Source organism: Melanotaenia boesemani, chromosome 11 (assembly GCF_017639745.1).
Source record: "Melanotaenia boesemani isolate fMelBoe1 chromosome 11, fMelBoe1.pri, whole genome shotgun sequence".
Lineage (NCBI taxonomy): Eukaryota > Metazoa > Chordata > Actinopteri > Atheriniformes > Melanotaeniidae > Melanotaenia > Melanotaenia boesemani.
Genome location: NC_055692.1, coordinates 26,336,641 through 26,480,819, shown reverse-complemented (window position 1 = coordinate 26,480,819; position 144,179 = coordinate 26,336,641). Strand labels below are relative to the sequence as shown.

The 144,179-nt window shown below is 39.6% G+C and overlaps 2 protein-coding genes across 6 annotated transcripts; one reads left to right on the top strand and one right to left on the bottom strand.

The window, feature by feature from the left end:
• The first annotated feature begins 45,423 nt into the window (after positions 1-45,423).
• rflna (refilin A) lies at positions 45,424-55,058 on the top strand. Its single transcript, XM_042000298.1, has 4 exons — positions 45,424-45,676; positions 45,801-46,172; positions 52,209-52,318; positions 52,439-55,058. The coding sequence occupies exons 2-4, from the start codon at positions 45,954-45,956 to the stop codon at positions 52,770-52,772; spliced, it is 663 nt and encodes a 220-aa protein (XP_041856232.1). The 5' UTR covers positions 45,424-45,676; positions 45,801-45,953; the 3' UTR covers positions 52,773-55,058.
• Positions 55,059-56,570: 1,512 nt separating this feature from the next.
• Positions 56,571-143,483, bottom strand: ncor2 (nuclear receptor corepressor 2). 5 transcript variants are annotated; one of them, XM_042000220.1, is made up of 46 exons: positions 143,264-143,483; positions 118,883-119,078; positions 118,044-118,159; positions 113,400-113,577; positions 107,832-108,014; positions 105,565-105,678; positions 101,435-101,491; positions 101,106-101,158; positions 97,313-97,379; positions 96,229-96,401; positions 95,957-96,056; positions 94,478-94,656; positions 93,876-93,930; positions 93,676-93,774; positions 90,304-90,473; positions 88,476-88,636; positions 87,337-87,399; positions 82,143-82,285; positions 81,837-81,975; positions 79,721-80,150; positions 77,235-77,355; positions 76,516-76,780; positions 75,347-75,511; positions 75,050-75,186; positions 74,797-74,893; positions 74,520-74,630; positions 73,806-73,897; positions 71,420-71,570; positions 71,105-71,248; positions 70,863-70,955; positions 70,578-70,780; positions 70,126-70,495; positions 69,723-69,926; positions 69,313-69,564; positions 66,793-66,945; positions 66,487-66,705; positions 66,203-66,380; positions 65,730-66,109; positions 62,854-62,972; positions 62,549-62,724; positions 62,327-62,464; positions 60,996-61,129; positions 60,855-60,908; positions 60,428-60,610; positions 59,718-59,897; positions 56,571-59,610 (listed from the first exon to the last, which is right to left on the bottom strand). In XM_042000220.1, the coding sequence occupies exons 2-46, from the start codon at positions 118,985-118,987 to the stop codon at positions 59,414-59,416; spliced, it is 7,101 nt and encodes a 2,366-aa protein (XP_041856154.1). In that variant the 5' UTR covers positions 118,988-119,078; positions 143,264-143,483; the 3' UTR covers positions 56,571-59,413. The 5 variants fall into 5 exon arrangements, with proteins under 5 accessions (XP_041856154.1, XP_041856153.1, XP_041856152.1 ...); XM_042000219.1 differs by having other exon boundaries at positions 73,806-73,909; positions 74,520-74,627; XM_042000218.1 differs by having other exon boundaries at positions 73,806-73,909; positions 143,264-143,482.
• Between the last annotated feature and the right edge of the window lie 696 nt (positions 143,484-144,179).

Genomic DNA, 144,179 nt, shown 5'->3' with positions numbered 1-144,179 from the left:
TTTAGTTCTGCAGCAGATGGAGGTCTGGATTGCTCAAGACGTTGAGCTTTTATCTAGTCCAAAACCCTTTTGTCAAAAGCAAAAACTGACATGTTCACAGCACCTCTGAATAATATTACACATTATGTCACATTGCAACATCACTTACACAACACACAATAGTACTACTCACAATAAATCATAATAAACAATATACATAGCTTCAACAGATATCATTATTAGCTTCATATCCTTTAATTATCTCATCTTTTATCTTTTGTTTAAATTTTCCTATTGATTGACATGTTTTTATATCCTCACTACAGCTGTTCCAGAATTGAACTCCTCTTGTAGAAATTTTTAGCCTTTGTTCTCACAGCTGGTTTTCTGAACATGTATGTTCCTCTCAGGCTGAATTCACTCTTCTTTAACTGGAAATGTTTTTGGATACTGTTAGGCAATTGATCAATTTTAACTTTGTACATAATTTGAAGAATCTTGAATTTTAACAGGTCTTTGATGATTAGAGAATTAGTTTGTATTAGTGGAATTAGTAATTATTCTTATGTTTTTTTGTTTTGTTTGTTTTATTGTTGTATTTTTTGTTTGTTTGTTTTGAAGAAGAAGAAGAAGAAAGACAGAATTTAATGTTGTCTTGTATGTATGTCCCACACTTCAACACAATAGGTCATGTATGGTAGTATGAAGGAACAATACAAGGTGAACAAATGTCTGATTGAAAAAATATTTAACTTTATAAAGAACAGAAATTGTTAACATATTTTTTCAATTAATATAGTTTATACATTTCTTCCAACTTAGTCTTTCATCTATCAATACACCAAAAAATTTTCTGACACTCTTTCAAGTTCTATTTCATTTATCACAAGTTTCTTATTAGTGTTGATTGGTCTATTCCCAAATATTATATATTTTGTTTTATTTAAATTTAATGTTAACTTATTCACATCAAACTAACTCATCAGTTTATTAAGTTAATTTCCAACCGTCTCCAAAAGCTCCTCCAAATTGTACCCACAACAAAATAGATTGGTATTATCCGCAAACAAAATAGTTTTTAACAAACTGGACACTTCACATATATTATTATTAACCAATAAATAATAATGGTCCCAAAACCGAACCTTGAGGAACTCCGAACTTTATTCTCATTGCTTTTGATTTAACTTGATTTATTTCAATATACTGTTCTCTGTTATTCAGATAACTAATAAGTCAGCTGAGGGCCACTCCTCTAACCCCAAATATTTGAAGTTTCATTATCAATATTTCATGATCTACTGAATTAAAAGCCTTTTTTTTAAAATCCAAAAAAATCCCAATGGCATACTGTTTCTTTTCGATTGCAGTAGTTAACTCTTCCAGAACCTCTATAAGGGCTAATGAGGAGGTTTTGTTTTTTCTGAAGCCATATTGTTGATCATGTAAAATATTGTCTTTAGTTATGAAGTTGTCCAATTTGATATAGAATATTTTTTCTAATATTTTAGAGAACTGAGGAAAGAAATTGGCCTATAGTTGGAAATTTTGTGTTTATCACCAGCTTTAAATATTGGTACAACCTTTGCTGTTTTCATTTTACTTGGGAAATTTCATATTTTTAAAGACTGATTGCAAATGTAGGTAAAGGGTTTCACTACACAACCAATTATATTTTTTACAAATGCCATATCAATATTATTACAGTCTTTACTGAAGCCCATTTAAAGATGGCTCAAAAAACAATTGGTAGCAGCTGTGATCAGATTTTAGGATCATCACATAAAGTTTAAACTTTATATGATTGAAAATGTTTCTTTCTGCAGTGTGCCACAGTAACATGTTGTTGCTGGAAGTGTTTAGGGAGTGTGAAAGAGTTCTGGAGCACAGATTTCACGTCTGGGGCTACAAATAAGGCTCCTTCCTGTCTCTAACAGGATGTGGGGTATCCTGTCTGGCAGCAGCAGAGAAGAGCACCCAGCTTCAAAGGCAAGAGGAAGCGGTCAGGGGATGGAGAGAGGTGGGCAGGACAGGGGGGAGGAGGCACGTAAGGCCAGAGACTGAGCCCACAAATGGTTTCCTACCTTTTTTTAAAATTCAGTATATGTCTACATTAACTGAATAAACACACAGTATAAATGTCCTAGAAGTTGTTAAAAGTGAGAGATTATTTTCAGAAGAGATGTTTTACTTTTGATATATGACTTTTTAACAAGATGAATCAAACACACACACACACACACTGACATTTTAGATATTTTGGATATTTAGTGAAGTACATACAGACAATACGCATTACTGTGTTCTCCTGAATGTTGTTAATAGCTCCACAATGCTCATAAGTGGCTTCAGTTTCCTTCCTACAAACCCTTGTTCTATTTACAAGTGAGGGGACTGTCTGAAAGACCCGTGCAAATCTTGACTTCAGAAGTATGTGCAGTTGGCTGTGGGAGACGCACCCTGTTCCACTGGCATCTGAGTCATGCCATCGTCAACAGTGAATGTGTCGAGAGGCATGCATGCTGCACACACAAACATGCACACAGCAAAACTAAAGTGACAAATTAAGCAGGGAGGAAGGGGAGTACATGATTTTCCAGTTATGTATATAACCCTAATGTATGATACTTTTAAAGTCATTACATAGTCCTGTGATTTTATGCTCATTCTGCAGGCTGACTTGCTTGAGATCAAAGGCTAATTCCAAGAGAAATAAAGTAATTATCACTTACAAGATGTAACGTCTCTGCTTGTCTTTGTTGTAAACCTTTTTCTTGTCCACATATGTTTGACATTAGCTATCCTTTTGCCCACATTGGTTAAGACATTCTAAGATCACGAAGGGGGCCTTACTAAAAGAAGGCCTAAGGCACAAGTAAACCTATTTATAGACCTGGGTCACAACAAGCTGCTGCTAATTAGTCAGATTAATTTTCGAAGTGGAATATAGTGAAAGCATACAGTCCCCCCCCCCATTCTTCAAGATGTCCCAGTAATCTTTAGGATGAAAAAAATATAGACTAAACTCTTAAGAAGAATCTAGGCCATGATAGAGTGAAACAGCAGGTTGTACTTTACCTACAACAAACACCACATGTAACAACGCTATGAAAATCCCAACTGTGTTCACCCATCCACACACAAAGAAGTTACAGGATCTCATGCTTTTGTCTGCTTGGCTATGTTAACACTTGTCTGAATCACCAGATAGTTTAAGATTTCAAGGAACTGAACTGACAGGTATTTCGTCAACTCAAAGCTTAAATCTTTGTTAGATGATGCATAAGGATCTATGGCATCACTTGGACAAACTTTTGTCCATGTGATGGGGACAAAGGCTTGTACAGTGTGAACTCATGTCTAAACTATGACAATGTCTTGCATCTCCCTTGCACAACATTAGTCATATTAGATTATCACATTTGTTCAACATGACAAAAGTACTTTAGTAAATAATTGTTGTGTTACTGATGGAGTATAAGCTAGAGGTTAAAAAAATGTATCCTGGGCTCCAACTGAAGCCCAGTGGTTTCAGGTGCTGCATGTAATGGAGCTATCCGCTCCCCTTCTTGCATCTTTAGGAGGATTTTTGTGGCTTTTTAAAGGGAACAGGTGTGATTCATGTCAGTGAACAAACAACCTGTAATTCCCCTCTGTCACCTGTAGGGGTCTTTGACAGGATGCCCTTGTTGGTTGTATTTATGGCTATGAGCAAGAACTATAAGGTGGTATGTAATTGAGGATTTGTTGAGTAGAAGAAAAAAATGGTAAACTGGCAAATACTATTTGGACTTTAAATCTGTCATTTTTATATTTATTTGCTAATCCTAAACCATAAGCCCTCTGTTTGTATATATTCTACATACAGTGTAGGATGTAAATGAGACCTTCTTCATGTTATACAGCATATTGTCAGATATTTGGGTAGATAATGACTTTGTCTAATTTATAGCAACTTTGTATGGAATTTTTTTTTCAAGCTTGGATGCACTGGTTTGGAAAAGATTACATTTTCTAATATCATCATATAACTGTCAGCTGTTCACCTTTAGCTCAACTACCTTGGCAATATTAGTCATAACTTGATGATATGTGATTTTAATAACACTGAAAACAACATGCAGTGTGAGGGAAATTTGTCCAGTGTCTACCTTGCAGAAATTTGCTACACAGTCAAAACTTTATGCATATATATATATATATATATATGTATATATGCTGTGTATATAAAATACAGTGGGTCGTAAACTCAGCTAGGCCAGAAATTTAATAATACAAGTCTTTTCACTTCCCGTTCCAAAATCCACTAATGTCATGGGGTGCAACTGGAATTTTTGGCTGAATTCTTGTTTGGTCTGTGGCTCTGAGTTGGAGGAATATCCAGAAGAGCAAAAACCAAAGAATAACAAAATGCTTGCAGTGTCAGAACCTCCTACTGTAGATCCTGCCAGGGTGTCAACATGCCCCACAAGAATGTGCTGAGCTCCACTCCGGCCAGGGGTCGTTCAGGGTGTATGCATGTATGTGTGTCTGTGGGATTCACTGTCAGTATGTGAGTGGGATTTAGGGTGAGTCAGTTAGACCAGAATGTGAAGAGAGGTTTGAGAAGAGAGAGGAAGAGTTCAAGCTGGGAAGGCTGTTTGGAGGAGGATGGCACTTAATCAACAATACAGTCAGTTTAACTTTAACACAACATTTCAGCAGTTGTCACTTTCCTGCTGTGCTTGAAATGAGAACATTTTGATTATATCTAACATGATGTTATGGGACTTTTAGTATGTCTTTTGTATGTTTCAAGGCATTGACGTGTCATTGGCATCATTAAGATACCACGCCAAGGGGTCTGAGTTTGTGAATTTTCCAGTTTAAAAAAAATTATGAAAAAACTATGGTCATTTTTAGTGCTTGTATTTTGCAGTTTTTGGGTTAATTGTTGTACAATATATAAAGTGTTCTGCAGGTATGCCAATGTGCATCTGTAAAACAGCTGTCCTGCAGCAAGGTGGATAATTTCCTTCTTATCTTTCTTTATGTAAATCACATTTTAGTTCTGTTTATGGGAACTAGGAGTGGAATTTTTAAGCTCCATTTTACTCTGCAGCTGTTGGCCAGAGCAGCAGTCATCCCGGACTGTGGTGCCTCCACAAGCCAATTCAGCCCACACACTGTGGGGATGAGAAGTGGCATATTGGGCTCACTGGAGTACAGTACTCCATTGTCTCTTGGTGATACGGATCAGTCATAGTAAACCTGGAAAAAAATGTTGTTAGTACCCAAATAGGTTTTCTGCTGTGGGAAGAAATGCTCCACAATGAAATGTTTAAGCTCCCACTGGTGTATGCACCCACTTTGTCAAACATATTGAAGGTGAATGTTCTTTTACTCAGGTAGAGAGGCAGGCGAGGTCAGTTTTTGTCTCAAGGGGAAACACAGCAACTGCTGTCAAGGATGCTGCTCAAAGACACAAAGGCTGATTCACAGGGTGAACAAGAACATGTGCACAACACATGGTGAAGCTTGAACAGAATGAGAGCCACGGGCTGGAGGGGCCCACACAGACCTGGCTACAAACAACCGCCACACATCCCTCATACACAGGCTCGCACACATGTGCACAAATAACCATGTCCGTGTAGGTTCTCTACTTTCCTGGGGTACTCAGTTTAGTTTTGATTTACAGGTGTTTCTCAGTGTATGACTGAGTGTATTATGTGGGATGTGGTAATCCGGTGCCTGTCTGTGAAAGTGTCACAGAACACTCAGAGACCTCAGAGAGCTTACAGTAACTGTGTAGCTGTCTCAAAAACACTGTATACACACACATGATCCCTCCAATACACCAACCACCTCAGTTTTATTCTGACATAAGCAAGCTCCCTTTTTGCACCTCATCCTGTATTCTTCTGCCTGTCTCTTGGAAAGGCAAAGAGACTGAGAGGGGTTTGTTGGGGATTATTTGAGCTGGTCTGGATTCAGAATGCTGAGACAGCTTTTTTAGCTGTGGGGTTTTCCCCTTTGCTGTGGTATTAATGGAATCCTAAAGATGTGCGCAGCCAGATGTCTTAAGACACAGAGAAAGACAGGGGTGAAAGAGGTTTTCCTCAACCCCACACAGAGCCTTCAAAAGGCTAGACGTCTCTGCAGGCTTGCAAAGTTTGAGAGGCATGTGTCCTGACCTTCGGGTAACAACAGATAGTATGAAGTTCACCTAGTGATCTATAATTAAACAAGAATAAGAAATTGTAATGCCTTTTGTGTTCTGAGTGATATAAGGAAAATGTACAGTGCTCATTTGAATTATCATTGAGTGCATCTGTGCTGTGTCTATACTGTGTGAGGTATCATTTCTTTGTCAAAGATGGTCTCACATTCTGACCTTCAATGATGGATTCTTCTTAAATATGTATAGAAATAATGGTCTGCAGGATAATACTTGTTCCTTCTCTGTGTATATAACATATAGTTCTCCACAGATAGATGGAGCTTCCTTGCAATGAATAAAACATAAAATGCAACTATTATTTGATTATTCTCGCCACAGTGAACTTAAATGTAACAAAATAATTATTATCACATATGGTGAATGCTGGCAATTTCTTGAGCTTGTTTAGGGGTAAAATTATAAAAAGAATTCCCAATCTGTCATTTTGTGTTTGCCAAATGAGCATTACAAGCTTGTTGGTTTCTTTGGTGGTTTTTATAGCGAGGTAGCAAGGAAGCAAGTTCCGTCATACACTTCAGGGTAATCACACACAATCTGCTTTTCTCCATTTGGTTTTCTGTTCCTGGATTGATGCCTCCTGTGAACTGGGTGTGCAAGTATTTATCCATGTGTTACAGCATGCCAGGGTAAAAGATGAACCTATGTTTTCTCAGAAGAGATTAGTCTTCAAAACATTCTTGAGGGTAGAGTAGGGATGGCCCACTCTGATAGCATTTGGTAGCTTGTTCCACCATTGGGAAACCACAAATTAAAAAAATTTGGAGTGAGTCCAGCTTATGCTTAGGGGTGATGGTACAAGACACGTTCTTAAGAGGACTGAAGTGATCAAGAAGTAGCATAAGCCTGCACTGATTGAGTTAAATCAGAGTACTTCTGCAGGCAGCAGTCTTGACTTGGGTTTGATTGGAAGAGCCATGGCTAGCCAGCAGAGTACAATGAGCTGCAAGAGAGACAGGTCCTTTCTGACTGATCAAACACCAGAAGGGTCTGAAGGGGTTTCACTTTGCATGAAGAGCATGGTTGAGATGGGAGATAACCATAACCTGTAAAGTTTGGTGTCATCCTGAGTCAGATACGACCTGATTCTCTTTATGTTGTGAAGTCCAAACCAACATGACCAAGATATTGATATGATGTGGTCAGAGAAGATGAATCACTGAGGTTTCTTGCTATTTCTGTTTTCATGCTGAATGAAATAACTGGCCGAAATAAATAGGTGATCAATCTTAGAGAGGTTTGTTGAAGGTTGAAGCTTCATGAACAACTTCAAAGGGCACATGCATGGAATTCCACTTCTCTAACACCTTCTATTATCATAGTAGAAGGTGTCAAAATCATTACCAGTTCATGTTTAACCCTGACTTTAATCTAACTCATACCTTAGCCACAACCCAAACTAGCACCTATAAACAATTAATCCTCATTATGGTTTAGGTCTCCAAAAGGATTACTGGCTCCAATAAGGTAAGAGATTTTACCAGAGGAGGCTCTAATGACGTAACACTCTTTCCTGTCAATCTTCTGCTCTTTCTCCCAAAGAGCACCACTAGGCAGACAGGAAGTTTGGCCCCTTCTGGGTTGGGCCTATCACTGCTGTGTTTATTGTCCTAATCTCAGAGAATTAGCATTGTAGACATTGAATACAAAGTCAAGGATATCAGAGCTGAGGGAGTTTGCAGAGCAGGGAGGTTAAGGAAATAAAACAGAACCAGACTAGATTGTATATTTGTGTAGTGTAGCGTGTGGGACCACTGAACGAGATGATCAGGAGGGTGAGGAGAAGGTGGATACTTCAATCATGCCCCATGCACCTCATCATCCTTCTCCCATCACCGACTTCCTTTACTAATTTAGAAATTATCTGGTCTGGGAAGGATTTTGTGCAGGCATTCCTCTGTCTCCTCCACTTATGGTGAAAACAATTCTTAGCTCAATCCCAAATTCCCTTAATCACTTAACCATATGTGTAAAATGGTCAGTGGACACGCACCATGAAAAAGTCTGCATATGGCACCTTTTTTTGCCTTGCTACCTGGGCAATAAAAAGAGAAGTTAACGACAGAGAGTGTGTGTTCCTCCTCTGTAAAATGCCATGCAGAGCAGTTAAAGTTCTCCTCCTCCACGGGAGCAGGGAACAGGAGGCTGCAAGAATGTGCTCCATCCATATGCAGGCAAGTAAGAAATGCTTATTACTGCTACAAAGAACGTAAGTTCCTGCATCGAGGTTAAAGTAAAAATATCTCTCCCCACACTGCAAATACATATACATGTACATTTTGTGTATAAAGTTATATTATTCCTGACTGTAAGAGTTGCATACTTGGCTTCTTCCACATTCCCTTGTATTTAATGGAATTGATGTGTTACCTTGTTGTATAAAACTGATTAAAGTCAGCACTGTTTTTGTCTTTTTTTTTCTTATCTCCCCCTCACCTTTAAGACTCACACCTTCTCAGACACACGCACACACACACACACACACAGACCTCCATCCTTGCACTAGGATGCATTTTATACATACTGTGAATTTTACAGTCTGCTGTGAATGATTTTTTTTTCTATAAATATAGAGGTGATTTTACATATTTTATATCTTCATTTTTTACTTATTTATGTCTTTTATGTTTGCTTGCATAATGGCAACAAAGCTCTTTATTCTTGAATTGAATCTTGAATTTAAATGCTCATAGACCCACCTTCAGCAGATGTGGGGCCACATTAGCATTCAGATGGACTCATGTTTCTTGCCACCAGATCAAAGTCCAACATTCACTGTGCCTCAGGTCTCTGCTTATTCCTTAGGGAAAATTCTCAGCTACTTCATCCATCATTATGCTTACATGGTTAAAAAGCTATTTGCTAACTTTGTGACACCATACTTAGCATGTTGCTTACACTTGTGTCATTAGAATTGTATTAATTTAAAATAATTGCTTTTAAAACCCTGAAAAGGATGGTGAAAATTAGGGATGCAATACCACTACCAGTATTGGGTATCAGTTGGATATAATGTGCGTTTGCTCGTAGTCTGTATTTATAAAGGTGGTCCGATAATCAATGTGGAAAAAAAACCAAGGCTGTGACAATTATCGCACAAAGAGATTAACCTGTGGATTAAATGTGTTATTTCATTTTATTTTTTAACAAATTAACACATTAACAACAAAGTTATTACTCAGACCATATCAAACATCTAAATTTGGCATTATCTCTGTGAAAAAAGCTTATTTTGGGCATACAGATGCTGTGTTGCAGCTAGCTGGCAGCAGGATAACCCATGCGATACATTCTGGCCCACATGCCTTACCAGTGAACTGTAATGTGATTTAACAGTACTCATATCTGTACTCGGTATCTGCAAGTACTCAAATGTGAGTACTTGGTTTGAAAAAAAAGTGGTATTGGTGTGTTCTTCGTAAAAATGAAACTAATGCTGATGCTAAAATTGTCTGTAGCTCTCGGGGAGACCTGTAGCGTCAGGTAACAAATCTCTGCATGTGAGCAACACCTCTCATATTACACAGAGAGCTTTGAGAAATTGCATGAAAATTGCTTATTTGTCTTTCTCTGCTACTTTAATTGCTGTGTCTCAAAGAATTTTGGGGACACATCACACCACCTACAGTTGTTTGTGCCCAGAGTCTCAATAAAAGACACAGCAAGGTTTTTTATAACTTTACCCTCACTTGGTGTTTAAGACACCACTCTGTATCTGTCATTACAGCCATGTGGCAATAAGCAACATCCACAAAGTGCTTTAAAGCTTTCTAAAGTACTTCGTTAACCAAGTCAAATGTCAGCTGAATATGCAGTTAACACTAATACCCATGGTTTGTGGTATTATAAAATATCAGAAGCTTGGAGCCAAAGGTGCCCAGTAAGAGAGATTACCCATATTCAGCCTGAATCAAGAAATCATATGTGCCGTTAAGCAAAGTAAGGATTCTTTAGTTGTTTTTAGTGACCAAGTACAGTAACAGCTTGCAGAGAAAAGCTCAGAGGACTGAACTGCTCCAGTGCTCTCCTTCTCTCCTCTGAAATTAAAGCTGTTTTTCTTCTTGAAAAAATGCAAACGGAGAGGGAGCAATGGAGTGCAGAAGTAGAACACCAGTCATGTCCAGATTAGTTACACTGTGAGCAGCCAAAAAGAGAGCTGGACATTAATAGAGCAATTCTGCCTGCTACAATTAAGTGGATTACAAATAAAACTAAAAGGGTAATGACTTAATAACACATTTCTCATCCATGTCCAGAATAAAATAGAAAAGGAATTGAAATACAAGGATATTTGTGGGCAAATCTAAAGTCCATGACAGTGATGTGGTTTTAATGGTTGTTTGTTTGCCTTTTGCTTTGCAGTAAATGGGACATCTATGCATATAAATCCCTCAGTGGCCACTGTCCAAATCAAATGTTACACTTTCCAAATCAGATGTTACACAGAGTTTCATGCTTGTGCCTCTAAATTTGCAAGGAGGAGGGGATGGGAGGGGGGCACAACTCGAGTTCAATCAAATCAAAAAGAAAAAAAACCTCAATGGGTTCAGTGCAATTCTGAGAATGACGTATGGGGACATTAGAAATGCAGGCTATGCAAGACAAATTAGTATAAAAAAATTCACTTTTTTTAAAGTCTAAGGTTTTATGATTCAGGGCATAATTATGTGGTCATTTGCAGTTATTACAATTAGGTAAAAACAGCCTCAGATAAGCAACAGCATACTGCTATGTTTTGTTTTGTTTTGTTTGTTTTGTTTTGTTTTGTTTTGTTTGTTTTTTAAATTAAAGTGCAAGTAAGTAAGTAGCAGCTGCTGCTAAGAAAACACACTTGATTAATTGAATATCAGCAAGTGTGCAGAGGTTTTGTTTGTTTGCTGATCTGAAGTAAAGACATCAGCAGAGATCTCAGAAAAACAGTTGTTGCTGCCCATCAGTCTGGAAAGAGTTAGATGGTAATTTTCTAACTATTTGGACTCTACTGTGAGAGGAAATATTTACAAAAAAATTCAAGACCTTTATCAGTCTTCTCAGTACTAGATATCCCAGCAATTTCACCTAAAGGTCAGACTGTTCAGAAAATTTACAAAAAAAAAAAAAAAAGAAAAAAAGCAGGCCTCAATTAGAATGTTAAATGATGATTTATTGATGATTTGGGCTTGTTTTGCAGCCACAGAACGAGGACACCTTGCAGTCACTGGGTTGTATACTTAAATTGGGCTGTGCAAGAATACAATTACCCCAAACACACTTGAAAATCTATAACAGAATGACTGAAAAAGAAAATAATGAAGATGTTGCAATGACTGGGTTAAAATCCTGACCTCAGCCTGGATTAAAGCGAGAGTATATAAATGAACATCTGTAAACCTCGGTGAGCAGAAGCAGCAGAAGAGTGAGCCACAATCCTCCTGATGCAACACTAACGTCATACAACATACAATTATGTCAAGTTATCCCTACTAGAAGCTTCTGAATCAAAGGGTGTATTTAGTTTTCCCCACTGCTTCTGTTCAGTTCAGTTCAGTTTAATTTGTAATTAACAGCAAAAAGTCATCTCAAGGCACTTTCAAAACTATGGTCCAATTCAATCCAATTCACTGTAATCAAGTTCAAATACACTTATTATATTTCAGCATGTTACCTGGGGTTTTGGACTTGGGGTTATATCTCTTTTTAAAACCTAATAAATACCACATCACTGCTTTTTATAACCTGATGGTAAAACCCTAATATTAAAAGATGCTTATATATATATATATATATATATATATATATATATATATATATATATGTGTGTGTGTGTGTGTGTGTGTGTGTGTGTGTGTGAAGATGATGAGCAACCAGAAGGACTAAGCTGTATGGGAGAGCTAAAGGTCCAGCAGGAGGAGGAGGTGGGGAAATCTCTCTTATCCACTCAGTTCTGTGACATTAATCAGGGAAATCTCCCTGATGTGGAGAACTTGAGATGAAACCACAAAATGTCTGGAAGGAGTTGAGTCCAGGGGAAAGCTGGGGTAAGGTAAGATATGGCAGCTGGGCCTGAGCTTAATCTTGATGGCAGAATTCTCATGAGGTATTGCTGCAGATGAAGGACTGATTATTGTAAATGTAGACTCTAGTGTCTGATCAATCAGCCTGTCTGGCTATCAAATAAAAACATTCTGCACCTGGAAAAAAGTACAGACATAGTTAGCAGTGGTGACAAAAAGAGGACCTGCAAGTGTGTGTGAGTCTGGCATACTTATCCCAGTTGTTCCACCACTCTCAAATTTCTGTGAATTTTGGCCTTTGGGTTGAAGTATTGGAATGCTTTTATGTTTAACTGGAATGAGAGTATTAAAGCAATTTAAAACACGGCCCTAATTCATTATAAGTCATCTGTTTCTTATAAGTGAGCACTAATTAATGACTGTAGCTGCGGGGAAATGAGAGGCTGCACCGATAAGATGCAGAGAAAGAGGGAAATGGAGAAACCATAGTGGCTTGCAGTTAGAAAACCCAGAGATCTGAAGCATTGCCTACTGTCACATGTTTCAAATGGGATTACTGCTCAAGTAAGACATGAAGGCTACCTTCAAAAATCATTTGCACTTTCACAATGTTTTGATTAAGATCAATTTGCTGTATTTGTTTGGTGACTGGAAAAGTAGAATAAACAGAAAAGAGGGTTTCCTTTGTGTTTACTTTAACATGGGGGGAGCAGCATCTGTTTGTATACCACTTATGACAGTAATTTTCTCAATCTCTTTGAGATGCATGGAAATGATTAAAGCAAAAATGTGCTCGGTGGTGGTCACATTTGTTCTGGCAATCAGCAAGAAAAAAAAAAAAAGCCTAAACTGTTTTGTGTGTGTTTTATTTTTTGTTTGCTTGTTTTTGCTTGACATTTTTCTTGCACCTGGGCTTGTCATAATGAATTTAACATCATAGGAGATGCTTTTCATAAACTCATAAATAAAAGTGAAACCTGTTCTTGTCCTTTCCTCTTATCTTTTCTTTATACTTAAATAATGAAATGAGGCAGACCTTAACTAGAATTGCAGAAATCATCAGCTGCATGGAAAAGCATTCAAACCTTGGAGATATTCTGTTCAGATAATCATCGTCCAGCTCTCATGAAATGGCAGGGTGAAGACGTTGTCCTCATTCTGGACATTATGATTGAAATCAGCATCTAAACTCTGGAGGAACTCAAGTGCAGTAGACTACAGAGCATCAAGTCACAAAGAATAATCTTCTATCCCTCTCCACATTTGTCTCATCAAATCTTCAAATACTCACACCCCATGAGCTGCAGACTGCTAGAATCTGTGTTTTCACAGCTGCTCCTTTCCCAGCCTCTCTCCATAGTGCAAACCATTTCCTTCTTTTCTACTACAAGGGAATAACATTACAGATGCCCCCAGGTACTATACCACAGCCCATCCTCAACAGTGTAGGACAAGTAATCGAGCTCCTGGATGACCACAGCCTGACCGATTCACCGAACATCCGCTCTCACGGTTGTACCGGCAAGTGTGTGTTGACAGAGGAATATGAGGATGTTCTCACCGGACGCATATTTTCCCTTTTACCCCCAGTCTAACACAGCTCAGATTCCCACAAAAGCTCCAAGTCTTGGTTGGCCTCCTTGCTGCCTAAAAGATCTTGCATTCTTTCTAACACAAGACTGAACCTCTGCAAAGACTACTGACTAATGTAGTTGTTTTATGCAACACAGTGCAAACTGGTGGGTGTGATGTTCAACACATGAAAGGATATCCAGTGGAGCAATAAAACTTTTCTAAAGGAAAAAAAAAACTAACTCTAAACAGATATTTAGCTAATCTGTTTGCCAACCTGCTGTGCTATGCTTTGAGGATCAAGAAATTTATAATGGTGACTAATAAAGATGACATCTATTTATCTTTTATTCTGATCAACAGGCTTGCTTCAGTCTCTTCACTGCTAAATATAACTGAATTAATTATAAAAAAAAATATAAAATAAATAAATTCTGTAACAGCTTTAAGTGATTAATTAAATTACATTCTATGAGTAGATTTAATGACAAGCTCTTATCTCTTCTGTTTGTCCTGTGCTCATTTATCTACTGTTACTGGGATGTCTTGGATTGGTTTTTCATTAAGGAACAGAGGATGTCTCTGTTTCCCTACCTCCTTTTTATAGCAATACTACTGGACTTTTTCATAGTTTAGTGCACTAGTTCACTTTATGACAAAATAGCTGAAAAACTAATAGTATTAAGTAAAAATACATTAGCAGAACCTCAAACCTGCCAGTATGGCTGCTCTCAGCCATGTCACACTGTATTATTAAATTATAGACACTGTAATTGTATTGTTTACTATCTCCCTTCATTAAAAAATTAGGATATTCTCTGTAAGTCTGAGCAGAATGTAGGTTCCATCCTTGTCATTAACACACAGCTGCACCATTAAAAAAATAAATATTAAACTAGTTCATCATGAAGTAAAAACATGCTGGAGCTGGATGAGTCATCTGGAGCCATTACATGATGTGAACAAAGAGTTTCTCGGAGGACTGGATGTCTCTTTGCTCCCAAAGATAAGAAATGTTTACAGATATTATGGTGTGTGTGTGTGTGTGTGTGTGTGTGTGTGTGTGTGTGTGTGTGTGTGTGTGTGTGTTGGGTGGGCACTCTTTTTAACAGGGTTGTCACAAACAGGTTTAAGGTCAGAGTGACTATAGACTTCTCTCACAGTTTCACTCCCACTTTCATCTATCTTTCACACACACTCAGATTCACTCCATTTCTCATATTTTTCAGGAGGTGTTAAAATGTTATCAGGCACCAGTGGTGAATTTTCACATTTGCGCAGTGCAATCAGTTAGTTTGAAATAATTGAATTTTTTTTCATAGAATAGAGGAAATGGCTTTCTACATACAGTCCCACTCAGCCACACACAGCAGCTCTGTCCTCCTTTACAGTGTCACATATTTTTGGACGGTGTTTCTGGTCCCATATTAGATGCAGTTGGACGATATTTTTAGATGGATTCCCTTTCAGCATTTTGTATGTCTCATATGTGACCGGCATGTGCCAGTCCTATTTTCTGTACTTTTTTTATGCATGAGCTGCAGTCAGTCCCAGACTCTCTAGTGACTGTTGCTTTGGTTTGGCTGCAAGCACAGAGCAGCATATGGGTGTGGTAATAAAAGCCTAAATTCACAGTAGGCTGAGAGCTAATTTTAGCCCGCTTGAGTTGGCAGCTAAGAGACTCAGCAATAGTCATATAGAGGGAAAAGAATGCAATAGTGCTGGCCAGAAAATGTCCCATTTGTGAGAGACAGAGACATAGAGTTGACATTTAACTAGTCAAATGCATCACTGGGGTCACCAACAGTGTTGTATCACACTATCGAGTCTCTTTTTTGTTGTTTATAAATGACACGTGATGAACTGCTGCAATCACAAGAGACCTTAATGTGCAAGTGGACGATTTTGTTCATTGCAGACACAAACTGATCTCAGCATTAAGAGGGTAGGCAGATGAGCAGAATTTAGAGTTATAACTTTCTCACATTTTTATATTTCACACATTTTGTTCCTATCAGTTTATTAATGGCATTTCAATGCTGTTTTTGTCCTGTTGCATGTCCTGAAGAGTCCTTACTGACAGATTTCAGACCAGCTCACACACAAAAATTTAAAGATGCCATCATGTCATCCCTGTCATTACCCGGCTTTAACCAAAAAAAATAACCTGAATTTATTAATCAAATCTAGAAAATGCCCAACTAAATATAAAAATATGGGATATGGATATGTCAGTGTTATCAGAGCGTCAAATAGTGTCATGCAGAGTGATGGAAGTCAAACTACTACGGGCCTGAGGCCAACCAATCTAAACATGGTGTCAGCAGCTAAGGGAAGGGGACAAACAAATTCCATCAGCTGACTTTTAAGGACAGCTGGGAGAAATGGCCAAGCGCTCCCAATCATCTTGATTAACTCAGCCCACCAATCCCTGCAAAAGAAAGCAGAACCAGGAAAAGTAAAAGAAACCCAAGCCCTACCAATATGAGAGGGTCGTCACAGCGTCCAGCTGTGGAGTCGGTCATCAACACTGATCAGTTGAGCAACTTACTTGTATTCTTAACCTACACTGTCAGAAAAAGGGGTACAGTAGGAATACATTTCTCTCCCATAGGGTACATCTGGATTTATGTACCTCATGGTACCCATCTGAGCACCTAAAAGGTCCAAATATGTTCTCAAGTAGTAAATATTAAATGTGCTGTTTGTTTTAAAAGTTAGGGCACAATATTGGGAGATAGCATGTTTTGGAGGAAAAACAGATAAAAAGAAATGGTTAGATCGAGGCTTTACAAGTTCCTTATACGTTTAATGCAGATTTCAATACATGGCTACATATTTCTGCATTGTTGAGGAAAGAAAAAAAGGTTTTGATATTCATTTAGATTTGTGCATTTAATTTTTTATTTTATTTTTCTAAAACTATGATTTAACCCTTCTTAATTCATCTTTGAAACTTGTTTCATGTTATCCTCAGTTTAACCATCACCCTGAATGTAGCTCAGGAAGTAGAGCGGTCATGTGCCAGTCAAAAGTTTGGTGGTTTGAGCCCAGGTTTCCCAGCCCCTCACATCTTAAGGGTTCCTTGGTCAAGTACTGATCCCTACATTGCTTTTGTGTGCATATGAATCTGTGTGTGTAATGGAGAAAAAGCATAATTTTCCTTTTGGACATTTTCTACTTTTAAATTAGGGCACAAGACAGTCACCAGAGATACAGCGCTAGCCTTTTTAACTGCAAAGGTACAAATAAACACCTTTGAGTGTACCACATTAGTGACAAGCCTAACCCCTAAAGTTTCGATTAGGTACTTTATTTTTTGGAGTCATGCATCAGAGAGACGTGAGCACACCAGAAAGACAATGTGTTCTTTTATCCCAGCTATATTAAAGTTAGCAAAAGCAGCAGGAGAGTGAGGTGCATGTCTGGTGATACGCCTATAAAATGTGAAACTTTTGATCCTCTGACATCTTGTTCTGTATAACATTAGAAAATATTAAAAACTATTAAATAATATTTGAATTAACTTGTTTGGATTTTACTTACCTTTGATTATCAAATTTCCTTTGGACAGATTTACAATTTTTTAGTTTGGAGAAAAACTAATTCCATTAAAGTCTCCGTTATCTGTTGAGAATTATGTCATGAATGTGAAAAACCTTCATATACTGTATGTAGCTGGCAGAGTTAACTGCTGGTGGTTGAGGCGCCAGTTGTACGACCACAAGCAGAATGTGAGGACTTTATCCCTACATCAGCCTAACCAGAGCTTGTGTGGTGAAAAATGTTTGCTCAAAGCCAGTGTTTAATAACAAGTTATCCACCAAATTGAAATAGATAAAAATCTCAGAATTTAGTGCCAGAAACCACAGTGGTCCCGAAAATTAAGCTTTCCCTCTGTGTTTGGGTTTGTGGGTGTTCAGAGGTGGTTAGGATGTAAACCCTTTGGTGAAGCACATTCTTGCATAGAAGCGGTGAGGGTGTTTATGATGCTGGTGTTTTGTCTTTCTATACCTCTTCTCCTTTCAATCCCTCTCTGTCATTCTCTGTTTCTCTTTTTAACCCCATGTCTTGCTCACAGCAGCTCAAGGTCACTGTTTCTCACTTTGTAGGTCGAGTCTGAAACCCAACACTGGCACCAGGAGTCACCTTCTTACAGTCACAGGATTGAGGTGTGATAGGGGGTCAGGACTGAAGGCGGAGCTGTTACAATGGGCCAGGAGGTGGACCCCCCCCCACCCCCCACCACACACACACACACACACACACACACACACACACACACACACACACACACACACACACACACACACATACACACACACACACACACACACACACACACACACACACACACAACCACCAGTTGTGATGCTTACATAACTTCAGAAATTGTAGGAGGGCATTGGATGGTGGAGAACCTTAAGTCACATGATCAAAGGCTCCTTGTTTTATCTGTGAAGGGGTTGGACTGTCAGGTGGACTCTACCATGACCTTTCATAAACCTACATGACCTCCCCCTACGCTCACTCCCCCACTCCTATTCCAAGGATTCAGTTTCAGAGGAGCCATGCTGATGATTCCTGTTATACATACGGGGACAGATCAGAGAAAAAGTGAGTGAGGGAAGAGGAATAGCTGCAATGAAGGAGTGAGTGAGTCTGGAAAAGTGGAGGTAAAAAGGCGTAAATAGAGGGATGAGGTGGAAGTGAAGACAGCACACAAGCTGACTGGTTGGTCCTCCTCCTGGATGTTGATACCTTAGATAAAGCGATTGATGGTCTTACAGGGAAACATGTTTTTGTGTGTGTGACTATAGGCTGTATTTGTGAGAGGCCATCAGCAGTACAAAACCTGATCCTGGTCAGACCACCCACACTGCCTTCGCCTTGTCAAAACGTTGACCTATGAGCTGCTATAAGTGGTCACATGAGCATGTCCAATGTGCCCCCTTATTAATGCTGCTGACAAACTAAAAGTTTGCATCAAGATGCATCATAGTACATACACACACACACACACACACACACACACACACACACACACGTATATATACATATATATATATATATATATATACACTATCGTTCAAAACTTTGGGGTCACTTTGCCATGGGATTCAATAGGGAAGTGACCCCAAACTTTTGAACGGTAGTGTGTATATATATATATATATATATATATATAGAGGAATATAGAAATTTAAACGGGGGGGTCAGTTAAACTGATTGATGGGATTGGGACATTTTTTTGGTTTGGAAAGGGGTAGATGTGTTCATTTATTATTTGGCAAATTCTCTCAGTGACACGCCCCCTACCAACGGCTAAGTTAGCATCCATCTTGCAAGATGTACTGTGTAACTGTGCTGTGAAATCTCTCCAGCCAGTAAAACATAATCTTATCTTGACTTTTGTCTTATCTCCTGGTCTGTCTCTTTATCTCTTTCTTTTCCTCTCTTCCACCGATAATGTCTGCTCGCATTTCTTTGCTGAATCAACCATGGTACACGTTCAAAACAGCCAGTATGTTTGTATCTGTTTGCTAGAAGTTCAAACGGTGTGTAGAGCGAAACTCGGCTGCAACATCACGTGGCGTCCCAGATGAAAAAGTTGTGTAGTGTAATTTCTAAGCCACTGAGCTGCTGCTATGCAGTAATGGTTCCAGAAATGTACATAATTGATGCCAATATGCCATCAAAAGAGTCCGGAAAGTGGAGTGGTCGGAACATTATGTTATGCGTCTTTAAGGTGTAATGTGTCTTTAAGTGTTTACAGGTCGCTGTGACACGCATGCAAGTACAGTACACTGTGAACCTGCAACTTTACACTGAACTACAACACTCATCAACCCTGCAACTTTACACTGAGTGGCAACATTCTCATCATATACAAAATGCATCTATTACCAGTGGACCACATAACTGCTTTTATGCATGCACATTTAAGAGTGTGTCCAGTAAAGGTGACACATGCTATCACAACATTACATTGCACTCGGTTATATTCTTGCAGCCAGCATCCACTGATGTAAGCTTGCTCACATAAAATTCCTGTTGGTAACCAGATGCCACGGGCAGCCATGCAGGAGGCAGCTTTCGTGAACCCACAAGGGGTTATAAAAAGAGCAGAGTGCAACCAACAGAAAACTCTCCCCCTGGTTCTTTGCTCTGTCGATTCCCTTTATTTCCAGAGCTCATCACTTGGGGAATATCTTCCCATCATGTTATATAGTTACAGTGGAGTTCTAAATATAATCACACAGTTAAAATGATCCTTGACCCTTGATGTGATAAAAGCAATGTCATTTATTCCATTATCTCCAGGGTGCCATCTTTGTTATCTTGATTTAATTACATTTTTTCCTCAAACTCTCTTTTATGTTTCTCTGCTTTTGATGCAAATTTTAATATAGAAAAAGTTGGCTGGAATTTAAGCTGTTTGAGGTTCTTGTTTTTGATGGATAGAAACACTTTAAACACCTTTAGCTGCTTTCATGAATCATCTTGAAGTCAGAGTGTAATAAAGAAAACATTAAGCAACTTTTTTCTTGCATCCATCTGTATATCTTGAAAGCTGTGCTGGTTTCTAGCTGCCTTCTTAGTCATGAAAAATTAAAATGCAATTAAAAAAATACAATATTATATAATATATTACAATAAAAAAAAATTACTCTTACTGCCTCAGTGTTCTACACAAGAAATTAATATTGAATAGTTTGTTTTTAGTTTGACAAACTCCTGCTGAGCCAAGAATAATTTCCTGGTGTTTAACTAAACAGGATAAAAGATAACTGCACTTCATAACACTGTATAAAATAATACAAAGAAGGAAAAGCATATTTATATGTCTAGACAGAAGGGGAAAAAAATAGAAATGAGATGAAAGAACAGCAGCTCTGCCTGCAGTCCTAGAGTGCTGGGGTGTTGAAATGGCCCACTGAGCCAGAATGTCAGTAATACAGAGCAGATAGTACAGAGCATCAGTCTGTCCACATCTTGGAGCTGCTGCACTGCTCTCTCCTTCTTCCCACCCACCGACAACTCAGGGCCAGTGGAAAACATCCCACTGTACACACAAAATGCACACACATGCAACACTTCTGCACAGAGAAGAGAAGCAGGCAAGCGTCTACATGCTAAAAAAAAAAGGGAAATTATTTCAGGTTATAGTTGCATTTTAAGCAAAACTTCAACTAATTCACCTATTTTATGAACACATGAAAATTTATTGCCATTGTGACAAATTCAAAGGAACCTGTTTCTCTGTAAGGCCACTTCCGTTAACATAAAAATGCTTGGATAGCTCTCACAAGGCCAACATTGTTCCTGGGGCCTGTTAAAATGCACATTGTTCAGGCAGGGAAAAGCACTGCAGACAAGATTTCAAGCCATCAACAGAACTTTAGAAGTAGATAAACAAAAACCTCTATTTTCATGAGGTTTGCTTTCTTTTGTTTTACACAGTTTTGAGCAGTCTTGAGAAACTGTAAAATATAGAAAAAATTGTAATTAGTAAATGAATACATTGAAATCTGTAAAGATGCAGGAAAAGTAGTCCAAATAATTGTTCCTTTAAGATTTGATTACTGCACATCGTGATGATTCTAATAAAATTAGCATCACATACCTCCAAAATCCAAAAGTGGAATTTAAGATTTATCTTTTCAGAAATGAAACGCGCAGCCAGACTGGTTGTACCAAAGCTCCATTGTATCTTAAAGATCTCATATTTTCCCAACATAGCACTTTGCCTTCAGACTTCAGCTTTACTTGTGGTTCCTGGTTTCTAAAAGAAGAGTGGGAGGCAGTTTTCAGGCCTCTGTCTTTGGAATCAGCTTCTAGTTCTGGTTTGAAAGGCACACATCTCTACCTTTTAAGAACAAAATACTTTTTTGATAAATGTAACTGTGTATGTGCTGTGTTTTTGGATTAAAAAAAAAAAGTATTTGACATTGTTAACCACAATGTCTCACTCACTTTAACTACTCTGAAAAAACCATAAAATCGATTAAATCCAGACAGACAGTAATGTGTAATGGTCAACAGTTTCAAATCACTACCTAAAATGTCCAGTAGGAGTCCCACAAGGTTCTATAGTTTGGACCAATTTGTTTTTCCATGTAGATCAACAACTTACCAAATGCATGCAGTAACGTTAATCTCCAAATGTATGCTGATGATGCCATCATTTTTTTTACCTGCAAAAAACCCTGAGTAACATATTTACTCATTAGTGATGTATGAAGTCCACAATTGGCTCAGAAAATCTTGTCTATCATAAAACACATAAAAAATAAATAAATAAACACATAAAAATCTGTATGCACGATGTTCAGCAAACAACCCATCAAAAATATCTCATTCACATGTGTTTTTTAAAGGTGAAGAGCTGGAAATGGTCCTAGAATTTAAATATCTTTGTGTGATTTGTGACTCTTCTCTTACCTTCAAAAATCATAAAAATATCAAACAAATTCAACCTGCAGAAATTCTGACTGTCAGAATGTTTTGCATGCTGTGATTTTTACTTTTATTGATCATTGCTTAACAAATGGGTCATTTGTGGGTGTAACATCACTCAAACCTGGAGAATCACTGTATAAAAAGTCCCTAAAACTCTTTGACAGGAAAAGTTATTCATATCACTTTTGTCTTGTCCTCAGTACATACAAGTTTGTATTTATGAAGAAATATAAGACATGTAAATATGCCTGTTCTATATACAAAATATTAAATGGACTTGCACCACCACCATTGAAGGAATGTCAGACTAAAATCTTTCACTGGAGGGACCATGAGATCCACCACAAGAGGAGACTGTGAGGTCCCCCACAGACGAACCACTTTTGGATGATCTATGCTGTCAATGAGGGGTAACATCTGGGACACTATACCACCACATAGACCACTTTTAAATCCCATCTCAAAAACTGGATCTGTTCTTACAGCCATCTGTTCTCTGCAGTGCACAGATACATACATGTATGTAGCTGTGTTGTACTTACACTATATTGCCAAAAGTACTGGCTTACCTGCCTTGACTCTCGTATGAACTTAATAGACATCCCATTCTTAATCAAATGAGTTCAATATGACGTTGGCCCACCCTTTGCAGCTATAACAGCTTCAACTCTTCTGGGAATGCTTTCCACAAGTTTATAGTGTGTTTATAGAATTTTTTTAACATTTCTTCAAAAATGCATTTGTGAAGTCAGACACTGATTTTGGTCGAGAAGGCCTGGCTCTCATCTTCCACTCTAATTCACTCCAAAGGTCTCCTACTGGTTTGAGGTCAGGACTCTGTGCAGGCCAATCAAGTTCATCCACACTCACTGATGTCTTTTTGGACCTTGCTTTGTGCACAGTCATTTTGGAACAGGAAACAGCCATTCCCAAACTTTTCCCACAAAGTTGGAAGCATGGGATTGTCCAAAATGTCTTTGTATGCTGAAGCATTCAATGTTCCTTTCACTGGAACTAAGGGGCCAAGGCCAACTCATGAAAAACAACCCCAAACCGTAATTCCCCCTCCACCAAACTTTACACTTGGGACAATGCAGTCAGACAAGTACCGTTCCCCTGGCAAATGCTATACCCAGACTCTTCCATCATATCGTCAGATGGTGAAGTGTGATTCGTCACTCCAGAGAACGCGTCTCCACTGATCCAGAGTCCAGTGGCAGCATTCTCTACACCATTGCATCTGACGCTTTGCATTGCTTTTGGTGATGTATGGCTTGGCCGCAGCTGTTTGGCCGTGGAAACCTAATCCATTAAGCTCTCTTTGCTCTGTTCTTGAGCTGATCTGAAGGCCACATGAAGTTTGGAGATCTGTAGCAATTGACTTTGCAGAAAGTTGCTGACCTTTGCGCACTATGCACCTCAGCATCCACCAACCCCGCTTAGTCATTTACCACTTCGTGGCTGAGTTGCTGTCGTTCCCAATTGCTTCCACTTTGTTATGATACCACTGACAGTTGACTGTGGAATATTAAGGAGTGAGGAAATTTCACAACTGGACTTGTTCCACAGGTAGCATTCTATCACAGAACCACATTGGAAATCATTGAGCTCCTGAGAGCGACCCATTCCTTCACGAATGTTTGTCGAAACAGTCTGCATGCTTCAGTGCTTGATTTTTACACACCTGTGGCCATGGAGGTGATTGGAACACCTGATTTCAATTATTTGAATGGGTGAGTGAATACTTTTGGTATCTGCCTTACTTCTGTATTTGAATATTTTGTTCCTGTTATATCTTGGTATGTGCAGGACATGTATACATATACATATATGTGTAGCACTCTTTTTTTTCTATACTTGTGATATACGTGTGATTGAATGATGTGGACTGTGTTTCAATTATAATTGTGAATTGAATTGTAGTGTTTGTGTTTTATCTTGTGCTCTTTAAACAACACTACAGGTTTGTCTCAGGGGACAGCAGATGTAAATTATTAGTAATGCAAAGTCTGCCCACATTTATATTTTGTCATAAATAAATTAGACAAGAAAAAAAAGTTAGAAAACTGAAAACTTTTCTATCTGAAAAAGCCCATAGGACTGGCTTAGTGACCCTTAGCCAACTCTTTATTCTGTCATAGGATTAGACTGCTGGGGGATATACAATGATGCAGTGAGCCCTTCCCTGCATTTTTCTCTCTTTGTACTTTATTCTCTATGTATGGCATTGTTTTTGTCATTAATTTGTCCTCCCCTTTTCTTTCTCAGCAGGCCTCCATGGCTCTCCATGTCCCAACTGGTTGAGACAGATCAACCTTCCTGACTTTGGTTCTGCTGAAGGTTTTCCTTCCTTAAGTTTTCTTTTCACTGTTGCCTGTCATCCTGCGCATGCTCAGAATGCGGAATAAATCAAGTAATGAAATAATAAAATAATAATAAACTGAACTCATTCATGTCATATAATGGAATGTATTATAACTGGATTACATTTAGACTGAATTGCAGTGTATTTTTTAAAGTGCTTATAGATTAATTTGATGTGGATTGGCTGTATATGAGTAAAGCTAAACTGAACTAAACTGAATTAAAGCATAGTCTTAAATCAAAAGAACAAGGAGTAGGATTATTTGATAATATGACAGGACAAAGTTGCATGCAAGAGTTGAGATATTACTCAACATAACATACAAGGTTGTGCAACCAGTGCAACAGCCCTAGGTTAAGAATCTAAAGCCATTAATCAATGGATTGTTTGGGATTAACTACACATGACTTTTAATATGTTTTTTTTTTATTTTATTTTACTGAAATGAGTCAGTGAACAGAAATGACTGACTGTTCTTAAGCCACTGCAGCAATCTATCAAACCAGTCAATGAAAGGCACCTCATATGAACATGTAAGGTGTCTGTATACCATCCAGTGAACTGAGTGGAAAGCAGCACTGCAGGTTTAATGAGAGAGAAAAACTAATGTACACCATTTACTCTGTTGATGACTGAGCTTCCACTAAAGCCCCAGCTAATTAAAAGCCACCACAGCGTGTCAGAACAGAGCTACTGTAGCCTCCAGATCCAACTGCTTGTTGGAATCAAACATGGCTCTACTCTACTGTTGAGTCAGAAGAAGAAAGAAACTTTAATCTCTCAGAAATATTATGAGGAACTTTAAAAGAATAATGTGAGGAACTCCTATATATATATATATATATATATAATAAGCAAAATCATTTCACCGCATGGTTTGCTGTTGTGCGCTGTCTGTAGACCAAAACAAAGTGTGTAATGAGCTACACCTCCCTCTGCCTCTTCCCCCCACTCCCCTTGTTCGCAAATGAAAGTGCAAACACAATGAGCAAAAAAAAAATCATAATTTTGTGAAACATGTCAAAATAACTTATAACATTTATGTTATTACTTACTCCAGGGGAAGAGCTAGCTTCAAGTCAAATTGTAGCTTCTTTAGCTCTCGCAGTGCTTTCCCCCCAATGTTAATCTGGGTTACGTCCCTTTCTCTATCTGACAATTTCTATGCTAATTACTGGTGGTTTTTCCTAGGTAATCTCAGTTCCTGGTCATCTTCTGGTCAATGTTTCGTTCTACTTTCCGCCATTTTGCTTTGAAAATGTGCACTGCCAAAGGCTGAAGGCTTTTATAGGAAGGGAGGACCGATGGCTCCGGGAGAAGGGAGGAGGCGGCGACTTACATGAACGTACATTAACGCGCGGCCGGACCGGCTGATAAACACAGGGCTGGAAATCAACACAGAGAGAAGGTGTGTGACGTCATGCTATACTCCAGATGAATTTACACCTCTAGTTCTTCACATAGCCATTTTTTAGTTCCTCCAATCTAGAAATGATGAATTTCCGCTTATTGCCCCTTTAAGGTATGACATCACACTATCATCTGCAGGGTGAATCATGCCACAGGTCTCATAAACCTTGATTTTCTATAAGCTCATTTTGACCATCATCTGTCTTGTTGATCTCTTAAAACACTCTTCTCTTTTTGTCTGTGATGTTTTATGCCTTCATGCAAGAAGTTAAGTCAGTAAACACAGAAATATAATGAGCTGTTCCCACTTTTGCAACCCAGAGTGCAGCAGCCCCAACAAGAGATTAGCACATGCACCAGTGTGTTATGTTCCCCATTAATGCAGATCTGATGAATACCCACTTCTACAGCAAGAGTCTTTTGACACTGGACTGCAAGCTAGTCAGACACCTTCCCATTGCACCCATAAGCCAGATGTTAGTGGGACTGTTTTAATCAAGAGGTGGAAAAAAAAGGTAAACACAGCAACTAGCAAGAATGTCGTTCCATGTCTGTTGTGGCAATAGGTTGCTTCAAAATCCTTGAAGGACACATAGTGGTGTCTTTTTTTTACTCTATTGTGTTGTTGTAGAGCTGTAAACTGTTAACTGGTGTACTGGTCTGAACTAATCTTCCACTAGTGACTACAGGTGATCTCAGGCAGGCAGAAGCCAGCAGCTGCTGTTTTGCAGGCACATCATCTAGTCAGTAAAGACATCACTAATATTCCAGAGCAATGTTGTGTCCAAAGGTTCAGTTGAGGCAAGAAGACAAGTACGGTATGACATGTGCTATAGAAATATGGCAAAGGGCCAGCTCCAAGAAGGAGCATGTAGCCAATGATTCAGAAAGGCAATAACAGTTTCTTCCATAATGCTGTTGGTGTGACAGGCAGAACCCTCTTGCCCTCCATAGGTGTTACAACCCAAGCTGTCCCGGACATGTTGGTAGAGTTCACTTCTGTTCACCTCTAAATACAGGAACCACATCAAAGCAGCTGAGCCAGGCCACAGTGCCCCTGTGTACTGGTTTGTTATTCTCCTCCAAAGGTTAATTACAGGGGGGATTCAAAGCGCTGGCTGGCCATCTGTAAGGAATTTGAAAGTTGAAGTCTGAAATTCCTGTTGGGCCAAAAAAAAAAAAAGACCAATCAATCAGCACACTGCTAAATTACACACCCCTGCATTGCAGTTTGTAGGGGGTAATGGTAAGTTAATGTCTTACTCATAAAATAGCCTGTGACCATCAGGGACAGACTTGACACCACTGTAATCCAATCATTGCACAGATCACCTGACAAGGTTATGCATGGCCATATAACTGTATGTCCAAACAAGCTCCAGAAGAAATAATACAACGTTCATCTCTGTCACAGTGAAAATGCCTTCATATTGAGTTTGTAGCACTGATGGATGAAGCAAAGGTTTATTTGAGGGTGAATTAGTGGGTGGGGAAAAACCGAGAGAGAAAGAGGAGTGTTTTGTTTTGTAAAATAAGAAAAGAGCTAAATGAAAAGGAGTGACAAAGAAGAATACAAAGGAAAAGGGCTTTATACTAGAACGTCTTTACATCCCTGACCATGGTTTCTACCTTGAGCAGCGCCATAACTCTGCAAGTGGCGACAGTGCATTTCAAGGCCTGCCGCTGTCTCTGGCAGCTCTCATTAGTGCTAAAAATAGACAGCTATTTGCGTTTGTGCAACTGAATCCCTGGCTTTTTATGACTGTTTACCATGGAGGGACTCTTGCTAAGAGCACTTCACACTATTGAATGTCACAAATAACTGATATGCACTGCCAAGGCTGACTTAAACAGTAGCTCGCATAAGCATTTGTGTACCTCTCTTCATCAAAAGAGTATGTTGAATGAGTGTGAATGTGGTTAATCAATTATGAGCAACTGACTTTAAAATGGATTTCTCTAAACATCATTACACTGATTGCATCTCTCCATATGGCACATTCATTCAGCAACAACTCATACTGCAATTTGGTTAAACAAACCACAAGAAATATGCATCCATACTGCTCTGACTTGCAGGTCTGTTCGCCACTTGTCAACTTTCCCAATCCTGCAGACCACTTCTGTTTATTCTAATAAGACGCAGGAGGCTAAAAGAGCAGCATTAACGGGGTATAGCACTGCAGTACCCCTCAGTCTGTATTTATCATTCCAATATGGAGAACAGGCGTGTCTAATTGCTTGAACAGCCATGTGTGTGTGTGTGTGTGTGTGTGTGTGTGTGTGTGTGTGTGTGTGTGTGTGTGTGTATCCCTGTCTTGGGTTTTGAGTACACAAGGCTGAATTGAGAAGTGAGTCCCTTGCAGAGCAGCAAAACCAGCCTCACATGGTTTTAATGCTTCCTGCTTGTTGTTTTATGTGTCTGCATTAAATGGAGCCACATGCTATCAATAGATTCATACACATGTGGACGAAATATTCATCCTCAAAAAAGCTTGACTTGGGAAATCAATAAATGAATCAGTGGAAATGTAGGCATCACTGCTGAACCTTCTAAATGCTCTCAAAAACTCTGTTAGCCTTAATGTGCTTTCGGTGCCTTCAGGGCTCGTCAGACTGGATTTGTTTGTAGCCTTGACGTCAGAAGCAGAATTTTTTGCGCAAATTGGGTGTGTCTCTGTGACATGTGATGGCCTGGACAGCGCAGGTGTCACGTTTGTGGTGTGAGTCATAGTCTGCATCTCTTTCCATGCAGCCACCCTAACCTAGCGACCCAGGGGTGTGTGCTTGTCTTAAGCACCCATCAAAACATTAAACCTGCTCAGCCGACACACACCCTCTGCGCCTGTGCTGACATGTTTAAGTGTGTACACTTAGACACTAACACATCTATGCTTAGCAGGAAGAAAAACATCCAGCTGTACAAAGATGACTGTGATGCAAGGTTATCTCTGACACCTTCAATAATCACAATACATTGTTTGGGACAAATGCTGGAAAAAACATTCAAATCCAGAGTAATTTTTTTCCATTTTTAAAAGCAGAATATAGTGGTATGCAGATGATTGGCCAATGCTGATGAAAACTTCCATTTGCTGTGAATTACAAAGTAAGTAAAATATGACTTCCAGAGGGAATAAATCAAAGATATTTTATTTCTCTAATATTCTAAGCAAGGTTGCCTATTTTATTGTTTGTGGTTTTGAGCTGATAAGAAAAAAAAATAACCTGAAGGAAAAGGTTGGGTATCCTGAATGTGGTTACTCTCAACACAGCCTTTAGAAAAGAGCTGATAAACTCTGTTTTGGAGATTTTTATTTATTCCTCCTGCAAAGTGCTTCTAGTTCTGAGAGTTTTGAGTTGTAATACATGCACTTCTCTTCTGAGATCCAGATGTAGATATTTATGTGTAGGTAGAGGTAGCAGAGAGACCACAGTAAAACGTTCATGTTTATCTCTGAGGTAGTCCTTTGTGGATTTTAAAGAAGCACTATGGTACTTTTGCAGATTTACCCAGTGAGATGCCTGCTATGGACAGCTAATTTAACATCTATCTTGCATCCTACCTCTGCTGCGAGCCCTCTTCAGCCAGCAAAAGTCAGCCCTATGTTGACTCTTGTCTTATCTCTTGCTTTCTCGCTCTCTTTCTTTTCCTCTGATAATGTCCTCTTACGTTTCTGCTAAAACCGCCACTGTACAAGTTCGAAGCTTTTTTTAACAAAGATTATCTAAATATCTGCATCCAGAATATGCTTCTGTTAGGGTTTGGGCTGGCCAGGACAGCTGATCTCCAGAGCCTGCTGCTGCACATCTGTACCTTATTCCCTCATCTTGGGACATCTCCTCCCTGCAAGACCGTTTTATCTTCTCTGCTACTCTCCTTCCTGGTGGGAAAGCAACTTCATAAGACACACTTACCTATATGCCTCCAGGATTTCTCTGGCCTGCCCTCCTACCTCCATGCCTGCCTGGAAATCTCCCAGTAATTCCCAGTACAGCCCAAAACCTTCAGTAAGCCGTTTTTCCTCTCCTTTGCCGTTATTCTGCTCTGCATGCTCTCATTGTGTCTGTTCCCCTCCACAGATTAAGTCTTCTGTTCCAATTTAGCCCGCACACCTGAGTTCTTCTGTTCATACTTTTTTGTCTGATCCTTGGGTTCAGAAAGATTACAGCCATGATAACTTCACCCCTTAAAATCCTTAAATTTAAGCCTAAAATGGGTTTTTATGGATAAAAGACTTCTTGTGGACCAACTATTTTACTGGACTACTTTTACTGGACCCTTGCTGATCTAACAGGAGTGTTTTTGTTCCGGTATCATCTGCTACTGGAGTACAGTACGGCTTCAAAGATAAACTGTACTGGCAACTGGTCAGAGATAAGTGTTTACTGAATCTACAGTTATCATTGTAGTCTGAAATTGTATACATCATTCAAATATCAAGAATCTTAGCTTTCCAATGATGTATAACATATGTAGGTACTTGGAAGGTGGACTGAGTAAAATACATATTTCTCACTTCCCGCCCACGAGACATCTGGAACCAACAGGTTAATTCTGTTACTACAACACAAGTACGTATAATGATTAATCCACCCCAATGCTAAACACTTTAAAAGGTATTTTTTTTAATAAAGATCCATACACGTTTCTCTCCAAACATATTTTTGCTCAACGCACTTCAACGGTTCTGTTTTAACCTTATCAGTCTGCATGTTTCTAAAATGCCTCAGGCTTGTCGTTTGATCTTCTTCTAATGACGTTTATAGAAGATTATGTTGTGCAAGCATTACCGTAAAGTCAACCAGAGCATCACCTGTCTAGATTCTGCATCTTCTTGGGGGTCTTTTGTAGGTTTTAATTTGTCCTTCTTGTTTTAATTACATGACAAACTGAGCAAACACCTCAGTTTTCTTTCACAGCGTTAAATGTCTACTTCAGTGGACCCATTGCTTCTAGCAGTATATAGTATATAGGTTTGTCTAATGATGATTCTGAGCAAGTCACGATTCTAACAAGTGTTTAAAGGGTTGAGATCTTTATAAAACTTTGGGTCCAGTTTTTTCATGCACGTGAGTTTTCAAGTGGTGTTATTCAGTGTGATGGCTCAGAGAAGGCACTGAGGCCAGATAGGTCAAGAAAAACCTCTGAGCAAAGGGATCTCTTCTCCCTATCAACTTAGTCAATCAATCGTCACATCATTAACTCAGCTCAGATATCACAGCACAACATTCAGCCATCACCTCACCGAGCTGCACCCCAAAAACAGACTTCAGTGACTTGGCTATGGAAGAATGATGGCTTTAAATATATCCATCAGCAGCATCAGTAATAAATCTTCATCATGTTTATGGCTTCCCGGTGCTGAGGGAGAAGAGGGGCAAGAATGTGTCTTTCAAAATCCCTTGACTCACCAGTTTCCCATTATGTCTCTTTCAGTCTCATAAAGTCTCCCTCAGTCCACCTGATAAATACAGATGTCACCAAATTTATAGTTAATGTAAGATTAGAATAAGTCTAGATATTCTTCTGCTTCTGCACATTCTAACTGGACAGAAATATGTAGAAGAATTGTGTTTATATGCTGTTATTGCAGCTCTTTGCTACGGAAAATAATAAAAAACCTTAATATTACAGTTGGATCCTGTAATAAGAAGTTCTATAGTATTGTTGCACTTTCTGGAGAAATGTGTTTAGGGTTGGTTAAAAAAAAAAACTTTACAACTCATGAGGTTCTGGGATTGAGGTGGGACCACCACTGGAGATAAGTGCCACCACTTCCTTTACGCCTGTCCACAAAAATCTTCAAAACTACAGACTTTAGTGGAAATTAATGTTTCACAGTAGCCTGTCAAGAAAAACATTCATTTTGTGAAATCAGCATATAGTTTGGAAATTTCCACTGATACTAACTGATACATGGGAAGAAAAATAGAACAGCAGAACAGAAGAAAAGATGTGTTTAAATCTTGCCTTTCAACTTTTCTTTTTGTCTAGCTCTCTTTTCTCTTAGTATAAATCTCTATGAAGGGCAGATAGATAAGTATAGATAATTTCTTTTAATTGAATGAATAGTTCTCTGAAAGAAAAATGCTGAGGAGTCACAGTAGAATGAGTTAAGTAACATGCTGTGTGCATAAACCTCACATCTCAAACATCACGCTCTGCCATGACAGCTTCCAATCCATGTCAGAAGCCTGCAGGGCTGAAGCTCTGCTCGCTTCAAGTTACAACTGAAAGCAGTATTTCACTTACAAGACCGTATGTTCAGCAAAATAGTAAATGCAGTTTGATGCCGTGGTGATGCAGATGAGGGGAACCAAAATCATAATAAGATGCCCACACGATAAAACAAGCCAGACTCCCTCTGCAACTCAAAGTCAGCTGTACTTTTTAATCAGCCATAGAGCAAAAATGAACATGTCTTGCCAAAAACGGCACATTAAATTCATTAGCTGAGTTCTTTTGGTAGGGCAACACACATAGAGTGGTATTTAAAAAGTAATTTCTAATTCTTGGGAACATAAAACTTGTGCTGTCATTTGAACTCCGCCTGTCCCATTTTCTCTGTGGTATTTAGCTTTGTGAAGGATAAAGGAAGCCCGTGAAAGTGGATCAGGGAAAATGGACCAGTTGGCTCACTGCAATAAATAATAACACATTATGAAAAAAAAAAAAAATCCCCCTCAATCCAGCTCAAATAGGGCCCACCATCTAGCAGCAGAGCTGCACTTGCCACAACTTGCAAAGCTTACATATGCACAAATCTTTGCTGTCTGTTTGGATGTTTGTTGGCAGATGGCTAAGTTTAAGAAAAAAAAAATATTACAATTATCTTGAGAAATAGCTTAAGACAAAGTTGTTTGACTAGAAAAGCTTTTAACTTCTGTCTGACCTGCTGTACCTGTCTAGCAGTCTTAAAGAGGCTGATGAAGGCAGTAGTTGTTTACTCTGCTGCTGTGGGCAGCATTTTAAAGCCGCCCACAGGTCAGTTAGGGTCAATGTGGACTGGTGGAACAATGGTTAGGACGTAACCTCAGTCCAGCCTCACACAGCTGAACAAACCTACCACAAAACCCAGGCTGGAGCTCAAGCTTAATTGTTCATATCCTGTGTAAAAAATGAGCCACGTATAAAAGGAGCAGCATCTCTAATAACTGCTGGATGAACTGTAGGAAACAAAATTGCAGATGTTTGTCTTGATGGGACATCAGTGGGTCAAATTCCAGCCAAGTTAAATAATGTCTCCAGATTTGTTTTTTTGTCTTTTCTTATGTTAATGAAGCACTGAATTGTTTGTGTTCCACTTTAACTGCATTCAAATTAATTCAGCATCAACACTTTTAAAGGTAAAACAGCTCTACTGCTTTCCTCAGCAGGTAAAAGATCATAGATCATAACAAATGCATTGTTTTGGGGTTGGAGTACATTTTGGATCTAAATTAAATCTAAACTTGTGACAAGCTGCAGGTTGAACTTCTCATGGGAAATACCACCCTGGTATGTAAAATATGAATGTATGAGTCTAACCATATCACCTAACCACCAACAAAAATGAAAGTCCAGCACCATTAGAAATATGAGGAAGAATTCAAAGTAATAAAGGAAATGACTATTTTTCTTTTTAACAACATTTCACCATCACTTGAAATGGACAACTACATCAGGATAGTTTGTACTGTGAATTATGGCTTTGTTACTCTTTTTTAAGCAGAGAATCTATTGGCTGTAGCTAACTCATTGTCACACTTTGCTTTCCAAAAAATACTTTAGTTATCAGATTTTCTGCAAAACCGTAATTGCACTTGCCACTTCCATACTGACACACACATTTCTATGTCTTAATTGTAAACTCTGTGAGCTGCCTGCGTGTTATTATACTGAATGGATCTGCAAGAGAGCAATTTCATTCAATCTAACAAGTTGTGGCAAGAGGTTTTGGTGTGGCACCACAAATACGCCCACTCCATGCATGCTGGTTTGTGTTTGTGTGTGTGAGTATATGTGTGTTTGTGTGCAGGTTGAGACATGGGCATCTAAACACAACTTGTTTACCCACAGCTGTGTTGAGCAACAGCTCAGAAATGTATCCTCCTTAAATCCTGAGGCAAGAAAGTGGCTGGAGAAAACAAGACGCCTCCGTCAGCGTGTGTCACAGAGGGAAAGTCTGGTTCACAAAGATCCATCAACAAGATTCTCAAGGCTCCATCAGCATGATCAATTTTATAGTCTGTCTGTGTGCCATCCATGACAAACGAGGTTGTTTCGAAAGGGACTGAAACTATTGTGAAACGATAATATAAAAAATGTGAAGAATTTGCTTTTCTGTCATGTCAGCAGTGCATTTCCATAAGTCTTACATGCAACTGCCTCTATGCTCTTTTGATCTCGAGTGGGAAAGGACAGGAATGAGGTTTCGTGCACTGGAGGCCACAGACAGATGTTTAAACATTAACTAACAAGACATGACCAGACCAGACTGGGAAATGTCGAGCAGTGGACAGAGGTCCACCTCTGAGAGTTTAAAGGTCAGCTCTTTGTTGACGAGGTGATGTCGGGGTGAATAAGACGACCAGGAACAAGACAATCGAGAAAGCGATTAACTGAATGAGTAAAACTGAGTCATTGACAAGTGACACAAAGACTCAATGACAAAATCAAGTTGAATATGACTCTGAGACAGAGGTAGGTTAACACCTATCATCCCACTGGTGTGAGCTTTGGCCATGTCCACACAGAGATGAGTTCAAGTGTATCTGCTTAAAGTTTTTTAATCATTTGTACATTTTGTTCACATGGAACCGGCACTGAAACACTAACTTTAATTCAGGTTACAAAGTGAATAAATGGGGTTATCAAAATCTGCTATATAACATTTCTTTGTTAAACATATATTTTTAGTAAAATAAATAAATAAATAAAATAAAGCTTCTTAGTAGGTCACATCTTGTGCAAGTCCATCTCCTGTGTGGTTTAATGAGATCAGCGAACTGGTGGAGCTATGGTTGTAGCGTATTTCATGTCTATCCTGGTAACTTTGAAAAATGTGTGAGAAACTCCACAGAGCAGGTGATTTATCAAGGAACATAGGCTGGAAGCCACTGCTTAAGGCTACATAAAACAGGGTGATCAACCTGTTGAAGGTGCTTCTTCTTGTTTGATTTAATTTATTTGAATAACTTCTGTTTATTGATTCTGTGTAGACCAGATTCCACACATGCGACCTGCTTGAAGTCCTCTACATCAGTTCATTCACAACTATTACAATGCCGCATTTATTGCAATGATTATTTCATGTTAATGTGCTATTAATCTTTGCACCCATCAGCTACCATTTGTTGATATGTGATACATTCATCTCCAAGTTCCTAATGGGAAAATGCAACTTGATTGTTTCCCAGATTGGGAGTGCTATTTGTGTGGCCAAAGAAACATCTTCATCCTGATGCAAAGTCTGTATTTGTCTGACTTTTTCCTCCCTTACTGTTTGCATCAGTTACATTTTATGCATATGTGCAGAAATCGCCCAGTAAGCTTGAAAAAGGAAATTTATGAAAAAAGGAATTGAAGGCAAATATATTTTCCAAATCCCAGCCACTTGATTTTTACCCACTAAACCTTATAGGGTAGTAAAGGTAACTATTCCATAGATAGATAGTTTTTAATATAATAAGGTCAATAGGACTAAGTAATGCAAAATATTTAGGCTTCTGATGTAGATGGAGGATTTCTGAGAAATTTTGAAAGGCAAATTTGTCATCAAACAGCATCCATTGTTTGAATGATGTATTTTTTTCCACCATGCAAGATTTAAAAAAATCTGATCTGCCTTAACAGGTTGGCTGCAAAGCTGCTTATTTTCAGAAAAACAATCCATTTTTATCTCTAAATATTTTCAGCTCAAATTGCATTTTTAGAGATAAAATGAAGACTGCTGGAATAGATTCTCTAACATTTAATCAGCAGCTTCCACTGCTAGCGAGTTTGTTTGAAGGAAAAAGAGTGAACCGAACCAAAAGCTGTCTGACCATCTCACCCAGTGGGATCAGGAGGCTGGAAAAACATATGAGGCGTTGACACAGTAAAGAGTTGGTACAACTGGAGTGGAGCCCATTCAAGACATGGTTTGTCACTAGAGTGCAGCAGACTGTCCTCCACTGCAGATCCTCTGACCTCTGGGGAATGGGCAGCTCGTCAATAACTCTCCACCTGAACTTTACAGCTTCTGCTCTCTTTGCAGCGCCTGGTGTTTGTCCTAGAGAGAAAAAGGAGAAAGTGGGGTCTTGGCAATGCTGATTGGTTTTGACAGAGGCACTGAAACCAATTACAGATCATCTGTACAGAATGTAACATTGTAACCTATAAGTGGGAAGAATCTGGCTCAGCTCTGTTGAAATGCATAGATCATACATTTTTTGTTACTCCACTACAAACGGGGGACTTTCCTAAACAAGAAAAGAACCAAACAAGTACGCGTTTCTTACATTAAACAGTGCCGAATGACTTAACCAGAGTAAGTGAAAAGATTAAAAGTGAATCAAAGGAACTGCCTCTCACATTTTCAAAGCCTCAGTGTAGTCACGTCTTTAAGTAAATGTTTGTTTTGAGTGATGAAAATTAAGAGAATCAAGTATCACTTATTACACTTCAAGTCTTTGTGTTATCTTTTTTTAAATAAAGATTCATTAAACTGACTTAAGTGTGAGCATGCAGACAAACTAGAGCTTATGGTTTCATACACACACACTGAAGCTGGGGTGGGATTTCTTTAACACCAGTTAAGCCTAAGCAGACATGGGTGGTCCATGCTTGTCATTTCATCCCCACAGGCAAGAAGGCAAACACAAAGCACTATGGGAAATGTATCCCTCCATGATGGCAAAGCACAAGAGGTGCTGTCAGTCTGGCAGAAGACAAGTCGTGAACTCTGAGTGAAGCACAAATCATTTTGAGGTGGGAGTTTAAACTGTCTCTAAGGCAGCAAAAGAGAGGAAGAGCCACAGTGAAAATATACAACAGAGAATAAATCTCTGTGTCACTGAGGAGGAAGTCGCAGATTTTATTTTATCTTTCTGTAACCTGGACAGAATAACTTTGGTCTAATCACAAGGTAATATATATTATGTTTCTGTGGTGAGCTGCTGTCATGTTGACATCAATCAGAAGTTGTTGCATCTGATTCTGTGCCTTTAACTACCTTTGCTCTGCTAATACTTCAGTCCAAACCACATGCCTCAGCAAACACACTGAGCAAACAGGCAGGGCTGCTTTCAGGACCCGAGAGAGGCCCTTGTTTATGCTACAAGAGCACAGAGGGAAGGGCAAAAGGCGAAGTGTGGAGATAAATGCATTTGAATGAAGATGAATGTGACAAGAAACATAAATAGCTGTTATCTCTCTGTCCTCTACCCCAGCTGTGACCTTTCCTGTCTTCTTTGGCTCTGCCACTTGGTTGTGTTTGCTCCCCTGCTGAGCTAGACTCTCCCTGTGACCACTGCACACCTTGATTAGTCAATAAATAACACAGAGAACCAACACACTGACACAAAACATTGATTACATCTAAGCCCATATCTCTTTTTCTCATGGTAGTTACTCCTGCTCTCTGGTATTTGTCTGACAAAGCTGTGACTCATGTGCACCAGGCATATCCACACCAGAGACAGACTATTGACTGTCTGTGCACAAAGTTGACTTGTGATGATATTTCACGTTTAAATGAGTCCCACAGAATATGGATCCACACATGAACAGATAAAGAGAAAAACATATATCTTACTGTTACACATTAAACAAAAGCAATTCTATTGTTTACCTATTGACTGTTCACACAAAGTAACATGGAAGTGCAAATGTCAGAGGAAGCAGCATACAGGTGAATCATGCTGATTACAGCCCAGAGTGAACAAGCAACTTGCATGCAAACCCAACAGCTGTGGTTCCTCAGGGTAGTCCCAGTTAAGAAGTCAGTGTGCAAACCATAGCACGCAGCTCAGTCCAAGAATACATGTATGCAAAACTGTTCTCATGAATAAATAAAATTTAAAAATAATTAAAAACAGATTGAAGGCACTATTTTAATCATTTACAATTGAGATCTGACTTTAGAGTGAAAAAAAAGGACACTTATATAATCCTCCAAACATCCACATAATCATTAATCGACAATAGCTATGTTGATCTAAAACAGGGATATCAAACTCCGGCTCTTGAGGGCTTCTATCCTGCAGGTTTTAGATATATCCCTGCTCCTATACCAGATTCAAATCAAACAGCTTGTTGTCAAGTTCTGCACAAAGACCCATTCATTTTAGTCAGGTGTGAGGGAGCTCACACCTCTACTCTCACATTGTCCCTGTCTTTGATCCAAAGCACAAACCATTACGCATTTTGAGAGGGGGGTATTTTCTTAAGCCTAATTATGCAATTTTGTTGCCTACACCTAATCAAGGAACTGAAAACAGCACATGAACCATAGTTTCCTGAAGAAAATATACCACCAGTCTGTCCTTTGTCTCCTTAGGTGGACAGAAAAAAGAATTATACATGAAAATTATAAGATGTGGATCTTTTGCACTTCAGGCCAATGTTACCGTTACCCTTTTTTAGGCATGTGACTCAGCTGGTCTTTATTTTCTAACTACTGTACAACTGAAATCTTTCCTTAGTTTGCACTCCTTTCAGTAGCATAGATATATTTTCCTTTTGTTTGTTTTGGCTTGTTTTAAGCTCAAAAACCTTTTTTGGTTAGGTTAAGGTAAAACCCATAATTTGGGCTATTCAATTCAGTTTAGTTTTATTTATAAAGTATAAGCTAACAGCAAAACACATCTAACCTATATTTATGATTTAAAAAATATGCAATTGGTTGTGTAAACAAGTACTCGTGAACCTACAAAACAGGATCTTGTAACATTGTGTAAACCAAGTGAATTAATGTTTTTTTCCCCTTAAGACTTTATGTTTTTCTAACCTTAACCAAGTAGTTACGATTGCCAAACCCAACCAGGCAGTTTTATGGCATAATAAAGGGCAATGGAGCCCATCCCAGCTTAAATCAGCTTTGTTGGTTTCACAGCAGAAGTCATCTCAAGACACCCAGCAAAAAGAGCAAACTTGTTCAATTCATGTTCAAATGCATACAATCCAATGTAATTGATCTGATTGTATTTACATATAGCCAAATTATAAAATATTCCTTTGATAAATAAACCAAAGTATGACATCATATCCTCAGCTTGATTTAGTTCCCTGTCTTGAGTATGCCGAGTGGGAAAAGCTCCCTTTTTACAATAAATTAATGCCAACAGACTCAAACTCGAGGGCGGCCATCTGCCTCAAAAGATTGGGAGACACATCAAACACAGAAATGCAAATCAACAAATACATCCAACAATATGACAAAAGGAAAAAGCAAAATGCTTAATCTATGACAGAAATGACGGCATACAGACAGCCTACTTGATGAGTAAAAAGAGTGTAGTATTAGCTCTGTATAATGTCATAGTTTTGATCTGATGCTGCTGCCCCAACAGATGGTTGCAAAGCAGATTGCAGCCTTTCACCACAGACTTTAGAAGATTCTACATTTTGCTGTAAACACTGATGGATCTAAGCTTCCTCACCAAGTAGAGTCTCATATGTCCCTTCTTGTAGTCGGCTTCAGTGCTGCTTTTCCAGTTCACTCTGGCTCCTTTTCCATTAAAGATGAATCAGTGCCAGTTCGGTGTTGGTGCTAGAGCCAGTGCTTAGCTGATGCTTCCAAATAACCTGTTCAGTTTTCCACCATATGCAGCCAAGTCAGTGCTGCATTACGTCATCTTAAACGCAACTGAATAAGCCGCCTTGAGGAGAAAAAAGAAGGAAGCGCTCAGGTAAGGATTGTTAACATGGAGTTTACTGTACCCTGCTCTTGTTCTTCGCAACTTGCATAGACTCCCACAGATAGACGAGTCATCTGTTCATGGCTGTCTGTGAACGTTTGATGATCAAGCGTAGTGACGGCAACTACGCTTAATGATCGAGGTAATTACTCAAAGTTATGTTACAATGTTTTTAGCTGTTAGCTACAACACGTAACCCAAATTAGCACTGACTATACTTACATCAATTACATGGTACAAACATAACATTTATGTCCGTTTTGCAATTTCTCATTGGGATTAATAATGTCATTTTTCAGTTATTAGATGGTGTTAGTGTGGATTTTGATGCAGCCGCTGCCTGGTGTCAAATGTTTATGGAACTGACGTTGGGTTGGCTTTAATGAAGCAATAACTGTCTGGCATATCATTTCTTGTTTTCCAGGTTCTTGTTCATGTCTGTTTTCCAGGTAAACTCCCAGGTGTCTGTAGCCCTCCACCACCTCCAACTCCTCTAAAATTGTGTTTGGCTTATTTCTGTCCTCCTAAAGTGTTTACATCTAAGATGAGCTGACTGTTTCCACACCATGTGACCAGAAAGGGAAGATGAATATAAGATTCAAAGAGCTCTTGACCCATTTATCCACCCCAACCTCCTCCTTAAAGGGCATCGTCATTGTGGAGCTGTCTGTTAAAATCAAGAAAATGATTCTTCTTTTCTATTATTATGCTAAAAACCCATTTGTACAACAGAATATTTCCAAAAGCTAACTACACAGAGCACAACTTTGGACTTTGTCAAACATTTAAGAATCCCAACACATCTTATCATGATACCACACACACAAAAGCAAGGGACTGTTACAGTTCACATTTAAGAGCCAACCCACAGAAATGCCACCTTAAACGAGTCAGTCAGAGTAGATAAAGGTAAAATGTGTACAACAAAACGATTGGGATTTAAAAGACAGGCTTAGTCATAATCCCATGTAAAGACACACTTTTTTCTAAAGATTATACAAACACAGTATTATAATATGTGAATTTGGCAGGAAGTTACCAGGTCTGATGAAGTTGTGGTCAGTGATGCCATCAGAACATCTATCCCTGTTGTGTGAATGAGCTATTGAACATGAAAGACTGTACTGAATGTGTAAGGCTTGCTGATGCTGTCTTCTCCATCCAGGCAGAATCTCCATACATTAAAACCAGATGTCACCAGGCTTCAAAAAAGTGAGGTGCATTATGGATCAAAATTTGAGGTCTGGATGGCATAATAATAATCTGCTAGGCTCATCCATCATCCAGTTAAAGGTTATTCTTATCATGACAGAGGTGCAGGTTGACGTGAGTACGCTGAGCAAGCAGTTTGTATTTATGTATACAACGTGTGAAAATCAAACTGGAGAACGGTCACCTATCTGTGAGAAGAAGAAGATTTATACCTGGGAGTCTGAAGAGAGGCACTGTGTGTGTGAAAACCGTGGTGACACTTCTGTCGGCTCAGAGAGCAGCTCTGCCAGGACCAGCCTCTCTGTGGTTTGTTTATGCTAAGAGCTATTCCAGGCTGCAGATGCACACAGCAACGTGCACGGTGACCTTCTCGCCTCAAGAAAACGTATTTAGCTGAAAAATTGGCGGGGGGGGGGGGTCAAATGATAGCACATCTTTCGTTCTGTTACATGCAAATAAACACACACAGCCACACCTGTGCTACCTCCCCTCCTCTTTTCCTGACCCAGTTTGTGCAGCTGGCTTGACAAGGCTGTGTGAACACAGCAAGAACGAACCAGAGATTTTAGCTGATCACAAATGGGTGCACGAGTTTCTGTGTTTGGATTCTCATACTTTTGTGTCTGTGGGTACGCATGGCAGGATGTGAAGGAAGACTGCCCTACGAGGGGGGGAAGGAGGACGTAGCACTAAAAAATGAATCATCAGCAGGCAGTTTGTCTGTCTTTCCCCCCTCTGCGTCTGTCTCAAAGCCTCCAGGGATCCCAACTTTCACAGAAGCAGAACCCTGATTGCAGAACTCATCAATCAATGGTAAAATGTCTGTTCAATAATGTTCTGGGTCCCCCGTCCATAATGCAATGGTTAGAATTTTGATGCACCGTGTCAAAGTAACTTTACTGAATTAATGAGAAGTATAAAACAGAAACTCAGACAGCTATTCCCAAAATTAATGATCACAGTCTTTGAAAGAATAATCCATCTTGCTGAACGGGTGATGAATGAGAGCACATGGAGAAAACATTGAGCAGGCCCAGTCACAATACAGGTTCTTTTTTTCTAACTTTGAACAACTTATAAACTGATTCCATCTTGATACAAAACTAAACAACAGGCTTAGAAGCATCACAACTTTTTTTTTTTTTTTTTTTAAGTCATTATGGTGTATCTGAAATGAAGTTACCAGTCAAATGGAGTCATACATTACCACAGCAAAAATGTAAGGACAGGAAAGGAATTAATTTTGAAACAACCTGCTCTGAATAAACATGGAGGCTTAAAAAATTATTATGAAGGTATTAAAAACAAACCTTGGGACTTACATTACACACACTCATTAAAAGAAAAGAAAAACAGCTGCGTCAGTCAGCCTGTTTCATCCTTCTGTGGTTATTCCTTAGCCTATTCAAATAACAAAAAAACACATGTTGCAGTTTGTCTTTGAGGTGCCTGGTTGTGAACTAAAGGTATCAGGCATTCCTTCCTCCAGTCCAATACAATGGCACCAAATAAATAATGAAATATGAAATGTGGCCACATTAAATTATAGTCTAGAATAAGTTCAGTGCTTAAAACACAATAAAAGAACAGCCTAAATAAAATGTCATATTTATAGCTCATGGTTTACCTGTCTTTTCTTAGACAGAGGTTAAAAATGAAGCATTTCAGGGAGAAGAAGACAGACGATATACCGCAATGGTGTATAGTGTGAGGAAATTAATGTTTATTACTTGGGCATATAAATCTGTTTTTGTGGAGTCCATAAATGAGTGTTTAAAAACTCTTTAATTGTTTTTTAATAAAGACAACAAAACCATGCTAAACTTTACCAGGTAGGCTTGTTGTCCATTTTGTTCAGCATGGAACATGGTAATTTTTAAAAAATAATAAATAAAAAAAATAGAAAAAAGAACAGAATTACATGGTGTCTACCATGGAATACATTTGTTTGTTGTCATTTAAGTGACTATTTAGCATGTCCATGCACTGCAGTGTATATAAGTGGAAAGCCTAACCCTACATGTAAAATATTCAAATGAAATGCCACCATGTCTCTGTGGTGACTTTCAGAGCTTTCTGAGGTCTTCACATTAGCTGCCATTGAGCAACTCTCCCCTTCTGCATGCTCACAGACATGCCTACTCCCACAAATATCATCCCAGTGTGTTATAGCTAATCTGTACCAGATCTCTACACTAATCCCTTGAATTCCTGAGGCTCAACATGATGGGCTGTTTAAGATAGACAGTATGAGACAAAAACACACCTGATGCGGGATGGGCAGTAAAACTTTGCTCCGCAGCTTCCTGCTGTGGCTTCCAAACAACAACAGTGAGGAGGGAAAACTATTCACAGCAAACATGATTACAGCTGAACACTCTAAAGAGGGATGCCATTAAGTATATGTTTCAGACAACATAAGCAAACACAGATTTATCTCAGCTCATATGAGAACTGGAAAAAAAAACATCAAGCATGATCTGTCAGTCTGTGGTAATCACCATGGAGAGCTGGTGGACCATCAAAAGCACAATCAACTAGCTTGGTGCAGCTCTGCACTACCTCCCATTTACGCTCTGATTTCCCTTTGGCAGAGCTGTTGTTGAGAGGGCAGTGGTATGAATATGAACATGGGGGAGTGGGGGGTGAGAGTGCAACAAGGATTCAATTCTTTCTCCCGTGGCCACCGAAATGACTGCCTCCTGCTCATATGTGCACTCATGTCTGTTTTGTCTGCTCTGCCTGTGTGTGATTATGTGTGAGTTGTGCGTGCACAAGTCATTTGGTTGCTGGTGGATGGTGTTCCCACCCATCTCCACCCTGTCCTGAAATATACAAGGCAGGACAGTTGCAGACACACAAAGCAACACACATACAGAGTTCATGAAAAATAACCATAGCAATCTTATAATCATCCTCTTGCTGACGAAATATTAAGTTCATCCAAAAGCAGCTGATTCATTATTAGAAAACTACAACCTGAAAGAACAGGATTGCTTCTGAATATGGTTGGATAACCTTACCAAGGTAACTTTTCATATAAAAAGAGATAGAAATACTAATTTAGACCTGGAGAAAAACAGACTAACATCAGTAATGTAGTTGTTACAGTATGTGGCTATAATGTTCATCATTATGCAGACGATGCAACTTTGTACGGCAGTGAAGTTTCTCTCAGAAATACTGCTTAAGCAGTCTGCATGTTTTCACCAGAAAATGTTTAGCAGCTACATTTTTCCACACCACCAAAACATTGCCGTATCACAATACATGGTTACCAATTATGGGGCAACTTATCCCTATACTTGTTGGTAGGCAGCTTCCTCCTGACATGATTTGAACCTAGAACTACAAATAATAATATAACCATGTATAATTTTTATAACCACAACTATGTATTTAGTAACATCTAAAAATAAACATGTATTTATGTTTATTTTTTATGCATTACCTAAACCCTAACCACATTGGTCTTGAAAGTAGGTTTCTTACATGGGAGTTGGTGTAGTAACACCTCCATCTACCCTTCTTTAACTCCTTATGAATATTTGTGACCAAATCAACAGCACCACACATCTACATCACCCCTCAGGGACATGTGGAATGTGTACATTTGGACAGATATAGCGAGAAATCAAACATCTCTGCCATCCCTAAGAAAGACACTGAAAGTCAACATCATCTCGTGGTGAGACAAAAGATGCATCTCCTTAATTGAAAAGAGAAAGGGGTCCAGAAAATGGAATTGTTGTACATTTTTTGACTCTTTATAATGAAAGTGCTATTTTTTACTATAACACATTATGATTTGAAATTGGGGTAGCCTTCAATGGATCACAGGCTCTGCTCATTTAACTTGAGCCGCACATTACAGTACTATATTCGGAAATAGATAAATAAATAAATAGTTAAGAATTTCTGACAAATCCGAGGAAGTCTGCCCTACACTGACAGACTGGTGTAATGAATCTGTAACCTGGTCTTCCAGTTAATTTTGGAGCTTGTGCTGGTAGTCTGTGCTTCAGACTTTGTTGCATTCAGTGGATGACTTGGTTTGCTATAACCATAAGGTTTTTGACACTGATTGTAAGCAGCAGGAAATATGCAAATACTACTGGTCCACTTTTGGACTGCAGCTGCAGCAGGTAGGAGGTTGGCTTCTTGGCAGAGCCAGCCAGTGCACAGCAGGAGAGAAGGGACGTGCTCGCCCCTGTCGGTTGTGCATGGAAGTGGTCCAGATCATAAGGGTTGGACTAGATCCAGGTGCGAAAAAAAGAAAGAAAAAAAAAGCCTGGCAGGATCATCAAGAGGGAGCTCTCCACTGGAGCGCGCGCAGACAGAGTAGCAGACACTCAAACACAGAGCAAAGCAAAGGAGTTCTCATCCAGATCGGTGCCAGACGCACAGTCGACTCCGTTTTGTGAGGATTTTTACTGTTTTGTTTAGTAAATAAGTTTTGAATTTATAATAATAATTTACTTTGGAGCCGAATCTGCGGGTTTACTGGAGTTTCTTTAAGATTTCTGTATACGTTTAGAAAATCTTGTCGAATTAAAGGGAATCGTTCCCGACGCGCAGGTACGGTATAATTTTTAAAATGCTTGGTTTACTTGTTGATGTCAGCTTGATGAGTTTTGTCCACAGTAAATAGTTTATTGGTTAAATGTCATTCCCCGATATTTCCCCCTTTTTGTACTTACAGAAACCCCAGATCAGAAGTTGAAAAACTTCTCCCAGGCTTGTTTCTTGTCAACGCAGCAGTGCGCAGCGGCTTGGAGCGCTTCCTGAAAAAGAATAAATAAAAGTAGTCAGTGGGACTTTTTTCCCCCTTTCTTTCACTGGAGCCGCCCCAGAAATGGTGGGGCACCTACATTTACAAGCAATGGATGATAGCCTGAAAGGAAAGAACCGAGAAGGGCTGCTCGACAGTCCGGATTCGGGGTTGCCACCGAGTCCCAGTCCGCCCTTCTGCTCACTCTCTCCGGGTCTGATCGAGTCTCGCTCCGGCAGCTGCACGACTCCTGTCGAGAGCCAGCATGGATATTATAAAAAGGAAAGCAGAGAGGGCAAACTGGTAAGAAACCTCTGCATTTTCTTTCAGTTTCTGATCCGAATGTCTTATGTTCAGAATAATTTGACAACCAAGCTTTATTGAACTTTTAATGAATTAAAAACAAAAGGGACTTAATAGTAAATTAAGGTCAAAGCACAACTGAATTTCTGTGAGCATTTAAATGTCAGGCCAGAAACAGATTCAGATTAGTCCCTCTCACACAACATCTGGAAGCTCTCTCTCTCAGTAGGAATTCCTTAGTTGCAAACCTCTGATATTGTGCTCATGTTGATGATGCCACTGGCCCTCATTAAGAGGCTACAGAAAAGTGGACTCTTCCTCGCTGTGGTGCATCAGCTGCCCTTTAACTGCACATGTGTCACAGATCCCAGTGAGTTTGTACTGTTGGCCCAGCTGTGTCTCCAAATAAGGGCCCAGGGACTGGCAGGGAGCCTTTTCACGATTTCAGGGGTTTTCAGCAGAAAGACAGCTATGAATTAGATAACTTCAGTAACATATGGGTAAATGAGTGTGTACCACAAGGATTCTTAAGGATTTTGTTTCTCCTGTTAGGCACAGGAAATACAAATTTAATCAGATTTCTGACATTTTGTGATGGATTTACATGGGGGCAATCTTGTCTCTCATGCTGATTAAAGGCCAGACTTTCAGGCTCTAAAACCTTCAAATAAGTACCCTGCTGCAGGTCTGTCCTCCTAAAAGCAGTTTAAACGGCCTAATTGGTTCTAAACCAGGCCTGTACTTCCCCAACCTGTCTGGCTTGTGACCCTTTTAAAGTGAAACACTATCACATGCTGCCCATATGTATATGACTAATGAGCTATCTTATCAAAGAAATGTTTTCTTTTGGTTTAGGATTTTCAAGTTGAACTAGTTCGTCAAAAAGTTTGGGCATACCTTTCTACAAAATGAAATTAAATTTTAAAGTAAAATTTCTACATTTGTTGAAGACTTGGTCATAGCATACATGAGTTAAAAGGTTTATTATATATAAAAATATATATATATATATGTATATATACATATATATATAGTTTTTGCTCTGTCTGTGAACATCAACAGGCTAATACGGCAAACTAAAAGTCAAGAAGTAAAGGTGCAGGGTATCAAAGAGACTCAAAATGAAAGAAAATAAATGAACATTTCTTTCCAAATATATATCAGCATCTGGAAGACTTGCCTCACAATGTGTAGGCGGTAATAAGCAGATGGCTTTGCATATGTATCTTCAGCAATACCAAGTATTATATGCATCTATCAGCCTCTATCAGTTCCTGCTTAGAGGTCCTTGAAAGCGGTAGAATTACTTGTTTGGTTTTTGGTTGCAGTTTCATCAAATCTTACAAGCTTTCTGCATTAGCACAAAAATACACAAAGTGCACTTGCTATTCATAAAAACATTTATTCAAATAGTTAATGCACCGTTGGTCAAACTTTTATTTTATTTGTCAGAGCTTTTACTGAAAAACAAGGTGGCTGTGTAGGCTTTTTAGCAATGTATTGTATTTTTGTGTTTGCCATATGATAAATGCTTTTTAATGACACATCCTGGTCTGACCTGTGTCACATATGTCAAGGCTGATTTAAGTGAAAATCATTTTCAGGTCACTCCCAGTTCCAAGACTATTCAGAACATGTCTGCACAGGTCAGCATGGCTTTTAAAGTGTCTTTAGGAGGCCTCAGAAAAGCAGTGCGGAGTCCTGGCAGTTGCATTGTTTTGCAGAAGCTTGACACACACACAAAAGAAAGAAAAAAAATCATCTAATCGTTTGAGAGTTCATATTAACAGAACCCCTTTCATTCTTGATTTCTCTTTTTAAAAGATGTGCTCCTCTTTGCAAATGGCCTGTGCATGTGCTGTTTTTCACCTTACCAAGTCTATTTTTGTGTTGTTTTTGTATACCACCTTAGAACAATCCTCCAGCTCTATTTTGAGGTGCAGGGGGCTTGTTAGAGCAGCAGCAGACTGTTGCATAAGTGTTTGATGACCTCTCACTTCTAAATTAAACAGGGATAAATGCTCAGACAGCCTGTCTGTTTTCAAAGTTGTCTTAAATTATGAAGATGCAGAAAAATAATATGTAGGCATGCATTTTTCTTTTCTTTTCTTTCTTTCTTTTTTTTTTTTTACATTTACACAAGGAATTTACAAAAAGACTGAATTACATGAAAAATATGCATGTGGTCATGTAATCGTGATAATGTTGTGCATACTATAAGGATGTGGCTCAACTGTTGGTGGATAAGGACAGAGACATTCAGGAGGCAGATCTTGTGACCTTTTCTAAATCTGCCTCACTGTGTGATACAGATGCACTCCTATTAACATCCATGCATGCACAGGATGTAAAGTTCAAGGCTTTGCCATAATGAACAGCCAGCAGCTGGAAATCTGTGTTTGGGTTGGCGTTTCCCTCAGTAACTCTGCATTGTGCATTGTACATTGTGTGGGCTGCTTAGCTGCAGGCTGTTTCTTCTGGGCAGAAATGTGCTTCCAGGCAGGTTTATGCTTTGTGTCCTTGTTGGGGGATACACTTGGCCCTCCTTTCTAGAGTGTCTGCTTTGCAGACCTTGCCAGAGCTCTCTGTAGAAAAATACCTGGAATGCCCTCTGTGCTAAAGCAGTAGTGGAAAGACAATCACATACTCGCACAGCGTGTCCAGGCTGTGGGGAAATAGGGGCAGAAAATGAGCAGCCTGCAGATTCATTTCATTCAGTACTGCGTTGCAAAACTAGCAGCTGTGGAAGTTCAATGCTGCCGGTCAGATAGTGTGTGCAGATGATGGTGGGCTGGAGGTAAGACGAGCTTCACGTAGTGATCTGTTGCGTCCTTGGCCTGCTCTTGCTCGTCCCCTCTAGTGGCATGTACAGTTAGACTGCAGCATGTGACAGCCTCCCCTGTAATGTGAGAAGTGGAGGAGTTTTGGTTGAGGTGCTGTTTGATTCAGATTGGTCGTGTTCGGAAACACACCTTTGCAGAAAGCGGTCAATCACAGCCTTTGGTATGAGAGCTCCAGGTGCCGCTCTGTGTGTCTTTTTATGGCTTCAGAGACGACAGTGTTGATGGTTAAGGGTTAGAGCCCAAACAGAGCTGGTTTCAACCGTTAGATAACTTAAAAAAAAACTCCTTCTCACATTTTACCTGCATCATGTGATTTTATTGTTGATCATTATAACAGTAAACTCAAGTCAGCCATTGATGCTGCAGCTCCAGTAGAGCTAAAATGATAAAATCTATGATGAAATGATGAAATTAAGAGGTTAAAAGAAAATGGCAGGAGAGCAGAGAGAAAATGGAGGAAATCAAAATTAACTATTCATTTAGAAAATTTTCATGAACAACTTAAAATCTACAATAATATATTTAAACATGCAACAACATCCCACTGTTCAAACCTCATGATGGACCATAAAAACAACCCCAAAATCTTTTTTAAAACAATCAGACGATGCATGCAAAGCTGTCGCAGACCACTTCAGAAATAAGATCAGTGCTATCAGATCCAGCCTTTTATCTCAACAAAATGTTGATTTTAGCATACCAGCAGAAATTCTTTTACCAAAGGAAACACTGGAGAGTTTTGTTCTGGTCGATAGAAAGATGCTTGGTTGACTTTCTCCCAATTAAAGCCAACAACCTGCCCTTCCCATTCTCACATTACTTTTAAAAACATTTTATGGTTTCTTTAAGTGTGAGCTTTTAGATATGGTGAATTACCCTCTTAAGATGGGTGTCTTCCCATCTGCCTGCAAAACAACAGCAGTGGGGCCTCTTAAGAAGAAGAGTAATTTAGATTCCAAAATTCTTGATAACTACTGACCCGTATCCAACTTACCGTTTTTAAGTAAAATTTTAGAAAAACAACTCAATTACACAAGTTTTTACATAAACACTTTCAGTCTGGTTTTAAGATGAACCACAGTACTGAGATGGCCCTTTTAAAGGTTGTTAACAATCTCAGTTGTAACTTGGACTCTCAGAAACTATTGGTCTTGGTGCTGCTGGATGTTAGAGCTGCATTTGACACAGTAGATCCCCAGATTTTATTAGACAGACTGACAAATCTGGTGAGGATCTCTGGTACTGTTATTAACTGGTTTTATTCCTATCTCACAGATTGACAGTTTTCATAGGAATGGATACATGCTCCTCAGGAATGCTTGAAATAAAAACGTGGGATTCCCCAAGGATAAATTTTAGGCCCTGTACTTTTTAATCTGTACATGTTGCCACTTGGGGATGTCATCAGGAGGCACAGCTTTGATTTTTACAGCTATGCTGATGATACACCGCTTCACATTGCTATGTCTACTGTTTACTTGGAGCCAGCTAACACCCTTTTAAACTGTATTTTAGGTATTTACAATATAAAGTGTTGGATGCTAGAGGATTTAATTATTAATCCTGAAGACAAGAGAGAGTTCATGTCATCCAAACTGCAGAGTTTTTAACGTTATCGATGTGTGAAAAATCTGGGTGTTCTTTTTGACTCTGAGCAGAATTTTATTCCACACATTAGAAATGTCTCAAAGACAGGATTTCATCATCTTAAAAACATCACCAGAGTCCGCCCATTTCTCTCTCTTGCCAGCATGGAGGTGCTGATGCATGCTTTTATTTCTAGTAGAACAGATTATACCTGTTGCTTTTATTTGGTCTTATCGTTGAACATTTTTAACTTCAGTGTTTTCCTCATGGGGATCCTTCATGCTGGGGGCTATGCTTGCTTGGTTTACAGGGTTGTTGCCATGGTAATTGCCCTTGTCTGGGTGGTTGTTGGGGTCCTGCAGTGCAGCCCTATGGCTGTAGTGTGAACCCCGGCCTGCCGTGATCTGGGTGGTTTTCAGTGCTGGCGGCCTCTGTGGTCATGCAAGGGCAGCCTCCACCATGTGAAAAGGTCCCCAAGATATTGTTTCCCCACAGCAACATAAAGCCAGATGTTTTTTTCTTATTTAATATACAGTAAAAGAGACAGCAGCTAGAGGTTGGAGTGCAAATTAGGATGGGGGATGTGGGTGATTGTGGTGGTTGCAGTGGTAACTGATGCATTGTGATTTGAGAGAGACTATGATCAGGTGTGTGTTTTTTAACATTGTTAGGTTTTATACTTGTTTTTAATGTGCCCAAACTGTTTTTATGTGAAGCACGTTTTGTATGAAAAGTTCTTTATAAATAAAATTTGATGACGATTCAACGTGATCTAAAAATCTTGAGTTTTGTCCCAAAAGAAAAATAATAATAACAATAATTTTGGGATACTCTTCCTACTTGATTGTGAGAAAAGCAGCAGATTAACCTGCCATTATAATATTATGTGCTGCCTGTGACATTTCATATTGGGCACAGTAAAACTGAAGTAATTTAAACAGTCTCCAAATGAGGCAGCAAAGTGACACAGAGCGGGACACTGCTTCTCCACCAGCGCTGGAGTTGTTGTTTTAAACTGGCCCCCTGACCTCCTCTCCAGATCCTGGCTTTGTCCTTTCACTATCACCTTGTTAACATTGTTAAACAGTGTCATCCTTTCTCAGCCGGGCTACCAGCAGCTCCACAGGCTTGCCTTTTTTTCCTCCCCTTTTTTCTGACAACTTTAAGCCTGTTTTCCTAACATATGCACAAACACACACACACACAGGCGTTGTCTGGCTCATACATCTCTATCCAGCTTGAACTGAAGAGGAATGTAGCGAGAAAGAGATTTTCCACCAACAACTTGCTTGGCTGGGCCCATGCAGTGTAATTATCTGAATTAAAACAGGAGTCTTGCCCTGACTGCTATGGTTCTTACCTAGCTGCTTTTGCAGTAACAATCGAGCCATCGATAAGGCACGTTCACATGAGGGCGGATCAAGAGTATTTTCCTGGAGAGGGTGGGGTCTGCAGTGTTTTTAATTTGGGTTGCTGGCGCTGTTGAAACCTCTCAACAATGCTGACATTTCTTAAGCTGGAGTTCCTTCAAAGGGCACGTTACAAGCAGTTCAGGATGTCATACATGTTGCTGTGAGACTGTGATTCTTCTGTTTCCTTTGTGCAGCTGCCCTACCTGCTGCTGAACTCTACAGGAACAGATCCAAAGACTCGTATGCACCCTGTGTTCTTTGGGGAGAGCATTGAAGTCAACCCCAAACCAGAGCAAGAAATCAAGTAAGACATCCCTGACATGACAAGAAGTGGCACTGCTATTTAGATAAAGGCTTTCTCTTCAATACTGACACCTACTGATCAGGTCCAGTTGGATTTCTTTAACATCTGCCTTCTTTCTAGGTGCAACTCCGAAGTCAAGTATGACTCCGACAGGCATTACAGAGACCGGGTGTTGTGTGCCCCCATTGCTACGCCCACCTCCTTCAGCGAGACGGTGGTGGCGGTGCGGAACTGCACTTGGAGGAGCTACAAGACCCAGGTGTACCTGGAGCCACGGCAGAGGCCCATCAGTTACCAGAGCACCACTATTATCTACCCAAAACACGCCAAGAACACTTATCGCACCACGCTCAACTACAACTCCACAGGCTCCCGCCGCTGGTTCGTCTCCACGGTGCAGCTGCAGTCCAGCGAGGATACGAGCCCCTGTATCATCTACACAGAAGACCTGTAGAGCCCAGATTCTTAGAGGGCTGCATGGTGATCACCTTCACTTATATATATATATAAAAAAAATTTTTTTGTTGTTGTTCTGTTTTTTGAAGGACAAGGAACTTGGAAATGTCCACACTGAAAGGGAAAGTCCTTGGAGCCCCTACAAACCTTTCTTTGAAACTCTGGGAACCAGTCACTTGGGTGTATTTAGATTTTCTACTGTTGCAGTCTTTAAAAAGGCCGCTGGTCCTTTGGCAGTTTAAAGTTGCACCTCAGCGTTTTAATGTCTTATTTAATTCAAGAGTTGGCAAAAATGGGAGCCTCCGCTCGAGTAGTATTGTAACCTCAGCGAAGGTAACAATCAGATCATAGATAGATTTGTGAACAGGGAAAAGTAAAAAATGACACGTCATGGATTTTAGCCCAGCGTGCGCAAACCTAGTAACACCAATGCGAAGCTTTCTAAATATAGCTTTATTGCACTTGTTTTCTATATGTCACAGTTCTCTCAGAGGACTTGGCGTTGCAGTGGGGAATTTCTGTGCTGCATCTGAAAAATTGGACCAAAGATAGTTTGAAGAGTTTATTTCCTTCTAGTAACTCCACACACTTGAGATAGAAAGCTCGAAGAATGCCACCCATCATCAGCTTGTTTGATCGAGAGAAATGAGACTGAAGACAGATCATAACGAGATAGTCTGAAAAGGCCCCTGAAAACATATTCAGCCATGTGGAAAACAGCAGCTGTTAGCATTCTTCAGTATTAAGGTTTTTGGTGAACAGTTGTTTGTTTGAGTTTTAATCAATGTTTAAGACCTGTAGATCAAAAACCAAAGATAATATTTAGGGAGAATAAAAAAAAAAACCTATTTTTTTTTTTTTTTTAGAAAATAGATATAGATAGTTAAACTTAGAAACTGTAATTCATCTGAACAGCGAGGGTGTAAGATGAGAAGGTCTGATGACAGAAGATCGTGGAGATCAAGGCTTTTCAGAAAGGTGGCAGCCTTTTATCTGTCTTCAGTGCAGTGGCTCATTTCTAGTTTTACCACACAAGAAAAAAAATCTAGACAATCACAGGGAAGTAATTAACCCCTCCCTGACACAAATCTTGGTACGGAGCAAACTGTTCTCTACAGGCATCTGCAAGTCAAAACCAAGAATCAATACCAGCTGCAGTTTGTTTAGTGCTACAAGCAGCAAGCGCCAGTCTGTTTCAGCTGCATCTCAAAATATGGCAAACACTCCTCTGGATGGGGTGAAACCAGCCGTTTGGAAAGTCTTGGACAGTAACATCTTCTCTAATGTAATATTGAAGCAGATGTAATTTGACCATTAGGTCTAACATTATTAGCAAATTTAATTTTTGTTTCGTCATTTGTATATCAGGAGTATTTCATGCTGTTTTCAGATTTAAGTATTTTGCCATCTGTAGTAGATCAAACTTCTGTCTAATTTCCAATATGTTAAAAAAAAAGTGATCATGAAAACATATTATTACACAGATTTCCCTGTTGAAGATGTAAAAATATTTTTCCTGTACTTATTGTGTTTGTCTTATATATATATATATATATATATATATATATATGTATGAATGTATGTATGTATATATATATATATATATATACATATATTGCTGAAGTGGCAAATGTTGAAACTTTTGACTTTACCTCAGATTTTCTTGGGTATCTGTTTTATCTCGTTGCAAATTAGTATTCCCGATATTCAGTGGAAGTCTTGTGCTCTTGATTTATTTCATAGTCTGGTGATCCCTCCAGTTTAGTGGAGAGCTGAAAGAGCTAGACGGCACAAAGCCGAAACAGTGCATCTGTACTTAAAGAGCGAATGAGGGAAAAACAGTAAGTAGTGGGAGAAAGAGTGACACAGGAGGATCTGCTTATAGATAGATAGATAGATAGATAGATAGATAGATAGATAGATAGATAGATAGATAGATAGATAGATAGATAGATAGATAGATAGATAGATAGATAGATAGATAAGAACTGGTGGGAATTGTGGGAGGATGTTGGACTTGAGTGATGTGTTGATGGTCTGTGAAAAGTCAGAAGATGAGAGAAAGTTGGGGGATGTTAAGTTTAATATTTTGATGTGTGATACTTTTGTGTTTTCTAACACTTGATTTTGTTACTGTAAAATATTCTCCTATTGTATATGTGGCATCAAGGCACTTCATAATTCTCTTTATATTTTTGTACGTCAATCATTTTCTGTTCTGATCAAAGAAAATTATTTAAAAAGATGTATATCCTAAATAAAAGAAAGACAATTCCCAAACACAGTTTTTTGTAATCAGAGGACATCGTATTTTCCTGTTCACCATGTTTCTTTGTCAATTGAAATAAGTTTTCAAGAGACCCAGAAGCTCACAGATGGGTTCACCTTTTATTCTTGTATGAATAAAAAATGAAAGAAAACACATTTTCCTTCCAAATGAAATGATTGTTCAGTTCACCATTGTGAGAACGCCGCCACCCCCAACCCTTTCTTGAACACAGGCTGTATATTAAGATGCCAGATATCAGACTGCAACTAAAATAACAGCAGCTCCTGCAGCCAGCGTTGCTGCAGGGTTTTGAAGTAGAAGCCTCAGGATCTCCACAGCAGCTCACATCATTCAGCACCTCAGCTGTGTGTCTCCAGCAAAGGTGCCCCCTGATGGCACAGCTGTTAACAGGCCAAACAGTTCTCGATTTAACAAAGTACCGCTTCCTGCGAGTAAATTGGCCTTTGATTTGTTGAACAAGCCGACATCAGCAGTGAGAAGCAGATTATACAGCTTTTGTTTAAAACAAACTTCAACTTGATTAATGCACTAAATGAGCTGCACGACTGGATTATTTTAACTCAAAATGAATGAATATAATCCATTTGAAGGAGAAAGGAAGAATTCATAAAAAGTATTACTTTTTACCACACAAAAGTGTGTAATATACATTAAATTTAATTGTATTTATTAGAAATATGTGATCTTTTAATATATATTGTCTTCATAAAATAAAGTACTAACATTTGGTCCCTGTAGTCACACTTTGAAAGGATGTTTTTTATAAACTTAAAAATAATCATCATAAGTCATTTATTCCGTCATTTAAGTATTTAAATAAACTATTCAGCATTAAAAACATCATGTCAGAGTACAGCATTTTTCTGTCTGAGTATAAGAATATTATCACTGATGCATAATGTGTAATGAGGATCAGCTGGTTGTACTTGTGCACATTTTTATATTTTACAGCTGCTGGGTCATTCATTCTCAGCAGTTTTCATTTCAGAAAAGGAACTGGATATAAATCTGTTACCAAGGAACTAAAATAAATGGGATGGGTGTGAGGGGAGACAACTCAGGCCCTTATTTAAGCAGACGTGTCATGTAGAATCCCACCACTAATTTTTTACCTAATACTAAAAAACATCTAAAACTGAACACATACAATCACAACGCTGCAACACAGAAGAGCCCGTAGTAGTTGCATAATGAGGTGGTCCCAAAAGCAACATGCAGTTTGCCGCTGACGTGAGCAGCTCAGCAGCAACTTGATTCAGACATTAAACACCGCTGGAAGCTTTGCTTTATGAAAGCCCAGCACATCTTATTAGTGTATGTAGAGAAACTCTCCTGCAGACTTCTGCGTTTCATTGTAGAACTCAGATGTACTTACACTGCCCCCTACTGGATTTTAACCTTAATTACAGCAGATTAATCAACTGTCTGCAGCTTAAAAATAAAACAAAAAGCAAATATTCAGACTTACAGCAAAAAATGCGACAGACTCCATGAATGGCAATAAGCTTTTTATTTAAACATTAAGGCAGTGTCTTTTTTTTTTTTCTTTCTTTTTAATTTTTACACTGCTATCCACAAAGCTTGCTGGTGGGCATGTAGAATTTAACCATGTGAATATTTTTCTTCTCGTAATACCAACCTTGAAGCAAGCCACATAAATATTTACATCTCTTCGGTTGTATATACAATCCTTGCTATTATACAGTGGGTTATCATAATTAAAAAAAAAATGCACAAAATGGTTGAACAATGTCTTGTTTGTCAATCCCCACCCACCATCAGGAGTCCAGGGAACATATCAGTAATCAACTATTTTCCTTTTAGGTTTGAATGATTAATGATGATACAAGTGTGCATTAAACAAACTATTGGAACATAAAAAAAAAAAAGAAAGGAAAGAAAAAAGGATGCAGGGTAAAAATTAATTTCAGTGTACTTTTAAAAACATGTTAGTCGTGGGTTTAGGGAACAGCTGGATATGGCTTAGTCTGTTTAGCGTCACATTCTTACATTTCAGCAGTGGAAAAATGATATACATACAGAGTAAAGTACAAAGCTGTATTTTTGCCTTTTATGATGAAATTACAAACCCTCCATCGGTTTTTATAAAATAATAATAAAAAAAAAAAAACTAAAACACGGCTGAGATGAGCTGTCTGCAGGTAAGGCATGCTGGATGCGTCACCGTTGACATGAAAGATGAAGGAGGAGAGGAGGTAGTCCTATAACAGTCATGTCTGTGTTTTTATAATCCATCGAGACAAAAACGAGTGAGAGTTGGAGTCTTTCTCAACAAGCTCACTCCTGTCCCTTCAGAGTGATCAGCCAGGGGAAGCAAAACATCCCTGCGTGTACTGTCACGAACCAGACGTCTCAAATCAATTTACACGCATCAGCCTTTAAAATACTGCAGGAAAGAAGGAGTACATGTCAACTAAAGTTACACACTACCACCAGAATGCCTTCCCCTCAACTTCCTCCAACCCACACAAACACAGGTGGTGTAACTGCACTGCAAGCCTTTTTTTCAGAAAACATCTGATGCAGGTCCAGGTAAGCCATGCTGGGACACAGTTTTGTCTTATTTGGAGGATAATGAGTGAATCAATTAAAAGATAAGGCAGTGACAGATTTAGAAGAGATGAAAAAATGCACACACATTAATAATAATAATAATAATAATAATAATAAAAAATCCAGGAAGTTTCTTTTAATGTTTGGATTTCCCTGTATGGACAGTATAAATCTTAGCATGGGCGGCTAAATGAAAACTTGTGCGTCATTTAGGAACTTCTGTATTTCATGTATATGTAAAATAAATGGCACTTAACACTAAGAATATCTCATAACTGTACAAAATCTGCCAGGATGAGGAGATGAGTCTCAGCGCTTCCTCTGGGCAGTAAAAAGTCAGAGGTCAGACTGTCACAACAGCTCCAAGACCGGGTTCTAGCAGACCAGCTTGGGCTGACACTGTCAAAGACCAGGGGGTCATAGAAAGATGGCTTTATTTTATTTAATTTTTTCATTTTTTGTCACCTCTTTAATGCAAGGAAACTCAAGAGTGACGCTGTGGAATTTGCATTTGAGCAGCTTTAAAGGTTGATCTGCAACCTCCTCACAGCGGCTTAGTCATCATTCACTTTAATGCGATTGTCGCTTCAAGTGTTGGAGCGCTAAACAATAAGCAGCAAGACCAAAAATCAACAGACAGGTTTTAAAGGAAACCTCCACATCTTGATTTCTGAGCTGTTCTTGAGTCCACTTTTACCTGTCCCTGGAAACACAGATTCTTTAAAATGCCATTGTGAACAGACTGACAACTAAGTGCTTAATATCAAAAAACCGTTTCAACAAACACAGACATGGTTAATATAAAAACAGTGAGAAAGTGTCACTCGTCTCAGTGCCACCCATCTGGCAAATCACCTTCCCACACAGATTCCTAAAGGCTTTGCCTTTCTCCAGGGCCCTCCCTATAACATACGACATCAGCAATGAACCACATGTTTACCCTGTAAACCAATGATATGACCCATCCCATGTAATCTCTGCCCTATAATCCCGCCCCCAAAAAGATACATCATTGCAGATAAGAGACAACAAATGTCACCATCAAAGTTTCACCATCAAAATGTACTAAAGGTCTCAACTCACAAAACACAGGACTGGACTGACAGAATTCAAAAGGAGAAAAAAAGAAAGAACCAAAACTAGAAAAAACAGGATGTTGATTCTCCTCCTGTCTCCTTGAATGTATTCTTGTAGTGGTAGCAGGCTGCCTGCACCTGGAGATTACTGTAAAACAAACACATGGGTCCTCGCTGTGTGGGCCGCTGCTCTGGGGTCAGCTTTGTGGTCAAATTAGCCGTCACCAAAGCAGCCATCATCGAAGTCCTCTTTACACATGTTAGACCAGTACACCCAAACAGTACAGATCAATGTGTCTGTATTTATAAGGCCAGTGAGGAATAGTAGTAAAGTTAAAAAAAAAAAAAACAAACATAAAAAACAAAAAACAAACAAACAAAAAAAGCAAGTGATTTGTCCTTTAGAGTAGTCCTGGAGTGAATGCATAACATGTGAGTGCAAACACACACACACACACCCACACCCACACACACAGGGAGCAGCAGAGTTTCACTTCGCCACTTGTTGGCATCTCAGGTGTGTGAAAGGATATTATTTGTGACTGATGGAGGAGATGCAGGTTGGATAGGTGGGGGAAGGTCTGCAGATGCCTCAGCAGTACTTTTGTGTGCGTGTGTGTGTTTGTGTGCATGTGTAGTTGCAGCAGCACAAAGGAGGCTGACTTGTTAGCGGGTCTTTTTGTGCAGTGGCAATTCTGGTCACTCGGTGTCAGACAGGGTCTCGTACTGAGATGAGAGCAGAGGTTTGGGCTCCTCCTCCCAGGAGCGACCGTGTCCAGGTCCTGACCCTGGGCCCTGGCCACCCTGATGGCCAGAGGAGGGGGAATGAGCTGAAACGGTCCCGCTGGGGAAACGCATCATCAGCGGGTTACATGGATAGGGGGTTGGCGTTGAACCTGCAAAAATATGATGTGATCACAACATTCACTAGAAATTTCAAGACTTTTTAAGGCCAAAAAGTTGGTCTTAAAAAAAAATAAAAATAAAAAAAAAGAGTAAATACCTGCAGACAAAGGCCTATCCTCAAAGACACGGTTGATAAGTGGAGTTCGTCTGTTGCAGTCTCCTTCCGAGTGAACAGAGGACACGGAGGAAGGTCTCTCACTCCCAGACAGACCCGGTCCTGGGGACTTAGCCTTGCGACCATTAGAGCGCCCATTGCCTTTTGAGGGCTTCGACCCTCCTGCAAACAGACAGAGCAGAGCTTCAACGTCAAACTACATCTTTTACTGCTCAAACTGCTGCAGAGAAGCAGTGTCTAGCCCCATCGGGGGTAACCACCATAGACAATACAAAGGGAAGATGAGGACACGAGAAAATATTAAAGATGGCTAGCTAGTCATCGGAAACATGTTCTATGCAACCTAAGCTTGATGCTCAGCTGGTGCAAACCCCAAATGTTTTGGCAACCTGATGTAGAGGAGTATCGATGTGCATGGATGACCTTACATGTTGATGGATGTATTATAATGTTATAAATTAATGCAGAGGATGGAAGTGAATATGAAAAGTGTTCAAATGAAGACTGATGTCAGTTTTTTCTACTAGTACACTTGATAAAATACTGTGGACAAAGGCACTGGATGCGGCTAAGACCAAGGGTTTGGGCTGAAATGGCAGGACGGCGATGCTCAGTGATGCCAACGGTCAGATAACAAAATGCTAATTATGTTAGATGAAGTTAAGCTTCAAAGGGCTTTGAAGAAGTGTCACCTTGTGATGAGTCCTCAGCCCGTCCGTCAGCAGATGAACCCGTTGGGTTAGCCGTGTTGGATGGAGAGCGTTCGTCAGATGCATCGTCGTATTTGCCCATTAAGGCTTTTCTGATGATGGCCTCCAGGCCGATGGAGTTGCCAGGTGCCTCTGGAGTTGGATGGCTGCGCACACTCACAGGTCCTGTGATTGGAGGCATTGTTATAAACACGCGGTAAAAAAGTCGTCTTTGTATTTGACCCACTTATAAACAAGCCAAGTCATTTCTGGCTGAAGAATCCTTTCATAAAGATGCCAATCCATTACTTAGGAGTCAGAGACGCCTCAGTCCCAACATGCATTCACAATTCTGCTTTACTGAAACAACTTCTCCAAACAAAAAGGCATCCAATCACAGTCTGTCTTCCTATTTTCAATATCCAATTACCTGCAGTAGTTGATGCTGGCATGTTGAAGATTTCTGTTCCTGGCTGACCAGCATCTGAAAATAGAATCGGAGAAATCGAACATGAGTTTCTCTCCTACTTTTGTTTCCTTTCTGGGCTGAGGTCCGGCCTACTGAATTCACCATCATTTCCAGTCACAGTCATCTTCTTAATCATTTCTTGCTTCTTAGACTTCACAATAGCTGAGGTGCTCTCATTCAGCCTGCTGAAAAATAGTGGACGTTGGGATGTATTGGGAGGAGAACGGGAGCCCAGTCTGCAAGCAGAAAAGCAGTGTCAGGTCAACAAACATACAAAACTAATCCATACTTTCATTCTTTACAAAGTGTGGCCCAGATTTACGTTTCAATGCAAAATATTTACATTTAAATAGATGTAGGTGAAACAACGAGATTGCTTTAACTCGGGTACAGATGCCCTTTTGGAAAAGGGCAAAATATTGACTTTGACTACACAAGCAACAAGGACGGGAATGAGCAAGTACATGCAGGAGTGACTCCCAGCCACATTATCTGGGTGGGTTTTTGTCCTGCTTTGAAATTTTTAATTTTCAAACCAAAATGTTTAGTTTTGGCAAGACATGTTCTGCAACCATGGCACAGAATGGCATGATGAAACATGAGAAATGTTGGCCCAAAATTGTTTGTGTTATATCATACATGATCATTTTCCTGCAGGAAGTCTCTGAAATGTGAACTGGTTCATGTGAGGGTAGGTAAGTCAGACAGTACATTTACTGAAGCAGAGGTCATGCAGGTACCACTACTTACAATAAAGATTTTCTAGTTGGCAACTCACAGTCACTTAGCTGAGCACAAATATCCACAAATCCTTTTCTTCCAAAAGAAATGCCAACATTAAAGAATGAATAGATTTAAACTGTACTGACAGGGAGATTAAAATTTGTAGTTTTAATGGAAGTCAATGGGACACTTGACCACGAAGGTCACCAGAGAAAGTAGCTGATACTACATAAAAAAATACTAATGACATCAAATCAATTTTCTTGTTGATCTTTGACATATCCAGGACACTAATCACAATCAAAGCCTCATCCCGCCATCTCTACAGATGTCCTCCTCGTTGATGCAGGAGTTGGACGAAAGTGTTCGTCAGTCCGTCTGTGCAACAGTCTTCTGCGTCGAGCATAAATGGGTCTTAAAACGACACCCTTCAAGTTGCAACCACCACTCCCAGTCTGACAGCCGCGGTGCACCATCGCCACTATCAGGACTGAGTAAGATCCAAACAGGAGTACAGGAACTTCCAAATGTCAACTCTGTAAGTGATTTGCTCTGTAGGGTTTTACATGTTTTTCACACCACCATTCTACATGTATGAAGTTTGATTGTCAAAAGTGTGGACACTCATTCTCACTGAGTAGACATGTATAAACTTCTTTTGTTACTATATGTGGGAGGCTTGACTTGACTCTAGCTCAGAGCATCCTTACCCTTGGTCTCCCTGCTCGTTAGGGTAGGAGGCCCCTCCTCCCTGGACTTCAGGTTCAGAGTTGGCTCCAGGAGGAGACACTGGTTCAATGCCATCATTTGAAACACTGACAGGTGAAGACTTGGACTGAGAGGGAGACCTGGAGAAAATACAGAGATGAGCTCACTGCATGTGCATCCATGTCAGAATGTTTATTTATTGCCCAGTGGACAGTGATTCCTACCGATCTCTGTTGCATTCTACAGCAAGACCCTCTGGATAGCGGGACCCTTGGGTTGACTCCTGTGAAGTTGGTGGGAGCTGAGAGGCACTGGGTGGACGGGTCAAGTCCAGGACAGGAGAGCCGTGATAGCTTTGCTGCTGCTGGCTCTGTCTGGTGTAGTCTTTAGTTATCACCTCCTGTTTGCATAAAGATTTATCTCTGAATTGTGTCTGGCATTTCTATTTAGACTTATTTAACTGTTTGATAATAATCTGTTCGACATGCTAATTTGTTTGGGTTAGCATTACATTACGAAGCTGACTTACGCTGATGTGCTGTGCCAGGGTGACCACCCTCTGGCTGCCTTTGACACAGGGGGACGGGGGCTGTTGGCCTGGGGACAGTCTTTCTTCTGAGGGGGGACGGTAGAGACCGTGTGGCGGAGCTGAGAGTCAAATCCAAAGAAAAACAGAGATTCATGCACCACACAAACACTAGTAACATCCACTAGGGATGGGAATCAAAAACTGGCTCCATTGGTGAAAATATTCCTGCTGTGTCTCTGTCTAGAGGCTATTAGCTGCTCGCTGATTTAGCAGTCAGCTCACCTGTAGCCACAGGTGAATATGTACTTTATATAATCCATTATAACAGTCAAGTATTGAAACTGTAAACATGTTTTGCAACATGCTTTCATTGTTTGCATCAGGCCACGCATGAGCTGACATCAGAGGAGAAATTATGTACAGTCAAGTAATTAAGACAAATAACATCATACTGTTTAGTTGTTCAGTAAAACAAAGGATAATCCTGTGTTAAAGGAAAGGGTGGCGTGGGGCTGCCCTAATATAATTAAAAACACTTATGAGAAGCATTCAGGAGCCAGATACTGGAAATCCGCATCACTCATTTATTCACCTGGTGAATCTGTTTACGTGGCAGTATTGCATTAATAAGCGTCACATTAGAGTGGTCAGGGTTTAGTTTGTTGCATTCTTCTATAGTTTTCATATTAAGTGATGTATTATTTTCCCCTTTTCTTATCAGAGCTGTAGTTTTGGCATCCATATCAGTTTGAAGATATTGATCTGAATAATTTTCTTTATATTGTTTGTGTGGAGTTGAAAGATTTTAAACTCAAAGTTTACTCTTTTTAGATATTAAGTAGAATAGACAATTCTTTGGAAGTTAGTTCATCCATCAGGATTTTGGTGTATTACATGATGTGTCTGCATAGGAAAACTCAAAGCTCGAGAAACGGTAAACATGTCTGAATGCGCGTGATGAGGTAAAAAACTACTCTTATTTTTAGTACATACTTTGCATATACTGTAGATACAGAAAGCAGGGCTTTGACCAGAAATGATGCTAAAATTGACTGGTTCTGCCTCACTGAATCGACAATGAAGAAGTTCAAAAAGTAATAGTGGGACAACTGTGAAGATGACTGGGGAGTAATTTAAAATTAAAATAAGAAATTGGCTTACAGACAAGGATAATTTTAAAATATTTACTGCTTGATATGAATAAATATGCTATAAACACTATAATAGCAAACTTAAGATTCCTATTCATGTTTGAACAGTAATCTTTGAAACTTCTGTGAAAATAACAAATCCTGCCTGCACGCTCCAGGGAGCACTCCGAGCTCATTTCTAGACCTCTGCATCGTATCTCACTAGGCATTTTCTTGCACAACTCTTGGACTACAACTTTATATTTAGCAGGGGATAATGAGTGCAGGATTGACCGTATAGACTCCTATGAAAGCATGGAGTAGGTGATGCTCTGGTTTTGTTGCTGGCAAGAAATGACACGAGTCTCTGGGTTCATTTCAACAGGACCTTGTGAATCCTGCACTTCTCGCTGTGGTTCTACTGGTTTGTGAATGCATGCTAAGAGCAAGGTGAAAATGTCACTTATATGTGCAGAAACGCATCCTATTAATTGACTGGTTGACTGATGAATACATTAGCTTGCTCAGTTGAACTTAACATGCATGAATGCAGATGTGATGCATTGCTCTGTGCACACAAAAACAAAAATCACAGTCCGAAAAACAGATTAACTTCCAGAGGCTTGATTGAGAGGCAAATGTAAAGAGCTTGCAGTGTGCAAAAAGTAAACTAAAATAAGATAAAAAGGAGAAAAGAAAATCAGCATCAATTACGGTGAGCCATAAACAGGAGCATGCAAAGAGAACTCAAAGTTGTAGTACCCCCTTCCTCTGGATGCCTGAGAACCTCCTCAGTCTTTTTCATGTCCCAACCTACCCCTGGCTCTACAACACTGGTGCTCTTTGGGACCCCAGGGACTCGATTTAGTGGTTGGTATGGCCTTGCAAGAGGTTTTATTAAACTACCATCATGCCAATTTTCTATTCCCATCTTGCTGTGTGGGTTACATATGCACATTTCTCACAGTACTTTCCCCAACTTACCAAGTTTCAAATAGTGCCACATTAGGTAGGCAAAAGGGGAAGTTACTGTGCTCATGAAACCAAAATGTGGCAGCCCTACTGAACAAGTATCCTGTGGTGAACTGCCTTTCAGACCGTTTAAAATGCCCTTGTTATGCCTAATAGCGTAATGTGAAATTGCATTTAATGCTGTTAGCCTAATGGGAAAAAGGAGGAGTGGCAGAGGACAAAGTCACATCTTTTATACAAAAGAAAATTAATATAAGTAGCAAAGGATATTCTGTCGATATGCCATCAGCTCTAGCTTCCTTAAAGGACACTTAGGTCCTTTTAAGTGGAAACTAAAATATTAGTCACTATTACTATTACTCTATCAATGCTCCGTTAAGCTTGTAAACCACCCATAATAGTTCAGTTTTAGTCTTTCAGGTTCAAATTTGACACGCTAGATGTGTGACTTTCAAGAGGGCATCCTTGGTGGTCTTTAAGTTTGTGAAGTAAAGCTAAAAATAAAATAAAGCAACAAATTGTAGCACTAAAAAAAGAAAAAAAAAGTCAATGAGTTGAGCTGATTTGATAATGCCAATCACCACAGCGTGCAATAGGCCACAGACTGCTGGGGGAGGTCTGGGTGATGAGGGGGGAACCCTGGGATCCAGAGCGTCTTACCATCAGTGGCGCTGCTGACAACGAGCGAACCCGTCTCTGGCATCCCCGTTTCACAAGAAATTTGACGCATAATAATGGCGTTTATGAAGTTGGCCGCAGTCATGGTGGTCTTACCGAGTGATAGGAGCTCTTGTTCCTGAATGGACTTCGGTTTGTTTTGAGTCTTTTCTCTACTAGGTGTACCGCTTTCTCCGCGGCCAGAAGTGTTATCCAACTGCGGAGGTAGCATGTGTTGAGGACGGCCTGAAGCCGGGGGATAAGAGCCGGGGTATATTCCTCCTGGGTTGGGACTGGACAGCTTGGGGTCAGATTTACCCAGGGTCCCATGCTGGTCCTGCACGTGTTTGGGTAGACTTCCTCTGTTTTTGCCTCCATCACGACTCTGCTCTTTGGCTAAAGTGGACTCTATAGCAGGTGGGTAGGCGTCAGGTGGCACACCTGTCCTTTGGTGGCCAGGGTAACCTTGGTAGCGGGATGACCCTGAGGGCATGGACCTGGCAGGAAACACACACATCATATATGTTTACATGTACATGTTTTGATAAATGTGACAGTTTCGATAAAAACAGAACTAAAATGCAAGTTACCGTAACACGGATGAGCCGGAGTGCTCGCTGACAGAAAGACTTTTGCCCCCAGTGTTGTGTAAGACACTGGGCCTCTGCTGCACATTGTCCTGGGTACGAGGAGACACTGGCGAGTGCTGGTGGCTATATGGTTGGGATGCAGGTCTCCCGCTGCTGCTAGCTAAGCTGTGCTCTGTACCTGAAAAACATGAACAGATGGTTGTAACTCTCTAAATTTGGGAGTCTTGACTCAAACTACACGTGTGTCACATTTAACATCAAGAATAAAACAATCTCCTCCACACCTGGTCGCCAAATGGGGGCGTGCTCCACATTTCCTAGAGAGCCTCCCTTCTCTCTGTCACGGTCCCGTTCTCTCTCTCGCTCTCTTTCCCTTTCTCGCTCTCGTCTTTCCCGATCCCGTTCGAGCTCCCTCTCTCTGTCACGTTGTTCGCGCTCTCTCTCGTGATCGCGCTCTGAAGATGAGGGTGCACCTTGAATTTTGTTTATGTGTGAGGAGCCAACTAAATAGAAAAAAGGCAGGGGGGGGGGGGGTTATAAAAACATTCAAAGTGCAGCAAATCGACATGCTCTTGTGAGATGAATCATACCAGGTGAGATAGGTGAGGTGGTGTAAGGCCTGCCAGCGAAGGTGGTGCTTGTCCCAGGGATGTAGGTGATGCGATCCATTGGGGAGCTGGCTGTCCCTGCAGAGGGAGGGACCAGGACAGGCAAGTGGGGCACCTGAGAAAGATCGATGATCCCTAGGGGACAGAAGGAAGAGAACTGGGTTACAAGTTGCTTGATTATCCTGTGAATGTTTCACTTTTTGCTTGTTAACATTTGGCTCCTTCATTACAATCAATTGCAAACTAAACAGAAACACAAATCACCACATTACAACATTTGAGCAACTTCTAAGGAATCCAGTTTGGATTTAGTTAATTAATATATGAACAAATAAAGATAAATGATAATAAATGATTTCTCTTCAGTAAGTAACTATTACTGCAAATATTTACTGTGACTAGTAAATATGCAACATTATGAAGGCATTTTCCAGACAAGTTATAAGCTGTGGCAAATTGATGTGAATGCTTCAAAAGTATTATATTTCATATTATAGCCTACTTGTAATTTGAAGAGGCACACATATCCCGTGGAGGGAAAAATGTCAGAGAATATTAAGCATCCATGTAGTTTACATCTCTGCCACATGATGACTAAATCAAGTTCTGTCCCAAATAGTCACATCAAAAGAAAAAGACTCCTGTTAAGTAACAAATTTAATTTTCTTAACTAAATGTAGTTCAGTTCTGAATAGGAAGAAATTGATCCCCTCATGTCAGTTGGAGCACACTAACAAAACAAAACCTGAAGGGGCTTTTGATTGCAGTTGTGGTCAAATTTTAAGCCTTTTCCACATATCGGATGTGCCGTATGGGCGAAACAAAGACTAATCCTCCTTGTAATTTACATATGCCAAACGGAGGTGGCTCAGTCCCACATCTGTGTGTCTGAAAGAAACACCTGTCAAGCTGGTATTGTCCATTCAGCTGTGATGACAGCATCGCTTGTTTGAGTGGTGAATTTTATGTCTGTAACCACAAATGAGGTGCCTCTGTTACTACCTTAACTGTGCTGGCTCAGAACCGCTTCAGAAACATTGAACAGGATGACGAAAGTATGAAAATCCTTATCTTCTTGCATGTTTATGATCAATACTTTGTGAAAGACAGACAGTGGGAATGCAGACTTCACAGATATCATCTCAGCTTTGGCATCTGGGTTTGGAGTGAACACTTGTGACCTATATCCAAGCGCTGTAAAAGACACCATCGCCGTTCTTACATAATCTTTAACAGAACAAACGTTCACAGAATAAGAGAAGATTACTTGTCTAATGTTATAAGATGTAATTTTAACTTTTCATGTCTACTTATTCATTTTTAAAGTGAGTGTAAAAGCCTTGTTATGTCAGTTGTGCCGTCAAGACTCCCAACATTACATCAAGATGTAGCAAGACATACGCTGGCGTGACTACAGTACAGAACATAAAAGACAGGACTAGAGGTAGACTAATTAAGTGGTCCACAAATTATTTATCAATTTCAGTTAAATCAGCATTGGCTGATTATTTCACAGTAACTGCAGCTAATTATTTTATGAGGCCAGTAAATATTTAAAATGAATGTAAACACAGCCGAACCGCAGGAAGCCTTAAAAAGATATCTGCTCTTTAAATGATCAACATTAGTCATTAAAAGAAATTCATACCTATCAACTACTATCTAACACAATTTGTATTAATTTACAAGTTAAATCAACTTATTTCACTGTGTGGCTGGTGAATGAAAAGAGTGCATCAAGTTTAACTTGCAAGGAGAAAATTTTTATCTTAAACATATGGGAATGCTGCTCAATGCACTGTAGAGAGCAGCATTCACAATTCCAGTTTGGAGCTAAATTTACAGCTCCAAACAGCATGTATAAATCCCATTTGAATTGCTGTTCACTGACTGGTTAGTTTTTGGAAACACGATCAGCATTGCAAAGTGGTCCTAAAAGACTGGTGACATTGAAACATCTGTTTGCTGGGAAAATAAGTCAAACGTTGCAGTATGTTCTAGCTTTCGTGAAGATGAACTATCTTTCAGCATTATGGTTGAATACAGAAATGCAGAATACACTATAGGAAGGGTCAAGCGTGCTTATATATATATATATATATATATATGTATATCCCAGTTACAGCAGACTGGTGTGATGACTATGAAAACACTGATAAGTTCAAATCTCTGTCTTCTCTTACCCTGTTCTGATGTCAAACACTACCTTTTAATCAAAGCCTCTAATATCTCTAAAACAAACAGGCTAATGCAAATATTTGTGTTAAACACACATTCAGACAGGAACCTTTAGAAAAAACAAGAAACAGGCAATGCAGCACCTTCCTGCAGGGCTGCAGGAAGATGCAAAGTTAGAAGGTATTAATTATTTGATGTGCCTAGTTAGTTTTTTTTTTTTTTTAACCTTCTCTCTAAATGAATCACAACATCCTTAAAACCCAACTGGAACACAAAAAGATATGAGTGAGTATGTTGATCTAACTTTCAGTCCCTTAGTCTTACCACGTGGGGGAGCAGAGTAGGGCAGCTGCAAGGGCTGGTCTCGAGGAGCAAGGCCCCTAAGCAGGTCTGAGCGCTGGGCAGCCATTGCAGCAGCTGCAGGCCACTGGTGCATCTGCTGAGAGGTGATGTAGTCATTGAGAAGCGTCTGGCGGTTTTCGAGGGCTGCTGTGTCAGGATAGCTACGGATGAGGTAGGGGTAGGAATGAGGGTAAGCCGGATTGGGAGCAAGGTGGCGAGGCAAGTAGTAGGCCGCTGTTGGTGAAGAGCAGAATACCATCCGTTAGGAAAACAATTATACTGGACAAGTCAACACAGATGTTTTCTTTCATATATATTTTTTGTGACCTCATTAATGCAAGCTAAACTAACTAATCTTATCTGAAGTTAAAGGATTTTGACTTCGGAATTACCAGGGTCAATGTGGATACCGCGGGGAAGTGCTGCAGGATCGAAAGCTAAAGGAATCTGACGGTACATGTCTGTAGTTCCAAGACCCTGCAGCAGACGCTCATAGGCCTGTTGATCTGCAACACCAGAGAGAGGGGATTTAGTAGCACTCATCTCCCTGGGGTTCGGTGTGGCCTTACGCTCCTGAGAAGAATTCTTACTAGAACCTGGAGTAAAAACAGAGAAGAGGAACTTCATGGACAAGTTGTGTAGGTTTAAAGTAAAGTTTCAAGTTTCAACACATTTCAATCAAACTTAATACGCCATACTTATTTGTTTTTTTGTTGTTTTTTTTTTTAAACACAAAATATATTCTAAAACCTTCAATTCAAATGATAAATTTTGATCTTTTCTTTAGAAAATTACCTTGTCTTCTTGAGATATACCCACCCTCATGCTGCCTTTGGCTTGCCTCCCTGGACAGCGGAGAGCCACGATGTGAAGGTCCAGGGTAAGGGGTCCTTAAGGCGCCTTTGTCATCATAGCCCACTGGGCTATGATGAGCTTTGCCTCCCTGCTCTGCCCCCAGAGTAAGTGGTGATGAGCGGGCAATGGGGCTTGCAGTACTGACCACCGCACTGGGCCGCCCTTTAGGTGCCTCCTCATATCGACCCCTATCAGGGCGCATGTCTAAGTGGGTGGGTGTACTGTGGTAGGAACGTGGCGAACTGGCTATGATGGAACGGACATCGTGACGTTTCCCTGAACCAGGTGCTTCCTGCTTTACAGGTGTTCCCTGAACAGAGGTGTAAGAGGAATTTAACAGCTAAGAAGCATTAAGGTTGCGTAACTTGTAACAGGTCTTGTTTTGTGTATACCTCCTTGGTAGGCTGCCTGGGCTCCTCCTTTGGAATGAGGTGGATGGAGCGTCTAACCTCCCTCACCGTGGGCACAATGGTCTCTCTGCCCTTCATCGGATCAGGTAATGAACTGGATCCATGGGGTGGGGAGCCCTCTCTCTTCATCTGCTTAGCTTCCCGCCTCATGTATCCATCCGGAGGGTCCAGATGACGGGGTATACCTGAAATCAGAAGAATACGTTAATTCTATTTTAAAAAGAGGTAAAAATCAGATGATTCTGCTATAAATTTTAGCCATCACACCTTGTGAGATTGAACCACGGATGTGATGAGCATCTTTGTAAGGTGCGTGATGTGGACTGTCTCTATCATGAGGCATAGCTCGACCAATAAGACCTGAAAGAGAGGTAGAGCAACGAGGTTAGATCCAAGATTACAGAGAAGACATTTAATCAATAATACAAGTTTAATGTTATTGTTTTTATTTAAAAAAAAAAAACAGAAAGAAAAGCCGAACTTGATGTGTATGTGCTGTCATTTCTTACCTTCACAGTTGGCAGCAGACAGCGATTCCCTCACTGGAAGCCCTCTGCCTCCCTCCATAACATCATAAGGACGCTTCAGGCCTAGAATTTCTCCAGGCTGCCCTGAGCCTCTGCCCTCATCTTTGGGGGTCTGAGATGCTGGGCCTATGAATGACAAACTCAATGCATGAACTACACAGATGCATACTTCATATACATTTTTTGTGTTCCATTTTGCTTTTAAATTCCATCAATACTTCATATGAATATCCCAACATTCCGTATAGTGCTAGCAAGGTCAGACGGAAACCACTTTTCTTTGGAGGATGTACTCACGATCATATGCGAGGATGTGCGCACCAATGCCCTCGAAGACCACCTCACTTTTCGACAATGCCTCGTCCCGCTCCCTCTCAGCTCGGCTCGCGCTGTCTTCGGTGATTAGACGTGTTATGGTTCCCTTATACAGCACATCAGCCGGTGTCCCCTTAGGTTATTAAAAAACATGAAACAAACTTTATTGTCATGCTTTTAATACTAGTTACAGCACAGAGAGTACACACACCTTGACTACCAGCAAGCCTCCACTAGTGGCCTTTAATAAATCACAATGCAGGTAAATGACAACACATATTTAATGAAAAACAAAAACAAAATAATAATGTTGAGGTAGAATATAACTTAATTACGAAGCGTTTTTCCTTTTAAGATTGTTCTATTGGATACAATGCAAGGTACAGTAATAAGTTGTTCATTTGCCTTCAACATATGTTGTGTTGTGTACAGCATGTGCATTTCATGTTCTTGCCTTCACCGCAGAAAGCGTGGTTGTTGTGACAGGGACATAACAGAATTCAAAATTAAGCAAACAGGTACTTAAAAGCCAGTCTTTAAAAGACAAAGTATACTGTTAGAAGACAAAATGTGCATCCATTTGGAAGCAGATGACAGCAGGCTGATTTGCCTAAAAGATTTGCCTTTGAATCACATAACTTGTACTCTGTGTGAGTCATATTTCAACAGTGAATGGTGAAGAGATCAAAAATAGTAGTAGAGGGCTGAACAGGAGACAGCAGAGGCTGAGAGCACATTTTAGATCTGTTGGTTGCTGCTTTTTCAAGAAGTGTTTACCTAAGGGAGGAGGATGAGTAGTTGTTTACATGATAAGATGACACTGACTAAAGCAGACCTCACCTGTTCTTTGAGAAAATGCATCACTGCCAGATTTGAGTGCTTACACACCAATGCTATCAATCCATCTAGCTGTAATCTATACAACAGGATTAACACATCATATCATTCACCAGTCTTTAATGTCATTAATCCATTATGGTGAATAACAGCCTCCACAACACTTGTTTTCTCTTGTTTGCAATACAAGAGTGGGCATATCAATAACTGGGTTTAGCCGACATCTAGAGTACGCAGATAAATAAAAGAAAGAACAGATGCTGTACAGCGTGTACCTGTTGCTAAGGTAACAGGGCCATTCAGAGCTGCGGTTATGTCACAGCAACATGGAAATCCAGCAGCCATATAACTTGGTTTGCCTCATGACCTTTCGCCAGCTTTGCTGTTCTCGTTTATCACAGGTACAAAGACGCACAAAGGCAGTTTAAGTTGAGGGCAGTGGTGTTATATTGTGTGTTCAGGGGCTGATGATTGCATCAGTATTTGCAAAACCAGAGTTAACCACCAGAAGAAGTGGGGGTGTAATCAGTCTATGTATGAGAAAAATGAACCTTAGCACAGTCTACAGTGTTTCAGTTCACACTTGCTCTGTCACTAACTGTATATGGTAAATGGCATTTGTACAGTGTAACATGAGAAGATCAGTTTCATTCCCCTCATACAGGCCATTTTTAAAAACATCCGAATTTATTTATTTAAAATGGGACCATGCATATTAATTGACATGAGATTCACCATGTAAATATGTCAGATTTAGCTTTTCAAGCTAATTTCCGTCTGTAGCCCCATGGCAGGTCAAAGTATGAAAAAATCATGAACATACAAGGATTGTTAGTATAAACAAAAAAAAAAAATACCCAAAAGTCAGTCAGTCGTGCAATAAACATATAAAACAGACAAAAATAATATATACATGACCCAGAGCACATGGTTAAAATATGCTGACAAAAATACAAACATGTGCAAGTTTGCTTGTCCAGGAGCCACATTTTAACTGATTTGGAAAAAGCTTTTATTGATTAGATGTTCCTGAGTTCTGTAGTGGAAGTGTTCCAGGTGTCTGGTGCTCTGACAGAAAACGACGGAGGTTGTTCAGAGGCTCTCAGCTTAAAAAAGGGGAAGAAAACTGTTTGGTAGTTATGTGTTGTAATTCACCACACACTTTTTTTTAACTTTGTCAGCAAAATACTCATAATGCACCAACTTGAGGATTGCCCCATCCAACACAGTAGTACCATACTGCACATATGGCAGACAGTCATAGCAAAAAAAACAAAGCTACTGGGGATTATCTGTAAATTGCATCAAACCAACAGCCTGAGAGTGCATTAACGTTGAAAAAGCAGAGTTCATCAGAACTGAACACAAATGTCTTAGCTATCAGATATTTGATGATAAATCTGAATTAAATTGTCCCAAATGGAAATTGATGCATGTATAAAATCCAAAGTAAAATATGAGCAGGAAGTGTCCCTACAAAATGAACAAGGATATTTCTTACCACAAGCCTAGCCCACATGTCTGAGCTCACCTGAGTAATGGAGCCACCTCTGTAGGATAATGCAGAATCTGGATGCATTCTGGTCCCTGGGATGCCCTTGGTGATACTACCTCCCTGGACAGCTGAAAGAGAAGCTGAAAAGATTGGACCAAACAAACTCTTGTCAAGATGAGCCAAAAGACATGCTTTTATATGTAAACAAAAGAAGCAGCAGTGGTGTAATAGCAGTTTTGCATACTTCTGAGTGTGTGTCTACCAGCCTGACACAAAAATCTGGGCAGTTTCTCTCATTTTTCACCTCCCCTCAAACCCTGTCTGATTAGATGGGCTTCAAAGAGCTAAACTCCAGACCGATTTTCAGCTGAGATTTAAGTCTAATCTGGATCACCCCAGTACATTCAGAGACACGTCCCCAAGTCACAGATTTGGAGGTAAATCTTCTGCATTAATGTGCTGAAAAGACTCCTTATTCAACTTTGTTATGTTGATTGAGAGCAAAATAAAATAGCTTTAATAAATTATTCTATTTTAAGGTCATTTAGCAGACGATTTCATCCAAAGCAATTCACATTTGAGTGTAAGGACAACCCCAACAAGATTGGACATCACAACTAAGTGGTAGTCAGACTTTAATATTTTGCCAGGACGCTTTAGTAAAACTATGTGCCGTGAGGGATAAGAAATAAGACGGCGATTAAGTATACAAAGAAATAAAATAATGTGAGCAATCAGTGAATGACCCACCTCGTCCAGAAGCACCGTCTTGAAGTACCCCCGGGGTGGACAGGTTATCAGCTTGAGACGATGAGCTGTGAGGAGATAACTGTTCCTGCTTTACCACTGGGTAAGTACCTGCTGTACAACACATACCAGTACGAGAAAAAGAAAGTTATACAGAGTGGAGGTAACAACACTGAAATCTCTACTCTGAGATTTTTAAAAGATAAAAAAAAAAAATCAGCGTCAACTTCGAGAAAAGAAAAACTAGAAAGTACAAATGTCGCCAGCGGACTTTACTCACCGACTTTCTTATCCATCCACGGCAGCCCCATCGGTGCAGTGGGCATCTTTGTGTGGTCCAACCCATGAGCGGGACTGTGTAACTGTACTGGGGTACCCTGAAGAATTATTTATAAATACAACATCACTTTTTGTTTTGTTTTTATTCTGTTCAGTGTTTTAATATCTTATGTGGCAAATACAGAAAGTTTGTGACAACTACTTTTTTGGGTCAACAACACACTTCATTAAAATCCCTTTGTGTGCTTGTATACCTGTGTGATAGAGCCTCCAGGTTTGGTGGAGGAAATGAGAGGTGGAGGCTCTGGCATTGAGCTGGGTCTCACAGCCGCTAGCCTAACACTGTCCTGTGACAGACCAGAGAGTGAGGGGTGTCCTGCTTGCTGGAACGCTGCAAGAGCAAACACATCGCAGATTTGAGTATTTACTGGGAAAGGGCTTGTAGATCATCTTAAAGGTCAAAAATAAATCTTGCCTCTAGACATAAATGAATATGTTGTATGTATGAAGTTTGTAAAGATAGACAGCGCTTTACAGACAAGATGACTCACTGCTGAAGTGGAGCAGATGCTGCTCATGACTGATCTTGGCCATGTCTCGTGGGGACATGGGGTAAGGGGAGAGAACTGGGCGACCCAAGTTTGAGGTCCTCAATTCGTCAGGGCCTAGTCCCTGCTTCTTGGCTTCACCATGAGGAGAGAAAGCTTGGGACCGTTCTACAACATGAGCACACAAAGTGTCATCAAGAAGCCATCTTTTTTGTTTTTACCAGATTTGCATAAACTGCAGCTGAAATGTTGAGAACTTCCTTTAGTGATAAATAAAGTACCCAGTTTATATTTTCATCTACCGTGCAGTCACTTGTTCTTAAGAGAACATAAAGCCCCCCCTTCCCCAGTGCCACCGATGTAAACATGCACATCGACATGTACATAATCAATTGTTAAATGCATTATAATTCTGCATTGAAGTTTATGGGATTCTGTTCTGCCAAAGGCGGAGTCATAAAGAAGCAGAGGCAAGAAGCAACAGGTGAACTTATTTAACCCCTGCTACACCTTCCCCCTGGGTAAGGTATTAAGAGCTTTGTAAGTATTATTTCGTTTATATACATAAATAAGTAAAAAGCTGCAGTAATCTGAAGTTCAGAGCTGCTGTATCAAGTTGATTATAAAAAGACTTCTCTTTATCTGGACAGTTAGAAATGCTTGCACTGTGCTCCTAAATATTCACATTTAATAAGCTTACAGTAAGTCCACTGAACGAGACTATGTTCCCTTCTGGGTCAATAGCAATACAAGATCATTTATCAGTTCCCTCTTCACGAGTGTCCCAGAAACGCTTTAATACCCTCAACACTAGAGAGGAAACTCAAGGTTAGAGCTCATAGCAAGGACCAACTAAGTAAAACTAGATCAAACGCTCCAGGAAAAGCATTTTGTGCAGGGCTTCCACTAACTACTTTTTCCTAATAATTTAATTATTCCTTTTATCTTGTATCCATAAATCCATTTATCACTAACAATGTGCCATGTCATGCAGACATAAATTGTGCAGAATGGTACGAAGAATTTAATAGAAATTATTATTATATGAGAAAAACAGCGCTACGATCAGTTATTACAAACAGATGCCACAAATTGTGAGATTTAAAACTCCAGCAGCTAAATGAGTCTTCATAGCAATACAAATAGTTTTCTGCTGAGATGGAGTTGCGTACCATCCTTTTCGCAGGTGGAGGGGCTTCGAGGGCGAATGTGAGGGCTGCTGCGGTGAGGAGCCTCCCGGTCTCTGTCTGGCTGCAGGATATAAGGCTGCTGTTTGCCTGGCTGGCCTGAAGGCTGCTGCTGCTGTTGTCTGACCTCCTGAGAGGATTCCCCATGAGCCATGGTGATCTGTTGCTGGTAGAGTGCCAGGGCGTGGGGGGGTAGCATTGCCTTCCCGTTCCCACTCCTCTGACTGCCATGCAAGGAGGCCTCTGGCATCTGCAAGAAGGATAATAGGGAAATAACAGGGGTGCATACATGCAACACACAATACAAGACTACCTCTACTTGTCATTGCCATATGGTTAGCTACATACTGTATCTGATCAACATGATAGCAAATACGCATCTCTTATTTCTTGGTAAGTTCAAATTTCACTAATGCCTGGTTTCTCATTTCTTCTACAAAGAAATCTATCCCATCGTCCTCCATCTGGTTTCCTTATCTTAAACAAATATGACAACACAGTTTCATCTGCTATACTGTTATCTCTGTAAGCAGAGAGACCGGGACAGCATCGATACCACTGCAATAGAAAAGCGTGTGTGCCTGCAATTGAGTGAGCTGTTTTTGGTCTCAAAAGTCTGAAAGACGTTTTCCAAGGCTCAACAGGCTAACCTGTGTGTGTGGTAGAGGAAAAAAAAAATACACAGATGCTCTAAAACAACTCACAATAGGTGGTATAGCGGCAGCCCTCTGTTTGAGCTGCTTCAGATCCATGGGCTTCTGCAGTGGGGATGATGTGACCCCATCGTGAGTGTAGTTCAGGAGGCTTGGACGTGGAGATGTCATTCTACAAAAAACCCACACATACACAGAAATATGTTAGTGGACGTGAAGATGAGGCTGACAGAGGGTCTGACATTTCCTGTTTACAACTTTTGCAAACTGATGACGTAACTCATGATTTAAAATGTCCAAAACCTGCCAAGTGCTGCTTGCTTTGACCATCTGAAACCAAATTCAACAATTTACTGGAAAACTTTAGATGATAAAGAAGCAAAGAGTTTGACGTAGTTTGAAGTGGAAGTGCGTGAAATGATCGAGCCTCAGATGCATCCGAGATGCTGACATGGAAGACTCTGTATTAATTCCCATGTGTCAAAAAAAAGGGAGGGAAAAACTTCCCAGGATAAGTTCAGAGTGAAGCGCCTGGACAGTCATTAAATGGATGGGTCTTCCTATGTATTAAAAGCTAGCATGCTGAAGCACTTCGGCTTCTATGAAGTTAAACTAAAATATTTTGGCAAAAGGACCAACATAAGACACCACACAATTCCAGCTGGGGAAGGATGAAAACACACAGCTGCTGGCAATCAAAGGAACATTGAGCAAGCTATGTAAAGTATTCCAACTTCGACTGGGAAGAAGCAAAAGACCAAATCTCTCAACTGTTATTATCAAGGATTTCCATCCATAATCAGTGTTATTCAGAACCTGGGATTTTATTCTATGTGGCACATTTTAAAGCCACATACAAATATATTTTATTGACACAACCGTTCCCACATTCTACAATGACTGAAGGAAGGAGGGATGGCCTAAATGTGATGCATGCCAAACCGCTACAGAAACATATATCATACACACAAATGAGTGGCTGTATTGCTCATTACACATAAAAGCAGACTGCAGATTAGGGGATCAGAACATGCCAATGTCTGTATGAATTTACTAAATTTGCTGCTACAGGCACACTTTGCTTTTCCTGTTGGTTCTTTTTCAATTCTGAGAAATTTGTTGGCAAATATAACCCTGCAGTTCACAAGGCAAACAGAACACATGTGGCTAGTTAATAAATGATACTGGAGGTAAATTAATTATAGAACGTTACAAATACGTTGCTCTGAAAGTAAAAAAAGTAGTCACAGTGAAAAGAAGAAGCTTTGTATAGAAATAAATATACATCAACATACATTGGTGATCATTATATAACTGGCTCGTAGTCCCCTGAAGCATAACAGAGTCCTGAGGTGATTAGATGTGCATCAATGCTATAGGATCGTTACCACTAAAATCACTACTGTATTGATGCAGATTGATGTACCGTTACACTCATATAACATGTAAAGGGAGATGTTCAATATTATTGACATGTCATTTTCCACTGACTGAATCACTATCCATGCAAAGGCCGTAGCTAACATTAAAGAACAAAGTGAATCATGGGTTAGAACGACCAGACTAAAAGCAGCTTGACTTGCGGATGCAATGAGGCAGTTTTTCCTCACATGCTTGTGTTGCAAAATGGCATGCAATTAATGAAACTATTATGCTCTGAGGGACATAAAAAAACACAAGACTGTATTACAGGCATAAGGTTACTAGTGTGCCACTTTGGGATAACGTGGGCACATTGTTCAACAAAATAAAAAATATTGATTTAATCTTTTTATATATTAAAACATGTAAATGTTACATATGGCATCATTAAGAATTAAGATGGGTTTGTATCTTTGTGGGGTGTCTGTGACTGTAAAAAGAACCCCAAGCAAAAAAACAAAATCCATGTAGCGCACATCTGCTAAAAGCACCCAACATATTCTGAATCACAAACACACATTCATGTACACGCCACAAGAGTATTTAGGCACATGCGCGTGCACACACCCACACACACACTCCCTCCTTCTCTTTGTTTGCTTTGGCAGAGAGGGCAACGTTTCCCTCAGCTCTGCCAGTACATGCAGTCTGCTGTCATGGAAAAAAGATTGAACAAATACTGTGCTAACAGGACTAATCATCCCTCCCACGCACTTTGACACCCATTTCTTCTGGCCTCATTCACAAACACATACAACATATAGAAACGGTAAACATATATTTTATTCCTGCAAAGAGCAACTAAAATCCCTATTTAATAGAAAAGAGCAACGTGTGGTAGACACATGAGTGGCTTGCCAAATACGGGTTCACTGCTGTACAGTGTAGCTAGGCAACTAATACCACTTGAAAACCCTCACTGCTTTGTTTTCTAATGTCTGCTGTGGTACACCAGAGAAGTAGGACAGCTCTTAAGAAACTCGAAAACCAGCAACTCTTTATAATTAACAAGACCTTAAGATGTGGAACGATGAACAAAAAATTTGCATCACTTTATGCATTATAAAAAGATTAAAAACTAAATTTCTACTATAGTCATTCCTAGGAATTCCTACCTGTTTTTATCTGTATTGTCCGTCTCCTCCACTTCATCAGCACTGCAAGTGGCACTAGAGTCGCTGTCCCCATGTGAGCCCGTTTTGGCTGCATGCTCCTTCTTGGAGCTCTTGGTGGAGTTTTTGACTTCTTCTCCCTCTGCTGTTGGAGGCTTTTTATCTGTGCCATCGTCGGGTGGCGCTGGCAGTGGCTGCTCTTTGTTGGCCCCCCCTGTCTCAGTCTTTATCTCCTGCTTGATGGCTAAGTCTGCATCTTCTTTGAATGGAGGCTTCACATCTCCTGCCTGGCTCGAGTCTGACCGTGCCTCGTCCTTGTCTCCAGGACTGGAGTTGTTCTTCGACTTGCCCGAGCTTTCCTCTTTAGCTTTGCTGTCCTCGGATGAATGTGGTGAGGACAAGCTTTCTGTGTCTGAGCTATTGTTAGCGCCACCTGACAGGGACAGAAACAAAAAGAGATTAGTGCTTATACTGTAAATCATGTTACCCCCACCACCACACTACCACCACCTCCATCTGCAAGTCCAGATTCTTTCTGACTAATCAGGGTTCCCTCTACAATGAGGAGGAACATAAAACCAGTTGATGATGGATGAAATCCCCTGAGGACTATGCAGACCACTGTGAAAATACAGTATTTTTAGAATATTTCTATAAACAGCCTGACTTTCACATTACTTTTCAGTCTGTAACTGCAAAAACTTTTTTTTTTATTTTTATTTTTGCTGTAAAATTCCAAAAAGCCAAAGTCACAAATTTACCCACTTAGGCTGAATTCATCAAGACAAAGGTGGTAACCAGTAGTAGCCAGATTCAGACTGGCACATCATCTCAGCGCAACTAGCTGTGGGCTCAAAGCTGCTGGTCAGTCAGCTTGGGCCTCTCTGTGTCAGAGTATGCATGCTCTTCCTAAACAGGTTTTCTGCAAACTCCTTGGTTTCCTTCCACAGTCCAAAAACATGTATAGTAGGTTTAGACGGAAAATCTAAATTTGCAGCAGCCATGAGTTTAAGTGTGCATGGTTGTCTGTCACTTTGCTGCTGTGTGATGGAGTAATGACCTCTCCAAAGTGCAAACCTGCACCTGTCTTTTGTCAGCTAGGACAGGCTCCAGTCCTCTACAGGCCTCTGTGTGACGTACTTAGAGATGATGGATGGGTGGATGGATGGATGGATGGATGGATGGATGGATGGATGGATGGTAAGGACAACTGCATTATGCAATAACCAACAACTTTGTACAAATTTGTGTTTTCATTTCTTTAAATTAATAATATCCCTAATTCATTTTTACAGCGCATTCAACCTGTAAAGAAGAAAGAAAACGAAAATATTGGCAAGGAATGAAAATGGCTAGTTCACCTCAAGTAAAAAATGGAGCAACAATAAATTTAAGCAGTCTTGGGATTCCTGTTTTTACTTTTGTGGTTCAAACCTAAATCAGTTTTCACGATAATCTGTCGGGTATGAGCTGCAGGAAAGGCGGACAGCTATCCAGCATGTTGCTCTGCGTCACTTCCTCTCTTTGGTTCATTAGATGGTCCGTTTGCTTTTACATTGCAAGCAAACCACACCAGAGTTTACTTGCAAGTGAAACGAGACACCCAGTTATTAAAAGGACCAGAGCTCGCTTCTTTAGTCCACATCAGGGTGTAAATGAGCATTCACTCTGCTCCAAACTAACCAAGCTGTCCATAGTTCATTTCCAGTGGACCAAGCAGTGGCAGTGTGGATGTGCCTATACAGAGTCAATAAACAGTCTTGGAAAATCTAGATTAATAATCTCCGAAGCCTCGTACAAGCTGATAAGAGACCAGCAAGGACCAGAGAAACAAAATTGTGGACCTTAAAAAAAAAAAAAAAAACTGGTTTATCTTTGGGAGCAATTTCTAAACACACATTAGCAAAAAGACATCGCCCTGTTATTTACCAAGTTGCATTATTATGAGGGGATGTTTTAGTTAATAATAGTAATTCTTCGTACTAAAAAGCCCCTATTTTAATTATAACTTTCAAACAAGTAGAAAAAAATACAATGAATACAACTTCCCAACTGATTCGTGCAGGTTAGATTAAACAAAGAATTAAAATATATAAATGAAGCTGTAGGAATTCTGTACCTTCTCCATCCTCAGGTGCTTCCTCCTCATTGCAGCTGGCTCCCGAACCCTCCATCTCTTCCTCCTCTGCAGCATAAGGAGCACTGGCCTCTTCATTCTGTGACGCTTTGCCCCTTCGGCGGGCTTTTCGCTCTTTCTCCTGGGTCAAAACGAGGACATACTCAATTTTTAAAAAAGGTCATGAGAATCTTCAGATTAAAAAAAATAGAGATAACTTTATATCATAACAGTGCACAAAAGCAGGAGAGTTCACTTCGACAGCACTACGTAAAGCAAGTATGGCTCTGTAACGCTTCCTTTGCTTACAGATTTCATTTTATGCTGCTGCAGAATCTCATCCAGTTTCTGCCTCTTCTTGTAGTTGAAGTAGAAGTTCTTGCACTGCGACACGGTTTTTGATCCCACCATCTTGGCGATGGCGGACCAATTCCTACCATACTGGAGAAGACCTAGAATTTGACAGGTGGACAGAGAAAAGGATTAGAGGAGAATAGAAACACATACAGACAGTCATGGAAACAACTACAGTTGGGCGATAAAACAATCAAACTGAAATTACCATTAAATTTACATTGATCTCTGTAATAACCACAAGAAATTTCCAGTTGAGCCATCTACACTTCTCCTGTTATGTATCACTCAGATCACCCACTAGTTGGTGGTAATGCACCTCTAAGTTAGTTGTTAACTACCAACAAGACCCAAACATGACATTCTGTATTCAGCTGTAAAATCTTGATATCAGCTATATGATTACTTTTTGTAAATATAAAAAAAAAAACTGTTTTAGTTTCTAAACTACCAAAGTCTTCAACAGCAATCTCTAAATGTACAGCACGAGAGTCTCATCATGACAAAACAATAGTCCGAAACATCTCTATACAGACTGGCAGTTTTCTGTGAAACAGCCTCATTATCCAAGCAGCAGCAGGATGGCTTGATGCCACACATTTCCTATACAGACAGCTACATAGACAAAGAATGACAGAGTAAAAGTGAGCGAGGTGTTAATGTGGTAGGTGAACGAACCATCAGTCACAGCAATGACATCACCATCTCTCACCACTAGGGTCACTTTGTGTCATATTCTAACTGACTTTGATGTGACCCAGTTCTGAGAAACCCTAGTCCTTTACTCAGTCAAGCACATGATTGTGTCTTACACAAGAGTCTACAGGCACCCGCTGGGCAAGAGCTGTGATAGATCAACCTGTCATGAAACACAGAAGCACGCGCACGCACAATCTCAAAGTGTATGCGTGCTAAAAGAAGAGATCTAGAGAGCAGTCAGCGAGGAAGTATGAGCGAGGAAGACAGATAGCGTAGAATTTGCTCCATTGCTCCTCCTCCTAGAGTCTGCTGTTAGCTAAAGGCAGCTCATTAACAGTGTGTGTTGTAAGAGGCTTAGCTTACACCACCCACTTGTGTGCTGTGCCAGCCTGACGGGTTCTGGCAACAGGACAGCCTCTTGAAAGGTTGTTGGGGGGGTGGTGGGTGGGAGGAGTGTTATTAACAGGACCAGAGCCAACACATCTTAGGATAACCTTGGACATGGGTTTATAGGTCCCTGCATCTCATCGCTTAATGGAAGTAGTAGGACAAGAGGAAGAAGTTAGCCACAGGGGAGGGTAAGGACGGACAGCTGTTTACAGCCCTGTCATTTCAACTCTAGTATTAAGTCGCGAAAGCTGAAGCTGAAAGATATTGTCAGTAATATGACTCATTACCAGCTGCAATAAAAAGCTGCTCTACCGGTCACTTACAAGTTTAATTTCTGGGACATAAGTCAAAATAAGATTTAATTTAAAGGTATGTGTCCAACGACACAATTAAAAAAAATATAAACAAATATAAAAATGTCAATCAATTTATGAGAATTTTCCATAAAACTGTCTGCACAGTACCAGGCCATGTTCAATGCAGCTTTTTTACATTTCTTTTATATTTAGTTCTGCACTGATTTGAGTAAAACATCTGTCACACAAACCTACTGACAGAGAAAAGACACTTTCAAAAGGGATAAAGAAAAAAAAAAGGAAAAGATGTCTAAAAGCTGCAACACATCTACAACATGTCAAGTGAGGTAACACGGGGTTTTCAGCTGAAAAATTAATAGTTGCCAGAACAGGCATTGCTAGAAAAGCCTCTCCAGGAAAAAGAAGACTAGTCCAAGCTCTTCAAGAGGACAGACATGTGACCAACATCTATTAACCTTTTACAGCCATCTAACAACAGGAAAGGAGGGGGCTTACACTGCCACACAAGTCAGACACTTTCCAACCTGACAATGAGCACACAAACAAGCGCATGCTTAACAGAAATTAACATCAAATACATTAATTTTAACATACAAGGGACACTCTGCAGCATGCAGTCAAGCTCAAATAAGGTCATTCATAGTCAAGGGTCACGTTGTCATTACACCTAGCTGCAAAAGGTTTATTCTGTCAGATCCAAACACACAATGCGCAATCCTAAACAGCTCTGGTTGACTCAAGATCTTAGTTGCTAGAGCAACACACAAGGAACAAACATCCAATCAGCAACGGCAATACTGAAACAGGTGGTAGCCTCACAGCCAATCAGGACACTGTATTCCCTTTAGCTCCTCCCAAAGAAAGTCCAATCAACACCTGGTGCAGCCAGAAAGTTGTTGTTCCTGTCTGTCACATGCCTGTCACTTCAGCCGTCGTTTTGTGGCCTCTGCTCTGGATAACACTACCAGACGCACTGATCTCTAAAGGGCCAGCCGGGAAGCTCGTCTGGGCTGGGCCTCCCGTTCCAGAGCAAAAGAGATGAAAACAGCTCAGTCTCGGCGCTCTTCCTGCCAGCTGGCTTGATATTTGAGCCGGTGTCAGGTTGACATGCTCCAAAACAACACATGCTCCTGGCCTCTCCCCTCCTTTTCCTCTCACAGCGTCCTCTCTGTGCTTTGGTGAGTGCTGGTCTGCTCTTCTTTGCCGTGTCTCTCCCCAATGGCGGTCGTCTGGGAAGACTTCCACAGGAAAGTGGGACTGTGGGGCGGTGCTATGTGCTCAGCCTCTCTCTCCCCTCATCTGATCTCTCCTCTATCTCGCTCTTTTTTTTTTCTCTTTCCCTCCCTCTTTCCGTCAGTCTGTCCCTCCCCCTACCTCACTCTGCCAGCAGGCACAGCCGCACGCACGCACACACAAATTCACAAACGCATGAGTGAGTACAAACTCACTCAAACCTTCTCTCTCTCTTTCTCTCTTGTTAATACTCAGACACAAACACACATTCAGGGAGTCCAAGAGTAAACAGAGAGCAGCAAGAGAGAGGAAAGAGATAGAGAGGGAGCAGAGCCACTGAGCCAGAGAGACAATGGAGAAAAGGAAAGGATACAGAAGTGGAGAGTAAGCACAGAGAGAAGAGAGAGGTGGATAAGGGGAGGAGGGATCGAGAGGGAGTTGATGTTGATACCATGAGAAAGCATAAAGGCTTTCACATTTTTCCTGACTGACCTGCTTTTCATCTTGAATGTGACCTCTCCAGTTTATAACAACACAGCTGAGGGGGAGAAAGAAAGTGACTGGGGGGAAAAGAGGCGTTTGCCAAATCTTCCACAGCTCTTGCCAATCTGGGCTGTTGCCATCTTCCGAACGAGGGAGAGAGACAGAGCAAAAGCAGAAAAGAATGAAAGAAAAAATGGTATGGTATTCTCTACCTGCTGCTACTTTAAATGGGTTTCTCCTGCAAGCAGCAGAGAGACCATTATCCAGCTGTCTGCCCTCACCCAAGCAAAGCCTAGCAGATTAGTGCACTTACATAAACCCCAGCAAAGACTATTGCACATGCAACCAAACACAGCGTGGACCAAATGCACACAAACACACAACTTTTGCTACTCATTCCAGCCATCCCCACACACACATACACACACACACACACAGAGCCAAGCAGAGCGGATGGCTTTAAGATGGAAAAGTTTCAAAGCCTGGTCGTCTGATGTCTGAGGACCAAGTTTTTATGAGGCTATGCCATCCTTTAAGGTAAAACTGACAGGCACGGAGATGCTCAAGTGCCAATGTCCTGCCAAGCACAGAAAATGCCATTATTCAGATCTGGTCAGCTCAAGGGATAAACATATTAGCATCAGGACACCTAAGCCTCTTTAAAACATACACATGTCAAGCACCTGCCAGAGAAAGCACTATGACAGGCAAAATCAATACAATGTAGAAACAGAGCAGGAGAGAAGTGCTGGTCTTGAAGAGTTCCTTGGAAGGGGAATCCTTTTTGGCAGGTGAGAGAGTGTTATTTTGTTAGAAATGATGAATAACGGTAAGAGGAGCTCCTCCCCTTCAGCCCCACTGTACTGTGGTTGGAATTCTGTGTTTGTGGTTACATAAGCCCTTCATAGAAGCCCTGCTTCTGCTGAGCTGCCAGGCTAATCCTCTGGGATGGAGTGCCCCACTAATCCCACGGCAGGAGAATGGAACTGAAGACATTAACCAGGATTACTACACAGGACCGTGTTCAAACCAAGCCAACGCCAGTTATCGCAAAATAACCTCTTAACACACAAAACTGCCCACTCACACAAACCACATTTTGCAGAAGCAGATGCAAACTCCAGGAGTAAATATAGTTTCAATAGCACTTTCAAGCTCCAGATAGCTGCTTGCAAAAGGCATTTCATCTGCTGGCGATTACAAGGATGGTCAGGTTAAAATATTCAGCAGCATAATTTCAGAGAAAGGAACAATAGCACATGGTCACAAAACAGCTGCTTCATGGTGAATTTCTGCAAAGATCAAGATTTCAAAAATCACCTGCAAAAGCACAACAGATGCACAGCTCAGATGAGGAATTTAGTAATAAAGAGATACCAGTAAAATTACCCTTAGCATTACTCACTAAGGCATTCAACTTTTCTTTAAAATAAATAGACTGATTAGAATCAGATCTAGCCCTGAATCTATTCCAGCAGATGACTAGATAGTCCCAAAGACAAGAGAGCCCTGCAGCAGAAATCACTCAGGGTGAGGAGCTCATTCAATCAGTAACTGAGGTCCGTGCCCTACATGCAACAAACACTTTGAAACGCACACAGAGTGCTTGTGCTAGGAAGTGTCAGTGACCTCTGCGATTTAGGAATAGGCCTCTGGGTAATCTTCAGTCAGCGACAATAAACAGCCAGAGTTAATAACTGCTGTATTTGCAGGGGCTGGCTGATAAGGGGCAGACTTTACAGTCTTTTTGATAAAAGAGAGACTGCCTTGACCCAGAGAGACGGGAAAACAGACGCAAGAGCAACAAACTCCATCTAGGTGGACTGACACATAACACGCAAAGGCACAACCTAGCAGCACGTGGCGGCTGTTGCCTCACTAACAGGAAGTCACAGCCGCATCACTTGTCAACGCGTTCCAACAGTGCTAGAGCTGCTAATCTTCATTAGTTTGACAACTGCGTTATAGTACTCATTAAATGCAATAAAACCTCTTTTCATAGGAAGAGCAACTTTACCCTGCATTACCTTTTTTGGCAGTTTCCATTTCTTCTTCAGTCCAGCGAGAGCTCTCATTCATCTCCAGGTTGGCTGTCAGAAAAAAAAAAAAAAAAAACAGAACCACCAAGTTAAAGAAGGCGGGAGGAGGAGGAAGAGGAGGGGGGAGTGGGCAGTTGTTACAAAGTCAGTTAGGGAGTGACTGACAGAAGGAAAGGAAAGAGACAGAAAAGAGAAGAAGAAAAAGAATAAGAGGCTGGGGGCAGGGTAGTGTGTAATGCTCGCCCGTGAAGCACTGCAGCATGGGTCGCTAGGGAGTGTTTGTTTTAGATGGAGGAAGTAGGAAATCCAAGGAGAGAAGTTAGTTAATGATTACAGACATAACAACTGGCTTCTTTCCCTGCACAGGCCATAAGCCAGGCTGTCCCTGATGGCAGACATAGAGCTGGAACCTGTGCTCATGTGTCCTCAATGTGGACCTGTGAAGGGCACAAAGGATCGTTGGCAACACAGCCAGCAGCAGAAGTAACAGTGGCAGGAGTGGGGCTGCTGATTGAGAACCCCTACAGTGCAAGTCACCTGGGGATTCCCTGTGACTAAACCTGTGCCGCAGGAATGACTGCAGCATGTACAATTCAGCTGCTGAAACATCAAAAATCCCACACCAGCCTGCGGCAAGAGTGTGTATACATGGCTGAACTACCATCTAAAGAGAAAAAAAAATTCAGAGCTAAGTAGGGGGGTTCAGAGTATTAAGTCCTGAAATAATGATTCTGTTTTTGCAAACAGATTTTTGACTTGGTCAATTAAGGTCTAATTTCCTATTATTTCTTATGTCTCTTTAGCAACAAAAAAAAAACAAACAAAAAAAAAGTAGTAAGTGCAACACTAGATGTGAAGTTAGGGAGGACAAGAGAACAACACTGCACTCTTGTGGTACTGGACAGAAGGTCACAACTAGATCAAAGGTGGTCCATGTAGTCCAGCATGATGCCGGGGGAACATTTATGTCCCAAAATTCTTTTTTTTCTTTTTCTTAAACAGAAACAAAAAAAGAAAACACTTCCACTTTTTTCTTAAACTTCATCATCCTAAACTTTTGCATTCAGCTATAAATTATGCACTTTGGAAAGAAACTTTAAATTTAGAGAGGAGTAAGTAAGACTTACCAAGCTCATTGTTGAGTTGCGGCGCAGAGGTCTCCTCCACTTCACTGGTCATTGAGCGGGTAATCCGGCCTTTGCGCAGGCCCTGGCTGTTAGCTGTCCGTCGTCCCTTAACAGCCACAGTGGGTTCTTTGTCCTCTGCATCTTCCCCAGATGTGTCATCCCTGTGTAACACAAATGTTAACACGGTCAGCAAAAAAAATAAATAAATAAGCAAAAGTATGTTGCAAGTGGTGTTTCACTGACAGGACTCAAAGCTTGAGCCGTGCAGCAAGCTGCTGCATTACTAAGCAACACGCAAAGTTTTCACCAAGCTAAACGTTACAATGTCAACTTTAAAACTTTCTATAACCTGTAACAGCAATATTCAGATGGACACCCTGAACTACACAAAACAGTATCTGAACCAAATGGGAAATATTTCCCCTCTTCTGCTTAGGAGCTGATGGTAAATAATGGTCAGTGAGCATTGTTGTCATCTTTTCCACTTGTCAGATAAATTGTAAGACATTTTCCCCGAGATCACGTAAGTAAAAAGGGGTGGAGAGATGGATGACCAAACATGCAACAGCCATCACTGGCACAGTGGTATGAAAACGTCAGAGATAACATTAGCTGGCTCCATCATCTAAAATAATCAAGAAACAGTATATTTACATCGAGGAATTACAAAGTGAAAAGCATGGGGAGATTTCAGTTGTGAAATAAAACCATTACCAATGTGTTGTTAGATACAAACATAGTTCTCTTTCTATTCCATTTACCCCAAAACCTAAATCCAAACTTGGACAAATAAGCATCGTGTCCCTACTCTGCTGCATTGCACTGGCTTTACAGCCACACACCTGAGGGCAGACATGTTTGTCTGCATTGGACAGGAGATACAATTCTGCAGAATAAGACAACTTGGGAGATGAGATGCTGTATGCAGACGCTGCGCTTTCATTCTTTTTGTTTTCAAGATAATTTATCAAGTGTCAGCACAATGGCATGCCAGGAGATAGCCAGTGAGCTTGCACCCTCTGCTCCTCCATTCATCTTCCTCCAGCTCCATTAATCTTGCTGAGGGAAGCTAGTGGCATTCTAAATATAGGCAAGCCAGCTGTGCCAGTGGGTGACAGGCAGGCAGCAGCATGTGCTAGGAGTCAGAGAGTCCCCAGGCCTTGCCTCAGAGCAGGGAAGCAGCAGGCGACAGTTCATCATCATCATCATCATCTGGTCTGACCCAACTGCTTATAAATATGACTTGCCATTGCTTCAAACAACTCTAGCGTAAGCTGTGCCTGATAACATAATATAGCGGCTAAATACAGCCACAGAAAGAAAGCGCTGATATTCCATCTGTTGCTTTGCATCCTTTGCTGTCACTTTGTCAGAAAACATCCCCTCTTTACTCTTTAATCAGAGCACCCACCTGCCAATCCACCCAGCACCCCCCCAGGCACCACAGATGATCAAAATAAACAGTGAATTTTAAACAGAAGATTTTAACATCCCATTGGGAAGATGAGAAACAGAAATAGCAAAACAGCTGTGCTAAGCTGGAATGAACTGGAGCTTGATTTAGCAGGAAGAGGAAAATCTGGCTGGAGGTGAGGAAGTAATGACTAGATCTTAAGAAGAACTGCCACTAGTCACAACGTTCCTCTAGTGTCCTAAATCCTGACCAAAATCGGAGAATCTGAGTGAATTTGGAAATCTCTTCAGTTGTACAACTCCAGACTTCTATGTGCCTTTCTAATGAATCACCTTTGTTTTAACTTGTTAAATAAGAACAAGAAGACAATTATAAACGCTGATTGGTTTTAGCCAGTGTTAATAATCAACCCACTTCATTCCATCCTCCTTGTCTTCAGCTTCATTTTTCTCTTCTTCCCGTTCTGCTTCCTTCTCTTTCTCTTCCTTCTCCTTGTCCTCCTGGCTGCCCCGGTTCACTTGTTGCTGCTGCTGCTGCTGCTGCTGCTGCTGCTGCTGCTGCTGCTGCTGCTGCTGCTGGCCATGCTGCAAGGAAATAGAAGGGAACAACAAAATTATATTAAATATTACAAACTTAGTGGCACAGAATTATAAATATCCAAATGTTTCTTGCAAATTGTATATCTTTAATACATGAACCAGTCAGGAAGAGTGAATGGCTAAATAACATTTCATTCTGGTTTCTACTTAGTATGAAAATGTGTGAAACGCCTGCCTTGGATCATGTAAGTGGCCAGTCGTTACTGTTTTCTCTAATCTTAAGCTAAAATCGGTGCTTTCAGAGGCTGATCTGATATTGAAGATGCCACTGCATAGGCCATGATAGTTGGATGGCATGTTGATAAGATAATTACCTTGTAGAGTTCTTAAAACAAAGAGACGTCTTTTCCAAAATAAGACGTTTCTTCTATTGCGAGTACAGAGAAATACTAACCTGAAAATTCTCACTCATTTTCAGAAGACGCAAAACAAAACAGGATACGAAAGTTCAGAAATTACAGCAGCGCATTTCTGCTGTATAGCTTTTGCTCTTTTAACGCCCAGAACCACTTCCTTACCAGCTTCCTGCCTGTCTGGGGCTTTTGGGGTTAGAGTTCAGACTAGTACAGACACGCTACTAGACCAAAAACCTAAAATACTGCTTAATAATGATGAAGCAGATTTTGATAAAGCTACAAGGCTTTGAACGTGAAGCTTCATCCACAGACAATAAACCTATTTGGGTGTTCTAATGTAACTACAGATCTGCTCTGAAAAGAATCTAATGAAGACATTATGTGTGACTGCTGCTGTTAAGTAAGATGGTGGAGAGAAGCCAAATCAAAAAGCACTTTAAGACCCGACTTTTTTTTTTCCTCCTTCATTTGCACAGTATCACTAATGCCCTGTCTCTTCCTTTGAAATTATTAATGTCCTCTCCCTCCCTTAGAGGAGAACTCAGGCAGAAAGCAAATACAAGTCACATGGTCTTCCAGTCTCATGTGCTGCATATACACTTTTTCATTTCCCTGAACACATCGGCTAAATCTCCAAAGCAGAGATCTGCACTCAGCTACACACTAAGCTGATCTAAAGGCAGCTTAAGGTAAAATGCAGTTAAAGGAGCAAGTAATTACACAAACTGAATCGTTATTACTATTTGCTGTCATTCTGTTGTATAACAATTAATTTCCTGATCTTCTTTCATAAATATGATTTTATTTTTTGGTCACTATAATCTACTAGTACCAGGTGTTAAACTGTAATGTAATGAGCAGATGGGGAGAAACCGGACACTTTTCCAAAGGAAAAGGTCATCTGCAAATTAATGTGATTTTCAATAGTGATAAACAACATAATATATTCACTAACATACATTATATACACTCACTGGCCACTTTATTAGGTACATTTATTCAATTGCTTGTTAAGAAAAAAACTTATCAGTCAGCAACTCCATGGATTTACTTAGGTAGACAAGGTCAAGACGACCTGCTGAAGTTCTAACCGAGCATCAGAGAGGGGAAGAAAGGGGAGTCAAGTGACTTTAAACGTGGCATGGTTGTTGGTGCCAAACGGGCTGGTCTCAATATTTCAAAAACTGCTGATCTGCAGGATTTTTCCCACACATAACCATCTCTAGGGTTTCCAGAGAATGGTCTGAAAAAGAGCAAATATCCAGTGAGCAGCAGTTGTCTGGAGAAAAATGTCTTGCTGATGTCATAAAACTGAATCAAGATAAAAAAAAACTTGTTACAACCAAGATATGCCGAATACCATCTCTGAACACACAACTCATCAGACTTTAGAGTAGATAGGCTACAGCTGCATAATAGGTGCCACTCCTACCAGGTAAGAACAGGAAACCAAGGCTACAATTCACAAAGACTCACTAAATCTGGAGAACAAAAGATGGGAAAACATTTCCTGGTTTGAATTTCAGCTGCAGCATTCAGATGAGAAGGTCAGAATTTGGTGTAATCAACGTGAAAGCATGGATCCATCCTGCCTTTTTACAAGGGTTCAGCTGCTGGTGATGATGCAATGTTGTGGGGAATAGTTTCTTGGTACACATTAGGCCCCTTAACACTAATTGAGCATCACATTATCACCACAGTCTAGCTAAGTATTGTGTCTGACCATGTCCATCCCTTTAAGACCACAGTGTTATATCTTCTGGTGGCTACTTCCAGAAGGATCATGCACCATGTCATAAAGCTCAAATCATCTCAAACTTCTTTCTTGAACATGACAATGAGTTCACTGGACTTCAGTGGCCTCCAGTCACCAGATCTCAATCCAATAAAGCACCTTTGGGATGTGGTGTGAGATTCTCCTCATGTGCAGTGCAGTGACTGTGTGATGCCATCATGTCAATATAGACCAAAACCTTTGAGGAATGTTTCCAACGTCTTGTTAAATCTATGCCACCAAGAATTAAGTCAGTTATGAGGGCAAAAGGGTGGCGAGTGCACACTTAGTTTGTTAATTTTAAACAAAGCGATGGGACTTGGAAACACATGCAAACTGCTCATATACGTCTAGTTGAGCGTAAGCTTGCAGGAGTAAATCAAGCTCTAACTTCATTATCTGGGTGTGTTAGTCTTGTTTTTGTGCACCACAGTTTTATTTTAGTTATATTTTTTTGTATGACCACTTTAGGTTTTTAATATATTCTAGTGTACTATTCATATCTGAAAAGACATCAACATAGTGCACTATAGCTCAAAATAAATAAGTCTGGCCATGATCACAAGGGAAATATTTCCATAGAGGTGTAATTTACATTCTGCATTTGTGGACCAGATATCTCAAATTTACATGTCTAATAAAGCATCATGTGCTCTTAAAGTTAAAAACAACAATATCAAAGAAACTTTCTAACATGCTGTCCAACTGAATGAAGATGGATGAGCCACATCTGACCCAATGTTTGAAGCCTGAGAAAAATGAAGTAAAAGTTAGTGGTGGTGATTTCTGCCAAACATGTTTAAGAACAGAGACTGGCCTCAGACCTAAAGAGTAATGACAAGTTTTTCTTCAAATAGTTAATCGTATTAGTTATTTTTAATATATTAAGTTAGCTTGGTTAAAGTCTGCAGCTGACTGTGGTTGCTGAGCAAAAAACACAAGGGGAGTTCCAGTGTGAGCAGGTCTACGTGCGTTCTGCAGCCCCACAGAGATGTGCATTCAACCAGTCACAGCGCACTGCATCCGTTTAAACTGGAACCTCCAAAGGTGACAATACCTGGCTTCTTCCTCTGCGTCTGTAGTTCCTTCGCACGATGTTCTTGTAATTTTCATTCTTTTTGGTCAGGTAGTAAAAGAGCACACACTCTGCCACCGTCTGGAAAATGAAAGAAACATTGCTTTTCACTTCCCATAAAGACAGGACCACTTCAAAAGAAAAAAAAAAAGAAAAATAACACACAAGACATGGTTTAATACCTTTCTCTCCAGAAATGATGCAATCAAACCAAAGTTTTTAGGATGCTGGATGAACCTTTGGAAGTAAACAGAGCTATTTAGATGACTCAAAACCACAGATACTTGCAGAGAAGCTCCAAATAAAAAGTGACAAAATTACACAAAGATGGTAACTCAACTTTTAAAAGCATTGCTCTAAAAGTGGATAAATATAAATCTACTACATTTATCCTACATGAATTAAAATACAAAGTCTCCCTGTGTTAGTATTTTCTGTATATTTGTTGTAGATGAGTATGATCTAAAGAGCTCTTTGTACGCCGGTACAAAGTCACCAGTTTTACTGTGTGGTCTTGATTGGATTTGCAGCTCTAAACGTCCTCTCTCAATTCTCACGAAAGGGGAAGATTTACTTCCTCACTAACAACTCACTGACCCTTTATCAGTTACATAAATTTCACAGGAAGTAAAAACAAAACTTTATCTTGTTGATGCTTCCAAGCGCTCAGACGAAGAAACATTAAAGGGAATTTAAAGCTAATAGGGCATTTAACAAAAATGACTAATCTTTACATGAGAAAAAAAAAGATTTGTTTACCACACCGAGTTTTTTTTTTCCTTACTTCTCTCTGAAAGTGTCCTTCTCCTGCTCGCTCCACATATTCATGACCTGCCGATCCTTGTACACCTTCATGGGATCATCCATCAATCCGTTCATGTTGATGAACTTGATGCGTTGCTGCTCGGCGTCAAACAGCATTGGAGGGATGACCGCCAGCTGTCGCATCTGCTTCTCTGTGTTCTGTAAACATGCAGCCAAGATAGAGAAGTCAGCATGCTGGAGTAAATTAACTGGTCTATGTAGCATTAAGCTATATTTTTATTTGTAGAGGAGTTAAAAAAAAAGAAAACATGAGCAATCTGGCTTGCTTTGTTGCCTAAACAGTCTTTGAAATAGCTCCATGCCTAATGTGAAACCTCTTAAAGCACATACGTACTGGTATTCTACAGTTTACAGCCTAATAAGAAATTTTTGGGACAGTTTGGTGATAAAAAAGAAGGCGCTGTGCTACACTGAGGTAGGACGACATGGACGACAACTCAAAGACACAAAATACAATTATAGTTTTAATTTTCCTAAATGGTTTTCCTGGAATTAATTTACTTTTTTTTATTTGCAGATTGATTCAAGATTATAATTTGGAGCCCATCTCTTGCCTCATGTTTAATATTCATCATGGATCAAGAACACAAACACAGACTGTTACACCAGCAGTAGAAGTGATGTGTTGACAGTACACATTACAGATAGAGGAAAGAGACAGGAGGACTTAAAAATGAGGTAGATATTTAAAAAACTTCAACTTCTGGAAGCACTCCAACTCAAAACAGCTGTGCTTTAAGGGACAATATTTAGCTTTGGGTGAGCCCATCCCAACTTTACTGACTTGCTGCCAACAAATTCAAGATGAGCTTATATTTTATTTAATGAAATAATTAGTACATTTGAAAACTGTTCTATTACTATTAATTTAAGGTTTGCAAATCATTGCATTTAGTTTTTTATTTTAGCTTTTATACAACATCCCAAACTTTGTGGAAGTAGGGTTGTTTAATCTATAGGATAGGACGGGATCTGTGTAGAAGACAGAAAACGGAGCTTTCTATGAATACTTATTTACAGTCCAAAAGCAAAAGTGTGATGTGTCCCGGTATTATATCAATGAATTATTTAGCATACTTTAAACAAAGACCAGTAAATAGAAAGAAGCACTGTTGGCTTTTCAAGGTGTCAACAACTAATTTACTTGTGTGCATGTTGTTCTGGGTGAAGAATGATGCATTTATGACCTTATATACTTTATTTTAACACCAGTATTAGAAGATTTTACTTTTTTGAGTGAAAAATGAATACTATAACCAAATTTTTGTTCGGGATAGCATCTGGTGTGCGAAGACCTTTAAAAACTGTGGGAGGTAAATCTTTAACACAGTTTTTCATTTTCATTTCTATCAATGATTTCTGAGACCTCTTGGCCACCAGAAGTGTTAAAAAACAGGTGGAGGAAAAAAAAAAAGCATCTTTTACAGGAAGAGCTTACCTCATGCTCTGATATTCCATCAATAATTTCGGAGACTTCATGATTGACTTCACTGCGTGCTGCAGAGGAAGTTAGTCCACCTCCTCTCTGCCCAACACGGCTGCAAAAGGGAAAAAATATCCTGTGATTCTAAACTGCACACAAATCACAGTAATTGAGCCACCTACATTGAACAATGAAATGATGCTTTACAACAGCTGCAGTAATGAGGCAACAAATAGAATCAGGCCTGCTGAGTGCCTGTTGTGAAAGAGAAAGAATTATCATCACACCTCTGCATTCGCTCCTGCAGCTCTCTTTGCTTGCGGATCTCTGGGAACTGTTTTTCGTAGTACTCCCGCACCTTGCTCTCCTTGGCTCTGCGCCTCGGGTTGTTTTCAATGCGCTCCACCTTTTTCTCCCAGGCCTCCATTAGCTGATCATAGCGCTGGCAAAACTTCTGTTCCTGGAGGATCACAGAGGGAAAAGAGCAGATCCAGCTCTGTGTCAACATTAACCCTTTCTCCAAATCTGGAGAATTTTTTTACTAAAGATAAAAAATAAAAAAAAAAATCCCATTACTTTGATAGTAATTCCCTTTATTAATCTCTTATTGTGTGCCAAACCCCATCCCTGCATCATCAGCAGGCACACATGCAACACGTTGGAAGATATAAGAAAAGTCAAACTTTAAGCTTTGATTCTTGTAGGCAGCAGTCCACTTTTCGTCTCTCACAGGCAGGCTGTAAAACAACCCATTAACCCTGGTGGAGACATGACCCTCAGTGGACTCATAAACCACAAGGCGATGTCTCCCCACATGGAGCAACCTCCCCCACTTAAACACAACATGACACAAGAGCAGAGATAAACCCACGACTCACACATTTAATGCAGGTGTTACCTTGAAGATATTCTTCTCTGACATCACAAATACAAAATGAAGAGCTGCGGCAACCCCACTGTCCCTTCAACACCATCCCAGAGCGATGGATGTTAAAGATGTTCTGTCAAAGCTGTTTAATATCAGAGTTCCCCCCCATTGATCTCTATTTATATGCACTACAGTTCAGTCACTGGTAGGCAAAGACACAAACTACTGCTACCATTTTTTGTTGTAGTATTTAGCTGGCAGCGAATTCAACAGACATCTACAATTATTCTCTCAGATGTCACTCTAAGAAATGTCTGTTTTTCTAAACTCCTCCTAAGGCACTGTGCACATACCAACAACAGATCATGCTCAGAGCTCTTTTCCTTTTTAATATGCCCAAAATGGCCACTCACTTCAAGGAACAGCTGGCCCAGTTTCACTCTAGTCATCTGTCATTGGGCTAAAGTCCCAACAGACAGCCACAAATGTAGTTTTCTACTTACCCACTGCTTACGAGCATGATTTCTCCTTTTGAAATACAAGATGAGCTTCTTCCTCATTGCCTGGTTTCTAAGACAATAAAAGGAGAAAAGCGGGGAGACAACAGATGGGTAGAGGGATGGAAAGAAAAGTATAAGGTGAAAACATTTAGCAAACATGCATTATCAAGCAGTGTTTATTTTAAAATGTTTGTCAAATATTAGATCCAAAGTCCTGAGGCTCTCCTGGGTCATGTTCTCAGCCCTCAGCACTTTCCAACCATCTCTTCTTGACTTAATATATAAACAAAACAAGCTCAGACACACACTACCACACACTCACGTAGACACAGTGCCTGTCCTTGAGTGCCAGTGCTCGATAAACTCAATCTTGCTTCTGGGTGGAAAGGACACCAAGGGGAGCCAAACTTATAAAACTTGTCTGTGCTGGGAACAGCCAGACACACAGAGCTTCAAATAAAGGTCAGGGCCAGTAATCTCCACAGGCAGCCGCTCAGTTTGTCTCTTTCGTGGCTGCAAGACAGAGTTTTATTCCTGACACTTAATCTGTCAGTTGTAAGGTCACGTTCCCCCTGCTGATTAATGTAATCTTACTCCACATTGGACACCTCAACTCAGCCGCAGGTTCCCTCTGGACATAGGTGAGGATAGAAGACTAGGAAATTGGCTGCTGATGGTGTACAAGTCTTGTTAAAGATTGCAGATAAATAATATTTAGTCTTGGCAGACACACAATTATATGACCTGTTCTTCATTTTTTAATTCCCAATAAGAGGATCAGTCTTAATCTACGTAGTTCAAACTGTTGTACAGAGGCTTGGTTAACCATGCTATCGCAGCAGGAAGGTGAATTCAAACCAGCTAAATAGTGTGGGTGTCTGCATATTGTGTTATTATGGATGAGACCAGACTCGGCACGGCAAAAACAGGACCAACAAAGTAAGCTCTTTAAAGACAGAGATGGTATTGTCCTCTGCACACCAGATGGCAAAAGGAAAGATTAGCAGCCCTGAAACCCAACAAAAGGTTTCCTTTGTCCTGCTCTAAGCCTGTGCCATTTCTGAGATATCGGAGAACACTGTAATTTGGCATTATACTTCTAAAACATGATGGCTGAAAGATTCATTATACACATACTTTCGATAGACGTACTTTTGTGGTACAGCTACACTGAGCAAAAGCTTCAACTTCAAAGCCTGAATGTGTCTTCACAGTATCTCCATAAGCCAGGGATATTGGCACATTTATCATCAGCTGACTGTGTTTGCAAGGAGATGAACTGGGACGGGGGCTGAGATCCACAGAGATATTAGTAGTCATCTATCCTAGCAGGGATGAATGCCAAAGTTATCAAACCAGTTAACAAAACAAAGAAGTCAATTGTGCTCAGTCAAACTGACACACTGGTATTTAATAACACACACACACACACACACAGGGAGTGAGAACAGTTTTCAGTTAATTGCTTTGAGGCAATAATACTGATCAAACGGTGAAGGGATCAAAAGGAGTGAAGACAGCAGTGTGCGGCTAATAGGTCAGGCAAATCTGGTGATATGCTACTGTGTCTAAACTCCAGTGCCAATGGTGGAGGCAAACTTTTATAAACCCTCTTCAGCCATTTCATGTGCCTCAATGAGTTTAAGTCCCTAAAAATGACAAAAAAGACTAATTTGAACCTTACTGATAGACAGTGTGCTGGTCTTCTTTCTGCTCTTCTCACTGTAGATTTCCACTAACATGTGAAATTGACAATTTGTTGATTGATCTCCTGAAGAAACCTTTAACTTAGCTGAAAGAAGTATCCTGCAGTTACTGCCAGGGGTAAAATGATCATTCATTTTCACAGGCAGGAGGGGGAACTTTCTTTTCTTTTTTTTTTTTTTTTTTGGCTGTTATTGCTTTTGAAAACACAAATCTCTGTACAAATGAGCTGAGCTTGAATATATCAGCAATATATATTTAATGTGCTGATGCTCTTGCACCCATCTGTGTATTTGCAGAAAATGTATAGGAAAATTCTAGGATTATTCAGCAACAGCACCATGACTGACAACCGTTCAGTAATTGACAGGTTTGGATTCGTTGCTGTTGTTCCTTTGGCAGTCACTGCGCTGAGAGGCACATTATGTCACATCTGCAAAAATGGTACTCATGCCAAATCTAATAAGATCAAACCATTTATCTTAACAAAATTCACAGCCATCGTCATAAAGGAACTGCTAGCATTCATTTATTTTGCCTTAATATTTAGCAGATTTCTGACTGTTGGAGCATTTGAATGGCCTTTGGTGTTTATTTTCCACTCTTCCCCGGGTAGCTGCTTCTGCTGCCAGTCACATGTTGTCACATCAGACAGTCACATGTAGACTGCTGTCTCTCTGTGACTATCCTCTCATGACATTTCAGTGGAAAAAAAAGGTTTTCCTCAGCAAAAAAATAAATAAATAAAAAATTTTAAAAAATAAACTTTCCCAGAAATCTTTTACATAATGTTAGTTAACACAAAAAAATCTGAGGCGATTATTTGCAAACACATGTGCTTATAATTTGCTTGACATGACTTCCATGTGGTTCTACCATTAAAGAGCTGTTGGTCATGGTGTTTTTGCTCAATATAGATCTAGCTGCAAATATATTTGTTTTAATGAAGTTACTGTGGCTTTAAGTCACATTTTAAAAGACAGTCAAGTCAAAACTGTATTCTTTACACACAAAGATTAAAAAAAAAAAAACAAGATGTAGTCTCTATTTCATTGCTGTTTTGTCTGCCTTTATCCAGTATTGTACCATTTCACTTTCACTGGTTCTTCAAAGCAAATTAATAACAGTTCTCTCACCCACCCATTCACACATTCGGTTAAAAATGGCTGCTTTGCAAGGCACAAGCCTGGAATCAGGAGCAAACTGGAATTCAGTGGATCTCCACCCTGAGGCCTAATCACCAAATTCACAGATCAGCTGCAGTGCTCCAGTGTGGGAGTTGATGAGGGCTTGACATGATATTAACAGAAGGAATGAGACAAGTCATCATGACAGCACACATTGCTTCCCCCAACAGCCAATATACATGACACATTTGTGCCTTTGGTTTGTCTACATTTTGTGGGGAGCAAGTCCACCATGTTCAATTAACATGTGCAAATCCCACAGGAAAGTCTCCACGTGTGCAGACTCGCTAAAGGATGCAGAACAGCTTTGAAAAGTCTGCATCAGAGGCTTGATGAACTTGAGGATTGGATGATGAGACAGGCCAGAACCCTCAAGCTCTTTGTGAGAACCCTCTTTTAAAGTCTGGGCCTTCGAATGTGAAGACTGGGATTTGGCTGGTGTCTTGCCCATGGACACTTTGACACGTCATTACTGAGTTTATGTAATGGCAACTTCACATCCTCCCTCTGAAAATCCAGTTTTTACTCTTTGCCAAGGGGACAAGACAGTTAAAATAGTGGTGGAGAAAAGTACAAAGACCTTTACTAAAGGTAATATACAGTCAAGACAGGTTTAAAAGACCACAACAACCACCAAGAATTAGAGTCGACCATCAAAAAGATCTACTCAGATCCAGAAGATGACAGGAATTCTCCTGACAGCTACTTTTTGACAGAGAAGACTGAGTTTAGTGTAATCTGGTAACGGATTTTTAAAAACACTGCAAGAGCTACAAATGCATCTTTTACAAGTGATAATTCAAAATGTTTTAAATCAACTATTTCTAAGTCATTTAACTTTTCAGCAGTTTTAAATCACACTTGGTGCTGCTAATAAAAGTATACAAGCGTATATTCAGACTCACATTTTGATGTTCTCATGGTACTGTTTGGTATCAGAAGGCTGGTTGTACAGAGGCTGGAACAGGAAAAAAAATCACATTAAAAAAAGACTTAAAATGACAGATACATAAAAGCCAGATGAAATCGCCCCTAAAATATGTCTTGAAAAGATTGTAACCTTGCTCTAAATAACAGGACTGATACAAACCCTGCAGTCTGTGGTATCTTATGTGGGCTTTACTTTTGTAAAAGCAACAGTGATCAGTTATATTGGATGATTTTTAAAATGTACGGATGAAGAAAAGAAGGCATAAGCTAAGATAGAAATATAAAAATCCAAGTCTCTACTCACCAGTTCTACCCTGGGTCCCAGTCCTTCCAGTATCCTATGAGCCTCTTCTGCCTTTTTCTGGTGAGAGAAGACAAACAGAAGTAGTACATCAGCCAGCAGCCTGCACCTCTACCATCACCACGGTAACGCAGTTGAACATATTCACTTGATCACTAAGGCTACGATGCTGCTTGCTGGATGGACGGACGGCTGGATGCATGGATGGAGAGATGGATGCACTGACTATTATTAGAGCTTTAAACTCGAGCTGGGCCACAGCTCCTCTCTTCAGCTCCCTCTACTCTCTCACAGGGAGAAAAAAAAAAAAAGAAAAAAAGATTACTCACCTCCCCTGAGCAGAGAGGTTAGAGAGAAAGAGCAGGCAGGCATGAAAGAAAGCAGGAGTGGAGCAAAAAGTGAGTGGGGAATTAAAGAGTGGGGGGTGGGACTGTAAGGCTCAGGTGCTTAACAAATAAATGCCACCTGATGAAAGAAATCTCCATTAAATACCCACAACTATGTCTCATACTAAAAACTTCTGGCCATAAACCAAGAACAGGAAAATGTTGGGGCATGAAGGTGGACAGTAAAAACTCCCATCTGTGTCTGTAGATGACCTCGCTGCAGCTTTACTCCTTCATACATTTATATTTAGCTCCACCAGACAAATGTGCAAGCACTTTCCCAGACTACTACTCACACTGTTACCAATACACTGTTCCCTCATTCCACTCTATACACTCTCCCTGTTTCATTGATCAAAACAGACCCTCCTTGGTGACACACCACATGCTCTGTTGCTTCCCACCTCAGCTCATTTCCCTCAATAGCAAGTGAAACAGGTCCAGACTGATACACTCAGCATATAGCAAGAGCAGCATGGAGGTACATATGGTAGAGGTTTTAGGACGTGATAACACCAACAAAAGCTGACTGTGTGTGTTTGCGTGCCAGTCTTTATTCTTCTCCACCCACCATGTGATGCTGCTTCCTTAACCATACGCCGCCTTTGCTGTAGAGAGAACAGGGAGTGTGTGGGATCCCCTCTTTACATTTCTACAAGACTCGTGCTAATTGAACAGAAGCCTTAGAAGTAGTCATACACACGGCCCACCACATGCCAATAACTGGGTCACCTGAGAGGGAAGCCATATAAGAACACAGACACAAAACAAAAAGGAAGGACTGGTGCTGTACATTTGCACATGTAATACACACCATTTAAATGCAAATACTGCTCCATGTTGCTTCCTCACCAGAGAGTAGGTGTAACAGGCTGCAGAGTATTGCCTCAGAGAGCTTGCTCACTACAGTAGCTGTTAATGAGCAGCAATTATTAAAAGTAGACTTTCATCCTCTGAGAGCAGAGAGCCGCAGGGATTTCTCTTCATTTCATAGCTGTGACACTTCAAGCAAATTTGAAAACAAGACTGCACGATGCCGACCTCAAAACTCATGCAATACGACTCCAAATTACGCATTTAATAATGAATCGAGGGTGATACAGGATTCAAAACAAACTGCATAGAGTACATACTTTCCTAAAAGTGTGGTTAATTAAACAATGTTCATACATTAATAACTGTCCTCCATCTCCTTAAAAACCCAGCGTCATGTCCCGCTGATTTCCTACTAAGCCAGAGTCATCGTAAGCTATGAGCTGTTAACAGCTAAGAAAATATTTTCTCCAGCAGGTTAACTGTACCTTTAAAGCATTTAATGGAAAACTTAAAATAATAATAAAAAAATGTGCTGCAGGGCCAAACAAACACTTTAAAAATATAAATTCTTAGCATATCTCAACAGAAATGTATAATTAAAGCTCAGGGAGACCATCCTGTCTTGTCTTGGTGACTATTACTGCTATTTTCCAAATATGAGAAAGGTGAGCATGAGCTGAAACATCCCTGGGGTGTGACAACAGGCTGTCAGTAGAAATAAGGCTGTAACCTTGCAGGAGAGAGCTGGTGACACTGAGAAAGGACTGAAGACACTGTTGTGACATCAAATCAATAAGGAGGCTGAGAGTGAAGGAAATATTGCCAAGTGAACACACCACAAACAGTACATGTGTAAACTGAACATATATGTTATGAAGTATAGTATATCAGATGAACAGCTCCAGACAATGAACAGAAATAAAGTTGAAGATGGTTAAGTTAAGCAATGGGTATGAAAAATCTGTGATTGAGTAAATGTGAGTGTGAAATTTGAAAAGAAGTTGTGTAAGTCTGGAGAGAAAAGTGCAGAGAGATTGGAGGAGCCAGCAGTCGGCCAGAGTGCATCCTGTCAGTCAGAGGGAAGCGTTACAGAGGTTAGAACACAGACTTGACTCACTGTTAAATGTCAGCCATCTGCAATGCCCTGCTGTTTCACAGAAGTGCTGTAATTATGTTGTGCATGACGGTGAAAGTCATGTTTTTTTTCTTCTTTTTTTTCTTAAGGGTTTCTGCTTTCGGTCGTTTTCCCAACAGTTTCTGTGTAAGTCAGCGTAAAAAGTCAAACGAAATAATTCCCAGAACTTGAAGTCCTCAATGGCAATCATAGTGGAAGCTTGGGTTCTCAACTTTAAGCATGTTTTCAACATTTACACTGTTATTTGCTCTGTTATATTTCTTCCATGCAATGTTTAACATACTTGTCAGTTCCCCGTAGGAGGCTCAAAACCTCAGAGTTTAAATATGGGGTGTGATACAGCGAAAAAGGACTTCTCACTTTTAAATGCCAATTCCAGTAAAAAAAGAGGACACGTGCTTCTAACCACTAGGGGGGACTGAAAGCACTGAGAATCACCCCCCCTCTGCATAATAAAAGTTTATGTTCTGCACATATCTCTACTGCATGTAGTTACAGCAATGACTGGGATTAAGTAGGCACTTCCTTATGGCTTTATGAGACCTCAGATCTGCTCTGTTTATCTTTTCTTGAAAGCACAATCAATCTGCAATACTTTGAGAAAAGCAAGAAAAAGGTTTGTATCAGTGTGAAAGTGAGTCACCTTCTACTGAGCGTATACTTTTGAAAGTCTAACATGTGATTCATCATCCCTGCTATGCTGACCTCTGAAGCATTTTTCTCTTAGGCAAGAGTAGAAAGGTTAGGTATGACATTAATGCATTTTGATATGTTGTTGACAAGGTTTTTGTTTATGAATTTAATCAAACAAGAGAAATGAAAATGACAGACCTCTAAGACAATACAGGATCCAGTTCCGTCAGACACCTGTCTGTTCAGACACTTTCTTGTTATTGTCAGGCAACTTCACTAAAGACCGACATATCAGAGATCTGCAGTTTTGGTATAATGTGTAATTTCAAGTATCACAGAATCGCATAACAATATCTGCCCCAAAATTAAACATCTTTTAATTTAAATTCATTTTAGTGGACCACTGAATCAAATAATAGACACAGACGTTATTATTTTAAACTCGGAAAAAAAATATTGCAGGAATTGAAACTATCCCTGGCCAAAAATAAAACAGCCCTAAAGTTTAAGTGTCATTTTAAGTTCTTTAACTAACAGCTTTAGCTGTTCTCTAGTTGTTAACATATTACTGTACTGTGAACTTTTTAAATGTTTTTGTCCAGCCCCCCCATTAAGAAGCATTAATATCTGACCGTAAGCCAGAGCGGGATCAGCCTTTAAACCTGGTCACGGACCAGAGGTTAACATCTCTGGAGCAGGGACTGATGCTGCGAGGCTGTTGGGGCCGAAGCTGTTGCCTACGGCAGCATGCGACTCATTGAGAGGAGTAAACCTTACCTGCTTCCACGTCAGTCTCCAAAAATCTCCAATAACACCAGAAAAAGTCTCTAGATTTGTCACTAATTGCTTTTTAGAAATAGAATCGCTCAAACTCTGACGTGTTCGTCACTGTATTCGGTGTACTGGAAATCATGCACTTACAAACGCTCGGCGATGTTTGGAACGCAAACTGCAAATAAATACATTCATTTTTTAAATGCATGAATTGTTTTGTAATTAATCCATCGTAATTCGTTAGAGACCCCTCCCCCCCCGACTGAAACCAAATTCTTTTTTTTTTTTTTGAATCCAAAAAACCAAATTCAAATGTAGGACATTGGTTTGGGTGGAAAGGGTGGACCATAGATTGAGCATATGTGTGTGTGTGTGTCTCTTCCACTGACCCTATTCTCATCGTAGATGATCTGAACCAGGCTGCGGTGCTTGGCCTCACTGGGTGGTGGTGAGATGGGTCTCTCAGGTTCGTGGGGCTTTGCAGCCTCCTCCTCCAGCTGTTGCTGCAACACACACACACAAAGAAAATAGTCAATACTTATCAAGTGTTCCTTATCTAGCATGCAAACATTGAAAGAAAAAGAAACGTAGCTTATAAAAAAAAGACTATTTTTCTTTAATTAAAACCCTGCAGGAAAGGTATACGTCTACCTCCAAGGATCATCAGTCCTCCCACACTCCGTCACAATGAGCAGAATTTAGAAGTAACACTTCCTCCAAACTGTCTTGTCTACTGAACAGTAGGCGGTAATGAGTCAAACACCATTTACAGGCTTTAATTATTCATACACTGAAAATTCTAATATGACACAGGAAACTGGGGCTTAAACACATGCATTTTTAAACACCAGGTAATGCTGTGTACGCAGCTTATATGAAATGAGCTCAATAGTTGTCAACCAGTGTGGGTGTAAGTCTGTAAATGACATGTTAGCTTACTTAAACTTTACTTTTCCACAACAGTGGGCATGTTAGACAGTAATAACGCAATAATTATAATGATATATCAAATCCGGTTTAGATAAGACACTAGGAAATTAAGACCTTGGTCCCAGGAGGGAGAAAAGCGGTCTCAGGAGAATCCACATGAGGGCAGAGAAAGAAGGATCACCTTGTGCCACGATAGCACTGATAAGCATCTGGATCAGGCAAACACAGACATTCCCGTGCAGTCCGACTATCCTTTCCCAAACCTACCTTAGAGTAAAATAAAATAAACCAGCCATCCTGAGCTTGGCTGTAACCTAAGCCCCCCCCCAGCTAATTGAATAACTCTGCCAGAACTCTTTAAATAATGTTTGATCGCGCCTCTTAATTAATCCAGATGTTTTCATGCTTAAAGAGAGCTGGACTGTAAAAATATCCCTAAAACACTGTTTATATTAAGAAAGGTTTCTAGGGGGGAGTGGTCATTGATTTATCCCTGGAAGAGGTAGAGCTCAGGGGGTTTTGATTACTCCAAACGTTCCTGATCCAGGATCAGTAAGGTTTAAATTTAACACTCACACCAGCACATTCTGGCTAACATCTTTTTTCTTTTTTTTTTTGTAAAGCTGCCTTCACTGAGTATTTGTCCTATAAGCGCATTATCTGGAGATCTTTTTTGAACAAGTTCTTTGGTGACAATTAAATCATTAGCTATGAAGACAAACTCCACAATTCAAAGTAGCTTATTAGCTTCTGAATGTTAGCTCAAGCTGCCACAACTAAGCGGTGTCAGTGGTGTAAACTCTTGGTAAGGTCTTTTCGTTCGTTTTAACAGCTGCAGCTCAGATGAGACAGAACCGCAGCTGCATGTGGCATACTTAAAGCAACCCAAGGCTGCATTTGAATCGCAATCATTTGTCTGACGAGTGTAAAGCAGCATGTTGATTTAACAGCATGTATGATGAAAGAGGACTTCACGTGGATGAAAACAGCACAGTCCCTAAAGTGTCTTCACTAAACATGGTTAGCAGCCGACTGTGACAACTCTGGCAGGCATGCAAGTGGTTTCGCAGTCACAAAACCTCTACCATAATTTTACTTTTTCCCCCAGGGAAGTGGTTATTTATAGTGTTACATATTTTTAACCGTCTTTTCTCCTGACTAAAAAGCAAAAGGTGGAAAAGGGGATGCAGATGCCTGAAGGCGTGCAGGCACATAATCACTGCACATTGAGCATCAAACAGCTACAAGCTTAAATGTCATGATTAGACCACACAGTCTATTTAAGACTTTTGTTTTTTTTTTCTACTTTTTATCTAGTGCTAACTTACACCTGGCAGGGAAAGTGACACTGGAAAAAGCACATTTAAAGCAAACAAAACCTTACGCTAAGAAAATTCAACAAGGACACCAGCACCGTCAAAGACTGCCACACGCATGACAAAAAAAAATACTTCCGCTTCACCAGAGTGAGTGAAATTTTATTTTAGTAACTTAACAAATTCAGGTTTTATAAGATAACTTGCAAAGTCTCCTCTGGTGTTAACATTCCTACTTGCATACAGGACAGGTGGCAGCCAAATAATGTGGAGACAGCAAAAACGTCACACTTCCGGAGCAGAGAGAGAATGAAGGCTCTAAAGAAGAGATAAGATCTCTCTGCAATCTTTACACACCAAGCAAGCAGATGTAATCTCAAAGTACCACCACATCCTTTTGTGTAACAAACCTGTTTTTTGCGAAGCTTGCAGATCTGCTGCTCCACCATCGTAATTTCCCTGTCCACACGGTCCATGTTCTGGATCAGCTCCTCCTTGGAAAAGCGTGCTGGGACCAGATCCAAGTCAGGGTCCATATGGACCGGGCTCACAGGAGAAATGGGCTCCAACTTCCCAATGGCACTTCCACGCTCCTGCAGAAGCACAACAGAGAGAGACAGTAAAGAAGTGGTTAGATGTCAAATTTTAATGCTCTGTAATTTCACTTTAATTGATAAAAACTGAGGACAAATAGTATTTCAGGAGTTTTGAAGGTTTGGGTAAAACTGACAACAGATCAGGTCAAAGGAACAGATCTCATATACAAGAATAAAGAATCTTTTTATTCATAGTCCATATAAAAGGAATTAACTTGGATGTTTTTTTAGTCTTCTTTCTTGAAAGCATCCGTGTCTTACTGTGATTATAATGTCTTTAGGTTACTCTTTAAGAAATCTGCAAGTGCCCTTTGTAGAGGACAAAATGTCAGTAATTACGTCCTCTGGGTTATGACAGCCAGTGCAGTGTCTCAGTGTTACACAAATGAATACGAGGTCACATCCTCACTGACCAGGAGGTCTGCTTGACAAACCTTGTTTGCGGTATGAAATTATGTTTTGTTTTTGTTTTTTTGGATGTTGAAAGAAATCTGACAGAAAATGCTAAATGTATATAATTAAATTCAGGAGATAAATAAAAATGTCTTCTTGAAGGAAGATGAAAGGCTCTGTCTCTGTTGAGACAGTAACACACAGTGTGACTCATCAACTGCCATAATGATAAAAGCAATTATATAATACTAATCTTTCAAGGACAAAAATACATGTTTATTTTTGGAGTAAATTCTGCTTGTTGAAATGTTTTTACTGACTCTATTGGACTTTTTAGACTCCTTTGCAGTGTGACATCTCACTGCCAACATCCATGACCATATGAATGAGTATTAGCAACCAACACAGGATTCTAGTACTCAATCCTTAATTGTTTTTTCACTGGAACAATAAAGTTGCTGAGCTCTGTTAATGATTTTGGTTTTCAACTGTCATTTTAAAAAAAAAAAAAAAAAAAAAAAAAAAAAGAGATGATGATGATGTAATTTTCTTTGTAGCAACAATTACCATTTTAGGCAAAAGACTGCAGTTAGTCCAGCCAGTAATAAAAGGTTCCACACAGTACTGTCATCAGAATTCCCCCACTCAACTATTAACACGGACATAGCAGGTAGCTATTAAATGTCATTTTTAGTCATATATAAAACAAAGTATGAACAATACTGAGGTGATGGATCATCAGATAGCTCCTGTTCCAAAGTGATAACATAATAATTGGTAGAAGAAATAAAAAGTAGAAGGTTAATCTGGTCCAGATCCCCCTGTGTAATTCAACCTGACTAACCAGATGCAGCTCAGTACCATATCAATGTGTGCTTACACAGAGCAGGCTTGAAAAATAGAATCAGCAGCATGACAACGCAAAGATGTTCACAAGTCCGTTGGTGCAAGTCCAAGTCAAGTCTCAAGTCTTTGACCTCAAGTCCAAGTCAAATTACAAGTCACTTTTAGGTGTAATGAGAAATCTTCTATGCAACGTCTGTCGTCTGGTCTGCTTAGAAGATGCATTATAACATCCAAAGAATTTAAAATCCGTACTCGCCCTTTATCTACCAGCATTTAGTACCAGCACTGATATGTAGCTTAAACTGAATAATACTCTGTCCCTGTCCTCTGGACAATTTCTTTGCTTTACTGAACTCAGAAAACCTGCAGACGAAATTCATTCAGATTAGTAAATATGTTCTTAACATAACTTTTAGTAGTTTCCCTGCAGCAACACACCAGATCCAAATGACAGCTTATAGTCAAGTTCTGCACAAGCCTCTAAATACCACATTAATAATTTGATTCAAGTGTATTGCAGCAGGTAAACATGTAAAATCGGCAGGACAGTGGCTCAACAGGTCAACATTCGGTGATCCCTGCACTAGTGCTTCAGAAAAATCATGTTTTTTAAAGGGCTTAAAATAACTCTGGATACAAAAAATCTTAACTAAAATTTTTAAAATTGAACAAAAAAAACAACAATATTTTAAATTATTTCAATCCAGTACTTGCAGACCCAATAAATATTCCTTACAGCAACGCTGTACTTTTCAGACCCAGTAAAACTACATTATTTACAGTGGGTCTGATCCCAGTTTAACGCAATCATGGCAGACTTGTTGTCCCAGAATCCCCATCTCTGTGACAACGTCATAAATGGTAAATGTGGTGTATTCTGTCGTGCTGGCTCATCCTTGCACACATTACTCCTGTGCAACCCTGTTGCTGGCTCAGCAGTGTATAAGTGGGGCATTAACATCAATTCTCCGATTTGCTCTATACTTATGCAAGGACCAGTGATGTGCAAGTAACGTGCATCACATGTACCTTGAAAGTGCTGTGTGAAAAGTTAAACTAGCTAAATGGGGTTTTATATATTAAAGACAAATTTATAATAAATACTAAATTTAAGACTGATCTGATTGCTTATATTCATGAGAATGTGTGTTGTTACTTAGTAACCCTTGAGACAAGACAATAAGATCTCTCTTAGATTTACTGAACTATTAATTGGTATATCATAACCAAACTGAATTATGAGCAAGCTAGCAAAGATTTACTGCTCGTCAAGCTGCATGCCAGTGTAATCTGCTGCATTCTGCTGCATTCGGCAAGTTAACACTTTCCTAGTAGAGTCAATCACTTTTAAAAATTGATGACCATTAATTTATGTGGATATTAGGCTGTGTAATATGTTTGAAAAAAATACTGTCAGTGCAATATTAACATGCAAAACATCAATATTGCAAACGACTGTTTACACCAAGGATATATTCACACCAAGATATTCCAGAGCACTCATTTCGTATGAGCAGGCAATGTCGCAAAAGTTTGCAAATTCATTTGGTTTGGTTGGCTTTCACACTACATTTTATCTGCCTGGACCACATCATACAGTTAGAACAACTCCTTGTTTTGAGGTGGCACTGCCCGAAACGACCTGTGACCAAGAAGAAAAGAAGGTTTTGAGCAATGTTTCAATGATGTGTCATAGTTTTGCTCTAATTATACCTTCACCTTGACAGCAGGCTTGTCTACACCTCTAAACACACAAAGATGAACTCCACATATGTGCAGTAGAAAGCAAAACAGCTATCTCGCCACACAGATTTGACCAATGTCCAAATAGAACCAGGAAGTCTAAAATAACACAGTGGCAGGGCTGATGTTAATACAGGAATTTTCTGTAACATTAACAGTCAATAGCATTGAAAGTACTACAAACCTATGTTTAACAATGGAAGTAAAAGGAGGATACCACAAGGTTCTGAAACTTCAAATTACAATGCCTGATCTGTGGATTTTTTCCTCATGAATTATAAAAAAATCTAGCACACAACAAGCAAAGCCTTAAGTTAGTATGATAATGATAATGTAATATTTACAAAAGAATTAGATAAGATACAGACTGAAACTGTCTGGGTGTGTGTGTAGGGGATAATCTTTTAAAGAGACAATGTGATATTTAATCACAAATGGATTATAGACACACTTGCAGATTTGTCTTTATCTAAACAGGTTTATGTGATTTTGAATGATAAAATAATATTACATACTATAAAATGAACAAGAAAATGACATTATTATTATTGTCAGTAAGCTTGTTGATACCCAAGCAACATTTTCCAGTAGATACTTCTTTATCTCTAATTCAATTCAAGTCTGTCTAATCACCCTGATAAGTGACTATGTGTTATGTTCTGAATATATGTGACTATTCTGGAGTTAATCCTCCTTAAATGCTTATGTGCATGCATGTGTGTGAGAGGTTTCCAGCTTGGGTTTTTGTTCTGCGATATTTTTAAACGTCTGAAATAAAGGTTATGTAAGTGGGCTAATCTGGACTAGGCAGGCGGCATTACAGCCCCGAAGACCTGCTGTGATTAAAAATGTCAGTGCCTGAGGATGTTTCAGGGCTGTCCTAGATGACAAAGCCCAAGGATGCCAGTGTGTCACAAATTAAAACGTTTTTTTGTTGTTTATTTTTGTTTTGTGTTTTCTTTTCCTAATGTTTTACCATCTGCATTTACTTCTATTTGTAATTAAAAAACGCAACGGAGAGCTGATTGCTGTTTGACAACTAACCAGGTTAGATAACTGCCTATAAATAGGAGCAATATGGCCATATAATAAAAAAACATCAGAGCACAGAGGGGTAATCATTTAGACATATCCAAGAAGTATTAGATTAAATCCACTCTGGTGTGAGTTTAAAGTTGATGCTAGATCTTACTTCAGGTAAAAAGATTTATTGGAAAAGAAACTACATATGATATTTAAATGTAGTCTTTTCATAGTTAAGACTTTGAAAATTTCATTTTATAAAGTTTCAACATAAACATTAACTAAATTCTATTATAGGTGTAATCCAAACCTTCCCAAATCCACACAAAAGCAAATGACAATACAATGAAATGTAATGTAAAAGCAAATGTGCTGGTTTGGGCAGCAATGCTGCTGCTGACTTAGTCCTCATCTTTCTGTCTGCCCTTCATCTCCAAGTCCTCCATTTCCCTTTTCCTCTTCTTCTGTGTCTCTCTGCACTTCCCCTTTGCTTAATTTCAGAGGCATTTTGCTTTCTATCCCACTCTCATATGGTGTTTTTGCTCCATGTAGTGACTGCATCTGACTTCACTTATGTAATAGATTTTCAGTTCTTGCTGCTTCCAGGGGAAGCATTGGCATTCCTGAATATTTCCCTGATAGCTCAAGTGTTTTTTTTTTTTTTTTGTTTGTTTGTTTTTTTTTCTTCCCCTGCAACCTCTGTTATTGCTATTTATTATTCTTTGGCTGTGTGCCGCCCCTGGCAGTTTGAAGCACTCTAATGTCAGAAATGTCTCCCAATCAGCACCTCTACACCGATAGCCAGTCTTTTTGATCTCCAGTTCACAGTTTCCCCCTCAGTCTTTTGAAATCTAGGTCAGCTCTATTATTTATTAATTGTGGTTTCACAACTCCCTTAGTCTTTCCACTAATGCTCACAGAGATCCAGCTTAGCTTCAGTGCAGAATATCCTTCTACAACCTCTGCTGTGGTGTGTCTAATAACATCCTTGGGGCCCTTAAAGAGACTGAAAGGATAAACAAAAAAATAAAATAAAAATAAAAAATCTTGCAAAAATAACACATTTCAGGGGGAAAATGGTCCCATAAGCTAAATTATGCATCAAAATTTAAAACAAGTCTATTTGTAAATCCAACAACATTTTAGATTAGTAGGATTGTGATTATTAAGACTTGCCAAAAAACACTGCTTTTCCTCAGCATTAAACATCACGATTGCAATTCAGACTTATCATTTTTAGCCCTTCAGGTGACTGTTATTCAGAACAAGGTCCACAGCTCCTTTATCTGTCACCTGCTTGTTGATCAACGTAATATACAACCATCTATAGATACACAAACTACAGATATGATGTAACACACTTTTTAGTCTACTGACCTTTGTAGTATCCTCAGCCCCTCCCAGAGTCAATGGCTGTTGGTGGGGTGAAGGCCTCACCAGAGACTCTGAGCCTATCTCTAAACGAGGGCGTTTGATCTCAGCATAGTCCACCTCTGATTGGCCTGTGGGCTCCGGCAGGTAAAAGTGCTTGTAGCGGATGTGTTGCTCTTGTCCTCTGAAAAAAAGAGAAAGAAATAAAATACAGTTAAACAAAAACGAGCGAAAAACTCAGCTGCACCATTAAAAAAAGAGCATCTCCTTAAATGTGGTTTGTAAAAAGATTGTTCAAATATGACAGCTTTTGATATAAAAAAAAAAGAGCTGATTTTTTTTTTTTTGTCATGTTTTGGCTATTTGATATTAACTAATCAAATCCATCATAACCTCATAAATCTTAACGATGCATCATGGAGCAATGCTGGTGTATAAAATACCAGCAGGTCAGGTATATAAACATGTCAAAGTCAACATAAATATACATATTGCAGAGCAAATATCACAGATTGTGGCACAACAGCAGCATATGTCAAAGCTCAGGAATGTAGCATGAAGACGTGCCCGTGTATTTACATGTAGAACATTTTATTAGCCCACTTGTTAACAACTCTTTGTTCTTTAAAGGGAAAGGTTCTATGTTTGTTTGTTTTAACCGAGTCTGCAATGAAAGATGCCAGAAAGTCTGTAACGTTGCTGCCAGTGTCAAAATGGAAGTGGCTTCTGAAGAGAAGAGGGAAAACACAACCATAATTGCTGGTCCAGGCCCACAATGGCCTAGTGTGTGGTTTTCTCTATGTGCCTAAAGCACAGAGCCCATCTCTGTCAAGAAAAGTGTCAGAGGGTTGGTGAAACAATGGGGGCCATCCACCAACTACACAAGAAATGAATGAAAGGAGATATGTCAAATCTAGATGTTACCATGAGGATATGGGGCATTGAAGTATAGGATTGTAGAGTTTTATTTGCAGATTTTACTTGACATGTTTATCTTTATATCTAAGAAGAAAAGCCAGTCAAATTATCCACATGCTGTGGGACTACTCCCCTGACACATTTTTTTTCACTTATTTAGTAAAATATTTCCTCATCTCCCCCCCGCCCCTTTGTTCTCTCAGTCTCTTGTGACCATGCAGAATAATCTGGTCCCTGGGGAGGATTTGTCTGGACTATGAGAGAAAGATGTGTGTGAAGTAGGGGGCAGAGCATGTGGAAGAAGAGTGAAGGGGGCAAGTCATCACAACTTCCCGCAACAGCTCTATTACCTTCTTACTGGCTTGGGCCCCGTTATGGGAAGAACAGAGATTGTGTGTGCTGATAGCAGCCTCTGATAGGACTATAGCGTTTGTGTGGATCCAATCTCTTCTTTGCTCCCCAGAGGAGCAGTTATGCAGCTGTGCATGGTGCGGGGATAGCTAACAGAAAGAGACGCCTGGCTGAGTTCACCACAGCTGGAATAAATAAAACTTAGGTGCTCAGAAAAGAAGAAAAAACAGGCCTCAGAAAACTTCATGCAATATATGCTTAAGCCCTCATCTTGACTGCTCATTATGTTGCTGAACAAAAACCACTTTACCCAGTGGCCAGAACATCAAGCATTTACTAAATTTCTCCCAGCGTGGACATAAACACTGGATACTGCTGTAAGTGAAATCTGTTTATTAGAAATAAATCTTGTTTTGAGCTCCAATATAGTTGTAGCTTATGGGTAGATGTAGTAATAGCAAATTAAGCCTCAATGCATTGTACTTTATTATGTCAGCACCTTTATTACAAACACAGCAACGACCTAAATAAAACAATATTCCGATTATGGTGTTCACAGGAATTTTAAATCGGTTAATCCATTTATATTCTTGTTTAGACGTCATAAAGAAAAGTCTGATTAATGAGTTTTTACAACATTATGGTTCTCTAAGTCAAAGCGATGGCTGTGCCCATCCAAAGCCTTCAAAACATCCATATCCTGTAAAGCCCAGAGCTTTACGGTTTTCTCCCCAAAAGTATAAGTCCTCATATGCATGCCATCCATCCTGTTCTGCAGTACAAATGCTGCTTAGGGGATGCACCATAAAACAGCGGTGTGTGTCATCAGATGCAATAAAAACTCTGGCGGGACATAAGGGTATAACTGTAGCGTATATATGTGTTGCCTACAGCAACAAAGATCCAAATATAACCTTATTTAAGTTCAGGTGATCAGAAAAAGCTGTTTAAATGGGAATCCAATTCAGTTTAAGGGATTAGTTTCATTATTATTTGGGAAAATGCTGTAAATGTTAACATAATCACCAAACTCTGAAATCAAAACAAGAAACTAAACTAAAAGAAAAAAAATGTATGTTTACAAAGATTATGAAAAAATAAAAACAGTTCATTATGATTCATTAAAAAAAATCACAGGGCATTTTTTTTTTTATTAACGTACATTTTTTTAATCATTTTTTATTAAAAGATAAGCAACTAATTTTCAATTGCTGCAGCAGTCTTCTCTTTTTTCCTTTCAGCATGAAGAGGGGGGAAAAAAAATCAACTATGTGGTTTCTCTCCTTTTTTTTTATCCTTGCTGTATAATGGAGTCTCCCCCTTTCTCAAGAAGCCGGCATAATCTCAGACAGATGGGAAGAGGTGAAGTGACTGAGATATTGCCTGAAGTAAAGATAATGAAACTAACAGTAGTGATTATACTGTTGTGGTTTTCAGACCCATGATTACAGTAAATTTAGAACATTAGCAAAATAGCTTATTTCGCTTGCCTTCGGTGCAGACAAAGAGCAGCAGAAGGAGACCAGCCTTGTTCAGAAATTGATAATGTCATCATCAAAGAAAAGGACATTTTCTAAGGCTACATTAGTTCTTACGTTCTAGTTAGAATGTCAAAACCTTGAGACTGCTGCAAATGGAGATAGGATGTGCAGAGTTTTCGAGCCCCATGAAAAGAAAAGAACACATCTAAGCGGATAACAGAGTGGAGGATTTCCAAGGCCAGAATTACACTATTCAGAGTCTGAATAGGATACATACGTAGAATGTGGGCTTCAGTTTACATACTCAGCCAAAAAGAAAAATGAAGGCCTGATACATTTAGCTGAAAGACTCCCCCATCCCAAATGACTGCCTGCAAGATCACCAGTTTGTTTCACAGCTTCCCAAAAAAAAAAAAAAAAAAAAACTTGGGTTAACTGTCTGCAGTCTCCAATTTTGGTTTGATGGTTATCTTTTATTTGCAGAACAGAAATTCACTGCTCAGCTGTAGGAGTTAAAGGAGGCATCTGTCCTGCAGAAGTGTTGAATGAGTCATATTTGAGAGACTGCCAAAGCACCAGTTATTGAATGAAGTGTGTCAGTAAATCAGGAGCTGGTGGGTAGCATTTGAAGTATGGCGTGTTTATTTCTGTATCAAGTCATGACCCAGTGTTCCCATGCTGTGGGGAAGGCTGATAACCATTAACAGGGCCAGGGCAAAGCTCTGATATTAAAAAATACGGACAATAATTCTGTCTGATGCTTAAAGACATCAATCTCATCAACAAAAGCCCCACACTGCTGCAGAGTCATCTTACCATCTGCTTTATTACGGTAACATTTCTACTGCATCCAATAGACAAGATATTTAAAATCTTGAATAGCAGCCACCTTGCTAGCACGTAAGTAATACAAGCATAACCTGGCACACTATGCATGTAATATCTGGAATACTAAGAATCTCCAAGTTTTGTATTCATTGCAAATTTTAACATATGCAAAACAACCTGCCATGACAATCAAGGGTGGAGAAAAACACATTTCTGTGACCTATTCTCAGTGCATCATACAAAATTAATTTCATGCACACAAATCATTCATATCAAGTCTCATCCTTATAAACACATCTCTATATAAATAATAAAGAGCATTCATAGGTACAAGACGTAAATCTCCAGAGACAGAGTACTATTCATACAATGCTTCGCCTGACTTGCTGTTGGTTTATTGAAGATGGAAAAGCTCTGCAGGCTCCATTGCCCTGCAGAACCATTTAACACAACATTATAGAGGAACGGCTTGCGGCTGCCAATTACATAAGTATTACTCTAGGGGAGGGTTAACAGTTAGAGGCTTTAGTAGAATAATACTGCGTAAAATGAAGGCCGCATTAGGCTTTCACTGAGCATGCTCTGTCCCTGAGCTGTCAAAAGTCAACACAAACTAAAGCATGTCACACAACCTCAGCATCCACTTATCAACTCCTAAATGGCTGCACCACTGTTGTATCTTATGCTGCCCCCTTTTCCCCACATTTCTTCACTCAACAACCACTAATGCTAAAAGGCATAAATTCCATTCACTGTGATAATGGATATAGTACTAACAAAAACCTGAGTTAGGTATGAAAAATATCACAAGGCGTAAAAAACCAGCAGTAATAGGCATTCAAAACAATATGACAATGGTGCATTTCATATAAAAAGTACCAAATTGGTTAGGCCAGCATCTCATGCAGATCATTCATGGTCATTTTTCTTCACATGGGCATACATGTACAATAACATGCATAGTTACAGCGTTCAGTAAATGAGAAGGAAATGACATGGGTTCTGACTACAATGCTTCATAAAAACAATGGGAATGTTCCTATGCTGCTCTATATGAGCACAGTGTTCCCACCTCTCATTCCCAGGCTGGAACTCTGAAAGTAAGGATGGCCGACGGCGATGGGGTTGAGCCAGGTGGGAGCTGTAGTCCCGGGCATGCTGAGAGTGGTAGTCCACCAGTCCCACTTCCTGAAACAGAAGAAAAATATGTTTTCAGTATATATATATATATATATATATATATATATATATATATATATAGTTAATAAGCATCTTGTATCTACCTTCTCAGAATGATACATTAACAAAAACTCAAATTTCCTGACTTGTGGTTCCTGTAACATGCAGTCATTTTTTCACCAGCTCTCATCTCTCCTTTTCTTCCCATCTGCCTCTCATATAAAAGCGGTAACATATGCAGCTACTGTAAACCTGCACATCTGCCAATCAGGATCCCAGGACACAGTCCATCAACCCTCATCTTCTTCTGAATGTAGTGACAAGTGGGAGTGGTAGACTTAAGAACAGGTGCAGCTGTGGGTGTCCTGGAGGGTAGGACTTGAATTCCCCATTCAATAACAAAGTGGGCCTTACAAACACTGGAGGTCATTGAATGAACTTTTAGATCAAAGCGCGGCCTCTTCTTTGAGGCTAAGACAGCTTTCTTCCGGGTGAACAGAACAACATAATCTTGATGATTAGATGATGTTGGTGGAAATACTGAGAAAGGCTTTAATATTAATATGAACTTCAATATGAACTTTTAACTTAAACATCTAATGAGGGAACAATTGTGGTGTACCACATTGTTACATGTGAATGTTTCTATCAAAAGAACATGAGAGAGGGGGGTGGCTCTGTGATGTTGACCCTCTGCAAACAGCTAAATCTATCATTTGCAGGGCCTCTTACCGTGTGTGCCCGTTGCAGCTGTAGGGGCAGAGTGGCAGGGTTTGGCAGGTGCCTCGTGTCCACAGCTCTCCGGCCCGGCGGCACAGGCTGGGGGTGAGAGGACATGCTGGCACAGCCGCTTCCTCTACAGGTAGGAGGAGGGTGTGGCTGTATAGCAGATGCCGCACATTATCGGCCGTTTCCTTTAGCCTGCAACCTAAAAGTGGAGGAGGAAAAAAAATAATTATAGACATTTATATTTTGAGACTTTTTATTTCATCTAAAGTAAAGGAACCTCTGTAGAAATGCTTTAGGTATTATCATATTTTTTTGTAGCACATAAAATTTAACAACGTGTAACTACTTGGAAGTTAGAAACCAGCTGAACGTGTTTTTTGGCCAGCATCTCAGAAGGTTTAAGTAGGTGCGTTCATCTTTGCTGGATATCAGAAAAATCATCACCTCTCTACCACAGCTGCTCCCCCTCTCCACTGCTCCTAGTATAGGAGTGAGAGCCCCTGCACCTGCTAGACTCAACCCCTCCTTTGCTGCTTACTGAAAGGCCCACTGTCCTCACACTGAACACTCAGGGAGCAGCCAAGCCAGGCAGCTACCCGACAAAATTTATTTAATGTTAACTAAAGATTTACAGCCATTATAATTGACTCATTGCCTGATAAGGATGCAGCCTATAGAGACGGGCCAGCGCTGTACAATGTATTAAAAAACCAGGTCCTAACATTTAGCATGCAACCCCATACACCAACTTATAAAAAAAAAAAAAGACAGAAACAATGAAATGAAAAAAGAAAACAAAAAAAAAAGAGCTAAGCAAAAATTGCCATGATTGTTGTATAAAAACTATGCAAGTGACCACAGACACAAAATAATAAATACTCAAGGGGCGCATGGTGGACATCTAGGTTGTTGTCAGATTTTAATTTTTTTTATGTAGTATACACACTTATGACAATAATTTAGATATAATAAAAATGTCTTTAAGGGAGTGTGATCCACTCAGGTGGTCAGAAGATGCATTGAATGATATTAACTGATTTTTACATTTAGCTTTAAATGGCTGCAGCCCTTGAGAACATGTGAAATTAGTTTTCAGCTTATGGATTTATTAAATTTCACAGATTACACAATGCTCTGCTGTGTCCAGCCTGTTTACTGCGTCGCTCTCTGGCACTCTTACATGCTTGCGATAGTAGTAGTAGGCAGACTAGTACTCGTGACATGTGTCCCTGTGACTAGCCAAGAGAGAAATTAGGACCCCAGCCATTTCTTTGGGCCTCTAGAGGAGTGACGCTTCTCTCTCAATGCTCAGGTTTCAGCACTGTGTGTGAAATACAACAAGATGCATGGTGGCAGAAATAAAGAATACCATGCCACTTACTGACGTCCTGACAAGATATCCGAGTATTCTTAGCTCATTGCAATTTATGAGTACTTACTGCCGTGACCCCATTCAATTCTGTCCCAGGTCCTCTGCTGTGACTTTATCTCCTAATATCTTCCTGTTTATGAAAAATAATAAAGGCTAAAATATATATACTTAACCAAAAAAAAAAAATGTATCAAAATTACTTTGAAATCAAAATGTGAAAGTCAATCTGCAGGCACAGGTTTAACTGCTGAGCTAGTTGGATTCTCCACCATTGCCTAGAGGCATTGTGGGCTCTCTTAACTGCATCTGTAAATTGCCTTAAGTTAGATATTTGGCACGACTGCCAGACCAAACACTGCTGATGGTGGTCAGGTCCTTATAGTGACGACTTGAAAGTTTCCCCCACTGGGGCACACACGGAGTATAATCTGTGCAACCTGTAGAAAACAAGAACTTTATATAGCACAAAATGATGAGATTAAAAAACCATAACAAAAATAATATTTTCCTGATAACAGAAGTGCTCTTCATCATTGGCATAGTATAGACTGAGGTAACTTGCCAGTCTACAATGTCTGACTCTAGCTTTGACCCCATTTTAAGCACAGAGAGGGGCACTATCTACCCTTCCTTCCTGCTCGACTGTCACAAACAACAAAGTCTCACTTGATTGCAGTTACGCAAAGGGCTCTATTACGAAAGGCTGAACATGGCTCTGGCTTTAAGAGACAGAAGAGCTCTGTAAACACAAGCTCACAGAGGCCAGGAGAAGGGAAAACACTACTCAAAAGTCTCACACCGACTAGAGACTGTCTTTGTTTCTCGTAGTCTAAACTGTGGCTTCAGATATTTTCCTGAAACTGACACATTCGTTTTAGTACTTAAGGGAAGTAAAACTCATTTCTCATGAAATACTAGGGGAAAAAAAAGCTTGCTAAATTGGTGTGAATAAACTGCATAATTTTCAACAATATGCAGAAATTGAGGAAAATAAGCTATCTGCCTCAGGTCCAGTCCAGAGATTCCCCTTAAGAAGGAAGAAAACAAGTCTGGATGTGGTCATAAGATCCACAGAAGATAAAAATAAATAAAATAAACTTAATCAAGATGAAGAGCAACACAATGAGAGAGCTTTGACATAAACTCTGAGGTGAATGGGACCTTCCAGACGAGAGGCTTAACACATGCACTGGCACTGCTACAGACACCCACAGGCAAGCTGATGGCTCACTGCCAATTCTGCAAATGAACTCAGTCACCTCACTCCCTTGCTCTGGCGTACTCTCCTTCACTCTCGTCTTTTCCACGGAGTAGAGGGCCTCAGCTTTCAGCCGTGCTAGCCAATATTTCATCCTCTTATCCCCCACCCTCCCTCACCATTTTAGGAATGGCTGTGGAAATACTAGCACAGAGCACAAAGCTTTCAGCCTGCCAAGAAGAGCAAAAGGCCGACTTCAAACAACAGTTTAATTCTACTGACATTAACAGTAAATCAAGTCTGGTAGCTTCACAGTTAAACATAATAAAAAACAATACAGCTAGGTCACATTACATACTGATCAAACTAAAAACAGAACTCCCCTCCACATCATTATTGTATCTGTTCTCAACCAATATTTGACTAGTATGACCATTTCTATCCATAAACAGCTGAAGGCGTTTTATCATACCTTTATTTCATTACAAAATTAATGAAAAATGTTTTAATAAACTGTAATCATGCAATTTTTTTCAGTCAGGATGCCACTCATAGCACAGCATTAAGGTTCTGCCATTAAAAAGAATTAAGGTGGGAAAACAAATAAGCTGCAGTATCAGGAGTTTCCACCAACATTAAAATTAAAGTCCTGCAAAGAGTAGTTTAGTGTAAATTATTTAACATTACAACTTATCTGTGAATTTTTTTGGTTTCTGCAATAATATGCCTACATTCAATCCTTTTCTGGAAAATGTAAAATTTATATAGCCTGATAGTGAAAGACATTTTAGAAATGCTTTGATAACATGAGTCACACCTAGACCTAAACCATGAGTTTTATTCCCACATTAGCTATGTAATGTAAACTATTCATAAAAATAGTCATCAAAGAGAACTTGTGCTATTATGAAGGCTAAAAGAGACTGTGGTTCTAGTAAAAAAGGAAAAAAGTTAAGGATTGAACTAATGGGTAAAAGACAGTCTGAGAACAACATGAGAAGTTTATAAAGCAGCACCCTCAAGAGCAGAACTCATGTGAAGGGGGATGTGAGGACTCAGCCTAGGAATGTGGCACCCTGTCAGGTCTCATAAGGATTTATCTCCCTGGAGCCTCATTACAGAAGGACCTTGGAAAAGCATGCTTGTGCTTCCTTACCCTCTTTTGTTTCCCTCCCACTCATAGTAAACCTCAACAGTGAGCTACTCTGAAACAATAAAACACGCATAAAACACTTGTTAACCAAATCATTTTCCTTCCTATGCTCACACAATCTTTACTAACAGCCATATAAGTTAATGTTTTACAACAGACTGAGAAGGTTTCTAGCTAACTGTTAGCAAACCGGCATCTTGTAGTGGTTATATATTTATCTAATATTTTACAGCTTGTGCTTATGGTTTTTTTTCTACCCATGTTCATTGAGTCGTATTTGGAGCAAGCTCTTTGCAAGGTTGCAGCCAAACGTTAACACTGCTTTTAACACTTGTGCAGTTACCGGAAAAAGAAAAAAAAAATCCTGCAATTAACCTGAAGCTTCAATAAATGGCCATAACAGATTTTTTAAAGCTTGGAGAGAGAAAAAAAAAATAGCTATTTAAGTACTTTCCTAAATTACATCACTCATTTTTTCATTTAGTTAAAAATGACCAAATGTCCTAATTTTCTTAAATGATTCAGACATCTATTTTTGGCATTCAATTTAGATTTTATTGTTTAAAAAAAAGGAGTAAAACTGTACAGATTATGATTCTGCCATTGGCAACAACACATTTTGTGACTTCTAGACCAATTTCCTGTCACATCCTGAATGATGTGACAGCCTCTGAACATGTATTACCTCTTCATACAGACTTTAACATGTCCATTAATAAAAGCCTGCATGTTGACAGCAGCAAAGCAAATGATAAATCAATAACAACCCAGTAAGGGAAAGAGGGGGTATGACAGCAAATAAACATGGGAATTTCACAACTTTAAATTACCAGCAGCATAAGCAGCAGGTGAAAGATCTGCACAACCACAGTAGGAAGCCATTTCCACTGCTATGTGGTTAATATCCGAGATTATTATGACAGAACTGTTCTTTATGATGACAATGACTGCTATTTTTCTGGTAGACACACTGGTATAAAAAGCAGTACAAAAAACAAAAGATCAACGTAGTGCAGAAGTCAGAGTTAAAGATATACAGTGGATACATGTTTAAATGTCAAATAAGATTCAAATAATATGGCATGTTTTAAATAGTTGAGGCTAAGGGTTGTTGAAATATTCTATTTTGAACTTTATAATGCTGTAAAATTAAATGTCAAGTAGCAGACCCTATATGCTGCAGCTGATATCCGAATTTCCTCATTAGTGACATACAGAACAGCTACAAGCAGGTAGGTGGTTAGTGCGATGATAACCCAACACGGCACACTACCTTAGTTCAACTTTCACAAAGGAAATCTATGGTCAAAACACACAGTCAAGCAGCTGAAGACATTGTGTGAAATATGTAATCACACAGCATATTTTGACATAGTGATCATTTGTCTGATAGAAAGGTGTAAAATCACCCCACTCAACTCATTAAAACAACATGACTGGCACTGAAGAAACACCTGCCATTATGGGCAAGGGATTAGTTTCAAAAGTCTATGATATGCACTGGAAACACATTCATACTCTGCAACATTAGTTTTAAGTATTTTGTCATTCTTTTAGCAGACAAGATGTGTTGAGTTTCTACCAAATGATTTCCAACAGGGATGCACAATGTGGCAAAAAAAATGAAAAATTAAATTGCTTTCAGTCTTGATCAGAATATACTTTAATGCTGTCAATTTCATTTAAAAAAACACATGCAATAAATAGTTACAAATTTTCAATTTAGTTTAGGGCTGCAATGATTAGTCGACGTTTGGTTTTTTTGGTTTTTTTTATAGTCGACAACTAATTTACCCGTTGACTATTGTCGGCAAAAAAAAACTACAGAGTGAGACGTTCGTCTTCTTCCCTATCTCTGCGAGAGTTGCACAATGCACATGTGCAAAGAAAAAAAAACTACAGAGTGAGACATCGTCTTTTCTTATCTCTGCTGAAAGTTGCACATGTGCAATAAAGTCCGCCAGGGGAAAAATATGGCGGCCGACCAGGAAATAGAACGGCGGCAGAGGACGCCAAAAGTCTGAAATAACTTCACGTTAAACTTACAAAATAAATCAAATGCATGTAATATTTGTAAAGCGGACCTAGCGTACCACGGAAGTACGTCTGCAATGCTCCAACATTTAAAAACGAGGCACGTCGGACTTACATGACAACCTTATGCGAGAATTCAAAGCTGAAAGTGAAATAAGATCCATTTAATAATTATGAGACACATAATCCGATTGGTCGACTAGTCGTTTTAATAATCGGTGACTAATCAACCATCAGAATAGTCATTAGTTGCAGCCCTAATTCAGTTAAATATAATTTAATAATGGGGGTGGTGTGCCGTGGGTCTGGGCTCTGCCGCTGTCCCCATCCTCTCATTCCCCGTTTGGCATGTGGGGGGTAGGTACCTTCTGGGGTCGGTGGCGGCTCATTGGCTGCGGTCCCTGTATGGCCCGGTCGTGGGGGGCGGCCTTTCCTGGCCTGTCTTGCCCTGGGGGACCTCCTGCGGAGCGGGGGTGCCTAATGCCACTAAAGGCGCAACATCCAGACGGAAGTTTGCGTGAACAGATCACGCGTTGTGTTGCATTTTGTTTCGGGTGTTACTCGTTATGGTGGCGCTGTTGTTTGTGGCATACGTATTTTAAAGTTATTAAACAAATACTTTGTTGACTAAATGCACTTGGAGAGTTGATTTAGTGGCATTAGGTATTCTTCTTTGAGATACATTATAAATAAAATATCCTTACATCACCAAAGTAACTTTTTTAACACACATTTGTGTTTGAACTTGTGTTTACACCTGTTGGACCCACCGGAGGGTCCGTCAGGCTTAAGGGGTTAAAGTACCTAAAATAGGTTGTTTAAATTGTTTCAAATACACCAAATATGCAGATCAATAATGCACATCCTAGAATTGGCAAATCGCTGAATATTTATTGCATTTAGACACAATGCAGTTACAAGACTGAAAAATGGAGCATTTCAATACTTTGGCATTTAATTGTTTTGATTTATCGAAAATCTGAAGCATATATATTTTTAAAAATGGCCACGCATTCCCAAACAACTCTGATGGTCAAGGTTTCCAGTTTACTGCATCTGTGGTGCTCGGTTTCTTTTCACACATTACTGAGCTGTAGCCTGCCATGTTCTGGAAACAACATGGGCACATTTTAACCAAAAAGAATCACTTTAGTTAGTAACTGTTAAAATTTAAGAATAGCAGTAAAAAATTAGATCAAGGTTGTTTTGTTTGAAGAGGGCATCCAGTTCAAGTAAAACAACATCTTACATTGTGTCAAAGCTAGTTGGATTACAATGAAGAGTATGCAATATAGTTATAGTTATACAGTTAAAATTTTTTATCACTGCCTAAGTAGAAAGCATTCATTGTAAAAAGCAGAAAATCATCTGTCACTTTACAACTAAATATCAATGACAACTTAGCTGTAAAATTTATTTATACTCCACAAAACACCCCAAAAAAACATTTTACTGAATGCATTTGATCAGCTGTGCTGCTTGTCGCTCATAAAAAATATTGTGGGAAAGCAAATATAAAAAAAAAAACTGCATGACAAATTTTCCACTCAAAATATAATTTGTATATCACTATATATCATTGTGTCAGAATAATGACAGTAAAGTATCTGATAGCAAAGACATGAGGCAGAGGGGGAGACAGCTGAACAGATACACCGACTGCACCAACCAGACCTACTGATGTAGTCATCAAGCTACTCACAGAGCTACTACTGGATTTCCTGCGTGTTCCCTCACTCCCGGCCGCCATAATTACACACAGTGTGAAATTACATAAAGCGTGCCCCTCCCCCTCCCTCCTGGCTGGTGTAGAAATGGAACCTTTAGCAATAGTCTCCGCCAACTACGCCTCCTTGTTACCATGGAGGCAAAGGCACTGTACCAAAACACACCAGAGGATCTGAAGTTGCTCCCTCTGTTCACAGACACTGATAATATTAAAACCCATTTTACTTAATTACTCAGATTAACTTACCTTGACATTCAATCACATTTGTTCCTGAGTCCTAAATTCAATAACAGTTTGTGACCTATAAATAGGTCTTCCAGGATACAATCATATCTAGAACCCACTAACGCATTAAGAAACCGTGTGTAAAAATTTGGTGTAATTGTTTATATAGTTCAATTACCCCCACACAATCTTTACTTAGGGCACTGCCTGAACAGGTTCATTTTTTTCCCTCTGCTATAGAGTAGGGATGCACCAATCCACATTTTTCACTTCCAATACCAATATCTGGGATTTAAATTCGGCCGATACTGATCCCATTTCAATACAAAAAAACAGCACTGAATTATCTAACAAATTATGTCTCATTGTGTGGACTGAGATCTTTCTTTTGTGTAAGGTAACATCAGACTTGACTTAAAAATTTCTTTCCTATTTTTTGTTTTAAACAGATATAAATTTACCGAATTACTTATTTAACAACTGTGCACCAGCAGAGAAATCTTAAATCAACTTTAATAACATTAAATAAGCTTCACAAGCTTGGTCAAACATGCAAAATTTAGGGCTGGGCACGTTCACGAGTTATCATGGTAACGCATTAATTGATTAATGCATGAAATGATTAATGGTATTGTTTTTTTTTTTTGTAACGCATGTTAACACAGGGGTTAACAGGGGTAGTAATGCTGATTGCACATTCCACAGCAGACTTATAGAAGATATGCAACATCTTGGTGCAGACATTGAAGGATCTCAGCTTCCTTAAGAAGCTAAATCTGCATGTTAATGCATGTTCATTGTCAGTCCAAAAATGTTGCAAGCAGGAGATCCGGCACTGTGTCGGTATAATTTAAGCCCTGAAATTATACACCCATTACAAAAGCTGCTGGATAAAGAAAAAAAATAGCTACGCTAGTTGGAAAAAAAAAATTCTGATAGTCCAAATTATCTGAATATCGATGCAGATACTGAATTGGTGTGGAGGGAAGGGGTTGATATTGTGGAATGTGTGTGGACATTTCATCAAAGGGAGAAAGAAGGACTGAACAGATGCGCTGTTTGCAAATGAGGAGATCACTATCAACAGTTTGGGAAGAGTTTATTCTCAATGACACACTCTCCTCTGCTTTCACACCTTTAAGGACCACTCCCTAGTTTCAACACAAGTGTTTTATGGAAATAAATTAGCATTTTTTCTTTGTTTGTTTTGTGTTTTTTACTGGAAGGCCACAAATGTAAAGTGGCATACTGTATTTCCAATCTAACTTTGAGATTGTTTTTAATGACCCAGCTCCAATCAAATCATATTTACTGTCTAGTGGATTGTTGTTTTTTCCCCAACAGTGACACAGTTACCAAAGTAGTGATTTTGTTACTTGAATGAGCAACTTTAGATAAAACTTAAGTAATGTCTATCTGACAATAATACCCCCAAATACAATAACTATTGGCACAAACAATAATTACATTCCAATAAAAAAAGCCTCCTTAACTGCTCAAGTGCAATATCTTCCTTCCCCACCAAAAGAACACAGAATTTAGTGACCAATTAACCTAACATGCATGTCTTGACGGTGGGAGGAAGCCGGAATACCCGGATAGAACCTAAGCACACGTGAGGAGAACATGCAAACTCCACACAGAAAGGCCAGTGTTGGAACTCCCCCCAGCCATGGCTCAAACCAGTGACCTTCTTGCTGTGAGGCCACAGTGCTAACCACCACACCATATCCCCGGACCAGAATGTTTTCAAGAGCCCAAGTTTTCAAAACATTAGTTTGTCTAATACATTTTCCCAACCCCATGTTGCCTCGCCCCCCAGTGTGATAACCACTGCTGTAGCGTGTGTGTTAGTGATGGGTCCCGCTCTTTTAAAAAAATTGGACCGCACCAACCCGCCCCGCACCTCCGCTTCTATTTTTTTAACCCGACCCGACCCGCCCCGCCCCATTAAAACACATGTTATGATATTGACGAATGCTTTTATTTAGTCTGAGAAAGGTGCATATGGTCTCCTAAATTGGCACTGGAAACTGGCAACACAAAATGTATTTTCATTTGAACGTTAAGCCTATAAACATAAATAGGCAAATAAAGTGTTTTAAAGCGTTTAAGTGTTATAAAGCACATAGACAATGCTACTGTTGTTGTCTGCACTGATTACCTCGTTGAACCTGTCCCAAACCTGTGATTTAGCCATTTGACCCTCTTTCTTCTTTTTAAGGACGTAAACTCCCGAACGAATGTCATTCAACACTTCTTCTTCCATCTTTTGCTGCTTGTCTGCTTGGCGCTTTCTGCACGTAGCCTGCGTAGCCTACTACGCGCCTACGTGAACATTACGTTATAAAACGTGACCTGTGTTTAAATAACTGATAAATATTTTGTCTTACATATTATAGTAACAAAATGTAGACACTGATTAAGGTCTTTATTTTCAGTTTGACAAAAAATAAAATTAATAGATAGAACTAGATATTTCAGAATAGTAAACCACACCAACCCGCCCCGCAGTGAAGCGAAAATTCTTTGACCCGCCCCAACCCGACCCGCGGGTAACCCGCGGGACCCGCGGGTTAGGAGGCGGCCCGCGCATCACTAGTGTGTGTATCCGTTTCGGAGTGGTTGTGTTGTCTTTGTATTGTATTTTTAAATCCTGGGTTGGATTTTAAAAAACAAAAAAGGAAGGAGAAAAAACAGATTTGTGCCATTCATACTGTCATTAAAAAATATTCTAATATGAGCCACATATGGGGGGGGGGGGTGAAATCAGAACCGAGCTGCAGTGTAAACATTGGCAAAGTCTGAAAGTAATCCCAGGTACAGTTCCCAGAAAGTTTTACACTCATTATGCATCCACCAGTCACTCTGACTATTAGTTACAATTGAAAACATTTAGAGCTTTTGTGTGCACATGCAACTCTAGTATAAATATGGTATTAGTATAAATATGGTATGTATATACAAATCATATGATTTATAAATAATCCGCTTGCTTTCCAAAAGATATCCTTTAAAAAATAAAAATAAAGGAGAATTCTTTTTAATTGCATTGTATGTAAGATTGGTGCAATTTGCTCCCTACAGTTTTATGGTAAAAAACTCCATGTGCTCTAAAACAGTGGTTACGAACCCTTAGGTCTGGGACTCCCCAAGGGGGTCTCCTAAAGAGCACAAGGGGTCCCCAAGGCTTTGAAAATTCAGAACCATTGTGATTAATATCCACACATTTGCATTAAGGGGGTCCCCAAGGAAAATAGGTTGGGAACCACTGCTCAAAAATATTTAAGCTCTTGTCATTCAGCATCTCAGCTGATGTTAAGATTGAACAAAATCATAAAGAAATGTACATTTTAAAACCTTTACAAACACTCAAATATACAAATATCATTTTTACATTTGTAATTATTTCTCTCACAGAAAAATAAAAAGTGCAGAGCTTAAGATGCCCATGACCTGGATGACAAAATCTACAGTCATCTCCCACTATCTGTAGGCATGGTATCTTCAAAGCAGCTGCTTATCACTTTAAAATTCTCACCAAGCATAAGTAGTGTAGAAGATAAGAGTATTCTTTATGTAGCAGTTTTCCCACACTTGTGAGGTAATTAAGAATGACTGAGAAAAATCCAGTTACGGTTAAGAAAACTCAAACGATATCCAAATCCTTATCTCTGTGGGATACATTCTCTGTAGTACAGACCAGGTTAGTTTTTAGACTGCATGGACATTTTGAGTGGTCAAATTCAATTTTGAGGGGGAAAAAGAAAAAAAAAAAAAGAAAGAAATGCAGTGGTGAGTTAAATATCATAAAAGTGGCTGCAGATCCTTAGAAGAAATCAGCCAAGAAGGATCACAGGACCATTCTATGGTGCAAAAAAGCCATGTCAGAACATCAAACCAAGTGGAAAATACCCCCTGCAAAAGGTAGTAATATCATCTGAGTATACCACTGAGACAAGAGAACATGAGAGCAAATACAAAGGGTTCACCACAACAAACAACCAACCAAAAACATCTGCAGAAAAGGCCTTCAAATTAACACAGAGGAGGAAATTCTTCGGTGCAAACCACAGGTTTTCAGACCTCAGGCAGGATATAAAGAGGACATTTTATGCATAAAGATGCTTCTGCTGCTACAACCCAACCAGACATGTCTCTCTGTTTTAATTCCATAAACTCTGATTTAGATTCTCATTGTTTGGGTTTGTTTTGGTTTTTTATAGAACGGCATCAGTGTTGCACTGATCAACATGAACATGCATTAACATGCAGATTTAGCTGCTTAAGGAAGCTGAGATCATTCAATGTCTGCACCAAGATGTTACATATCTTCTATAAGTCTGTTGTGGAATGAGCAATCAGCTTTACAGCCATCTGCTGGGGCAGCAACATCAGATCCAGAGACTCCAAGGAACTGAAAAAATAATCACGAAAGCTGGTTCTGTACTGGGGGATAACTCTGGACCTGATTGTCCAGAGAAACATGCTGCGCAAGCTGCTGAACCTAAAAGGACAGTTCTTTACATCTCCAACACCATACAGTGAGCAAACAGAGTATGTTCAGAGAGAGGCTTCTTCAAGTTCACTGCAAGACAAAAAGATAAAAGGAGATTATTCCTGCTAGTAGCCATAAGCCTCCAGAACAAGGCTCTTAAGGCCCGTCTGTCAGTTCCATCCATCTCCTCTATCGGTTACACATGTAATTTGGTCTGCTTTCATGGAGCTTTGCTATCCGTCGATTGACGCAGAAGTAGGAGCAATACCACTGGAAATCGTGGGGGCAGTGCTGAGCAGCATAGCTGACATGCGACCAGTGAAAGAAAACCAGAGAAGAAGAAGAGGATCAGGAATAGGGGAAAAAGCAGAAGGATAAAGACAAGCACAACTGTAGAAACTGAAAGAGCTTTTGAAGAAAGACTATAGCGTTCAGGGTGTGTTGGGCAGATGGAAAAAAAACTTTATAGCGATGCATAACCGCTGCCACACAGAGTCTGAAACTGACTATGGATCGTGGGATTGAACTCTGAACTTAATTCCTCCACTAGTGGGCAGAGCGGATTTAACAACCATGGCAATGGAAAAGACGCATGGACAGCGACGTATGATGTATTCTTATTAAACACTTTGTTCTTTACATAGTTGAATGTGCTGACAACAAAATCGCACAAAAATTATGAATGGAAAATCACATTTATTAACAAATGAAGGTCTGGAATTGGAGTCACACTCAAAATTAAAGTGGAAAAACAAACTACAGGCTGATCCAGCTTTGATGTAATGTCAAAATGAGGCTCAGTAGCGTGTGTGGCCTCCACATGCCTGTATGACCTCCCTACAATGCCTGGGTATGCTCCTGATGAGGTGGCAGATGGTCTCCTGAGGGATCTCCTCCCAGACCTGGACTAAAGCATCCGCCAACTCCTGGACAGTCTGTGGTGCAAAGTGGGGTTGGTGGATGGAGCGAGACATGATGTCCCAGATGTGCTCAATTGGATTCAGGTCTAATCACTGTTTCAAAGAAAAAAATGGTTGCAGAATCTGACCTAATTATTGCTGACAGTTTGTGAAGGTGGAAGACAGTTTATTTTAAGGGTTGGAAGAATGACAACAGCAATCCATTTTGAATTTTCTACAGCATTGGTTTTACATTTTTGACTAAGAGAAAAATAAATAATAATGGTAGAATACAGTTCAACAATGTGACCTTTAGTGTTTTAAGTGTGCAATTGTGTCACAGTCCATAAATTTACTCAACTGTATAAGGCCAGAACCAACACACCTTTTTATCTGTTGGCTCTCTTGTTAAGGCCCACCTGACATTCAGCTCTCCATTCTGAGCACCAGCAAATAAAACTGAGGATTGCACTTGTCTACGGAGGTGACCTACTTCCTCCGCACTGCTATTTAATTATTCAAGAGCTTTGAAAAGTTCCTCTGTATGGCAGCATGCAACCCAAGAGCCTGTGTTTGCAGCTCATGATAGCAGCCTCACAGATCTTCCATTTATGCCTGACAGGATGCCAGAGTGTGCGTACGCTTGGGACAGTGTGCATGCAAGTGTGTTACCAGACATTAATGCCCAAAATGCATGCCAATGTTATTACACAGACCTAAATCTGATACACACGACTGAATGATGAATCCTGCTTGAATAACGAACAGAAAAAGATTTTACTGGGGAAAGATCCAAACACCACAAAAATAGCAGACCAGACATAACACCAATGGTTTAACCTTAAATGCATTTAAAGGGTTAAACTCAACTCATGGATCCAGCAAACATGTCAAGACAAGCGTGTGATCCTCCAACATAGTCTGTAATTAAACCTTCATACCTTTCACTGCCATATTTTCTCTGTAAGATCAACAGCCCTAAGGTGCATGCCCTTGGCTGCCATTACTAACATGCTTTAGGAGGGGAAAAGGGGAAAAAACCTAACACGCAGTTTGAGTAAAAATATTAGACTTAACAGTATGATAAATGCCACCCACATCTGTATCCTACACACAAACAAGAGCAATGTCATATAACGTGCTGTCATCCAAGTTACGTAACAGAGCCAAGTGAATCACTTACCACAGAGACATTTCTAATCTCTGCTAAGCTCCTGGCTGGCTGACTCTCATTTATTTGCTTTGAGCATGGATGACTGGTTTTAACAGCAACTTCATTTCAGTGTCTCCCCTAGATTCACAGCCTTGTTATTTGTTGATCCATCAATCAACAAATATGACACTAAAATAGCCGTTTAAATATCATGCAACAGCTAGGATACGATGTGAAGTTGGGTTGCATTTCCGAACGTCATCGTGACACAATTTTCATATGTGACTAACAGTTGGTGTTAAAAAAAAAAAAAAAAAACTCAGCACAGAAAAAAATTTTACTTTTTAATTTCGTTGTGAATGCAATTCATTCAGTGTAGTTGCTCTAAACATTCTTAAAGTTCAGATTTCAGATGACATGTTGACATTAATAAACCTACAAAGCAGCAAGTTATTTCATCTTCACATGCCTCGGAGAGTTTTATTTAAAGAAAAAAAACATGTCTGATTTGCAGGTAATTGACGTGTTTTCCGACACACTCGCTTTCCTCACTCGTATTTATGCGTGTGGCATCAGGGCGCAGCTATGACATGACATCATGTCAATCAGACAGATAATCAGACGGTTCAGTTATGAATAAAATAACACAGTATAAACCTGTTCTAGAAGAAGGGGAACCTTACTTCCGTTCTAACTTGGAACAGTATGGAAAATAAGACAAATAAATTAATGTGACCTTTTAGTGGGGCTTTGGGTCTTGTTGAGGGGGTGGGGCACCCCATCAGTATAACAGTAGGGGAAACTCTGCATTTATCAAGGAATTATATAAGACTAATAAAGCAGCTTAATAGACAATGGCTAATCTTTTGCCACACACAAACCCAAACTCAGAGCAATACTCATATACAACATTTCCAAAAAATATAAAAACACAATGGTTTTGTTTAGGTTGTTAGACTGTAGGTCTTAAAACTAGCACCTCTGAAATTCTTGCGCCATATGAAAGGTTTTTGTGGTGTCTCTGGAAAAGTTCTACACAATGAAGTGCAGGAACATAAGAAAAAAAATCTCCTTTGAAATCCAAAAACAAGCCCAATTTAAGAGGTCTTGCATAATTACATAAAGAATTCAAAATCCTGGAGGGAACGATAAATCCTGCACTCCTTTTGAGATCTAGACTGTGACAGATGTAGAATCTGTCTGACCTCTAAACCCCATAAACCCCTTGGCCGGCAGGCCCAACATACCCCATCCCCCTTCCTTTATGATGACTGCATCCTAACTATAGAAACAGGAGTGCATTTAAAAAGGCAGCCAAATCTTGAGCCTGTAAGCCATCGGCTACTTGCAGGGTCTGTGTGGGTTCTGCATGAGTCAATACAAGAGACATTTTCTTGAAACAGCATGACACTACCACAGCTTTCCCATTTGACATTTTCAGAAAATAGTAACACTGCTTGACTTCAATACCTAGTCACCACTACATCTGAGTTGGCACTGTGTCCAGTTCAATGGCTCTTTTTGAGTTATTATAGGTATAGCAACAGACCAGCCATGTTTTATCATAATATTCTGCCACACAGAGTCACACATAACATTCCCTACAAACAAAACCTACCAGATGCAGTCCAGTAGTGAGCAAGAAATGCAAGACAGCTGCTGTAATTCAGTGAGAGGGAAACTAAGAGGGAGGAGTGCAACAAGCAAGGAGGCAGTTTCACAGTGCATGCCTCATATTTCCATCTTAGGTTTCTTACAGTGCCCCACCTACCAGAGTTGTGTCATTTATTTCCCAAAAATCATCATTTTATGTGCTGGAATTATTGTAGATGTGTATTTCCACTGCAGCCTGCTGGAACACTTACATCTGGTTATGATCTTGAGATAATAATATGCTAAAATAAACTTATAAGTATGTAAACTACCAGACTCTGTGTTATACTAGTTATTATTCAAATGGTTTTCACCCACAAACAACAGGTTACTGTGTGTTGCATGTGGTAAAATGTTGCTGTCGGCTCTGAATATTTTTGTATATTTGTATGCTGTACACACTATTCACATCTGTGGAATTTGTGGCAGATGGCTGTACGGTCTCTGCAATTTCCATCAATCACACACAAACACACATTAGCATTTTGCATCTAGTTTCCATAAATGAAGTCAAGGTACTGTCATTTTGTGTAAAGTATTTCAACTTCTGTCAGAAAGCATTACACCAGACAAGCATGCTTTGCATCCAGAGAGAATTATAGGACCTAAGCTCCAAGTGCATTTATACATTTATACATTTATAATGAAAAAGTTGGTCAAATAACAAAGGGTGGTCAAAAAAAAAGAAAAAAAAAAAAGAATTTAGTAAAAGATTCATTAACCTATACATCTCTCCTTCCATGGCTGTTACATAATTCTCCTTCCTATTTTCACAATAGTTTCAGCTGACATTTAATGATTTCTCACATGATAAAAAGCTGATCATAACTTCCTTTTTGCCACCGTGACACAGCAACCCGTATAATAGAGACCATTTTGTGTATTTAAAAGAGGCAACTAAGGCAGCTAATTGTTCATTTTTTTAGGCTAATTACAATTTTGATAATTACTAATTGTTAGAAATACCAGTAGCTAGAAATTACTAATAGACTAAAGAGTTTGTTTGCTTGTTGTTGTTGTTTTTGTTTGTTTAGTTTTTTTTTATAACTAACAGTTATAAAACCAACAGTTTGGCTATTTTATGTTATAACTAGGCCTTTCATGATTATAACATTTTTAACAATTATTTGTCAAATAATTGCAGTGTTTTTATGTCCAAATCATAGCCTGATCAAACACATAACACATACGCTTTATGAAAAACACTCTTGTACTGATTTCCTTCTAGACTAGCTGTACACATCTGTGGAGGGTGAGTAAAAGTCAATTCCTTTCATATCCTTGAGAAACTCATCCTTTTGTGGTACAATCATTTTTTCTTATATCAACATGTTTTTCCAAGTAATTCATACTGATTATTAAACTTTTCCAACACTTCTTTAAATACCAGTTTTTCCAACTGTGTTTAAAAGCTACATTTCCTGGACTCCATACTGCATTAAACAAAGCGTACCATCAGATACCATCACATTTTCCTTTAGTCACTCTTTTGAAATATTTTTCAATAGCAGTTGTCCAAAGGGACCTGGAGCTGCGGCTTTAAATCCAAGTTCAGAAGTTGAGTATCAGGACAAAACTGAAGTTTTAATTATCAGTCCTGAAGACAGAAAGATCATTTTACCAAAATTACAAAACTTTAAATATTCTGTGTGTGTGTGTGTGAGAAATCTGGGTATCCATTTTGACTCCGATCTGGATTTCATTCCACACATTAGAAATGTCACATAGACAGGATTTTACCATCTTAAAAACATCGCCAGAGTCCACCCTTTTCTCTCTCTTGCCAGCACAAAGGTGCTGATGCATGCTTTTATTTCTAGTAGAATAGATTATTGTAATGCCCTGCTCTCTGGTCTTCCCAAAAAGTCCATTTCTAACCTGCAATTACTCCAGAACTCAGCAGCACGGGCTCTGACGAGGACCAGAGGGCGGGAACACATAACACCAGCTTTAAAATCGCTGCATTAGTTCCCCGTGCATTTCAAGATTGATTTTAGTTGTTTATAATGCTTTAATAAGAAGGTCCAATACTAATAATCAGACCAGCTTTTAGACCCTGAGATCCTCTGGTACCGGTCTCTTAGTTGTTCTTAAAGTCAGTATCAAGACTTATGGTGAGGTCTCGTTCCACCACTCCGGGTCTCGACTGTGGAACAGCCTGCCAGAGAACCTCAGGGCTGCAAAGACTGTTGATGTTTTTAAAAACAGGCTCAAGACCTTTCTTTTTAGTTTAGCTTATAGTTTAGCTTATAGTTGAATTTTATTTGATTTAGTTTAATATGTTTAATATGTCCGATAGTTTAATATGTCCGATTGTCATTTAGTTTATTTCTTTTAAATGCCACCTATTTGTGCGGCTTCCCATTTTATTGCTTGACTGTTTTATTGTTTTATTTTACCCAAGTACAGTTTTTATAAACACCTTTATTTTTTCTTTTTTATGAACTCCTTCATCTGTATTTTTATTCTTGTCACTCTTATCAGTTCTTATTGTTTATAAGTTTATTTAATCTTGCTGTTACTTTCTAACTCCAGTGTTTTGCTCCTGGGGATCCTCCACACTGGTAGCTCTACCTGCTCCGTCTGCAGGGTTGTTGCCATGGTGACTGCCCTTGTCTGGGTGGCTGGGGGTCATGCACTGGAGCACTGTGGCTGTGGTGTGGACCCCAGCCTGCCCTGACCTGGGTGGTTCCTGCGGTGGTACTCTCTGTGGTTATGAGTGGGCTGGCTTCCGGTGTGACTGGATCCGCAAGATATTGTTTCCTTACAGCAGTGTCAAGCCAGGTGTTTTCATTTCATTATTATTTTTATATTTACATTCAGTTCAGAGATATTAACTGGGGATGGGAGTTCACGTTCGTAAAGAATGGGGTACGGGCGGGTGGGGGGAGTGTACATGCGCTTTGTATGTGTGTGAGCTTATGTGCGTTTGTGGGTGAACTATTATGAGGTGTGTTTTTTATTTTTTGTTATATTCTTTGGTGTGTGAATGCTTTTAAATTTTGTTTTTAATATACATAATTTGTTTTTATTATGTACAGCACTGTGTGTTGCTTTGTGCATGAAAAGTGCTCTATAAATAAAATTTTTGAGGTTAGTGGTATTAGTATGCACATTTGACCTCCAAATAAGTAGTGGGTGGGTTAAAACTCTTCACACATGATGTAGAGGACGGATGGACGCAATGTGGTGACTTGGTTCCTAAGGCCTGGTACACACAAAGTTTTTTTCTAATCTGATTATATTTTTATCTGGTTGAGACCTCACGCGTGAGTCAGCTCACTCTGTGACTGGCTACATTCTGTTCCACATCACAATCTACAGTCACAACTCAGGAGTCGCCGGCTTTCCACACACACTTCAAGATATTTCGCCGAAAATATTGAACATGTTTAATATTTCCGATTGTCAGCCACGACCCGTTTCAGAGCCGATGAGTTCAGACCACATGATAATTTTATAGGAAAATCTTATACGACTCAAGATAATCGGGCGTTTGCTGTCCTTGGTCGGGAAGGGGAAAAATTGGGACAAAAACAACCCGATAATCTTTATGTGTGTACCAGACCTAAGATCAGGAATGAAACTCAGAAGAAACTGTGGGTCTCCAGTGACCGGCCCCAAACTGTGGAATGATCTACTGTTGAATGTTAAACAGGCCGATTCACTTACTGTTTTTAGGTCTTTTAGGCCTTCTTTAAACGCCTTAACTACCAAAATAATATATATATATAAAAACAGATACAAATTTTGGGTAATGGAGTAAATAAAATAATTTTTATAAACAACAAAACGAGTATGAGCTTCCTAAATTCCAGGTTCATAAACATCTTTTTCTCCAAACAGGAGAAGATAATGAAAGAGCAGTCAGTCTCCCTAAGGCAACACACATAGAAAATGCTAATCTCTGCGCCCATTACCCTCTTAGATGAGGTAGGGATATCCCCTCATGAACTATTAGATATCAAAATTGCCCTGATAACACTGTACCATTGATTTGTGTTCTTAAGTCAACAGTGTCGTAGTGTAAAGCATTATCACATTTTGTGCTCTCTAGGCTGCCCTAGCAAATACATGAACTGTGTTCAGCAACCTTAACAGTCTGAAATAGCACAATGCTGTATGTATACCTGACACAAACTGTTTCATATTGCATGCTATGTAACCAGAACATGATCAAAATCTACATCAACTTTGTGATCTCATTCTTAAGCTTGATGCATGCGACGTCTGCGTACGGTAGTATCGGCAAAGTTGACGATGGTGAAATTTGCTCTGGTGGTGGCAGTAGGGCCGTATCGGCTACACGGGATGGAGTCTTTTTTTATGTTTTACTTCAGTTCCAGTAGGTATTACCTATTTTAGAACAACAACAATGGTGGCTGACATGGTGCAGTACTGCATGTAACCTCGTCAATCAGTCTCTCATCAACTTGGTCCGCTATGTTTTGTATTTAAAAAATAGCGGTTACCGCACAAAATCAGCAAGAAGATCCAGAAATCCAGAAACACTTAATCATAAACTGATCCAATAACTAGGTGTATTTTAGAGTAACCATGCTGCGTAGCAGAGGTGCAAGTCAGCTCTGGAAGAGGTGTGCGTCAAGCCTCCGCGGACCTACACGCAGCCTACGGCAGATAATGCAGACGCAGCGAGAGTATAAATCCAGCTATAGTCATCTTTTCAAGTGAGATATTTTTTTTATAATCATGGTTTCCTTTATTGTGGCCTATAATCAATTTAATCACAGATAGCACTGCTTTTCACATGCACAGCTATATGGTGTAATATTTTCCATCTTCATGCCTCTGCTGCCAACATAACACTACATATTGCAGTACAAGCACAGAAACCAAGAGGACTAGCTGCTCTTGGAATCAGCTGTTGCCTTTGTTGTCAACTGGTAACAATTTACGTATTACATAACAGGGTGCTTATTGCATAACAGGGCAGTAACATGTACTGTTACTGTCCTGGATACCAGCTCCATGTAGTTGCTAACGGGTGCTGCACTAGAGCACATGCACTAAGCGTTTTGATGGTGGAAGGTAACGAGAGGAGCAAGGAAAATGTGGATGCAGAAATACTCATCGCTAAACAGAACACAACGTTGGCTATTTTGAACTATGTTGTTAGAAGAAAGATACTAAAATCTAGCGTTAGCTAAACCATGCGACTGGCGTTAACACAGCACAAGCTATAAAGTTCAGCCCACGTCAGTCTGTGCATGAGACTTTTGCTAGTGGAGCTCCATATGAAAAAAGTCAAAGCAGCAGCTTTTTTCATTTTATTTATAGCAGATCTTATTATCATCACAACTTTCAACAGTGGTATATACAACGTATAGCATGTTTTCCTGATAGCCCTAGTTAATAGTAACTTCTTTTCCAGTAGCTACATTCATCTGTTCTCTTCCATTAAGGCCGTTGCATCATTACATATAGTCATGCATGCATTTTTATGCCAGAGAATTACCTGATATTTGTTCCTACATAATCATCTGATCAATCATTTGAGATTATCACAATTATTGTTTATAATCGTCTTTATTTGTGCCAAACTGGCGCACTTTCCGTGATGTCATCTCTGCACAGCCGTCCTCTGCAGTACATGAGATTTTACACCCACCCAGTGTTTATGTCAGTGTATCTCATTTGCATTAGATCAACTGCAATCTGATAAGAATTCGTTGACATTTAATGTTACAGACCTAATTTCACAGCCAAACGCCACAGCACAAGTGTGGGAACATTTGACTTTGAGCCAAATGAAGAGAGTCTATTTTCTTGAAAAAGCCGGTATGACAGATCTAAACACGAAGGTGTTGTTCAGAAGAAATACCACTAACCTCAAAAAATCATCTTTCCATCCACCACCCCAGCTTGTTTTTCAGTTTAGAAGAAAACCAACAGCTACAGGTCATACAAGTGACATATGCATAAGTGAAATATGTACAGCCAAGGAATGCAGCCAGTCATGCTAAAAGTTAAAAGAGCATTTAAAGAGATGTTGCAAAAGTTTAATTGAGAAGTATAAATTACTGTGAAAAAAATAGCTCCAAGTTAAAAAATCTGAAACTTTCAAGAAATTGACTTTAATTCACCCTCCACAAACATGTATGTGCATAACACAAAAGCAAAAAAGGTGTATTTGTATAGCACATTTCATATACAAGGCTGTGGGTGTCAGAATTACATAAAAATAAACATTGACAAATCTTTTTTTTTATAATTATTTGTCAAGCAAATAATCACAATTTCCCCTTAGAGAGTAATTTAATTTCATACCTGGTTAGATTCCATCAATTGAAAGACATTTTCCCTTTTACTTTGTAATCTTTGGGTGCTCAAACAGCAGGAACAAATTTACCTGTGGTTCCAAACAACTGCTTTGCTTGCTTAATAACTGAGCTCCACTGAATCTTAAAGACTTCCGAGTTTCATATCTTCCCAACAGTCCCTTATTCTCAGGCTGCTGGTTTGCTTGTGGTTCCTAGAGTTTCTAAAAGTAGAATGGGAGGCACAGCCTTGAGTTATCAGGCTCCTTTCTTATGCAACCAGTTCCCAGTACAGGGAAGGAGACACCCTCCCTACCTTTAAGATTAGGCTTAAAACTTTCCCTTTTGATAAAGCTTACAGTTAGGGCAGGCTTGAGTGACTTAGTCATTCCTTTAAGTATGCTGCTATAGGCTGAGACTGCTGGGGGATGTCCTGGTATGCACTGAGCACCTCTTTGCATTTTTCTCTCGACTCTATTCCCTGTGTATAAATACTGTTTATGATATTGTCATTTATTACTGATTCCCTTTTTCAATCTCAGTGGGTATCTTTGGTTTGGAGTTATGGTGCTTGCTGACTCCTCTTTCCTATCCTCTCCAACTGCAACCAGTTGGAGAGCCGATGGGCATTTTTCCTGAGTCTGGTTCTACCGGAGTCGTTCCTTTCTGAAGTTTTACCTTTCCACTATCATCCTCCAACCAGTATATACTCATATAAAATCTGTTGGTTTCCTTAGAGATTTTCCTTTTATTAATTTGCTTATGTGAACAGTTATTATAAACTAAACTAATGTGGATGATAGAATGGATTTGTTTGAATTAGAAGACTTGGACTGAACTGGACCATATCTTTTAAAGTGCCTTGAGATGACTGACATGCAGTGACACAATACAGATAAAGCTGAATCGTGGGTGGCAAATGTCCCAGACACATAAATCTTGACAATATCTTCTCTAAAAATTCCTCTTAAAAAGAAATCAAAACAAAGAATCACAAAAAGGACACAGAATATGGGGGTTCACTTTGTGAATAAATATTCTATATTACTGAATACCCCTAGTTTAACAATGGTTTCATAATGCTTTTATGATAACTGTGGGTGTTGCATTGTAATTGTGCAAGGGGTTTGCTTTAATTTAATTAAAGCTAGGTTCATGTCCATAGAAACTGTTAATAGAGGAAGAAACTATCTGACAGTGCCAAGTGATCGGCAGTAAAGCACAACAGATGAGGATCACTGCAGAGTGAAAAATACAGCCTCCTCCTCAATAACAATCTATGAACGAAATAAAAGAAATAAAAATATTATAACAATTTAGTTATCATCTAGCATAATAATAATAGCATACATACTTATGGTAAAGCATAATTATGGTAAAGCAGCCTAACTTCTACAATTCATTCACATGATTCACTAATCTGTGATTCACCTCAGCTTTGCTCCAGCATGTATACGGTCACATTATCAGTCTGAGACAACCAATCACAATGCTAACTCCCTGACGTCGCCATTAACTTGTATCGTTTATGATTTGATCGATCGCTATCAATGTAATTAATAATTTATCGCCCACCTGACAACAAAACATTTTTACCAACTTATGTTAACTATGAATACAACGTGACTTAACTTAATCTAAAACCTGTGTTTACAACGTAAACTGGATGTTTCTTGGTATAGCCTAGTTAGCAAGCGACATAGCTTTAACAGCCACTAAAATACCCTGGAACACAGTAGAAAGTTGGCATTACTCATTAATAGTGAATACTAATATTATTGTGTGTAGCATGGCATTTTGAAGGTGAAACGCCGTTATCAGATTATTTTACTTCAACAAAGCGTTAGCTTTTCGGCAGCTATGACAGGTCGTTTAGCTAGCCCCGTTAGCTATTTGCTATTTTAGCCTAGCAATGTAGCACGTGTTTCTGATTTATAAAATAATTAACAAGGTGGCGATGCCAGCCAATTATGAGTAGTGTAGTGAGGTATGTAACCACCGAGTTATACAGTTCTCATGACGTTTTATTTTCAATAGGTTTGAATAACCTTCTGATTATAGCGTAACATATACTCGAAAAGGTCAATACTGCAATGTATGTTTCTCATCCAAATAATAGCCAGACCCCGTCATCCAACAACAGAGCAGACCCCACCAAACCAACACACAGCCAGCAATGGAAGCTAACTAACCTTAGCGGCGAGGCAGAAGAACCCGTTCGGTGGTAACAACGTAGAATATTCAATGTCCCAATCCTCGTCAGTCGATCGTTTCTATACTTAAAGATCTCCTCGATTCGACTAAATGTCTCGCCCCAAAATTAATCCACAAGCAAGTGTAGTTTTCGTTTTCATTTGTTCTACTGGCGGCTTTCGGTGATGCCGTGCCAGTTCCTGCACAACACAGTGGTCTGATTCTACTCCCTGAACCACCGCTGCTAAGACCATCGCGGGGCTGAACCGCCTCTCTGTCTTTCAATAGGTCCACAAGCTCCGTTGCCCCTCCTCTTTACTCAAGGACTACACATTTCCCATGCCCACAACAAATTCATTATTAAATGGATGTGTTGTTAAAATCAGTGCATGAAGGATCCATGTGTGTTCAATTAGATTATGTAAAAAAATAGAGTGCAAAAGTATTAATCTGCAGCACTCTGTATTTCTATATGCCTACATCTGGAAAATGGAAAATTATATTTCATTCAAGTTACATAATGTATTTAAAAAACCTAAGTAGATTAATTAAACTATAGTGCATCTTTTAGAAGTTTTTTAATAATCATTTGCACAAGAATGAAGATTAAAGAGTTTCATTTCCACTTTCAGATGATGAATTTCAAAATAAGTTTTAAAGGGTTTGCAAATGAAATCTGAGTGAGCACTTCCAAAGGCGAAACTACAGTTACCTCTGAAAAAATAAAATAAAATAATAGATTAAAAATGGCATAGTATCGTGGTTCCTAAGTTAAGCATGGAGAATTTATCCTGAGCTAATATTTTCAGATATTAGATGTCTAATACCTCCTGATTAGAGGTGACAGAGAAACGAATAAGACTGACCATAGGTTTAGAGCAGATTCTTCAGTGTTGTCGTCTATATTTTGTTTTA

Coding starts and splice junctions, on each gene's coding strand:
- rflna (XM_042000298.1), top strand. CDS start 45,954: ATGGTGGGGCACCTACATTTACAAGCAATGGATGATAGCCTGAAAGGA. Junction 46,173..52,208: donor AAAGCAGAGAGGGCAAACTG/GTAAGAAACCTC, acceptor TCCTTTGTGCAG/CTGCCCTACCTGCTGCTGAA. Junction 52,319..52,438: donor AAACCAGAGCAAGAAATCAA/GTAAGACATCCC, acceptor CCTTCTTTCTAG/GTGCAACTCCGAAGTCAAGT.
- ncor2 (XM_042000218.1), bottom strand. CDS start 118,987: ATGTCCTCTCACCCCCAGCCTGTGCCGCCGGGCCGGAGAGCTGTGGAC. Junction 60,611..60,854: donor GCCAGCATCAACTACTGCAG/GTAATTGGATAT, acceptor CTCCAATCACAG/GACCTGTGAGTGTGCGCAGC. Junction 59,898..60,427: donor GGCTGAGGACTCATCACAAG/GTGACACTTCTT, acceptor GTCTGTTTGCAG/GAGGGTCGAAGCCCTCAAAA.